Source organism: Ornithodoros turicata, chromosome 4 (genome assembly GCF_037126465.1).
Source record: "Ornithodoros turicata isolate Travis chromosome 4, ASM3712646v1, whole genome shotgun sequence".
NCBI lineage: Eukaryota > Metazoa > Arthropoda > Arachnida > Ixodida > Argasidae > Ornithodoros > Ornithodoros turicata.
The window spans coordinates 55,915,880-56,060,058 of NC_088204.1; the positions used below are offsets into that span (position 1 = coordinate 55,915,880).

At 46.4% G+C, this 144,179-nt stretch overlaps 2 protein-coding genes and 1 long non-coding RNA gene across 3 annotated transcripts in view; 1 reads left to right on the forward strand and 2 right to left on the reverse strand.

Moving 5' to 3' along the window:
* The first annotated feature begins 11,072 nt into the window (after nt 1-11,072).
* On the forward strand, nt 11,073-21,939 carry LOC135391598 (GATOR1 complex protein NPRL3-like). Its single transcript, XM_064621899.1, has 14 exons — nt 11,073-11,319; nt 11,379-11,436; nt 11,515-11,553; nt 11,768-11,933; nt 11,992-12,145; nt 12,908-12,983; nt 15,383-15,491; nt 15,556-15,590; nt 16,251-16,407; nt 18,845-18,951; nt 19,844-19,973; nt 20,598-20,724; nt 20,812-20,944; nt 21,435-21,939. The coding sequence occupies exons 1-14, from the start codon at nt 11,205-11,207 to the stop codon at nt 21,589-21,591; spliced, it is 1,563 nt and encodes a 520-aa protein (XP_064477969.1). The 5' UTR covers nt 11,073-11,204; the 3' UTR covers nt 21,592-21,939.
* A 194-nt stretch (nt 21,940-22,133) lies between these two features.
* Nucleotides 22,134-92,964, reverse strand: LOC135391599 (globin-like). Its single transcript, XM_064621900.1, has 3 exons — nt 92,750-92,964; nt 31,740-31,965; nt 22,134-22,898 (listed from the first exon to the last, which is right to left on the reverse strand). Exons 1-3 carry the CDS (start codon nt 92,887-92,889, stop codon nt 22,758-22,760), a joined length of 507 nt encoding a protein of 168 aa, XP_064477970.1. The 5' UTR covers nt 92,890-92,964; the 3' UTR covers nt 22,134-22,757.
* A 47,524-nt stretch (nt 92,965-140,488) lies between these two features.
* LOC135393213 (uncharacterized) overlaps nt 140,489-144,179 on the reverse strand; it is a 7,615-nt gene continuing 3,924 nt past the window's right edge. Inside the window, exons 2-3 of the long non-coding RNA XR_010422531.1 lie at nt 143,630-143,973; nt 140,489-140,795 (exon numbers count right to left, since the gene is read on the reverse strand). This is a non-coding gene — a long non-coding RNA (uncharacterized LOC135393213). The remainder of the gene's footprint in view (nt 140,796-143,629; nt 143,974-144,179) is intronic.

Below are 144,179 nucleotides of genomic sequence, written 5' to 3' on the forward strand. Positions count from 1 at the left end.
CAAAAATGTTGTTGAGTGCACTTGACTCTTGCAGATGCAAGGGCTAACTACAAGAACGCATCCTGGTCACCGTTGCAGACGTTGTACGCACTGCTACACTTAATGAGCATGCCCCCAACACTTCGCATTTCAGTATATGCCTCATCCTGTTCGCAAATAGAGCCTACTGCTTGATGACAGTATCTCTATATCCAAACGGGATACCTACAGGGATACCCAAGCGGTCTCCCCTAGCCCCACTCCAGTATAAGTGAAGCGGAGATTTGCAGAGCTCAGGTCGGCTAACAGTGGCGTGCAAGTCCTTGCAGTCAGCATGCATCTCTGATCCGACGCAAAAAAGAAAAAAGAAAAGTAAGAAATAATAGCGCACAAATACCTCCGCCAACCTCTTGCCAATATTACCTAAATGTTGTCATAACGTTGCCCTTATGTGGAATGTTGCAGTTGTCATGTTGCCGCAATGTTGTATAACATTTTCTAGCAACGTTGCTAGAACGTGGCCTGAAGAGGACATTAGCGACGTCTATGCAACGTTTGAAGAAAACATTGGGGCAACGTTTCGGCAACATAGTGTGCTACCAGGGTAAGTTAGAGGCCCGAACATATACAAAGCCTCCGGAACCGACACACAGTAATTAATGGCGGTCGCCGCTTCGCTGTGGGATTGGGTGCTTGTTGGCCCTATTGATCATGACATGATTTCTCGAAACAGGGACGACGTTTAAGGGAAGCGTTAATTTGCAGTCGAACCTCGATAGTCGCCGTTCGATTTTTCGGACTCGGTGGGGATCGCGCGGAAGTCTGAATAATCGAGCAGTCCGAAAAACCAAATTTCGCTTCAAAAGTCAACTTTATTGCACTCGTATACCGGATCCGGGGAGCTGAATAAACTGACGTTTTTTGACGTTTTTTTTTTTTTTTTGGAGGGGGTGCGATTGCCCAAACGCCCCCCTAAAAAAAAAACAAAAAACGTCAGTTTATTCACTGGATTCCATTCTCTCTCCCCTCCCCCACTAGGCGCTTCGACAAGAACCCCCCCCCCCCCCCACACACACACACACACACAAAAAGAAAAAAAAACGGAGGGTCTGGGATAACGCCCCTGATTGCACGAGTAGGTCGGAAAAAGTTTTCGATGCTTCCTATCGGGCAGTCTTCCATCTCCGCCTTTGAACATCTGTTTCTATTTCCCTAAAGCGATTTTCGTCACTGTATACGGACGAAAGCAAATCCCTGGCAAACGCCATGGCCGCGTCGCAATCGCCTTTAGTCCCGAGTTTGACGACTGCGCTGGGAGACGGCAAGCCGTTGATATCCCGAACATGTGGAGGAAACATATCACGACAACTTCTTGTAACATTATAGGTTAGGCCGTCACCATTCCGCAAGTTGGCTTCACCTATCGTTTGCGTGCTTTAGGTGAAGCTCGCTTGACGGCACTGTCGCGCGACTCGTGGGTGTACAGCACGTGCTGGGCCTTCGCGAAGACGCAAAAGCGCCAGACAGGGGGGGGGGGGGGGATATACATTTATTGAAGGAGGCCAGACAGGCCTGCTTGAACAGCCACTGAAAATGAACAGTCACTGCATAAATTTTTGTATTCTGTGGGGCCCGTGGCCGTTCCGCGAAAACGTCCGAATAATCAAGCACGTCCGAAAGATCGTGGTCCGAGAAATCGGTCGGCGACTGTATAACGAAACTCACTGGGAACACAGTTTCTTTCGCTGTACCGAATATTTCGTTGTATCGAGCCTGACGAAATATGGTAACCAGTTGTGGCAGGGAATACAAATTATTTAGGTGTACCGCGAATTTCGTTATATCGAGGTTCGACTTGTGTTTGTTTCCACAGTTAGTGTAGTCCTAGATGTGCCAAATGAATTCCTCCTTCACTTTTTGCCAACTCGAGCTGTACAATTTATTGTCGTATTATAACTCATTGAAATCCACAAGTGCTGAAATTCATGCGCGAAAAGACTAATATATATGTGATTACAGGTCCTGCTTTCGAGGTTCTAGTTCCGCAGTCCTACCTGCCAGCGGCATTGTATCCCAGCTTTAGGCCGCTGCGAACTAAAAAAAAAAAAAACAGCCTCAGCCTTCTTTTGCCGCCGCTCCTTCGCACAGCTTTCATAACCCATGGCGCGCCCACGCAGACACGCCTGAACCTGTCAACCACCGCAGCTGCACTGCCGAGTACCGACGCCATGGCCGCGTCGCACCCTTCAGGTGCCCTCTCCTTCCGTCCTTCTGGCTACAGACAGACCACGCCGCGATTCTTGCGTAGCGAGGCCTATATACCATGCTAACGCATTAAAAAGGCGGGGCTTTTTTGCAGAAGAGCTTTCGCTCAGCCTTTCTGCGCCTTTCCACAATCTAACCGATTCAGGGGGGCTTAATCGCTTGCACGCGTATCGAGCTGACGAGGGGCGGGGCACCCGTCTTTTTGAATTTCCCGCCACTCGTTAACTCGTTACACGTTAGAGTCGCTCGTTAGAGTCAATACTTTGTCTTATGCAAAAACTCACTTTTGCCCATCCAGCTGCCTAGGTGGGAGCCACTAGGACACAGGCCCACTATCTTCACATTCTCTCCCACATGTTTTTCTCACACGTACAACACAGGACAAGGCGGTGGCACCCAGTGAACATTAGAGTAGTGACACTATAGTGAGCATGATGGAAAGTAACTGGTCTGATGCTGGAACACATAAACAGGCGAATACAACACGAGCCTCATCGTGCAGTCGTCGACAGCGGCGGGAATCGTACCACACACCTCTCGATTGCCAGTCGAGTGCGCTAAGCACTACAGTACGCTGGCAACGGCTTTCCAATGAGTTGCAAAGGGGCCTCATTCAACATATGGGACATGGACGCACTCTTCACATTCTCTCCCACCCCTCATACACACAACACAACATGAGGCAGCAGTAACCAGCAGGGTCGGCGATGGGGGGGGGGGGGGGGGGGCGAGTAAGGCGATCGCCTTAGGCCCCGCGCACGAAGCCCTCAACCAGGGATTACTTTTAAAAAAAAATCAAGTATGCACTTAATCGTGTGAAACAGACCCCGTGATGTGCCTTTGCCTCAGGCCCCGCACACCCCTAGCACATACTGGCCCTGGTAGCAAGCCAACATTAGAGTAGTAGAGCAACGGCTTTCCAGGAACTTACAAAGAGGCGCATTTCCATCTTTCCTGTTCCTTGAGGCTTGTGTGTTCCTCCCAACAGTTACTTTCCATCGTGTTGAATCAGAATATGTTCTGGTAAAAGTGACTGATGTGCATGCCATGTTAGTACGTCAAAATGCAAATAAATAAATAAATGAAAAGAATACAAATTGTAAATAATAAGCACAATAACGGTACTGGGCACCACACCCAGGGTGTTTGGAACTCCTCGCTTTGATTATCTCTGCCTCCCTCGAGGAGACATCTGTGGCACATTCATTAGGAGCGGGAGCAAAGTCTATTTCCAAGAAACTCTCCGAGGCTCCCGTCCATATATTCCCACGAACAGTGACTACTTGTGGCCCGCTATTGTGATCCCTTGTAAGCTCAGTAAACATACTGTGTACCGTTTGCTCCTTGCCGCTGCCTACATTCCTATACCTAGAGCAGGAGCGTACGGTGGGTTATCGTACCCACATCCGTTGTACCCAACACCGCACTCTGGTTATCTCTTTTTGCCTCGAGCACGGGCGGGTCCATCCCCTCCTCCCTCCCTCCCCCGAGATATATCGGGAGGCACCCCACCTTTTCCGACAAAACTGCGAGCTCGTTTTTGCGCAGGTGCAAATATTGCAAAATTGCGAAAACCGTGCTCCTGAGGATTTCTATCCGACGCATATGCTTCCCTTATGATAGGAATCACAATCGTCTCTTTCCAGAGCGCGACGACCTGATCCAAGCCGACTCGGCGATTCTCCGGGTCCCGCTCCAAGAAGGCTCCCTGCCTCTCCTGTCCAGAAGCAATTCTGTCGCAAAGACTTTTCGCCAGTTGCAAGCTATTTTGGCTGATCGTCCCTCCCTGCGCTTTAGAGGCGTACCATGGAGTCTTGTGCACGGAGGACTGCCGTGCATTCCCCCCCCCCCCCCTCGCCATCCTTTTTATTTCTTTGAACTCCTAAAGCTTCCCCGGATCCACCCCTTGCCTCGGGGAGTCGCCTCCGCTATCGCCTGAGCGGCCCATTCATGTGGGATACCCGTTTCTTCCCAGTGCTATGAGGGTATAGGGTGAGCTACAATACCCGTATGATGTTGCGGAACCCCACACTTTGGTTATCTCCTCCTGCCTCGGGAAAACGTCTTCCCTATTGCCCTGGCGACTCATTCACGCGGTATCACAAACGGAAGCAAGGTCTACTTCCAATTCAGAAAGTCTTCGAGGCTCCCCAACCCGCCAATTCTCATGAACGGCGGCTATTTCAGCGGCTACCCGTGACCAGCACATGGCCATTCAGATATCTTGTATATACTCTCTGTTTCGTTCACCCCTTGCCTGTCTATGTTCCTACCCACTGCATGAGGTTATGCTGGGCTACCATTCCCGGGGAACTCCTCACTCGTCATCTGCCTGCCTCAGGAAGACATTTTCTCTATTGCCCGAGCGGCCCATTCACGTGGCATAGAAACGGGGGCAAGGTCTTATATACAGTCGCCGACCGATTTTTCGGACCCCGATTTTTCGGCACTCTCGGTTATTCGGACTCGTTCGCGGAACGGCGGCGGGTCCCATAGAGTTAATGTATAAGAACGTCCAAAATTTCGGACGCAGTGCAGCTCCGTCGCTCGATGTTTCGGACTCTGTTTGCCCAACCCGCGAATTTCTCTCTTGGGGTGACGGAAAATATTGGTATCATCCGAAATTCCTATCAAAAGAAATCTCCAACTAAAATATTGAGGCAAAAAATGGGCAGTGATGACTGTTCATTTGCCACTCCTCTGAGTAGAAGAGGTCTGTCGTAGCGCTTTTGCGTCGTCGTTTTTGGCCAACGGCAGAGCACGTGCTGTCCGCCCGCGAGTCGCGCGACAATGCTGTAAAGCGAGCTTCACCTTAAGCACGCAGGCGTTAGGTGAAGACGCCTTGCGGACCTGATGACGGCGGTGCCTCTGCCAGTGTACATTGACAAAATGTCGCTTCGGGAAATAGAAGCTGATGTTATCAAGCAGAGCTAGAAACGCGTTAGGAAAGCATCGACAATTTTTTCCAGCCTACTAGGGCTTAGTAAAGTTTATTTTGAAGCGAAATTCGTTTTTTCGGACTGCTCGATTATTCGGACTTTTCCGCGATCCCCGCCGAGTCCGAAAAATCGGACGGCGACTGTACTTCCAAGAAACTCTTCAAAACACCCGGCCCTATTCCCATGGTCAGCAACTTTTCGGGACACCTGTGACCCGCTATTGAGATCCCTTGTAGATGTACTCTAGTTTCGTTAGCTACCGCTTCAAACCAACAACCAACAGCCAAAACCAAAAACCTCTTGGAACCCAAATTTTTTCAAAAACCGTAACCAGAACGTAACCGCAATTCAGCATCAGCGATTAACCGAAACCGTAACCCAAATTGAAAAATGTGATTTTGGATACCGGTTCATATGAATCGCTTCAAGCGTGAATGCAAACAATTTATTGGACACGGTATTTGTACAGCTGTACAACTCTGATTAGTGGTGTAGTACGTGCTTCTGTTAAAGTAGATCTCTTTCTCACGTGGTTTTCATTCAGAAGTTAATGGATAGCAGGATCTTGGTGAAACAGGGGAAGTCAAGTCCGATATGAAATGTAGCACAATACAAAAAGCAACACTGAAGCTTCCTTAGTTTAACATACAAGCTTTCGCGTGGGGGACCATGCTTCATCAGGTACAAGGTGAAGTTCGCGTATACAAATATATATAGAGAGAGTTTACAATACACAGACACGACAAAAAGTGGTGGTGGTGGTGGTGGTGGGGGGGGGGGGGTACACACTGAAAAAGAATACAAAACAGAAACAACTATGGAAAGCTACCAGTTTTATTACCCCCAAGAGTCAAACCTTGACAGTCAAACAGTCAAAGTTTCACACCTTGTACCTGATGAAGCGTGGTCCCCCACACGAAAGCTTGTATATATTTAAGCTTCAGTGTTGCTTTTTGTATTGTGCTAGAAGTTAATGGAACAACATACTATCTTATGCACTTGGACCCATAATCGGATGACATACGCATGCATTGTATGACATGTATTGCGTACATCCCTTATGAGTAATGAACTGGTATGTTGTGATCATTTAAGATACCGCGAGCATTGCACATTGTTTGTTTCCACATCTGTTTGCTTAACCGCCAAACGCACACAGTTTTTCTTGGCTGCTCGTAGCTTGTTACAATACGAGCAAAATGATGTGGACGAGATAATAGAGACTGCAGCAAGTTACAGGGAATGTCACAAACGGCAAAAATGCACTGGCAGATGGCACTGCACCAACCTTTTGGATAGGGTCTTTCGGAGCGCGACAGATAAATATATTAATTTTTACCCGTTTGGACTTTGTAGCTCATTTTGCAACATCCCTGCAGCCTGCAGGTACGCATGCTAGAGAAAACCGAAAAGAAATACTGCATGGTTCAACGTTTGGTTAACCGCAATATTAAATAGTAAAATCCTTAACCGAAAGCACTCTAGCCGACACTGAACCAGTACCGAACCGATATTTCGTTTCGGTTTCAGTCCCTGCGACCCAGATTAGGAACGTACCCGGGGCGCCACGGCCCCCCTTGCCCCCTTCTTAATTGGTACGCCCTTTGCACTCACTCTAAACACTGAACTTCACCGCATAGCACGCTCTGCGCCACAAATGATAGGGTTATCGCTTCTGATTCGAGGAGACAGGTAGGCGTACGCCTTTTTGTGTCAATTATCATGTATCCAAATTGACACAGAAAGGCGTACGCCCCATCTCTCCTCGAATCAGAAGCGCTATAACTTTATCATTTGTGGCAATGGTTGGCGCAGAGCGTGCTATGCAGTGAAGCTCAGTTTTTAGAGTGCATGCGAAAAATTGAGACTGTATTGAAACCATGGGCATATACCGAGGGGGGACGGGGCTGTGCCCACCCTGAATCTCCAATGTCAGTGTGAAAATAGTGTTCTCTTTAGTCTTTGGTCGTCATGATTATATTCTCAGATGCCATATGAACGTTTGAACACCCGCACAGTCCGCAGCTCCAGGAAAAGAGGTGTGGTAGGTGGGGTGTGCATGCTTTGCCCCCCTCAAAGCATTTTGCACCCCCTTGGAAAAATCCTGGGAACGCCGATGTGTAGCAGGGGCGTAGCCACGGGGTTCGCACCCAATCCCGTTCTCGTTGTACCTTTGTGGTGCCGTTGGTACATTTGTGAAAGAGAAAACGAGGGTGAAATACTCCTCCCGATGCAAAGTTCTCATATAGAAAGGCTCCCAAATTTCTGGCAATGGTTTTCTACCGGGTTACCTGGTTGCTGGAGACGTGCAAGTGGTGGCTCATATAGCAGGCAGGTCACGTTCACAGTTTCTTTCCCCAGGTCTCTCCATTAAACGGAGACTTCGCAACCAAATGATTTCAAGCGTGTGGTATTCCCATAATCATTTACAGTGAACCCTCGTTAATATGACCCCCGATAATATGACATACGAGCTTTACGACCATACTCTTAGGGAACAATGCTGTGAAACCTCTGCAAATCCGCCCCCGTTAATATGACAATTCCGCATTATAACCAAAATTTTCGGGAACGACCATGGTCATAATAACGAGGGTTCACTGTACACGAACAGAACACAGTTGTGAAATATCTCACCTAAAACGAAGGGGGAATTATAAAAGCGACTTTTGAAATTTGCTTCTAGGAGCGTCGATGGAAGTACTTCTTTTTTTCGGCCAACGTCACCGTGCAGTCATACCATTCCTGTGCTGTTTCCTGACCCTCAGGGGAGCAGCTGACCTCTGTTTCTTTCCACCCGTGTCGGAGTAATATCCCGAATTTTGGTCAATTGTTTTGTTTCGGGAATGTAACACAGCGGCTGCGACCGGCATGGTATACTACTTATCCACTGCATGCAGGGTGACGTCAACACGGCAGCCTTGAGACGCGGTGTTGCCAAATCTCATTCGCAGGAAGTCGCTAAAAGTAGCTAAAAAAGTCGCTGCCGCTATTGTGCCCTTTTTGTTCGTTGCATGTTATGAAACAATATGGTGACAGCCCTACCAAGATGATTCAGGGAATGAGCGCAGTGGATGGCCAAGAGAGAACATGAAGAAATCCCAAGCAACAAATAAAGGTTGGGCCAAGCTTGGCAATAGTTAGGCTGGCCTACCTGTCCTTGCTTGGTACATCATCGGTCAACAAGCTTGTTTCTTGATACGGATCTGTACCCTGGCCAATGATTTGCCAAGCATTGGCCAGCCTACGTTGTGCCAAGCTTGTGCCAAGATACATACCAAATTATTCCTGTGGCATCGCTCATTGTCATACTGAATTGTCTCGCGGTGTGAGGTAACGATATATCATTATTTGTTTGTTTTGCTCGTATTTCCCACAACGACAAGTGAGCACGACGTTTCAAAATGCAAAAAAAAAAAAAAAAGTAAAGAGCTTGTTTAAAGTATAAAAAAAGCTCGTAAGATGCCCGAGACCACAATACGACCAAACGCACAACGGCATGTGTTTCCTGAGGAAAAACAGATACTATACAGAGCTTGCCTCGCGAGCTTCCGCAAATTGGAGAGTCCTGTGCGCGTGTGTGTCAAAATGAAGGGTGAGGTGTCTAAGTTTAATTTGGCGCGTACACAAACTACACTGAAATAATGAATTTCTTGTGGTATTAACTTGCCATGAAGGTAACGCTTCTGTTTCTTACTACTTTAGTTTTGAGAAATTCCTCTGGTCCGTCGAAAAGTCGAACTTGCGCTACACCATTCTACGTTACCCTCTCCCTCGGGCGAGATTGGTCTACGCTCTGGCAAGTGCTTGGCCAACGAGATCGTTTTTTGGTACGAATCTGTACCCTGGCCGACGGCTTTCCAATCCTCACTCTGCCTATCACTATGCAACGTTGCGCCAACGTTGGATGGCCTAAAGAGTCGTTGGCCAAATGCCATCCGACCTTTTGCCAACCATCAGCCATAATTGCTTGCTTGGGATGGGCATGAGTGGATAAGAATGAGAGAATAAAGTAAACGAAATTCGGCTCCTTGAACACCTTCTGCGGACTTTTCCTCATTTTGTCACCGAAGGCACTGAACATGGTTTGTTTATTGCTTACAGAAAGTTCCGATGCCTTCTCGTGTTTTTGCGACCTGCTTGTCTTACAACCTCGCATAAATCTCACGCTTGCAATATAGGTGCACAGCACCCTTGTGTCAGTCTTTGACTGGACGAAGGTATCCGTTGAATACTGGCAGCATCTCCCAGTTGTCGCAGTATATTTCTGATGTGTGCGCGGGGCCTGAGGCAATTGCCTCAGGCAATGTGCCTTTAAAGGCACATCGCGGGTTCCTGTCACACGATTAAGTGCATAATTGATATTAAAAAAAAAAGTAATCCCTGGTTGAGGGCTTCGTGCGCGGGGCCTATGCAAGCGCGGGGCCTAAGGCGGCCGCCTTACTCACCTCCCCCCCCCCCCCCACCCCACCTATCGCCGGCCCAGCTTAAAAGAGGTATTTTGGAAAGCGCTTGTCTAGGCCACGTGGCCCGTCAGAAATGGGGCAAACCGGAAACAGCTCAAAGAAACTAGCGCTGCGAAGAACAACGAAACTGCAGCACTGCACGCTGCAGGGAGCGCGCTGAGAGATCTCCGTTACAGGTGATTGGCCCTAAGGTGTTAGGGCCAGCGAAAAGTGGCGCGATTTCATATTATTCTTCGCTAGAGCTTGTCGGTCACTGAAATGTGACAGGAAAATAGCGATTCTTCCTGACTTCATGAAGGAATATTTGTGTCGCTAAAAAGTCGCTGAACATGTCAGAACCTCCTCTGTTTCCTTCGGTACTCACACACGAAATTGATGATCCATCATCTTGGCTTCATTATTTAATAATTACTATTACTATTATTCAGAGAAAGTATGTAACTACAAGATCACTAATTACCTAAAATTCATTAATTAACTCTTTAATTAGGGGATTTCTCACAAAAGTGAGATAACAGAACGGGAGACATTCTTTGTTGGAAGCTATTCCATGTTTAAAAAAATCCTGAAATGTTCACGTGTGTTGAAATAAGATATCCATTGCTGAATTTCGTTATGCGAAGAGTCGAAACAAGAACTACACACTTTTCGAGCACAGAAAGAGCGACAGGGAATCCATGTGAGAGGGCCACGTGGAGCTGATTGGTGTAGAAGCTAATCTGTTGGCCAGATAGACCGCTCTCCGACCCAGATAAGGCGAAGGTTGCATCATTTCTGTGCTCGAAAAGTGCGTAAAGTTCAATTTTATCATTTGAAGGTAATCTGCATTTGATCACAGATCAGCCTTTGATCACAGATCAAAAGGTCATCGAGACCGATGACCCGAAAAAAATTTGGTTCCAAGGGGTTTTCTGTTATCGGTTCAGTTCCGGTTTCAGTTCTGACTTCTCTTTGCATTATGTCACCTGTGCCATCTGAGACACGATCAGCGCGCAGATCTTATCGAACGATCTTGTAGAGAACGACTTCCTTTCTTCAGCGGACACTTTTGACGGGCACCGATGTCTGCATCTACGAGTGAAAGTCACCAAAAAATCCGCTAATCGCAAATACAAAATTCTGTCGCTAAACAGACCCCGAAATTCGCTAAATTTACGACTTTTCCCCAAATTTGGCAACACTGTTGGGACAGAAAAGTGGGAAAAGTTTCAGCGACCTCCTCTCCACGTTCTGGTTTCGGTTTTGATTGTTTTCTTATTTGAGGCACAATTCGTCACATGAGCAAGAAATAAGAGTTGACGGCAGGTATACAGTGGATGTTATGCACCAACTACAATGTGCAGCAATTTTTTCTCCGATCGTTCCGAATAGTTCCGAAGCCTCCCTTTAAGCGGCGCAATCGCTGTCGACATTGTCGTGAAACCATGGAAACCAAGTAGACACCGGACTTTAGATGGCTTCCGCCGTAGTAACACATGTAATTACGTACGGTTGGTACGGTGACCACCATAATAACAGCTGTTCCCGATAGCGATAGTTGCGTGCGACAAATGCTATGGACGAAGCGAGTCCCCTCGGAGTTTTTCTCGTCAAATCTGGCAGCAAAGGCGACCGCCTTCTCTTCCGTTACCCGTACGCCCTAGACACGCAAAGTGAAACGAATGTTAACAGTAGGTATTGAAACGCAGATGTCGACATCTGACTAACGATCGCGCCCAATGTGTTTCAGAAAAGCGCAAGAATCCATATTCGCTCTTAGTGAGCGAAGATACCATTGGAGCCAAAACGTCAGTGCTTATCAAATACTTGCTTTCGTACACTTGAATGAAAATATGATGAAACCTTTCGATCTTATCTGTTGACAGGGCCGAAACCTCACATAAAAACTTGGCAAGTTTGGTGCAGTAAGTAATTATTGCCAAATCTGTAACTTTTTAAAAAGACGAAGGGACACGAAACTTTGGCAGTTTCGATCTCAGCGAACTTGAATGCGTATCGAACATAAAGAACGGCGCAGTGTCAGCGTTTTGTATATTTACTCACACCCCGAGTATTTTTTGCACGCTTACCTTGCCGTTTTGTATCTGTTATGAAACGGTGTTGAATTAAACGCTGCAGGATCTCGGACAAAGCCCTGTCGAACTTATTTGCCACAAAAAGTGAGCTGTGCAATCAGAAGTTTGAAGTGAAGGTGAATAAGGTTCGCTTCGTGGGTCACCCGATGCAACTGTCACGTCAAGTGGCCACCTCCATCCTCATGTTTAATGTCGTATTTGCATTGAGGGTCAGTACAGCAGTACTGGTATCCCCCAAGGATCTAACGAAAGCTGTACCCGATTCAGGCCAACGCAAGCCAAGACATTGTCAGCTTCTACCATGACTTCACACACAAGATTGCCATCGCACTGAGGGCTGAGGATAAGCGCTGCAACTACCTCAGCACAGAACTACGGAGCATGCTGCAGGCTCACGATGACACTGTAGCCATGCCCGAAGGTGAGCTAAAAACTCAATGTGGCTGGAGATGAGGTGCAGCACAGCCGGTTCCTCACCCTTTAGGCCTGCCTATGTTGTTTACAGAGGTAGTGTTTGTCCTTTTAATTTTTGCAGATTGATTGGTACATCAAGTATGCTCAAAAAAGAGAGAAGTGCATTAGAAATGCTTCCCTGCTGTGTCATAGCATGAAACCTACTACATGAAAACTGTGAAAGAGCTTGCTACTTTTGTGTGCTGTTGGGCTGTTCAGATTTGGTGAAAGAAGCATTTTCGTTCATGCCTCCTTTTTCATTAGTTTATGACGCTGTGTAAGAGCTACTTACGATTCAAAGCATTAAAACTTAACTCATGCAAATTGAATGTTTGGGACATCCCCACACACAACACTGCTTTGTTTGTGAGCTTGCCTCAGCTCACTGGCACTTCTGAGCATGCATTTTGCATGTCATCGCCCATCACTTTTACTTTTAAAGAAGGAAAATAAAAATAGATTTGTGGACAACAGGATCTGTTTATTTTCACAGGAAAGGTCAGCCAGAAAGGACGGCTTGCTATTCGTTAATAAATGATTCGTTAGAGCGTGGTCCTGCGGTAGTTAAAAGTAAGGCGATGAGAGGTCAAATGTCTTCCGCCGTCCCGTCGTGTTGTTTTAGGCACACCTAAGCAAACAAACGGCCCAGGTGTCAAAATAATTCTTATATTATTGTACAAGCCGTAATAGAATCGAATGCACTTTTTGGCTGAGTGCTTGTTGCTTTCAGATAGTGAAGAATCTCCTTACCACTTGATCCTGAAACGCAGCCAGTTGGCTAGGGACCTTCAACGGGCATATAATGAGTGAGTCGATTATGTTGGTCACTTTAACATTGGCTCTATACTGTTGCACTACTTTGCCTGGGGTTCACGGACAGTTTGATAAGCTTGCATCAAGTAAATATTCATTGGCCAATTAAATCAAATTTCAGCTGACGTTCAGGGCATATACTTATAGCTTTGTTTGGTAAATTCATGTTCCAAGTCACAAGCACAGAACCTTCACTACAAACTTGGTATTGTGGACAGCTGACACGAGACTTATACCACAAGACCATGAAAACCTGTCACAGTGAAGTCTTCGAATGTAGTCCTCTTGTCGTAATGACTCCTGTGGCGAAAACATCGTCTGTCGTATGCAGAGGTTGCAATGTCTTTTTGCTACACAGCTGTGTTACTACACCACTCTGGTGAAATCAGAAACACTCACGTTTTTGGCATGTAGCAGTTTAGTAGTCACGAATTAAGTTTAGTAGTCACGAATTAAGTGCACTAAAGTACACTTCACGGTATCCAGTTTCTATTTTTATTTTATTTTTGAGAGAACAAACACTCATGTCTATTTGGGAGACTTTTGTATGAGGTTCAGAGAATCCAGATGCATCTGCTCTGCAGCATTTAATTGAAAGCCTATCTATCTTCTTACAACTGCCAGGTCTTCTATCATTCTTGCTACTGCACCCTGGAGCTTTCTGTATTTCCCTGCAGTGTTGGACTTACTGTTAAATTTTTTACTATTGTGTGACTTCTTTATAGTGAGGATATTTTTGCAGCGAGCCCTAACTTTGTAGACCTACACTTAACAAAGTTTGCTCTCCTAAACATGTACCCATACTCTATTTCTTCCCGTGCTTGGATACAGCTTTCACATTTGAAGTATTACCTGCACAATATCTTCCAAAGATCTGTCCTCTAAGGTTACTTAGTGTGTTTACAAAATACATAAATTGTATATAATATTGTATATATATAAGATGTATATATATAATTGTATATAATATTGTATGTAATATACAAATTGTATTGGTCTGTCCATTGCTTTGGTGTCAGACACATGTCCAAGCTTCCCAGTGGGATATTAGGGTCTTAGTTTTTTGGGTTTCACCCATTTCTTCCCCGAATTTACCACCCGAATCACACATTTAGCGATTTGGGTAAAACCTAATTTCTCCTTTAATCAAAGCTTTATGATTGATCCATTACCCCGAGTCTGGGGTAGAGACGAAATGGATGATGCAACAGTGGGACACAACAACGACTCAGGTGTTTCTTCTCTACCCCAGACTCAAGGTAATGTCTCAATCAATTATACCTTATACGAGCTCGCTTGCCTTATATAACTTTGTACTACTTTACTTATATAACTTATATATACTATATAACTTATTTACTACTTATATAACTTCGAAACCACAACGCATAACTGTAGAAGTGGGATGAGGGAGGGACTTCCAACAGCAGGAGGAGACATCACAGCCATGAGGGCAAGGCTAAGGCGTCACGTGGAGGCGCACATGGCTTCCGGCCGTTCCGTGCGTCTCGTGCCTGTGCAGGAGTTTGCTGAACACGTTCGGAAATGATCTCATTGTGTGATGTAATAATAAGTCGCAGCGAGAAAACTGCTGTAGACTATAGGTAGTTGGGTTTCCAGACGTACAACCTCGCAGCCAAAACAGCACCAACCAACATTGTGACAAGCACCTCAAGGAGGTGTTTGAGAAGCAAACGATAGTTCTCAAAGAAAGGTGTCAGGAGCAAAAGTAGCAGAATTGTCAATGGATTACAAAACATAACGGAACTCCAATGCTCTTTTCTCCTACCTTGATGCGGAAACGAAAGTGAAATCCGTGCATCTTGTCACTGTTTCTCACGCAAAGACTTGTAACAGTCATACTAAGCACAGTAGTACTTTAATCTGTGCTTGAAATAGAGTCTTGGGAAGGTGTACCAGAGGTCGAGGTGGCAGCTGTGATGTAGGAAGGTCCTTGAGCAAGCTACGCTATGACACTACGCTACAACACACTTAAGATGAGAGTGATGCTTTTTTGTAAACGAGTGATTGAACTGGTGTTTGAACGTTTCTGAATTGCCATGGACCTTTTAGCACACTCCTCTTTTTGTAGCAGACAGTATGTATTATTATTTAGTTTGCAAGCTGCTTTCTTTTTACATAACAAGCCTAACAAGCCTAATAAACCACATTTTTAACCGCATCATATCACTTCAGAAATTTTGCATCCGAATTCAGAGCGGCACCCAAATTGGGAGCTGTTTTTCACCCAATATTTGCCCCCCGAATTTTGCAAAAAATATTTCCCGAAAACCTCAGACCATTACATTATCATGATGTCTCTTTTGGAGATATCCACCATCTCCAGGCTTTTCCTACAAGGTTTGCTATTTGTACTTCCTCATAATACTAGATTGCACAGCAGTGGATCTGTTCACTTGCGCATCAACAAGTGGATCAACGTCTCTTTCTGTCTTCCAAACAAGGTTCACAGACTGAGTCTCACCAAAAATTCGGTAAAGGTGTGTAACTACACAAGTGGACTACATGTGGTCATTTCACAAAATTTATTCCGTTTTCTTGCAGGCTGATGCAATTCAGAAATGCCTTCTGCAATTGAGGTACTTGCTTTATGGGATGCTTCTGCATGAATTAGATAGAGATAAAAAAAAAAGAACTGGGACTGCTTGCATAGAAGTTGAGTAACACTTTCAGTCTCGCTCTCAGTAGCCTTGGTATAGGGCATTGAGCGCGTGCTCACTGCACTTGCTGGAAGTGCTCCCAAAGGGAATGAGTCTGAGACTTCTACTTAGCTTTTATGCCAAGGGGCTCAACTTGTCCAGCAGCACAATCTAAGTTGTATAATCTGCATGTGTATTTCGATATGTATTGCAAAAAAGCTGAGCACGAAAGTATGAGGATTTCGTAGTATGATTTTGTGATTGGAAGACATGATGAATTCGAATCAAATATCAATCACTCGAAGTATTCAATTTGCAAATCGAATACTTCGAGTGATTGATATTTGATTCGAATTCGAGATCTCGAGTATCCGCACACGCCTAAGTACCTATAAAGAATTCCGCGATGAATTCCGCTTTGAATTCCGGATTTCGTAGAAATTTCGTGGAATCGCGAAAAACCCGGGGCCTTACATATGACCTACCTATATACTTTTACAAAACCTTGTACTGCATGGTCTTTTCTGTGAGACACAAAAATAATGCAATATATACCAGCATTCACACACCCTGGATCGGGTTCCTTCTGCTGTCTGACAGGCCGTACCATGCATTGCTCCTCCTGGTGGACTCTCGAGAGTTGACTGAAAGTTTACCCAACGATTCCTCCGCTGCACTGGTGAGGCTGGTGGCAGTGGCCAGTCCGGTACGCAGCTTGGCCCAACTGGCTGCAGACTCTGACCTCACTCTCAAACAGGCAAGTTGTGGTACCGTGCTTTTGACAAATTTCAGTATGGTGACAGCCAGTCTTGGGTAAGTTACTCAAAAGAAGAAGCTAAGTTACAGTTAACCTGAAAATATAGTAACTGAGTTACAGTTGCTCTTTTTGGAATGTAACTAGTTACAGCTACAATTACGTATGTTTACGTAGCTTAGTTACTTTGCATTTGCCTTCTAAGAAAGATTAAAAAAAGGCAGAATAAACATATCTGTCAAAAACTTTGTTTTAGCACTTGTGTTGTCCAAGTATAATTACACCATGTTGTAGCCAAAAGATTTCCCATGGGCACTAACAGCACGGTGAGAGTTAGTGAAAGGCCATCTTGGCAGCATATGAGACGACGAAATTCGTGGTATTCCTTGTTTGGAAAAGGGGAAGGGTGTTTGAAGCCTTGACAAAACGACTCTAGGGAACGGATGTGTGGGAGATACTGCAGTACCTGAGTAACTTAGTTTGTTATATTTACGGTTGCGGGTTTTCAGATGTATCCGAAAAAATCCGAAAAACGTACTCCAGTAAAATTTTAAGCAATTCGAATTAATCCGAAAAAGTCCGCTTGGCAGATGTTTTTTAGCTGAGTAGTGGTAGAATACCCTCGTCGAAATCCATGCTGACAGTCAGATAATAAGAAGCACGATTCCAAGAAATCAGAGATATGATTGCATAATACGTGTTCAAAGAGTTTACAAGTGGAAGAAGTCAATGAGATAGGTCGGTAGTTTTGTACTAACTGCTTGTTGCCCGATTTAAAAATTGCTACAACAATAGCTTCTTTCCAAATACGAGGCATTTGTCCGGAAAAAATGGATTTAGTAAAAATTATTTCTAAGTACTTCGACATCCATTCGGCATATCTCGACAGGAAGACATTTGAAATTGTGTCTGGACCACTGCTCTTTTTACTATCAAGTTTCAACAGTTGGTTGAAAATGCCAGAAGGAGAGAACAGCATGTCATTGATGTCTAGGATCTCAACACTTAATGTAAAATAAGGAAATTGATCGTTGTGAATACGAAAGACAGAAGAGAAATACTCATTGAAGCGATTGGAAATGACAGAGGCATCCGAGGAGGTAGCGCCATCAATTATGAAGGAGTGCAAAGTGGCTTCTTTCGGACGGATTGTGTGCCAAAACTTCCTTGGATTTGACTTCAAAAAATTACTTAGCGTCACATTGTAGTAAAACTTCTTTGCGGCCCGCATTTTTACTTTAAGAGTCTCCTTTACAGACCTAAACAAACCCTGAGAATAATGTGAGGACGGATGATTATTACATAAGCGCCTTGCCCTATTAAGACGGCGTCTAAGATGTAGTATCTCACGCGTTATCCAAGGGTTGTCCAGATTATGCTTCTTAAATTTAAAGGGAACAAAGCGAGTGATACATGTTGCAACTAATGTTTGTAGTGCTTTATATAAAGTGTCGACATCCGCTGTCTCACTGGGAAGAACAAAGTCATCAAAAGCAAATGATAATTTGTCGATGATTGCTGTATCATTGGCTTTCGTGTAATCGAGCACTTGAATCACGTTGCGGTTGACTCTGGCAACACTGACGTTTAAACGAATTAAGATACCTTGATGATCAGAGAGACCATCAATGACTTCGCAAACATAACCCTTCTGAGCAACACTTGAACTGAGAAAAACCAGGTCAAAGGTTGAGGACCTATCATGTTGAGTGCGTGTGGGGCAGTCAACAACCTGCACCAGGTCTAGTGTGGAAGCAAGATCGATTAGGGACCGACCAATAGCAACGTCCCGATCGCCCGGCGTTAAGGTGGACCAAGACACTGTTGGCAGATTAAAGTCACCCCTTAAAATAATTTGTGATGTGACAGATGATAACGATATACGAAAGAGAAAATATTACTGATTGAACCGGGAGGACGATAGATAGAAGCAACAATGAAAGTGTTAGTGGCAACATTGTTCAAACTAAGACATTCTATCTGATGCTTTGAAATTCAAGTCGTACTACGACCCAATAAAATTTAGGCTTAAATTAAAAAGAAGATCGATAACCTCTTTGATGACCGATGCTCGAGTATTTTATATGTCCCTCAAAGTGTACCTTTTCAAGCATTTACTACTCCATTCCCATTGCTTTCATTTCTATGTGTCTGTACTCTACCTTAACTATGTTTTGCCCTCAGTCATTTACATGCTTCTTTGTGGAATATTGTGCATGTCTGCTGTCACATTTGCATTCTTTGTGCACTCCTCTGGGCATGCCTTCACATGCTTAACACGAGATCAAGATTGGGCTGTAAACTAGTAGAGGGCTGAGGAAATGTTTTGGGAGCAGATAACCTGGTGAAATGGCCTGCTGGTGCTCTAAGAAAATATTGTGAAGAAGCATACATACCACGGCAGTATTCTAACTCTTGTGTGAAACCTTTTCCTTGACAGGTGTTCCAGTTGGCAGCACACCTAGTGTATTGGGCAAAGGCAACCATCATATATCCGCTGTGCGAGAGCAATTGCTATGTGCTGGCTCCGAATGCTCCAACTGATATGTATGTTGTGGGACTACTCATATACAGGGTGTTTTTTTTATTCATTACAGAATGTTTATAAAAGAATTTTTGCAGTTGAGTTGTAGGGCGAGGCGGACATTCTCACGAAGAAAGTATGTAACTACAAGATCACTAATTACCTGCAATTCATTAATCAACTCTTTAATTAGGGGATTTTGCACAAAAGCGATATAGCAGAATGGGACATATTCCTCTTTGAAAGCCATTCCATGTTTAAAAAAATCCTGAAATGTCCACGTGTGTTGAAATATCGATTGCTGAATTTTGCTATGCAAATGAGCTGAAACAAAAGCTACGCACTTTTCGAGCACAGAAATGATGCAACCTACGCCTTATCTGGGTCGGAGAGCGGTCTATCTGGCCAACCAACAGATTAGCTTCTACACCAATCAGCTCCACGTGGCCCTCTCACATGGATTCCCTGTCGCTCTTTCTGTGCTCGAAAAGTGTGTAGTTCTTGTTTCGACTCTTCGCATAACGAAATTCAGCAATGGATATCTTATTTCAACACACGTGAACATTTCAGGATTTTTTTAAACATGGAATGGCTTCCAACAAAGAATGTCTCCCGTTCTGTTATCTCACTTTTGTGAGAAATCCCCTAATTAAAGAGTTAATTTTAAAGTAAAGAAAGTAAAGAATTTTAGGTAATTAGTGATCTTGTAGTTACATACTTTCTCTGAGAGAATGTTCGCATAGTCAAATAACTCAACTGCAAAAACGGCATGTATTTTGCTTGGCTAGTTTTTTAATAAAAATTCTGTAATGAATTTAAAAAACACCTTGTATATATATATATATGTGTGTATTGCATATAACACTTGGCTAGGTAGAAACAGCATATGAAAAGCATTACGTTTCTTTCCCTTAGAAATTCTCCTATACATGAAAGGTTTGCAGAGAAGTTCCCAGGTGTGTCACTTCCTGCTTTCATGTCCAAGTTCTCAGTGCCAACATCACTAAGCCAGCTAAACGATCCCATGGACCTCAAGAATGAGAGGGTGAGGGCATGACAAGGGACCAGTACATGGGGAAGAGTACTGTGAAAGACCCGGAATTGAAGGTTGCCGCTTCAGGGTGAAACACGATTTTTACCCAGCAAATTGCCCTCACAGAAACGTCTGTAGGAATTCATACTAGTAACTCAATTGCATGACCATTTCTACCAAACCACCACAATTTGTTTGAGCAATAGAGCCTGATTTCTCCACAAATTTATCATGGTGGATGTTTTTCCACCCAAATTTGCATGAATTTAGAGCACATATTTATTTCCAGGATTGTTACTCCCAAATGGGGACAAAAATATTTGCCAAAAACTTCAGGCTCTAATCATCAGTAATGATCATTGAAACCAAGGAGTTGCCCAACATCTCCCACACTCCCAAAAGATCTTTCAGCTCCCTCAAAACTATGCACGAAAATAGCCAGGAAAGCCTGAAAAGCCAGCAGATAGTGGGTGCCACCTCCCCCCTTATGGAACTCTAACACCCCATGAGACGAAAATTGTGTGTAAATACTTGGTTGAAACAGTACTGCTGTGCAATCAAATTATAGCTTCTTTCACTACATTGTCATCACGCTGGAGAAGGGCCTTAAATAGTGCTCCCATTTCTTGTTTTCAGAAGCAACTTCTGCAAATCCTCGTATGGATGCTTCAAGAACACATCCTCATGCAACTGCACACCTACATCTACCTGGTCGCTGCAGAGCACCACATGGAAATTATGGCCCATGACCTGGCCAGTTCTGGTGGGTCCCAGTTAAGGCAGCCATTCTGTTCCCATACGAGACGACTGGATTTTGTGAAGCAGTATTGCAAGGGCATTGTATTTGCAGTCACAGATGCTGCAGCTGGCAGCCCCTCGAGTCAGTCGGACGATGGCCGTGCGGGACTCAGCTGGGAAGAAAAGGAAGCCCTGCAGCGGGTATCTGCTTATAGGAATCCAGAGGACAGGAAGCTTTTCCTCAGGTACTGTAGTTATTGTTACCTAGCTGTGCCCCAAGCAGGGGGTGACGTCCCTCTTGAGCTTAGACTGTGGTGGTCCTGGCCCCGCTTTTATGCATAGACATCTGACAGGGTGTCTGGTATACCCTCTCTCTCTTGAGGCACATTTTTACAGGGTTTGCGTGGCCGTTTGGAATTAATTTTTTATTACTGCAGGTAATGTTTTCCTAAGTAAGGAAAATCTCTACTTGTGAGTGTATGCACTGGCATAAATGTCTCTGTCTGATAATCACACAGTGAAAGACCAACCAGAACGCCTGCTTCTTCAAAATGCCTGCACACTGGTGTCGTGACTTTGGGCTGTGTGTTGTGTATGCAAAGAATGACGGGAGTTTTATTTATGGAATAAATTATGACCTAAAAGGACAGTCTGCAGCAGTTGACTGATTTAGAGGATAGAAATATAGTTACATGAGCACACCGTTTCAATTATGTTCTTTTCTTTTACCTGCAGGTTGTGTCCAAGGTTCCGTGGTCAGCATCACATGGAGGAAATTATGTACTATGAGAATGTAAAGCGAAGCCACCTGCTGGCACTGCTGGACAAGTTCCGAGATGTACTACTCACCGTTCAACACCAGGATCCCAGCATCTCTGTTTTCTACAGCTAGGCGAAAGAGAGAGCAGGTGTGTACATATTAAAGAGTCTAATAAATTGTACAAAGCTTTGAAGAAAGTAGTTATAGCAGTTTTGCTCATAGAAGCCACTGCTCAGGTTGTTTTATGTTTGCATTTGTGCTGCTATATCCATAGAGCAGAGCTATTGTAGCTCAGTGTATACAGGCTCTTCCTCTCAAAATAAAGTTGTTGTGTATACAGACAACATTTAACTATTAGGTATTTTTAATAAAGTAAAATGAAGCCAAGCTTTCAATTTTATCATTTTGAAAGCGTACATTGCTTCTTCGCATGATGATGTGCAGAAATAAAGAAAAATGGAAATTCTTTATCCTCCAAGCTTGAGGACTAGGCAATAAATAATCTATCCAACATGAGGACAGTTTGACTTCTCTTAATCTTGTTAAGTTTATGTATTTGTTGCCAATGCTTTGGCTTCGTACATCGTGGAGTGCAGGTTTGCTCACATTTGTACATTTTTATCTGTAAATGTAGTACCTACTTCCACTGTGGAGTGAAATGGTTCGACAAATGATCCGGTTTTGTACAAAATTTATTGGAAACGTTTGCAAAAAAAGCAGACACAAATTGGCGAGTGCGACATCCGAACAGTTTCTTTTCGTTCGGTCGAGTTAGAAAGCTGCGCAACATGCAACATCTGGCCACCGCTTTCCGAGGAGGTACCTGGCCCTCTCTGTCAACATTTGCGTCAAACCTACAAGGTACAGTTATTATAGGTTTACTTTGTACTTTAGTTGCCACAATTTAACTCTGGGTGGGGTACTTGTATAAATTTACAAAATTTAATGAGTTCAGAAATTAGGTACCAGAATGCCCCAAACAGTTAATCTCATTTTCTCTCCCTCCCCCTGACATGGTCCTGTGAAGGAGCATCCTAAATATGCCAGGCAACAGAACTATGTAACCCACGGGACTAAAGGCATTCTGACCTCCCTCTTGTTACGACGATGTCTGTCATTTTGAACCGAGATGGATCTACATTATCCTACACATGCCGCACCGTAGCAGTTTTTTTTTTTGTGTGCGTGAAATAACCTCATTCCACGGCTTGCACAGTGGGGGCGCCACTAAACGTGCAAAATAAAAAGAAAAGATGGTGGCAAATGCATGGTCCCGTTGGTGATGTTGCGTAGGAGCGTTACTTTCCCAGCTGCTTGTAGACATCTTCCGTGACTTTGACGACCAGCCGCAGTGTCTTTTCCCAGGCAGATGTAGCAGCAGGCGTCATCTTGTTCCCCAGTCGATCTTTGAGTGTGTCCACAATGACAACCATCAAGTTCTGAAATGTACAGTCACATATTCAGTATTTTCAGGGTGTCTACCAACCGGGGTTTGTCAGGGAATTTGTCAGGTCGGTCAGGTCAGGAATTTGTGTCGGGGTTTGTCAGGGAAACAGGGGTTTGTCAGGGAATTTCCCAAAAAGTAGCTGAAGTCGAGGAAAATTAGACAAGCGCTGTGACAATGTGCAGCAAATCCCGAGTGCGGATCAGTGGTTGAGTGTAGTTGAGTGGCCATGGCGCAGCAACATTGCCCCGAGTGGCAGTTTGCCAATACGACAAGCCAGTACGGATCCGGGGGGCGGTTGGGCGATCAGCCCCCAAAACGTCGATCGGTTTATACACTGATTTCCCTCTCTCCCCTTCCGCTGGAGTAGGTGCTGATCTGTTGGCCAGGTCAACCGCTCCAGCTACGTTTACCGCTCTAGTGCCCAGATACACCTCCGTCGGCGACGGTTTTGGTCTTGGTCATTTGCATAGCGAAATTCGGCTATGAATATTTTGTGACAGGCTATCTTTCCAGAATTTTTAAATGGTAGGATGGTTTCAACGAATATTGCCTCACATTCTGCCAAATCGCGTTTGCCCGAAATTCCTTAATTAAAGAGTTAATTAGTGAATATTAAGTAGTTAGTCTACTTGTTGCTCAGTAGCGTAGCCATAAAAAAAATTTTGGGGAAGGGTGGGGGTTGGACAGGAACTTGACATGGGGGAGAAGATCTCACCCTCGTTTTACCTCTCCCAAATGCACTACCAAAAGTATGAGTTCGCTTGACTGAACGCCCGGAACCCCCCCTCTTGCTACGTCGCTGTTATAGCTACACAATCTTTTCAAGAGGATGTCTGCATAAAACTGCAACTGGTCTCATGGCTTTTTGTTTAAAAATATGTAAAACATATACAAACGCCCTGTATATATTACAATTCATCATTAGTTATACCGATGTGACATGTAATTTATTCTGCTGCATTAATATCCCGCCCTTGAAAGCTCCACGGAAAATTTCTGACTGAAAAACGTAACAGTAAAAAGCCAAATATAAATAGCCCAAATTGTACAATGAAAATTATTCTGGCTTCGTTTGATTTCGTATAGTTATAAGCTCCCCTGCTGTCAGGCACCCTCTCTCTCTCTCTCTCTCCCCACCCCTTCGGAACGGCTCTGGCGTGCCACATGGCGTATAACTACACGTTGACCCCCCCCTGCTAGGGGCGGATTCAGACCTTCGGTTTGTTGGGGGGGGGGGGGGGCGGTTTCTTTGTCGAAGCATGTAGTGGGGGAGGGGAGAGAGGGAAATCCAATGTTTGGGGGGTGCAATTTTTGTTTTCGGATATTTCGGATAGTATGTTAAAAGAACAGCTCGATCTTTCGGACGCATTCCAACTTGTCTTTGCTTGGTCTTTCAAACCGCACTATCTCGCGAAAACTGGAGGCACTGTAGAACCCAGCCCAATATTTCGAACTGCTTGTTGTTGTTGTCGTCTCCATGTCGCAGTAAGAAGGAGGTATTGTGATAAGTGTGCTAGCTGTGTTCAATGACTGCGTTGTCAATCAGGGTGTTCACAACTGCCATGACGGCGACGTTCGCATTGACTCAGCATATCGTCCAATGGGTCAGGAGCACATACCGGGTGTTTCACGAAGGTCCAAGGTTGAATAACACGTAAGCAAAAATAGCACGTAAACAAAAAATAGCACGTAGAAGCTTTATTTCAAGATCTAGTGAACATCCCTGAGACTGCGGCCAGAATTGAGCCGTGAGCGGCTCATTTGCAAACGCTCATCAGTTAAATAAAATTCCTAACTTTTATATTTCACTTTGGACACTTTTTGGAACCTCTGGTTTGGTAATCGAGATCTCAAGCAAAAAATATTCCACCAAAAAAACTACGTTGGCACTAGTGATTTTTCTATCAATTAATTGGTTTCTGTTTGCATATTTCTTGCGCGGAGCAGCATATTAATACGCTCTTTCGTTTGGCTATCCTGCTCCAATAGAGTCACTAAATAGGGATACCGAGTATCGCATTCCTCTTCCGCGCCGGAGCCGCCGTTCGGCATCCGCGATTGGGCTGATCGTGTCACGTGGTTTCTCCTTCCCCATGGTTCAACGTAGTTGTCCATGTTGAGTCCCCTCCGTCCGAAACCGGTTTCTCCGGTTCCGGGCTGGCTCGACTGCGTGCTGTTCTCCGGCGCAGAAGGGGGAGATTCGCGTCCCATGGCTAGGGGACGCAGCCGCGCCGGACGCAAGATGGCGGTGTCGCTACTCTGCTCCCTATTTAGTGACTCTAGCTGCCAATTACGGGTTCATCCATCTAGTTCACTCGTGGAGGTAGCGGAAGACGAACCCACCGCGAGCGCCGTGCGCCGTGTAATCGTTTAGAGAAGGTGAAGGTGTACCGAAGCGTCTCTTACGGCTGTTCCTTCCGTCATCCCCGCGTGCGTCTAAGGCGGATGAACACGTAATATGTCAGTTCCAAACATGGTTCCAAAGCTAGAATGCACGAAAAGCGCGTAATCAAAAGTGCGCGCTAGTTGTTCTCGTTCATAGTCTTCCTCCTCATTGAAATATTCCACATCGAATATGAGTTCTAGACTTCCAGATGAAATAGGCGTCGAGCAGCAGTCGTGGACGAACTTGCCGTTAGTGCATGTTTGACGACACATAACCGCACGGTGCAGCCTTGCCCAGGGAATGTCCTTACCGCCCTTCCTAAATTCCACAGGTTCCGTGGCGACTTTCTCGATGGGGACAACATCGCCTACCGCTAACTTCGTCGTGAAGGATGAAGAGAAGTGATGAGCTGATCGAAGTTGTAATAGTCTCGCTTCCAGCGTTGCCAAAAATCATTCATGACTTTTTCTCGGTGTCTCAACCGATGCGTAAACTCCTCCGTTCTTGTGGTCGAGCATTGTGCGATGGGGTGACCAATGGAGGCAGCGCAATGCTTCTTTTGCCCAAAAGAAAGTGAGACGGTGTCAGAGCATCAAACTCGTCTGGCTCTCTTTCATAACCTCCCTTTTGTAAACAAATGGCATCATTGCGTTCGACAGCACCACCAATTTGATAGAATTAAACTACGCTCCAAGCTATAGGGGGCGAACAAGGTCGCGCCCGAAAGCCACGGTCTTGAGGGGATTACGATGGTCTCTGAAATGAACGCGACCTTCGGTCCTACTTTTCTTTCAGTAGGAGGCAGCGAACCAGTGCCCATTGATGGAACCCGGCCCTCCCCTTCCGATTTGTTTCGGTTTCAGTCTGTCTACCAACGTCATGATGACGTTTCTCGGGTAGAGGTCTATTGGCAGTGTTTACCTAAACATTATCGGATCAACTCTTTATCTCGCGAGAGATTTTGCCACTGCTTCGGACCGCTTTTATCAAATTTAATTGCCGACAAATAGAATTTTCTCAACTGATATCCGAAATTTTTCCCAGTCCACCTCACGTCAATTTTTGCAGAAACAGAACGCGTCGGATTTACCCCATGGCATTGCAAGATACTCCTCGCATTGCAAGATACATCCCCTACTACTTCGCAAATAGCCGAAAGAAAGTAAGCGAAAACCATCGTTTCGAGGCGCACAAATAGACCTCTACCATAGAAACGTCATCATGACGTTGGTAGACAGACTGAAACCGAAACAAATATGAAGGGGAGGTCTGGGTTCCACGAATGGGCACTCCTTGGCTGCCTCCGGTTGAAAGAAACGTAGGACCGAAGGTCGCGTCCCTTTCAGGATTCCCTATGTAATCCCCTCAAGAACGGTGCTTTCGAGCGCGACCTTGTTCGTCCCTAGTTTCGAGCGTTTCGAGCGTAGTCTACCAGATTGGTGGTGCTGTCGAACACTATGACGTCATTTGTTTACAAACAGGGAGAGGTCTATTCCCCGCACACCACCTGGAAACGAGGCGAAGGACAAACGAAAATGTGATGCCTTGGAGGAAGAAGAGTGCAATCGGGTACTTGCGTTTTCGGCATGTAGCACCATGTGCAAGAGTATAATTCGGAATTTTGCGGAACATGCCGAATTAATAATAATAAAAAACAACTGTTTTTAGGCATTTTTCGGGAATTGCCGAAAATGTGGAACCGTATAGTTATTTGCTATATGTCATTCGTATAGGAAATCAGGTTTTCCGGGTACATCTCGCAAAGAACTGTAAAATTACAGCCCAGAAATCGCAGTCTACTTTACAACAATCCTGCTACCCGGACTACGTGGAGTAAAGAAATCTCCCGTAATTGACTGATATATTTTCTTCTCAGGCAGTTTAGGAATCTCGACAGAAGTGACAGTGGGAATTGAACTTTTAATAGCACAAGAAGAATGGCGATTGAAGTGCGCAGGTTGCATAAAGAGGATTACGTTGAAGACTTTGAAGATCTCTCAACCTTCTTCATTATCTCCGGAGACGAGTTCTTTTGTGACGGCGAACATAGCGCCTACACGTACTCGTGTATAAGGAGACAATACATAATAGATTCGTCGTCAGGTTTCATCTAAAGCTACCAAGGGTACTATAGGCTGTGCTGTCCACATAAGCTACATATGGGACGCGACGAAGGGGAGCATTCATAAAATCCAATTTCGTGCTACCGTATGCGTGTTTTATGCGCTTTTCTCTTGCGTGTCCCAACCAATGATTTATCGGCTCTCCCTGCCCCCTCCCTGCACCTCTCAACTGTTTGTGTTACCCCTAACTTTTCCCCCTGTGCACCCCCCTACAGGTGGAACTTCGTTGTTTCATGTTTAGACACCTGTCGGGTTCTGGATAACAACTGGTCCCAACATCCAAAACAAGGTGGATATGCTGGGATGCATGGGTCAGGGTTGCGGAGTTGAGACTCTGGAGTTTGAATGATTCCGGAATCATTCCAGATTTAGCAGAGCCCGGAATGGGAATTGGAATGGCGGAAACTGTCCTAGGAATGAGAATGCAATGGTCTGGGTGCCCCAGCGGCAGTTTTGGTTTCAACGTGCTGGTTTCTGCCCTCGCACCCTTTGCACTGCACCTGCACACGAATAACCTTGTCTTTGTGCTTTTTCCGTGCTTGGTAATGTCAATCTCCTCTACCACTGCTGGACTTGCCAGTATGGTTACCGGTACCTTTTCTTTTATTGAGGGAACTAACGGAATGGAATTGGGTTGCCAAGCCATTCCAGGAGTGGAAACTGACTATACCTTTTCATTCCGAGGAATTGAAAGGAATGGAATTATCGCAAATCTCCATTCCCCGGAGTGGAATTGGAACGGAATGAGACCCCATTCCGCAACCCTGGCATGGATGTTGACATTCTTTGTGACGGAGTTCCTGTTACGGCCAACGAAGGCTTGAAAGTTAAGAGGGGATACCACCTCCAGCGGCCCCATGTATTTTCTATGGGACAAACTTTGCAGCCTCTTTCGGTAAATAATGAACCGATATTCACGAGACTGGTCTTGTTGGATAGCATTCGGAAGTGCGCTTTGTCGCTTCAGGAAAAAAAATATTGCTTTTCTCAAGACATTTTTCTAAACGCGTTATTGAAGTACAAAAAATTACCAAAATTGGATACTCAAGCTTTGACACGCTCTGATAAAAAAAGTAAGAGACCTATGAGGAAATTTTCCTGGAGCGGCAAAGCAAAAATCTTTCTAGAGCATTTTAACACGAGGCTCATCCACATCCGATTATCTGTTCTCTCGATATATGATAAAATGTGAAGGTTGGTAACGCGATGCATTTTGCGCCTCCCTGTGGCGCCATATCGCGGGCTAAAGGGGTACAAAGAATCCCTCCGCCACACAGCAGCGTAAGTCCAACACCCTATCCTAGATTCCCTTTCCTGAAAGGTTCCATTCCCTCTGATGAAGTCTTTGAAACAGCTCTTTTTGGAAGATTAGGTAAGGGAATGACAAAAGCGTCTGCTGTTTGGGATTGTTGGAGATAGTATGTGTGTCGCAATCTCCCAGTCTGTTCCCTGCCTAGGGTTTTTCCGACCTGATCGGTATGGCAATGCAAGTTTTCCGGCAGGCAAGTCTGCAGCTATGTCGATCACCCTTGTTTGTTTTCGGTGCACAGTGGCCGCCAATTTTTCGGTGAAAGGACCATGTATCCTACTTTTATATGGTGCTGTCTTTGAAAGCATACAAGTTTTTAATTGCACTGAGTATGAAAATCGGCACTGCTTTTGTTATTAGTTGCTCCGGTGCAGGGTTTTAGGAAAAAATGCCCCCACCCCCCAAATAATCAAAATGCCACCGAAAAAAATTATCAGCTGGAAGAAATGTGCGCAAAAAAAAAATGTCCCCTGAGGGACGTCCAATATTGATGCGCGTGGGCTTGTTCACTTTGGACGTCGGCTTTTTGCTACAGTGTGAATAAACACGGAGGGGGGGGGGGGGGGGGATATGAAGATGAATTAAAGAAAAAGGGAAAAAAGGAAAGGTCAACCGAAACGAGTAGTCGTATATTCTGTTTGAATTCCGAATCAAACATGCAAGTCAACGTTCGAATTCCTAATCGCATCGATGTTTCTTCCAAACCGAAAACATTTCAATAATTGATTGATTGATTATTTAAAAGAAAACCAGGGAGAAACATTTCAATAATGTCGAAGCTGCACACGTTAGACTAGAGGGCATAGGGTTCCATGTTAGCGCTGCTCCAGCATGGAAAGCAACGGAGGACACGAAACGTCTAGGTAAATTGTAGCAAGATAAGCCAAGTTGATAAGGAAATTTAAAGATTACGTCCGTTTCATGCTGAATAATGATTTCGCATGTAGTGGATACCATGCGTACGGGTGTAGGAAAAAAATGGTCGACAAAAAATGGCCCCTCGAGCAATCTTGTGCCCGTTACTCGACAAAAGTAATTGATTACCGTTACCGTTACTTCTACGCAAAAGCTAATTTACTACCGTTACCAGTTTCTCTGGAGAAGCGGGGGATGTGCAGAACGTTTTCTACGTTGTAGCGTTAGAAACAGTGTAGCAATTCTTTTGACCTCAGACCACCGTCAAATTGCTAATTTTTGTAGGTCAGAAGTAGTTGAGTGCGCAAGTTACAGCAAACGCACACACACACAAAATATAGAAATGTATTTTATAAGAATGGAGATATGAACTCGTTCCTGGACATTTCATGGAGCACCGTTTCATCGAACGCCATTTCGTCGAATGAACGTTTCATCAAACGCAGATTCACCGAAACCGAAAATCGAAAAAGACTGCAGATGCATATTATAAACAACGTTGAACTAAGGTTTTATATGGCTGTTAATTCAATATTTTTCGTTGTACCATGGCGAAATTATCTTCGTAGCACCCGCAGATTTCGGGTAGCTTACGCGCACATATCGCTATCCCATTTCAGATCTTTCCCTACCAATGAAAAAGGTGCCCAGAAAATGTAGAGGTTGCTCCCAGCTTGGGGTCTTTTTTTTTTTTTTTTTTCAATATGTGTCCTACTGGTATGCGTTATTGTTCCGCACTGTTCTATTCCGCTGTGCTGTTCGTGAATGACAAAGATATGAAAATAACCAGTGGTCTCCCCTCTTCGGCTGAAAAACCAAACAGAAAAAAGAAGAAAAATTTCGCATATTCGTTTCGAATACAGCTATTTACAATTCGTTTCGCATGTAGTGCCCCTGCGAATTAATTTCTATCGGAATGAAGTTCACCAGGGCGCCGACAATCGCTCATCGGACAAGAGCTCGCCCAACGATATCGCTCACATTTTTACCGACTGCGACTCTTTTACTGCCATGGCCTTTTCTTTTTCTTCTGTGGGTTCATATTCTAGGACCATTTATTCCGTCACCCATAAGTCAGACATCGAATAGGACGAAGGTATGACATTGAATAGGACGAAGGTATGACATTGTAGTAGAAGTTCTAAACAAAAGTGTTTTGTCGCCTATTTGTGTCCCCCTGCCCGATTGTGACCGTTTCCAATAAAGGAGAAATAAAAAATGGTATGAGACTCGTAAACATCAAGCATAGACATGAAAGAACTAAGATGTGGGTTCGAGTCCTACAGCTGGCTAACCTTTTCAGTGACTTTCTTCTTTCATCGTTAATCAAGCATAGGTTCGCTTGCGTGTGTGTTTTGCAGATTGGAGAAATTCTATATGGTAATGTAATCAATCAATCAATCAATGCACCACACTTTTTCTGTGAATACACAGCAGTTGGCTTTACGAAAGCCTAGCTTCTATCTGCGAAATGTTTTGCAACTCCCAGCCAAAGAAACATCAGCAGGTCAATATAATTTTAAAGAAATAAGCGCGGCGAACGAAACGTAACACTTCGACTTTGCGTGCTGGTGTCGAAGAACTCAGACATGGAAACCTTAGCTCAGACATGGAAACCTTAGGAAAGCTAAGATAACATCTACCCCAGAAGTCAGGAGATGCTGTCCACAAAGAGACAATGAAGAAGAATTCGCCTTGGTCGGACCTGTCTTTTTTCCTTTAGCTCAGTTGACCTTGGCAACCCACACATGACGGGAGATCCCTACACCTCAATAGTCAAGGAGGTCACACGTGCTTATGGAACTACACAATCCCGCGGAGGAGAAACTCGTAACAGGGGTATTCATTAGAGCTTTCACCTTGATGAGACCCGGATGTTTGTGTGGCGCCATCTACATGCGACAAAGTCGTGAATCGGAGATGGCTCCTCGGTGATATCCCCTCTTAACGAAAACGAGGGTAATTCTCGCTGTTACTTTGATTTATTTGATTTGAAGGAAAGATAACATGGAGATTTCGGCTTCACCAGTGTTACTTTGGTTACGCCCCGAAGCCATGAAAAGAAAGCACCACACGAAATAATTGTCTATAAACGAGTACCTCAAAATGTTGTAGAGTGACGGGTCTCCTTGTATGGTTGGTTGCAGTCTTTCGAACAAGTTCGACCAGGCAGTCCGCGTCATCGAGGTTGTCGATGAGTGCTGTCAAGGCGTATGCCACGGACATGGCGTGCGCTGCCAGGCGAGTATCGGACGCCAACTGGTCCGCAGGCACGTCAGCGAAGCCCGAGAATAGCTTCTGGTAGGGTGGATGTCTCTCAAACAACCTGCAAATTAATCACGATGGTCAGTTCAGGTCGAATGGCCACGCAAATGAATGGATGAGAACTTGGCGCTTTACTCTTCACATGAATGCTGCTATCACACTGCATCAAGGTTGTTGTGAATTGCAGTATCGTAAAGTACGGGAAGTGCAGTAGCGGCTTTTCAGTGCAACATGTAAAGGCATACGGGGACCTAAATACTCGCTAAATAAAATAAAATAAAATTTGCTTATTCAATTGAAGTTATTGTAACGGAGCAATTGTAAGTAATACGCTAAAGCTGTAATTAATCAATGAGTTATTATGGGGAACTTGCAACATTCCCATGATCAGCTACGTGTTACGGCCTCCATACAGGGTGTCCCACGTAACGGTCGCCAAGCTTCAAAAAAGAAGCGAAGCTATCTTTGTGGATGAAATCATGCCCATGTTGTGAATAGTCGCCGAAGCTGATAGTCAGTATTTTTTCGCTTGTGCTAATTAATTAAAATTAATGAGCTTTTTTTTAAGTTAGTGGCTCGAGAACCGAAGTGTCAATGGACAGATCTTAGAGTAAGCTGAGACGTTTTCGTATAAGGTGTCTTCAACGTGTCTTCAAAGTCCCGCTGTGCTGTCTGGGTGTTTTCCCTCCGTTTTCCTCGGACGGTTTAAGACAAATGTCAGCACAGTTCCCTATGAAGTCGGCCCAGGAAGCGCGACCACCCCCTGCGATAGTCGTGACGTTGCCCGGCTGATCGTGGCTGACTACGGCAAGCAGTTCCATTACCACCACCATCTTCTGCTTCAACTACATTCATATTTCTGCGCCATTCCAATTATGCCGTCTGGGAGCTGCGACTTGCGGACACTAAGCCTTAGGACTTCCTCCTTGGGGATGCCGTCGTTATCCATGATGAAAAGCTCATCGACTGTCGTTCTCGAGGTGATTCCACGTTGCCGTAAGCCATTGGGCGCTCCTTCACCTTGTGGAAGATGTCCAATGACCCCGTCGTTCCTTTCCAATCAGGACAGCTTCCGCCAGTCACAGCTTGCCGAACACCTGTGTCCTTTACCGTCTTGCCGAAAAATAGGTCTTCCTCGCACAGATAATCCGCTTAGCTACGGCGAACTGGGATTCGGCAGATTGGGACTAGCCCACAGGTAGCGGCGAAGCGCTCACAGACATAACATTGGCGGGCCTTCATAAACATACCGCCCTTTTCATCAACAAACCTGTAATTGGTCAGTTGCGTAGACGCAGTTCGACCAATTCCTTTTGCTTTCTTTGGAGGGACTGCATTATAGGTCCAACCTCACAGTTCCAAATAGAGTTCGCACTGCGGCGTTTGTTAAATGAAGTATTTCGCATTGGGCGGCATCACGACTATCACCTCCGCAGACTAATCATCACCACCATCGTGGCAGCAATGCCTAACATCGACGCGCGCCAGGCATGCTGCGGAGTTCATCAGACGTCGACGACGAATGAACACCACCCATGAATTCTTAATTCGGCCCATTACCAACCTAAAGCCCTAATAAACCTCCTGTTTCGCCTTTCTTAAACTCGCCCGGTGAGCCTATCCTAACATCTCGTCCGGTTAAATGAGGACACCATTTGGACCCGGCATTTAATATCACAGAACGTCAGCAACCAGCGGGGCCACCTCGTCTTCCCGTTTATTCTTGGCAATATGCTATATGCTTGGGGGAAGTATCCGAACGTTCTCGACGTATGGAGCGACTTTCCAAATTTGGAGTCAACTTAGCTCCACCATTTGTGATTCGCAGCATTCTCGTTCCCTCGGATCACCCGCTACATAAAGCAAAGAAAACATGACGGGCATTATTCGCAAAATATAGGGAACGAACAGCGACAAGAGGGCGCTCTCCGATAGTTCGATGCAGAGTTTTGAAGTACAGTCTAGGAGCACGTTTCCTGAGCGCCCCTTTCCTTCAATACTTTAGCGTCTTTGAAGTCCTTAAAGGCAGAAGGGAAGAAGGCCTCTCTCTAAACAACGACAGCCGTTTCGCTGAACATCAAATATACATTGGAACTGACACGCATGTCACACGCATCGTGGCGTGCGAGTGAATTCCCGATTGCAAATAGCTGTTTTGCCCGCGCGCTCATCCATTGGTCTGTTCGGCAAAGCGTGACGTTTTATTACGTGGTTTTGCGAGAGTCACGCGTTCTGCGCGCTCAACATTGGGCGTCTGCTGTTACGGTGTATATCTGCGAACTTCTCCAAAATTACCGTTATTCGCAATGAAACCTGCACCGGTATGTTTCTGTGGAATTCGTGAATCAAATTTCGGCGAAGTTTCGGAATTGCCCTATCTATGCAAGACTGCCGTTTAAAGGTGTAGTGGAATGGCGTTTAGAATTGCTTGAAACCTTGTTCGATTAATGAAGCAGTCTTTCAGTAGCATATAATGCAAAATACTTTTGCTGAACGTCGTTTTATCACGGCGCAACTCAATTTTCAAAAACGGCGTCACCGTGGTGGTGTGGCTCAATCTGCCGCCATGACGTAAAAGCAGCTAATCGAGCCATCCCATCCGTACTCCCATCTGTCGTCCCGCCGTCTGAAGGAGTTGCGGGGGTTTTATATGGCGCGTCCGTATTGGTATTTAAAGTAACATTACGAACTAAAAAATATTTATTTATTGCAATTCGTCTCAACCAACCTTGCTCAAAGACACAGTCCGTAAGATATGTGACTTATCATGGACGAAGAGGAACGGAAGAAAGGGATACCATCGGAAATATAGTGCCTTACCATCCACGGAGGGATGGACAAAGGAGCTCCGGAGTAACATAGAAGGAGGACGAAGATGGGGCACAAACGCGTGGAGAGGAGAATAAAGTGGCATTCTGAAAATGTTCTAGGACGGGAACGGCCAACTACCGCTTTTGTCTCTGGTCTTGGCTAGGCACACTACAAGATATAAATGCATTACTCGCTTCCACGAATTTTCGAGACAACCCGCCGAAACTTGGTAGTTTCGTATTCTTCAAGTCTAGGTCGCGTCACTGGGAGCTCCGGCGCCTGTCCGTTCGGAAGACCATTTGCGAAGCTCAGTGACAATTTGTAGTCCAAAGGAGTAAATGCCAGGGTTAGGGGAGTAAAATAGGGAGTAATTGCAATCTAGGAGACTAGAAGTTGCAATTACTCCCCATATTACTCATTTTTTTCTTGGAGTGTAGTTCGTCTCAGGTACAACCTTCCAAAAAGGGAAAGTACACTGCGATATATGTGATATTTACCACAAGAAAACATGTGAATGATACCCACGATCCAACTGTTACTCAAATCCATCTGGTATGCACTTGGGGATGAACGATTCTTCCGGTTTAGTAAAATTCCCTGTAGTTCGCCTCCTCAAAGCTTTTCGAATCGGCAGAATTGGAGATGATACACGGAGATTCCAAGAACATAAATACTGTAGGATTCTGAAGACTCGAGCATTAGTTCCGTAGTATCTGTCGCGAAAGTCACTGGAATGGGAAAAGCATCGCCGTCGTTTTACCTCTCCCGCGTCCGTGGACAAAGTATGGCGGCCGCGGCATGGGTTTCCTTGCGTGGCTATATGCTATATTTTCCGAGTTCCAGAGAGTCTAGTCTTTAGTTTAGAGAGTTCAGAATCCACAGTCGCCGAATGCACGCAAACAAACCTACGCTGCGGCCGCCATATTTGGTCCAGAGACGCGACCGACAAAGAGAAAACGATTGCGGTACCTTCTCCGTTCCAACGACTTTGTCTCGCGTTCGATACGCGCCAGCTACGAGATTTTTTTTTTTTTTTATGCGAGGCTTCTTGTTTCTTCTGGAACCCACCACAACCGAGAACTAATTCCTACGGTGTCTTTCCCTGCTTCTCTAAAGAGTGAGTCCAGAGCAGTCGCGACTGGAAGGCACATGCAAAATTTCCTTTACCAGGACCTCATAGTGTGGGCGTTAAACGAGATAAGAGTACCACACGTTCGCATCCAGTTTCTACTGATCCCAAGGTTGCGGGTTCGATCCAGTCAGCTATTAGGCTATATTTGTACAATTTTCTCAGACACGCCGTCTTCCGCGAGGGACGTTAAATAAGGCATGCACTGTGCAGGGATTTCGGCGCGCTTTATGGACCCCACAAGTGGGCTACGTTGATTAATTAACGTTGCTTAAGTAAGCGCCGTAAATTAAGCCACGGCGGACGCTCTCTGAGAGGGGAAACAGCGAGAGTGTCCACACCGACGTTCGCCGCGCTCTCGAGATATACCGACGAGAGCGATACCTCCACACGCGCTATGAATAATAATAACAATAATGGTACCGTGACGTTACACGTAAGGTTTGTCTGCGCGGTGTGGCGACATGTTGCACATGCCGCAGGGTAGGACTGCGGATAATTTCGACCACCTTGGGTTCTTTTGACGTGCGTCGGATATCTCCGACACACTGTGCTGGAAGCAATGTTTACCTATGAGGCAATCATTTGTTTTCACCGGCCACGGACTCTCGCCTTCTTTGCTTTGATTGGTTGGTCACTGCCGTCAGGGGTCGTCAGTTGGCGGCAAAGAGGGACTGCCTGGACGGCGCGGGAAAGCGGGCCTCCGGTGACCTCTATTCGACCTTTCGCCCAGATCATAGTTGCCTCGCGTCGTAAAGCCACGAATTATCACCATTCTAAAGGCGCGTTCCCACTGCCGCCCTCAACGGCAGAAACGTCACTTGGAGGACGCCGGCGAGTCCCGTTCTCTGGCGCCGTCCAAGCAGTGGTGGTGGTGGTGTCGAGTACCCCTTGCCGTAGTTGGCCACGCAAATCCAAGCAGTCGCTCCCTGCGCGACTGACGACGGCGGGCGGCAGCGACCAATCAATCAAAGCGAAGAACAAGACGAGGGTCTGTGGTGCATGAAAACCAACGATTGCCTCGTAGCGCGCGTGGAAGTTTCGCTTCCTTGCTCTCGTCGGTTTTCTCGAGATTACGGCGAACCTTGGTGTGGCGAATTTCCCCATTCATTATCATTAATTCATTTGTTGTTGTTGTGGAAACTCTCTCCGTTCGCCGCTCCGAAAGCTCACGCCCGGCAGTGAGAACGTAGCTTGACGTTCCGTTTCGGTATTACGGCGACATAAGCATGAGCATTGCGGATGTCACAAGGGTACGCGACTGAGATAAGAGTGATAGATTTTTACAGATGTGATTAAACGTAATCATTAAACGTCGTCTGGAATCGGTAACCTATAACTGCTTGGCGGGAGAATGAGACGAATCTACTGGAAATGACATCATAGCGCAGCGCTGCGCTATGATGTCATTTCCAGTAGCTTCGTGTCCTTTGTAGGCGCCTACAAAATTATAAGTAATTGACTGGGTCTATAGCCAAAATATTTCGCACGATGACTGGGCATCGTGAGAAAGCACGCGGCAGCGTTCCTTCTTGTTTGATTTCGTATAAATGAATGACATTGTGTAAGAGGACAAGCTCTCCCTATGTTTTGAAATTTTCAATTCAATCGAACCCACAAGCAGGCACCAAAAAAGAAAGCACGCAGCCGCGTAAATATCGGCAAACGATAATTCTAAAAGTGATTTGTCTCGCGTGTATATTTTGGCCATCCCAATTGATAACGTAGATACCGCGCGTAACCATAGCGAAGCATTTATTGCTTAGTTGGGTCGTCAAAATAGCCCGTTGAAGTGTAGCCAATAATCTTTATGGGCGACATTTCGTTCGTCCGGTTCGTCCTCTGATTACCTTCTGAGACTTATTGGGAACAAATCCCGTCGGAAGGAAGAGGGTGCCCCGGATTCTCGACGGTGAAAGAGCGTAATAACGGTCGGGGTTCCCACTCTGGGCAACGGACAAACAGAACTCTCACATTTTCAATTAGGATGCGGCCAAGTCAAAAGTTACGGCAAAGGACGTTTTCCCAACAGTCGTGTGGCTTTAACAATTACGGTATGCAACAGAGCCAAAGGTTCAGTTCGGCAGCGCAGATATTTCGAACACAGACTGAGGTCAGCAGAAGGACAGAAGCATCGGCGGCATCCGAAGACCTTTGCTTGAACTACCTTCACCAAATCGCGGGGTTTTCTGCTTTCATACTCTACGGTGCAAGCTATCTATACAGCTTTTTTTTCCATACATAAACATCCGCCATTTTGAGATATTGGTTCGACTAAAAAGTGGTTCGAGTAAAAAAACTATTTTTTCATGGTTTCCAATTCGCTTTCATGCAATGGACAAGTGACAGGGACATGTATAACTGCAAGTTATGCTCTGCAGCGTGTTTATTCGTATTATTGTCTGTTCGCATATTCGGTCCTTCCCTGCGAAGTAGCAACTAATGTGTCAGGAAAGTATGCCACACGCTCAAGCGAATCGGCATCACTTCTTGTAATCAATTTGACATTAATAGAAAATAGTTGGGGGCCAGAAGGAACCGGATGGTAAGTTTCACCGACGCTTTTCCGCGTCTAATGCTTCCCGCACCGGAGTCTGCATCTTACTGCTTATATCTTCCACCTTACATGTATACCGGCGTCAAAATTTCGTACCATTCCGTTCAAATAATGTTCATGGGAGTCGATTGCTCTGGCATCAAATTGTGAAATATAGATTGCCTCTGCTTGTGAAGACTGACATCTATTTTACGCACATCGATCTGCACCGTATGTAATTAACACATCAGCATATTTATTCTGGTCCTTTCTCGTTGTAACTATATTTAGTTTTCATGCGATGTTCGAATGTATTGCTTCACCACATCAAATATGATTATGATGATTGTTTTTCTGCGGCGCATTAGCAACATTAATTATGATGCCCCGCCCACTCTCTCCCTCACAAAATTGCTTGGTCCCTGGCCACATCCAGCCCACCAACGCTCTGCCCTCAAGGCTCTCTTCACCTTTCTGGACACCACAGGACTTCGATCCTTATTGTGAAGGGCTCATTATTTCATTCCCCGCATCACTACCAACAATGGGGTAGAGTATCGCCCCCCGGCGATGAAACTCCTCGGCCATCATCCCGTAATAAAGTTGTTTTTTAATTATGATGTTTGAGAATGTGACAGCACGCTGCTGAGAGTGTTGCATGGGGTCTATAGTAGCATATGCTATTGATGCCATGCCTCATACAGTCTCTGCTTCCTTTTGAACAACAAACGATAAGCAACGAACTTTTGCAACTTTATCGGTAGGGTCTTTCACTATATAGGATGTTGTACTTCAAACGATGAAATTCTTGAAGTTTCGTGCATCGCGCCCTGCAACGACCTCCGAGAGCTATTCGCCATAATATCAAACAGTAACACCTACAATTTTTAGCCACAATCAAAAGATCTTACAGGCGCACCCACCTAACGTACGGAGAAATTAATTACCGGGCTAAACTAGAAGCCAACGTTGAGAAGACCAAACCGCAAAACTATTCCGACTCGTTCTACCTTGGCAACCAATTAGTTGGGGCTAATTAGCCTCGTATTTCTGCGCGCGAACATTTAGTGCCTTCACACACACATATATACAGCTGTTTTCTCGAGAAAATTATTGCGCCCGTTGTAACGATTAGCGAAAACGCCATAGTAATCGTGGCAAGGTTAAAAGTGTTTTCCCGATTCCCGTGAGGAGTCGTCCAATATTTGCCGCAACTAATTTCACTAATTAGCAAAATTTACGCATTATCGATTATGCAGATGCCGCGCGATGATGGAATTCGTCGGTTCCCTTCATTTGGCTCTGCCTCTTCGTAGAGATACCGAGGCACGTATAATTGGATTAGACATACGAAAGAAAAATATAAAGACGTTAGCCTCGACACAGTCATACAACACCGGCCATAAGACTTTTAGCACATTCCCCCTGCAGCGGCGGAAAACGTCAGAGTAGTGCAAAATTTGCGTATAGTATTATTTTATTTATTTTACTTACGCGCGAGAGACCATGTATGGAACGAAAGGACAGCACGAAAATTGCGCACACAAGAGGCACTCGCGAGAGAAACTTCGTTGACGTAACGCATGTATTAAGGAATTTTACTCAAAGTAGTACCAAATGGATACTATTAAAAAAGGGACAATAACTGTAAAAATAAAATAAAAAATTAAATAAACGTTATTTTAAGATGATGAATGGGGAGTATCGCCAGAGGCGATACTCAACCCCATTGCTGGTGGTGATGTGGGGAGAATAATTGTAATATTATATCATACTATAAAATTATAATGTAGACGGCTAGAAATCGAACGAACCGGGCGGTAAGGAAGTATGAAGGGAATTGCCTCAGGACGTTTTGTTCGTTGTGTTGGGGTCGAGGGGAAAGAGGTTCTGTCTATACTATAGACAGACGAGCGATTTTTCAGACAGCGAGATTTTCACACGAGCGATTGGACTTGTATACTATAGAGTCTATAGTATGCAAGTCCGATCGCTCGTGTGAAAATACCGTGCATGCCGATTGAGATATGTCTATGTCGCTTGATTGTTGCTTCGCCGAAACGAAGCAAATGAGTGATGTATAACGTGGCGTAAATAATGGCCGTGTATGTGCGGCATCACCGATTTCGAGAAGGTCAGCGTAATTTCGAAGCATCCTCGTCAACAGAAGCAAGTAACTCGAGAACGGTCTTTCAACTATACTCCGCCAGCTCATCCGAGCGAGAATGTCTTCGCGTGCCTGTCCAGCTCCAGGCTATGAATGATCTTTTTTCTTCCTGTCAGCAGGTGTGAGGAGTTCTATTTAATAATGGCAAACAATCAAGAAACTTGGCCGCATGCTTAGTTCTCGCCTCGAACACCGAAGAAAAAAAAAAAGAAGAAAAACTCATTATGCTAGTATACAACGCGATTTAATTCGAAATTACAAAACGCGACAGAAGTAATTAACAATGTACTGGAAAAGAGAAAGCAAAAATATTGTGAAAGCCGCGCCCCTCCTTCCGCGTCCCTGACGTCCGCACTATAGTGGATTCCTATTTACATCAACTGCTGGTTGTGTAACCATCCCCCGAGACGCTGTGACAGATAGTACTTTTCGCCCGAGTTATGAACTTGGGAAAAACGACAAGGACGACGTGATTGTCGTAAGAGCGGTTTTGTGACTAGCACGATGAATGACGTGGCATCGTCGGGTTCTTCACCTGTTCATGGACTTCCTGTCGTCCACTGGATTGCTCCAGACGCTTTAGTTATTTCTTGTGTTTTCATCCTTCATCATCTTCAGATACTGTTCCACGTGCAATGGGGTAGGGTACCGCACCACAGCGGTGAAACACCCCATCTCATCGTCATCATTTATTGTTGTTGTTGTGGCACGGTGGATCACGGCACGAAAATTGACGTCACAACCTGGTGGATGACTTGCCACTGACAACACCACCTAGATAGAGAAAGCCTGCGCATTGCCTCCTCTCCCTCTTTCCATTAAGAGTCAGAATTCGTCTGCTAATGCGATTCACCGTTCTGCGAATTCAAGAACCCGCAAATTATTGCAGCTCACCTGATGGAACCTGCAGACCTAAATATTTGGACAAAAAGCTTTCCAGAAAATAAGTTTTCAATTCAATTCAATTCCAATTTTATTATTAGTTATGCCATACACAGTCTACAGTGGGGGCCCCGTATCATAGCTAGAGGTGGGGCCTCCCGGAAATAATCTGAATATCATACGTGGCGACAACATCCGAACAAGTCATGTAATATAAGGATGCACATTATATGTTTTGAGAAACTTTGAGACTGTTTTGCGCTTTATTTCCAAGTTTTCCCCATTTAGTACGCGGGGACGTTCAATCACAACTCGCAGACGACGGTGGTTCTTCTCTATTGCCACGACCGCTGAAAGCACGATCGTGATTGGCTACGGCCGTGGAAAACACGATCCTGATTGGCTGATTGAATTGTTACGTCACGTCAACGAGCGCGCAGGCTTTCTGTATCTAGGTGGTGTTGTCATGGCACGAAAATTGACGTCCCAACCCGGTGGATGAGTTGCCACTGAGGATCCGGTAGCCACAAAGGGCTCCCATTCGATATTAGTTTGGGCGAATACTTGTATTGCTTGTATGTTGACGTATTTCGCGTTGGAACCTGTGCCCAGTATTGCCGCGTCGTTATCACTATTCATTCACTTATGTTGCTATTGCTGTGTGAATATGTGAAAAGGGTGCGTTGCGTTATGTGCGTCGGTTATGAACAAACGAGAAAAACTCGGCGCTTGTATAATAGGCCATTTGAAAAAGTTCCAGGGAGCAGCGCGCGCCGGAAAATGCTGTGCAAAGCGACAGCGATTTGCTATCGTCTCCGATAGTCGTCGTACTGGCGCATGCGCCGTCGTTTTGCACAGCATTTCCCGGCGTGCACGCTGCTCCCTGGAACTTTTGCAAATGGCCTATTAGCCGCAGTGTGTACTATGCATGCAGTACCTGTAGTCATTCTTGGTGGTGGCACGTTACCAGGTGGCTAGTGTGTATTGCGAGTGGGACGGGTGTCAGCACGGCACGGTGTCGTATGTTGTTGTTGTTGTTGGTTGGTTAAATAACAAGGGAAGGCTACCCCCCCCCCCCCAAAGAAAAAGAAACAGTACGATCGCACCACAGGAGGTGCGAGCGCACCGCAAAAGTTCACCGGGGCGAGCGTCTCGACCGCGACCACGCAGGACCGAGCGCGCCGTTCACATCAAGGATCATAGTAATGTCCACGCACCGTCTAGTATAGTGTTTCTAGTCCAGATTTCACAATGAAATTGACAAGAGCATCGAAGGCCGCGTCCCTGTGCTTAGCGTCCCATACGCCTAAGACTTTCTCAATGCTGAAGTCCCTGCTGTCAAGATGGCCAAGGGTCTGCCTCAAGATGCCTCTTTGTGCAGCATGTTTTGGACAATGCATGATGATATGTTCAGTGTTTTCCACTGTCCTAAACAGTTGGGCGAGTCCACCTTGCCCACTTTATGAAAAAACTGGCGACCATAGGGTACATTCAGGCGTAGACGATGAAGGAGAGTTTCTATGTGTCTGGGCGTTTTTGAAGGTATGGTAAAATTCAGCTCCGGGTCTAGCGTGCGCAGCAGTGACGGACCACTGCCGGCTTGGTGCGATTTTGTCCTGCGGATGTCATCAGTCATAGATTCTAGGAGAGATTTGATGTCCTGCTTAGAAAACGTGACGAGATGTTCTGTCGATGACAGGTGTGCGATATTCGCCATTTCGTCCGCCTTCTCGTTACCACTTATGCCAATATGGCCAGGTATCCACTGAAGAATGACGTCGTGACCGATGTCTGCACTTGCGATACACTAACAGGAGGTCTCGTACTGTTGACACCGTACGGCCTTTTTCCAAGAACGATGAGATATAGTTTCAAGGCCAGCTTTGGAGTCGCAGTACACTATCCATTGCGCAGGCAGCTCGAGCGTGGCAAGGTAAGTCATGGCTAGCTGTGCGGCTACCAGCTCCGCTGTCGTCGTCGCTGTCCTGTGAGACAATCGTGCTATGCCTTCCCTCTTGTGCTCTGGTATTACAAATGCGGAGGCAGGCCCGGATAGAGTCGTGGACCCGTCGGTGAAGATGGCTACACGACCTTTGTGCCTTTCCATCAATTCGAGGCAGTGCTGTCTCATGGCCAAAGGCGGGAGGCTTGACTTTCCCTGGTTGATCCCGGGCACGGTGGTACAGAGAGGAGGTGTCTGTAGAGTCCATGGAGGGTGTGGGTCCGCTTGTTGCGGCCGTGCTGTTGGCAAGGTACGTAGATATGGAGAGAGTGCTTTTAAGAAAGAAGAGTTTCGGCGAAGCAGCTTCCGCACCAGGGGATGGTGATCATGCTGAGTGCACAGGCGAAGGTAATGCCGAACCGTTTCACACACCCTTAGTGCCTCGAATGGAGGTTCTTTGGCCTCTGCTATACGGTCAGTGTGTTAGAGGTGGCACTGGGTACCCCAAGGCAGACCTTCAAACTCCTTGCTAAGACGCCTTGCAGCATGTTCTCCGACGTAGCGCAAATGTTGTTCAGAACTGAAGGTGATACGCTGCCATTTGCTGGATGAGGGCTCTGTGCACAGTGAGTAGTGACGACGTTGACATTCCCCACCGGGGCCCCGTGAGATGCCGTAGTACGTTAATCCGAGCGTCAGCTCTGCCCTTGAGATACTTGGTATGGGCGGCCCATGTTAGTTGTGCGTCGATTATAACTCCCAGAAAGCGGTGATGGGAACCCGTTGGACTGGCTGTGTCGAGAGCTGCAATTGGAAGTTGTTCATCTTTTTCCGTGTGAAGGGCAGGAAGACCATCGTATGTATTTGTATGAGCGTTGCTCGCCTTGCATGTATTCAAGCATTAGGTATATACGAGGACTAATAAAAGAGCGTCCAGAATGGACTTATTTAAAAACGTAAAATACTCGGGGAGGCTGAAACTAAACTACTAGCCACTGAGGTATAGTCACCTTCGGACACCACACACTTGGCCCAGCGCTGTTTTCCCTCCGAAACATTGTTGGAAAGCTTTGGGAAACATCAAAGAGCAGTCTCGTCAGATTCGTTTAAATCTCGCGAAGGTCCCGAATTTTTTTCTTTCAACTGCATTTCCCCTCCACAATTTGAGTCACGCTTTTTCCTTTTCCAAACGAGGTCTGCCACAAAAAATTAAAACCCGCTCCTTCGCAGTTATGGGATTATAGTTAGGTCTTCACTTTAAAGTTCGCCGTGGTTCAGAGCACACACTTCTACGATGGCCCTTCAAAGAGAATTACATTATTAGAATTTTACTATGCGAAGGGGCGCACAAAACGGCGAACATAAGTCCGCTACTTGACAACCGAAAGCAACTTGTAAAAATAGTTGCGGCATCAATGAGTTTCAGGGCAGATTACATTCATAACTACACAGAGAGGGTTGGCGTAACACTTGGTCCGAAAAGGATCGGACCCACATCTTCTGGATTACCGGTAATCTAGAAGATGTGGGTTCGATCCCTACAGCTGGCTAACCTTTTCAGTGACTTTCATCTTTCATCGTTGATTTCTTAGGCAATTTGAGACTTTGTTTGTATCTGTCCCTTCTATGTTTGTTCCAGCCTCAGAACATCAGTTTCTCTCTTGTTCAACAGGTGCCGCTTGCGTCGATTTCCGTCGTATGAATGTGTGTATGAGTGAGCAAAAAATGTAAGAGTGAAAGGAGGGTGAGTGAGAGTGAGTGGCTGGTTTGTCGTCCCCTCAGATGACGCACCCCGAAAGTCGCTGGAGAGGCGTGTTAGCTTGGTCCGAAAGCCATGGACGTATATTTGACTTACTCTACCGCTATTCAAACAACTCAGGGAAAATGGGTGGTGACGTCAGGAACCGAAGCACTTCTTCCCCCATGAGTTTGTCTGAATCCGTTAATTTCTGGGCGTTTGAGGCTTACGTGTCTGTGTCGTCCCTAATTGTGGTTTGTCCCGGCTAGATCCGTAGCGAGCCAAGTTTGCGCCCAGGGCAGCGTAAATCTGAAGCGCCCCCCCCCCTCCCATTCTCGAATTGCCGTTAGAAGCTCTGTAAAAAAAAAAAAAAATGAAAACGCTTATTTGCACTGCCTGCCTTCGTTCCCGCTGTATCCTGTCCAACCAACACTGCCAGGGCCTGCCGTTCGGCGCCCCCTCTGGCGAGGACGCCCGAGGCGTCTGCCCCTCTCGCACCCCCGTCGATACGGCTCTAGTCCCGGCCAATCCTCGTTGTTTACATCGTCTACTGCTATCTTGGGATTGTCCACTCTACGTCAATCAAAGCTGGAATGTACTAGATCGAAGTGAACACCTACTCCGCACCAACAATGCTGCTGGCATAGCGTTTCTGACAACAAAATATCGGTTAATTGGAACGGAAATGAGTGCTCCTCATACCACATGTAATAAAGAGCTAGTATTTCGGAATAGAGGTTTGTTTCACAGCTCAGAATGTTCTTTTCCCTTTCCAAGATCTTGTGGAAACGCTTTCCATTCTTGGATTACCCAAAAATCAATCATTTTCGCTCGGACCCCCTGCATCCTCATGATTCGTACCCACTTTGTAGGTTTTGGTGAAAAACACGAGGCACAAGACACTTCCGAGCAAGCTCCCTGGAAGAGACCCTGCTGATTCTTCCAAGCCACCGGGTACTATTGTAATAAAGAACGTCATAATTTCCCTCCGCTTTTATCGCGTTACTGTCCAATTGGTTTATTTACGACGCTCATTAAGCAATTCCCGAACTGGTCTATAGCGGCCCTTGTAGGTTTTTGCGACGTTTCGTAATTCCTTGTAATAAGTGTAAATAATACTTTCCTTCGCGCGCTTTATATTCTGTACATCCATAATGAAGCACGTGAAGGGGAAGTATTTCTCTCGTGGCACCTCACGACATCGCTGCACATTTCCGAAGGATCCCTTTATCTCAAAGAACTACCCGCCATCGTGTCGCCAGTGAGAAACCGTCAAGTAGGATGATATGGCGGTTCCACAAGAAATGTCCCTCTTCGCAACGGCAACGGGGAATGCCAAGTATTTACAATTCATTTAAAGTAGCACAGAAGTCATTTTTAACACCGTGTTTTCTTCCTATAAAACTGTTAAGTAGGCCAGTAAGATGCACCATGCGGAGTAATTCACAACACAGAGTCATAATTATCGCAGAAGTTGAATTTAAAGTACGCCGCAGAAAGCGACAGTGCGCAACGGCGGTGAAGAGCAGTACCAGCCTTTGATCTGCCTGGAACCTCGCGCTGACGCTATAAGGAGAACGCTCGTTGATTGGTCTAGAGAAATGTCTGCTACTTCTCTGTCGTCTGCCACTCGGCTGTTCGGGGTTCTGAAAAAGCCTTTCTCCTGGCTGGCGCTGAACCCCATATACTTTCCCCCTATATATACCCCTATTATACCCCTCATACTTTCTCTCCTCGTAATAACCGGAGTGGTGAGTTAAGGGTGAAGGCACCGACCCATGTTTATGAGAGTTTTTTTCTGGGGAACAAATTGGGCACATCAAAACCTTTAGCGCCATTGAGTAAAATGACACACACTTTCATCAGACGTCTTAATCTGAATTTTTTTTGGAAGGCCCTCTGTACTCCTTTAAATTATTCCTACTAAGTACTTAAAAGAATACGTTGCTGTAATTTAGGTACATTTTCCCTGTAACTTGTACGCAAGGGACAGTTAGTTTAATTTGTTTAATTTCTGTCTGTAATATTGTCTCTTGGTCTGCGCCTTCTCTACTGCGTTCAAGTTTTACATTGTTCTTGCAGCTACCCACTCTCGCACGGGTCTTACAGCCATTAAAAAACTTCCATATTCAAACTCATCTCACCTAACCAACGACGCAGAATTCAAAACTCCGGTTTAATAGATAAGAAGAGAAAGGATGTTGACGTGGGACTGGCTGTCTGCTGTGAAAGCTGACCACATCGCCTACAGGAGGTCATTATTGATTACATTAGCCAATTAGATTTGGCTCGCGAGAGCGGTTGTCGCTATAGGAGGCTTCCGAAAAGGCCCTGCAGCTGATGTGCAGTGGTGGACCGTGTCCCCGTGACTGTTTTAATAAGATTATAGCGGTCCGTATACATCACATTAATGCTCAGTCACATACCTACTGCCATAGAACTATTAATTAAACAACAATGTTAGATTTATTTTCCGAGTGCCGTTCAGGTATACCGTTTTCTACATACGAGTATATTCACAAATATTTGTAACCTGGCTCCTTACGCAGATTATAATTTCTTTCTCGCATGGTGCCGTAAGGCTGACCACTTTAAAAATGCACATAGCGTCAAGTAGTCCAAGCGTACCGGGGGAAAGTTCTCGGCCCGTCAAGGAAGGATGAGGCCTAGATTCATAAACGTTTGTTACAATTAGACATTCACCTCAAAGTGGAACGCACGACACTTGGCGCACCGTTCCTGGAGCTTCTTTAACCATTGAACAGATAAATCAGACATCTGCTCTCCGATATATCCTCCGGCTGCTCCTATAACCTAGGAGAATCTTTCATTTGAAATTTATTTTCAGGGTTTAAAAAATAAAAATTAATAGTCCGACGAGGTAACATCAAGGTACCGAGCGAGAGTATATATTCGGCGGTTCTGTATAGTTTCTTTTCATGTCACGCTTATTAGGAGCTTTACTGGTGATGGTGATGAGATAAAGAAAAAATGGGGATGTGAATCGCGACCAAATCCACCTGGCTATGCCCAGTACACTTACTCACAGAAAATACAAACTGATTAACGAGTTAAAGTGACGGAACTCAACATGTTGTTCAAAAGGACTGGGATGCGTGTATAGTTGGACTGTGCTTCATTCTTATTTTTTCGTTTCTCCTCTGCTTCTTGTGATAGTCTGTCATCAAAACACCTCCCTTGCCACAGAAAACAGTGGCCATAGCATTTCCCGCTGGTGGTTGAGTTTAATTTCTTCGGCCTCGGAGAACTTCAGCGCTTCGTGTACAGTTGCTTTTGTCTCAGCATCGTAGTGACGCAACCATATTTCATCAACTATGACATCTCGCTCAAGAAAAGTGCCACTAGAACGCTTCCGCTGACACAGCTTCCGCATGCCTATCTCTTTGTGAATGCCCAATGCGTTCCTTGGGTATGCCTATAAGGCCTCCGCAGTTGTTTTAGCCAAGATTCGCCAATCTGCAAAAATGAGGTCATGGACACGATCAACAATTTCGGGTGTCAACGCTGTTGGAGGTCTCTCCGAACATCCGGCATCTTCGGAATCCCCATACTGAAATTTGACACACCACGGTTGATTATGATGGACACTCTTCACTTAAAGGAGCAATGAGCGACATTTAACATCGCTCGAAATTCTGCCTCGTCTGTCAAGCTGTCCACCAGGAGTCACCGTACAAAATATTTTCGCTCTGCGGTGCGTTATAGCTATGCAATCGAATTTACAAAAAAACGGGCAGATAAAACAGCCGCGGACGGCCGACACGATGCTCCCGTGACGTCGAGAAGACTAGGTGCCTTGTTTATTTGTTTTTTCTTCGCAGCTCACGCGCCGCTTATACATGCTTGAGCTGTGCCGCTGTACGTCACAGGCCACGTGAGGGGAGTTGTATACGTCACGAGGTCCTCCCGTTCTGCGATGCGCTCTTTTCACGAGGAGAAGGATTTTTCAAAGGTTTGCTGTACAGAGCCCTCACGCTCGCTCTGTAGGTCACTTGCGCTCATCGTTCTTTCGCAGGAACTCATTTTATTCGCTGGAGAAGACTCCACAACGAAAAAAAAAAAATGTTGGGGTGACGTCAGTGCTCCTTTAATGTTTGCATCATGCACTCATAGATTTCCTTCAGTGTTTTCTTCAGCAGGAACAGGAGGTTCATGACAGACCGAAGTTCAACCTTTGAAGATCTTGCCCTTGTAGTAGAAATGGTAGACGTGGTTCTGCTAATCGCGCCCGAGCAAGAATGAACGCTTCGCGTTACAAACCTACAATTTCTCTTCTTAAGCGTCTACGGAGACAAGAATGCGTTCGTATATTTGGAAGTGGGTCGGTCCGAAAATTTTTCAACACGCCATCGTAACTGCATACCATTTTATGGGTTATAGACCGTTTTTGCCTCTCCGATACGGTACCCGCTACGGCGTCGGTCTCATGGCGCATGCACGACGGTAGCGTATCGCCGGTACGGATGTCCTCGAGGAATAGCGTACCGTGTCATGTTATAGAAGACGTCATGCGGGTCGCGGGGCTCCGGAAGAGAAGACGAGGCAAACTACGGGAGAATCAAGATGGCGGTGCAGACTCCCGTAGCATTTGGATGTAGTTCCGTATGGGGACCACTGGCTTAAAAAACAAAAAGCAAAAACAACAAAAAATGGTTTTACCTGAAAGCACAACAAATAAGAAGCAAAATGCTACCATAATAAAAGCGTAATGTCCTGTGAAAGTTATGAAAATTAATTTTTGTCGCTGGTTTCTTTAAGACAACCCGCCATGTTTGATCAGGATGCAGAACCACCGAAACTGCCCATCCGGAAGCGCGACACCGCCGTCTATAGTGTAGAGAGCATAACATCATATGACACGCACGCAAACACCCGAAACAACGCAGACGACACAAACGCGTTTCTCCATTTTCTGCAATCAAAAACCTGAGGAAGTTGAAGTAATAAATAATAATGGTGCCGTGATGTTAAACGTAAGGCTTGTCTGCACAGTGTGGCGCAGGGTAGGAGAGCGCATAATTTCGACCACCTGGGATTTTCTAAACCAAGGAGAGCCGCCTGTATTGGCTCCACGAGCACCGAACTGACCCGAGGAACAGGAAATATCCCTTTTGTGGAAGGACACATACCCAGGTTTGGACTGAAAACAATATATCCAGAATCTGCTCACTTCATATTCCGATACCAGCACAAGGGACAACTCGGAGAACACGGAGCAGTCGACTTATACACGCGGAGTGACACGGAGTCGACTGCTCCGTGTTCTCCGAGTCATGTACCAACAAGCCCATCAAGCTACTCTAGACAAGGGACAACGTTTTATTTCAAGCAGACTCATGTGAGGATGGAATCTCCCCCATCTATTCCCCACCATAAACTCCCACACCCGCAATTTTTTCCTACTGCACAGTTTCAAACATTGACAAAGCCTCTACGCGAACATTTACAGACGCATATCTTCTATAGGAGGTGATTCATGTGAATTATGTAAAAGGCTCTCCTGACCTAACCTCGGTCAGTCTCGACGGGTGCGTATTCCACATGAACCGACTCACTCTCCAACGTGTGAAATACGTAAAAGGCTCTCCTGACCTAACCTTGGTCAGTCCCGGCGTCTGCGTAATCTACAGTTTCCACAACCTGCTTTCATATCAACCTGACATTCACATTAGGCACCATGCTATCTCGCTTTCGACACTACTGCCACGAGTCCATTTTCCTCCTCAGCCAACTCAAAACACGAGACTCTCTCTCCTTGCTTCTATTTCCTCTTATTTTTGAGAGTTACTACTGTTTCAACATTAAAACCATATATTCCCCTTTTCCTGACATGTCCTTTTTCTAATTTACTATTTTCAGATGTTGAATAAATATGTCGCTCTCTACCAGTTTACGATATATCTATTCACACCGCTACAGTAATACTGCTCCACTCATTAGCAGACTGTCTCATATTTTATTCCACAGGTGACCCACAGTGCCGCAACGCTCTCTGGCAGGCCTTTCCCTTTAATAAATGTATATCCCCCCCCCCTCGAAACGCTCCTCATCCTTTCACAAAATGGCGCCCTCCATGTCCCTTAGCATGGCCGTCGGAGTGTCAACGAAGTGCTCAATAGAGCGCACCACAAACCAAAGTAAGAACTCATGTAGAGCACGGACTTTTATAATTCGTATATTGTTCGATTCGATATGTGACGCCGTTTCACTTCCATGCTACATTTATCTTCTAAACGCTCCCGTTATTTTTTTAACAACCAGTGGTCCCGATACGGAACTACACCCCCAGGGGCAAAATGTCTGAAATTCCAAATGGTTTATGAAAGAATTTCCACTTTAAACCATTTCATTTACGTACAAAGTGGTTTCAAGTAGAAATTGTTTCATAAACCACTGGTAACTGTAAACGTTTTTTACCTGAGCCAGAACTCCTCAACAGCGTAGCATCGAAAGGCTTCACGGTTAAAGGTTCGGGATTTCCCATGCGTTAATTAACCGTATCGTCTCCTTTCACGGTGTACTAAAACATCAACAGCGCGTCAGTCTCGCGTATCGTGATACAGTTTCGGGGTAGCGTACTGCGTACCGTAGCGGGACGTTGCAAAGTGATTTACTAAAGAACACGCACTGCTTCTTCTCGCACTCCCGTAATTGTGATTATAAGCGGCAACTTTTTAGTTACTGCCTCTGAAACTAAAGATTAATACTTATGTCCGACCTAAACTCGACATCATACATAAATTGTACCATCATTAAAACCACTAGCAGGCTGTGCTGCCTGACGCAACGCGTACACTCTATACACTAGCAGCAATAAAGTTCTGTTTGCGTTACGTGCTCTTGTGCATACTATTCAATACTGCAGACAACACGAGAGCTGAGCAACAGAGGTATATCTTCGCCAGCTGAGAACGTAGTGCACACACGGAGAGCGGGACATTGGAGAAGATAGCGGACGTCAAGCCAGACGGGAAACATGTTTTGTTAGTGCGAATATTTTAAGTGTTTGCTTTAGAAGCATGCAAATACACACTAAGCCCGTCGTTTCCGACAGGTATTAATGCTACATGATCAGTGTATAGGCATTGCCTATACACGTCGTATTCGAATTTGCAGAAGCGTGCTCAGGTAAGAGTCTTCAATATTTTTGTTAGCTGTAGCAGTTACCGTATCGAATTACCGTATCGAATTACCGTATCAATCGAATACCTCGTGGAGCCAATGCCGTGTAGTGAAGAGGTAACCCGGGAACTGTGGCTGATTTGATGGTTTACAACGGGGGGGGGGGGGGGTACATATTTATTAAAAAACAAAAAGGTTAGCCATGCAAAGAGCCAGCTTATGCAACGGCTTATAGACGTTGCTGCAGCGTTTATCAGTCCACATAAACGCAAAATTGCGCAGAGGTCGTGTAACCTCCTAACTAACTGTGGTGCAAAAATGTTGTCATAAAGGCAGCTGTTGATCCTTGAATTTACAGAAAAAAACAAAGAGAAGAAAATCAGCCTCATTACTAATCAGGCGCATCTTCTTTCCAATGCATGCATCAAACAAAGATGGCTGTATTTGATACAGCCATTTTTCGCAGCAATTTCAAAGAGCGTTTCGACAGCAATTTTTCAGTCTTGCCACAGAGGCTCTCTCGAGGAAACGCACCAAAAATAACCGATGCCCATTTCCAGTACTAGCTATTCTTCGAAGCGAATTCCACGTAAATTGTCGGACCAAATATAGCACGTGTCAATTTTGAGTTTGACATAGTTGTGGCTCTGTAATAGCAAAGTAACCTAAGAGTAACTCGTTACTGTCGAGTAACGGGAACGCGTTCCTTTTGCTGCTTTGGTAACTAGTAAGGGTATTTAGTTCCTTTTTGTCGGTAACGTCTACAAGTCTGATAGGCAACAGTTTGAGCATGCGAGCGCCACTAGGTTGTGTGTGACTCGTACGAGTCCAACTCTAGCGCGAATCACTGACATCTTCACACTTGTTGTCGGAGTTGACCTGCAGGTGTTGACTTGTCTTGAAGACTCGTTCTTGTAAACCTACACGTCCTCAAGAAGGTTCACGGGCCGAAATTCTTGCGTCACCTTACTAATGGTCACTTTAATCTGCATGTTGACAACATTTCTTCACCCAGTGTCAACCACGAAGGCGCCATCACGTGCCTATCTTGCGTGTCGACGTTCTTCACAAATACTTCTTCGTATCAAGGACAACTTCCGGCTGAAACAACATTCCGAAATCTTGGACTACTTGGAGCAATTCTCCTCCAGAAATACACGCATACAGATGTATGATGTAATACCTTGGTCTTGAAGGTGTATCGCGTGCTCTAACATTGTAACGGCGACGAAGACACGCACCTATCGCTCGTGCCTGAATAAATTTTTTCTTCATCGCAATGTTTCATCAGGTCGCCTCACTGCACTGCCGTCTGACATTCGGTGGAGGTGCGGAAATATGCCTGCTAGGCTAGATAGTTGCCTAGCAGAGCAGGCCAGCTACGAGGTACCCGTACGTACCTTTCGATCTATAACGATGGCATTCCGATCAGTGACGCCTTAGCCGTGACAAATTGATACAGCGAAGACAACGAAAGATGACGACCGTATATAGGAGGCGACGACAACGAAGACTATTCGATTGGACTGCGGCGGTTGCTTGGAGGCCAAATAGCTATTTGGCCTCCAAGCAACCGCCGCAGTCCAATCGAATAGTCTTCGTTATGGACCACCACGGTGGACCACACCAATATCACCACGGTGACACCGTGACACCCTTGATTGCCACCTTGGGGGCCAAATTCTTCCCTTCCAATGATACGTGTTTCAGTTACTGGAAAGTCGAGGTAGTGACCCCAGACGGGCACAAGCCTCAGTCACGTTTGGTGACGTGACATTCTAAAACATATTGCCGCACCGGAGTCACAGTAGGAAGGCATGCCGTGAGTAGCAGCGATATGCGTGCAAGCACGAGAGGAAATTGTAAAAAACACACGCTCCTGCCTCATTAGGCCCGCAGTAAGATGCCTGGGACAGTCCCCATGTTTTCCCATGTCACGTGGCTCCAAGGCAGGCTGCGCGTTACGTCATGTGCACAACAACATTATAACAAGCAACATTCGATCGCATGATCGACAATGTTCAACATCGCTACCTTGATGACATTATCGTATACTTGCCTTTACCCTTGAATGTCAACTGCCGCCCATGGCAAATCTTGTTCCGTATGAGCCTTGAGGGTCTCACGCTCGACCATATGAAATACGAGTTTGGATGCCAGCTTACCGTACTAGGCCACCATGTCTGCTCCCAAAGAATTCGATTTGGCCCTAGGCAAACCTAAGCAGTTACCAATTTTCCGAGACCGGCCTCAACGAAGGCTTTCCTTGGCCTTTCTTCACTTCCGGACATCCATCAAACACTTCGTTGACAAGGCACGCCCACCAGCTGAAAAGAGGCGTGCCATTTCATCTAAAGGTACGTGGAATTTCAGTACGCTCACGAAACTGCCTTCAGTTCACCCCATGTGTTTATGTGCCTTCATGTTGTATGAAGTCCGCACAAACTTCGTCCACGGTGCTACGCAATTTTAATGTTCATACGCCAGTTGAGGCGTAGACAGACGGCAGAGGGACGCGACTGGACGTCACACTGACCCAACGTCCAGATGATAACGAACTCCCTGTTGCGTTTGCCGGTCGCTGTCTAAATACGGCCGAGCAGAACTATATAGCGTAACCGAAAAGGAGTGATTAGGGATCTAATTGGCGGTAACCTATTTGCCAAACATTCTACAGTATCCGAGGGCCACCATGCCCTGTACTCAACGCACTGTCTGAGAAATTGGCTTGCTGGGAGTCTTGAAGTACGAGTACGACTGTGAAGTCATCTACAGAGCGGGTCACAAACACCGCGACTCCGACGCCCATTCCCGCTCTTCTCTCGCCGACAGCGAAACATCTCAGCTTCGGTAGACGCGAGTCCCTTTCCAGACCTCAACCTGCCTCAAGAATAACGCCTCTTTACACTCCGTGGGTGGTGGTGATGATGATTATGGTGGTGGTGGTGGTGGTGAAATCGACATTGTGTCCGCAGCACCACTCGCAGCCCAGAAATCTCGGCGCTCGCGAAACTTCATCTTCCGCGACTTTGTATACTCTGCACGAATTTCGATCCCTTTTGTTGTCCATATCTGGAAGAGACATCTCGACCTCCTTCGGCATACGCACCACGATACAGCCTCCGACCACTTAGGCTCTGCCAGTACCTGTGACAGGGTCCTCCGGAGTTTTTTCTGGCCTGAGATGCGACGGTTTATTGCAGCATATGTACGCACTTGCTGCGTTTGTAAACGTCGCAAGCACATGATGTCACAGTGTGTATTCCAGCTAATTCCACATTCTCCAACATGTCGGTAGCGACACTCGAACCATTCTCCATCTCGAACGATCGCAACCGGTAGGTCACTGTGTTGTAGCGACGACGACGACAGTTATCGTGGGCTCACGCGCATAAGCATATCGCGCTGTCCGTTACCAGGATAAACCTTATCAACCAACGGACCGGATGCATCTCAATATTTGGTGACCCGGACGTCACCAGTTTGGTGACTCAGGTTTGGTGGTGGTGGTGGTTGTTTGGAGTCACGTTTTGGTGACCTGGAGTCTCAATAGTGTCGACCACCATATACTCGACACGCGCTTCTAGAGACGTCGCACGTTCCTTTTGTACCAAGGGATACTGCATCACGAGGCACCCAGGGAAATTTGAAACCAGATACGCTACGTTCTTGTCCATCATTATGTCGAAGCTCCTCAACGCCCGTGAAAGAAGGCGTCTGACTACAACCGCATACAACCCGCAGTGCAAGTGCATCTTTGGGTGATAAAGGCGGCTAGCATTATGAGTATAACTCAATTGCATTTTAGTACCTTTTTCTGTAACTTGACTACTTTCAGAACCATGTCAGTGTAACTTAATTACCCCGTTTCAACACAGCTCCTGGAAGGTGCACTTTGTATCGTATCTCTGTGCTTTGCGGAACTTCGCAGCATAACACCAATTTTCATCGAATCATCGAACTAACAGCACTCATCAATAGCATGCACGATCGGAACGAGGCAACCATTCTCCCACACGCGTTCGACGCTTCTAACCCCTCTCAAATAGGAATTGATATCATGGCCGTTTGAAGATAATTGTAGGTCCTCGCTAAAGAAAAATTCCAGTACCTTAATGTTGAAAGTACGACATTTGATTTGATTCACACGTTTAAACTTTGCTCCGTTGGCCACACAAGGTTGTTTGTCCTTCTAGTGGAAGCGGGAAAAATGAGAAACTGATTTCGTCACCCGTGCGGCTTCTACTACACGCACAAAGAAACACTATAGTCGTGTTCAACTCAGGAAGGAAAATAAATCTAGTCCATCAGCTCTCAAAATATCACTGCGCCGCAGGTAGGATTGTTGGACACAGAGGTCACTGCCTCCTGCGCAAAATATAGTCAGTCATACTCACTTCTGCTTCCCTATTGGCTGTTAAGACTGGCCGCGTGACACTACGCTGCGTGGTGGCGATGCAGTATTTCTCCTGGCGTGCTATCGCGTCTCCTTATCTCCAACGGCGCAAGTATAGTTGACGGACTACATTTCTTTCCCTTCTACATCATTATAGTGTAATGGGGAATTGGGAGAGAAATTTTTTGCCCCGCGCAGGGTGGGGTTTCGTGCATGCTCCCGGCTGGGTCGCGCGGGTTTGCTTTTTTAATGGAACGCTAGATTTCAAGGTACAATGCGCGCTCTGTGCGTGCTTTCTCAGGTTTGATTTGGCCACGTGGGGTTCAGCAAACTGCTAAGAAATTATATAATTACAATACAGCTATATTACATTATATATAGATATTCAATAAGAATCAGAAGTGGAGAAGTGGATGTTGAAGACAGTGCCGCTGTCGAAACGTCGAATACCCCCTCTTAGTTTTTAATAAAGGCCCCCTTTTATATTTTTTCCTGTAGAAGCACTGTTTCCACTTCTGATTCTTATTCAATATCTTCATTTCTCATGGTCAACCGCATCCCCTCAATTCCACATTCCACTAACAAAATCAGAGGCAGACAACGAAGATGTAGGAAGTAGGAAAAGGGGGAGTTATTTATTTACCAGTGGAAAGTTGAGGGGAAGCTCCGCCTTTGCCAGGACTGTCGTGACGAAGGCGGAGCTTCCGCCTCAACGTTGACTGCCCCCTCAACTTTCCACTAGTAAATAAATAACTCCCCCTCTTCCTACATCTTCGTTGTCTGCCTCTGATTTTGTTAGTACCTATCTAATTTCGCGGTCGCCCGAACCCGTTTCTTCCAGCATATATATATATATATATACTCATTGAACGATGCGACAGCACCAGAGGACACGTGTTTCGCCGTGTTTGCGGCTCGTCGGCCCTGGGTAGCTGCGCATCGTTCGGGATTGGCACTGGCTTGCACTGTGGCATTGAGGAGTGCTCGGTCACCCTCCCAGGTGTATATCGCTCGCTGAGTGACCCCTGGTTTGCCAATCCCGAACGATGCGCAGCTACCCAGGGCCGACGAGCCGCAAACACGGCGAAACACGTGTCCTCTGGTGCTGTCGCATCGTTCAATGAGTATCTGTTTGTCTACGTGCAGCCATAGAAGCCATCTTTAACTGCAAGTTCGAATTTCAAACACGTCTAGCATCATTTACCTATTTTTTTAATGGCTTTTCCCCCCTCTTTATAATTCACTGGCTTGCACTGTGGCATTGAGGAGTGCTCTGTCACCCTCCGAGGTGTATATCGCTCGCTGAGTGACCCCTGGTTTGCCAATCCCGAACGATGCGCAGCTACCCAGGGCCGACGAGCCGCAAACACGGCGAAACACGTGTCCTCTGGTGCTGTCGCATCGTTCAATGAGTATCTGTTCCTCTACGTGCAGCCATAGAAGCCATCTTAACTGTAAGTTTGAATTTCAAACACGTCTAGCATCATTTACCTATTTTTTTAATGGCCTTTCCCCCCTCTTTATAATTCACTGGCTTGCACTGTGGCATTGAGGAGTGCTCGGTCACCCTCCCAGGTGTATATCGCTCGCTGGGTGACCCCTGGTTTGCCAATCCCGAACGATGCGCAGCTACCCAGGGCCGACGAGCCGCAAACACGGCGAAACACGTGTCCTCTGGTGCTGTCGCATCGTTCAATGAGTATCTGTTTGTCTACGTGCAGCCATAGAAGCCATCTTAACTGCAAGTTTGAATTTCAAACACGTCTAGCATCATTTACCTATTTTTTTAATGGCCTTTCCCCCCTCTTTATAATTCACTGGCTTGCACTGTGGCATTGAGGAGTGCTCGGTCACCCTCCCAGGTGTATATCGCTCGCTGAGTGACCCCTGGTTTGCCAATCCCGAACGATGCGCAGCTACCCAGGGTCGACGAGCCGCAAACACGGCGAAACACGTGTCCTCTGGTGCTGTCGCATCGTTCAATGAGTATCTGTTTGTCTACGTGCAGCCATAGAAGCCATCTTAACTGCAAGTTTGAATTTCAAACACGTCTAGCATCATTTACCTATTTTTTTAATGGCTTTTCCCCCCTCTTTATAATTCACTGGCTTGCACTGTGGCATTGAGGAGTGCTCGGTCACCCTCCCAGGTGTATATCGCTCGCTGAGTGACCCCTGGTTTGCCAATCCCGAACGATGCGCAGCTACCCAGGGCCGACGAGCCGCAAACACGGCGAAACACGTGTCCTCTGGTGCTGTCGCATCGTTCAATGAGTATCTGTTTGTCTACGTGCAGCCATAGAAGCCATCTTAACTGCAAGTTTGAATTTCAAACACGTCTAGCATCATTTACCTATTTTTTAATGGCTTTTCCCCCCTCTTTATAATTCACTGGCTTGCACTGTGGCATTGAGGAGTGCTCGGTCACCCTCCCAGGTGTATATCGCTCGCTGAGTGACCCCTGGTTTGCCAATCCCGAACGATGCGCAGCTACCCAGGGCCGACGAGCCGCAAACACGGCGAAACACGTGTCCTCTGGTGCTGTCGCATCGTTCAATGAGTATCTGTTTGTCTACGTGCAGCCATAGAAGCCATCTTAACTGTAAGTTTGAATTTCAAACACGTCTAGCATCATTTACCTATATTTTTAATGGCTTTTCCCCCTCTTTATAATTCACTGGCTTGCACTGTGGCATTGAGGAGTGCTCGGTCACCCTCCCAGGTGTATATCGCTCGCTGAGTGACCCCTGGTTTGCCAATCCCGAACGATGCGAAGCTACCCAGGGCCGACGAGCCGCAAACACGGCGAAACACGTGTCCTCTGGTGCTGTCGCATCGTTCAATGAGTATCTGTTTGTCTACGTGCAGCCATAGAAGCCATCTTAACTGTAAGTTTGAATTTCAAACACGTCTAGCATCATTTACCTATTTTTTAATGGCTTTTCCCCCTCTTTATGTATATATATATATATATATATATATATATATATATATATATATGTATATATATATATATATATACTCATTGAACGATGCGACAGCACCAGAGGACACGTGTTTCGCCGTGTTTGCGGCTCGTCGGCCCTGGGTAGCTGCGCATCGTTCGGGATTGGCAAACCAGGGGTCACTCAGCGAGCGATATACACCTGGGAGGGTGACTGAGCACTCCTCAATGCCACAGTGCAAGCCAGTGAAATATAAAGAGGGGGGAAAAGCCATTAAAAAAATAAGTAAATTATGCTAGACGTGTTTGAAACTCAAACTTACAGATTAAAATGGCTTCTATGGCTGCACGAGAAGAAACAGATACTTTTCCCCCCTCTTTATATATATATATATATATATATATATATATAGAACAAATAGGTTAATATATCAGACGGCTACGAAGTTGAATAAAAGTGAAATAATAAGACTTGGACTACAGATTACAGGAACGTTAACAAAAACTAATTTATTTAATGGGCAATTTAACACATAGATTAAAAAAAAAGAATGGTCGACGTTTCGACAGTGGCACTGTCTTCGTCAGGACAAAAAAACTTCACTTCACTTCGTCAGGACTTTTTTTTGTCCTGACGAAGACAGTGCCACTGTCGAAACGTCGACCATTCTTTTTTTTTAATCTATGTGTTAAATTGCCCATTAAATAAATTAGTTTTTGTTAACGTTCCTGTAATCTGTAGTCCAAGTCTTATTATTTCACTTTTATATATATATATATATATATATATATATATAATATTACATATATACAATTACAATATAATTACACTGTTCACGAGGCGCCATGAGACGAGAGCCAAAAAGAAAGCTCGAATGTCATGGCCTCGCCTATCGCGCGAATGCTTCCTTTTCTCGGTCGTCTTCCACTGACGTAATCGCCGAGTCAAAAACATTGAGCAAATTTTTGTCCCTGCTCCGCACAATGCAGCACTCAACGCATGCCCCGATTCTGCCGATGGAACAGATTTTGTCCCTTCCCGGGGCAAAACTTTGCCCCAGCTCTGCCAATGGAATGCGCCACCATCTGTTCATTTTTACTGGATAAACCGTGGAAAATCCAGGCGATCCACGGTTGGGACTCGATTATAATGTATAATGCACATAAAGAATATTACTATGCAGATAGTTAAAAGAGCAGACGGTAAAAAAAAAGAAGAAATAGACGTGAAAAGCCGTGAAAGCTAAGATTCATCGCGTTCCCTATAAAGAAGAATGCCTGAGTTATAGGCGAAGACACACACGCACACACACACAAAAAAAGAAAAAAAAACAGTGTTGTAGAAGTGTCTTCGCCCATAGATCAGGCTTTCTTCATTATGGAGTTCATCCACCAGCTCGCCTGCATCTTTGCTCTATTATCATGCATCGCGTTACTTCTGCGTTCTCTTAACTTGTGATTTCAGGAAAGGGGGGTGGTCAGGCCTAGAATATAAACAGCCCAGTTCTCTCATATTCATATCTTCATTGATTGGTTGCCCTGACACTTGGTTACTAGAGCGACATTCTCTACAGAGACTTCGAATAATACCCCTGTCACACGGGCATCTCGAAGGCCTTTGGGGGTGTTATCAATTGACCCAGCTGCCAATTGTGCGCTGCCACACGGCGTTTCGGGATGGCCTTCAGCCGGACTGTCAAGTGGGTCAAGGGAGGGCCACAGAACTCCCTCGAAGTCTCGAAGGTCGTCGGGACGAGGATCCCTACACTCTCGGGTACATAGTCTTCGCTCTAAATGCGCTGTGAACGAGATTTCTTCGCATTAGACTACACTTCCTGACGCGGTTTTTGCTTTTGTATTTATTGGAAGCTTCTCGTCTTATTTTTTTTCAAGGTACGTTTGTATTTAGTCTGCGTATTATGCATTTCCCTACTTTTTTCACCGGCGCCCGCGAGCGGATACGCCGAGTCAAACCACAGCACAATGTTGACACTGAGGCAGTCTCGGCAGCATGTCATGTCACCTAAATTCCGAGCAAGCCCTCCTTCCTAAGGAGCACCTGCTGCGGCACTTCGGGGGGGGGGGGGGATTTCGAGCGGTCTGCCTGCCTAGATTGGTGGTACGTTGCTCGGGGGAGAGGTAAGAGTGGCTATACTATAGAGCGCGTTTCACAAATAGTCACATTCCTCCAGTGGTGAACTTTCAGCTTTCATCTCTTTTGCTGGGCTCGATCTTGCGTTCCAATCTCCTGAGAGTGCAGGAGTCCATTCAGAGGCTACGTTCCTATCTGGCTGTTGCAGAGTCGAACCGAACCCGAACCTAGACCGAAAACTTATTCTTAGCCGAACCGGAACTGAGGTAAAGTAAAGTAAACTAAAGGAAACTAAAGGAAACTAAAGTAAGCTAAAGTAAACTAAAGTAAACTAAACTAAAGTAAACTAAAGTAAACTAAAGTAAACTAAAGTAAACTAAAGTAAACTAAAGTAAACTAAACTAAACTAAAGTAGTGAAGTGAAGTGAAGAAGTGAAGTGAAGTGAAACTATTCACGCCGTCTTGGAACTGAACTGGAAAAAAGAAAAAAAAAAACAGTAGCCGGTTCAACTAACGGTTCACACTTACCCAAATTACCGACTGTGGGATAAATTTAAATTACGCTACGTAGAGTGTGACTGATGTAGGCCAACGAATATCATATGCCACACTTTAGGAAAAGACCTGTAGCATCACATATGACTAAATTTACTATGTGTGAGTAAATTTAGCGCTTTTGTGGGGACTAAATGAATTGTGAAGACCATTAGTCCCTTCCTGTACTAAAGGCACGGGGCCAAATGAATGTCACAGAGTGGGCATTTCACGCTTTGTCCTCACAGCCTTTATGTACATAACATAATCTGTGTGTGTGACGGTCTGGGCTTCTTGATAAAATTGGTTGCAAACATTCAATCAAAGGGACGGCGCGCCCTGTTATTTTCAAACGGTCGCAAGAGCTCGTGTTCGCCCACAGTTGAGAGCCATAAAACCAGGGAAACGTAATGGTAACGGAAACAGAAACGGTATATTACCGAAATTGGAGATGGTAACGGTAACGGAAACTCCTACCTCGGTCTTCCATTACCGGAACCAGAAACGAAAATTATCGTCCGGTATTGGATTCGGGTGATATTCCTGCTGTGCACGGACATTTGAGTGACTTTCATTTTATTTTTGTATTTCAATTCCCTGTAATGCTCTAAATACTACACGTGAGCTTGGAAACAAAGCGCAATATTGGATCTCGAAGGTGCATTCCTCGCTTACCTCGCCCCAGTCCTCATAACTCAATGACATCAATACATGGCAGTAATCCACCATAGCACGAGGATGGCAGCCTATGATTTTTAGTTGTGTATTTTTTACTTTTTAAAATTTCACCGTGGCTATGGCAGTATTATTACTACTGAGAGCGTCCGTTTATGAATGCGACATTTGACCAACGTTACGCTAATCTTGTGTTGCTGGACTCAGAGTGACTGAAGAAAGGTTCCTACATTTAAAAAAAAAAATCTTGCAAGATGTGCGCATCTCAACGACGTAAAATTACTTGTGTATTGTGTACGCGTGACAATGAAGCAGCACTTGGACAAAACAAGGTGCTGACAGAGCCGGACAGGCTATCCTCCCGCAGTTCTGTAACAGCCTTTCCAATAACGGAAACGAAATTGAAAGGCTGGTATCAGAAACTGATAACGGAAACGAAACTATAGCAGTAACGAAAATGGAAACGGCAAGGAAAATACGTCCGTTACCCTTTCCTGCATAAAACTTTCACATGTACGCAGTGTCTCTCCGTGGGAAGGGTCACATCTGCTCCCCTTCGACAGTGTTTTTTTCCCCTAGAGACGGCTTTGTGTAGAAGGGAGTAGAGTTGTATATTAACGGAAGCGGTGGCAATTACAGTGTTCTTGGGATGCAGTGCTGGACGCACATGTGTTTTTGATTTGGCGTACGTGACTGGCCCGGACTGTGACATGGCGCGGGAAACCATGAATGACGTCGAGAGAGAGGAGAGAGTGAGACAGTCGCCTAGTTCGTCAGTGGTAGTAGTAGTAGTAGTTTGTGTCAAGAGCAGAGCCAGGAAGAAGTCATAGCCACGTGATCGAGAGCGGGAGCCCTGAGGGAGATTGACGGCGGCGGCGCCTGGATGCTTGGAATCCACCTTCGGCCTGAGGGTTCGTCGCTGGGGTCTCCTACCTGCGACGTCCGGGCCACCGGAGCAACGGCCCAGAGACGCAGCTGGTGACGACCGACCGGAGGTGCACCCGACGACGACATGAGCGACGAGGGCTGTAGCCGAACTACTGGTACCGAGCCTCCAAGTGGGGCAGTAGGCCTGCCGCCAAGTCGTCATCTTCGCTGCTGTTGTTGTTATCCGGGCCGTGGACTAATAATGGAGACCAGAGCGGACGAAGACCGACGGAATCAGCAACCGAAAGGCAGAGCGGGGAAGCCGGCCGTGTAGGTCGCTGCCGAAGTCGTCTTCAGAGTCCCTCTGCCAAGACACCGTCCATGGCCTGATGAAGTCCTGCGGTGTCGTCGGAGTGCAGGGCGCCAGGGTCAGTCGCTCTTGCAGCATTGTCATGCGTCTCTATTTCATATCTCACGCGGTTTGACTTTGCGTTCATTCAAAGCGAATCGTGCGGTCTTTTAGTTGAACTTTTTGTTGTGTCTCTCGCATTTTCATTTGTCGCGTGATCCGTCTTGTTTATTCGAAGTATCAGTTCGTCGTTTAGTCGCGTTCAATTAAACTGTGTTTGTTGTCGTTGACGAAGTGTGTGGTGTCATTCCTTCTCGTCCCTGAAGGTGCCCACGTTGAGTATCCCGAACATAACGAAAGGGGCCGCGGTACGTGTATCGCGCGCAATATTGTTGCTATATTCAATTAGCTATGGCGGACTGATTGTTTCTTAGTTAATTTTGTGCTCCGTCCCCTTCCGCTACGATATGATCTTGACGTCACATGTGCATGAATAAAAATACTTCGAACTAAAGCGGGAACCGTGATAAAAGAACGCAAGATAAAAGCTTGTGACATGCATAACACACAATTGCTGAAGAAAAACCACTGTTACTTACCCTATAGGCAAAAAAAGAAAATAAAAAGCCTCATTATATACTGTAGAAGTAGTTTTTTTCGCGCGGAATTATTTTTGGCATTTTTCGCGCATTCCTCCAAAATCGCGAATTTAGGTTCCCGCGAATAACTGTGGCCACATGAGGGCGACGCTATACCGTGACTGCCAAGTGACTGCCTTGACCTTTTCTACTCCATGCAGCGTAGGTAGTTTAAGCAAGCCGCAGAAGATTATTTTATCCCATCAGGCAAGACGTAAAGACATGAAAATTGATCACGCTTTTGTTACTCCTACAAACGCATTGCACTGTACACCTATACCACGAAGCCGAAACATGCCTTTCCCCGCCGTCTCAAAACCAGCTTGTATGATAGTACGACATCTCAACCGAACTGTTCAGTGCCCTGAGTGATAATGAATGGAGAACTGTTAAAATGAATTGGCTGACCTGCACAAGGCCAGTAGTATGCCCTTCTGCATTGTCCCTAAAGGCCATTGTACAGGGCTTTTCCTCCCATGTCTGTGAGGAGAAGGAAGAGAGTATGCCCGAGTAGTGACCGCGGCACGATTGGGAAGAGGAAAGCACTCCCGGAAACCTGTGTCGCGAATTTAAGTTCTCGCGAATCACTCCTTGAACCAGCTTTGTTCGAAAACGCGAAAATATTTTCCACGCGGAAAAAAACACTTCTACAGTAGCCTTGTTCCATCGAATTTACAAAGCGCACATATTTCCGTAGATTGTGGCATTCAGAGGCCTAAATGAGGTCAATTGCGAGGGGAGCATTCCTGGTTTCAACAATGAAACAACGTGTACGCGTACGTGACTAGTTGTGTCCGTAAACAGTTGGAGCACATGATACTTCACAGGCTCGAGTGGTGGCTCGAGAGGAGACCCCTGTTCCCTCAAGGAATGTGTGGTTATCTGTCGACATCGCTCAGCGCTGGATTCCGCCTTGGACTTCGTGTCCGCGGCCCAGGAAGCGATATGGCTCACAAAAGAATAATGGTGGCTGTATTTCTCGATGTGAAACGGACGCATGATACAGTCAGTCGCACTTTCATAATCTAATATGCTTACTGCCCAAGCAGCACAATATACTGAAAGTCGAGTGCAATATGGGTGGACGGGTAGGTGGAACACCTTGAACAGACTCGTGAACCTAAGGAACATTGATAAGACACATACCGTCCACCCCTATTGTACTCGACTTTCAGTACATTGTGCTGCTTGGGTGGTGCTTCTTTGCCATCGAAGGCCATGCGTTGGATCACGAATTTCCTTCGGGGAAGGGCCCTGTTGCTCGCACAACTGAGGAAGATACCGTGCCGGCTTCATCAGATACGGAGTGCCACAGGATAGGGTGCGAAGCCCGCTTCTATTCAACGTGGTTCTGGCAGGTCTTAAGGAGTGCATCGGAAGAAGTATCTTTCTCCATTTACGCTGACGACATCTGCACATTGGACCACCGGGAAACCTCGCCCAGCCATTCAGCGCCGTTTGCAGACTATCCCGGAACGCCATACACCAATACCTGTTGACGGCCGGCCTAGATATCCCGTGGGAGAAAACCGATGTTAGTGCCTTCACGCAAAAGAACATGCTACCATATAGTCTTCTCTCTGACTAGAAAACAGATACAGTACTCGAAGTCCTGCACATTCCAGGGCGTTACACTGGACGCACGACCCTCGTGAAGAAGGCACATATATTGCGAGCCTAGAAGCGAAACTCGACAGAACGATCGCTGTCGTTTGACACACTGCTGGCCTCAGGTGGTGCTCCGAAATGCGCTCTCTCCTGGCTGTTCATTGCGGCCTATAGAGTCAGTGAGGCCGTCGGAACTTTGTGGCACATGCAATGTGCGCGCTGACCTACACCACCTCCTTATAGACTGCGCAGTCTTCCAGCGGGAACGCGAGACCTTGCAGCGCGGGATGCATGCAGTCGACAACTGCGCTTTTACCCTCGGCAAGGTGCTGGGCCCCTGGTCCAGTCCTGCTAATGCTGCTGGGAGTTTCGTGTCATCAATTGGGCTCTCCACCGTGCTTTGATCACCTGAACTGTCATCTCCATCATCCTGGGGCAGCGCCCAGCCCGCTGGCCGGCATCAGTCCCATCTCGTCATCGTCTGTTTACGCGCGCGCGTGTGTGCGCGTGTATTCAGAATCTTTTGCGAACCTATGTCAGTGCCTGGGGACTAAAAAGGGGGGTAATTGGGCGATCTAGGGAAGTAGAAGCTGCACTTACTCCCCAGTTTACTCAGTTTTTTTTTTAAGTTCTCTCTTTCTCACTCACTTAATTCACATGGTGGTGATGATTTTGAGCAGATAGTGGTGGTCTTAGGACCAATCAGTACGTAGGTGAAAGTTACATGTTATAGGGCTGGAAACGCAAATTGAAAAGATCAGGGCGTAAGCTTTTGATTTGCAATTAACATATATATGCAAAGGGTCAAATAATGGTACAGCCCCTTTTCTCAGCTCCTCAGATGAAATTATAATTGGTGGTGAACTCTGATCGTGGTAGGAGGAGAACATATCCGATTTACACGTTCCTCGTCCTCCGTGTTTAACCATCCCAAAAATCCGCCATACGCATTGCAATCTCCTGTCCCAGTCCGCCATAGAAAATTAAATATGGCAAAAAAAAAAGAAAAAAAAAGAAAATGGTGCAGCGCGATAGCCGTACCGCGGCTACTTTCGCCTACACAGACATTCCGATGGAGGCTAGTTCACGTGATAGAACGATTCGTGAACCGAGCCATAGAGAATTATTAACTGGTTTGAACCGCTATAGTTACCTTCCGGAGCTGAACCGGAACTGAACCCTTTTGGTTGCACCCGAACCGAACTGATAACATTATCGGTTCGTCACTCTAGGGGCGGGGGGAGGGGGATATGTTTAATAGTGTGAAAAAAAAAAAAATCCAGAAATGTCAGCCAGGCTGTTGCCAGCTTGCTGTTCCGAAAAAGAAACTGAAAAGTATACAAAAAGAAAGAAAAAGAAAGGAACTGTTGTGATAACCATCTGTCAGCGGTACTTTTTTTTTCTCTCTGGGAAGTTCTAGCCGCCCTTTTCCTGGGGCGAGCCCGCTGTGAAGGAAACTGTAGTTTATGCGAGCGGGACTTTTATTTATTCAGTCCACGCATTACGTTGACGGAAACCTGGGAGGAACGAACGAGTGACAGTGGCCTCCCGCAACATGTTGCGACAACGTCACGGCCTGTTCCTTCGGGTGTGTACATACCGAGATATAGGTTCACGCTTTCGTGTCGCTTGTGATTTTGCTGGCGTAACTGAATCCAAAATATCGAGGGAGGGGGGCATGCTCGGTACTTGTTGTGAGACAACAACACCGCATGCACATGTCAGGGCGTCAAAAGTCTGGGACGATTATAGCAGTGCAGGGGATACAAAATGTAGCTGAAAATCCGTACGTCTGTAATACGACGCTATTTTTTTCGAACTGGTAGCGATTAGTACGTTGCTTTTGAATGGAACACCCTTTGGTCTTTCGTTATTGGGTCCGAAATACGAGAGAAGAGCATTAAAATGTGAGCAAGCTGGTGTATCGACGTAGACGGGTCTTCCTCAAGCTTAAGTAAATGATACCGTCCACAAGAAATACATGACGATGATGGTGACATGAAGTGTTCCAATTACGCACACATCATAGGCTATCCATATAAATGGTTTCATATACGCAACAAACACTCCGTGTTCTACAGTCAACCCTCGATTTATGAACCTTCGATTTATGAATTCCCTTGTGGCGACCACCTACCGTCGATGACGACGATGTCTATCGCAACAGCGGGCACGCGCTACGCGCCCGAGTAAACAGTTGACCTCTGGGCTTCCTCCTGTGTGGCTGTCTGCTAGCTAGCTCCCACAGTTGGTGACCCGAACATTCGAACACCTCGGACTATTCGGCCTTCTTACCACCCTAAATTCTCCATCTTCTGCACCAAGCTTCCCAGGCCCACTCAACGTCATTCCCAGGAGGAAGCTGCCTTTTCCACCCGGCAACAGAGGTCACTCAACGCACGGCAAACCACCACCATGCGCCAATTCCACCTTCAGCAGCCATCGCCGTCAGCACCGCGTCCTCAGGTCAGCTTGGAAGGTTCGCACGAACGCCACCTCATTACCACCGCATTACCATCACCTGCCGGCAGTGACACCAGAGCATCGTGCTCGCCGAGCGGTCGCGCTCGTCACGGCAGCCGACGTCTCGGCAGCTGATCAGCGCGGCGAACAACGCCACACACGCGCAGCCAACACGGCTTTCAACCTCTCTACAACCAACTTGTCAACCTCTCTTCACGGCCTCGCAAACCTTCTGGCGCACATCGCCAAGCTCTTCCAAAGCGACTCAAAGCCACTCACGCGACTCAAAGCGATTCAAAGCGACTCCTTCAGCACCGCACCTGCCTCCCATCATCGCAACACCCATCTGCGTTCCATCCCATGCTGCGTCATCACCACCTTCCTTTCGGAAGCTCCCACCCGCCTGCACAAGCGCGGGCTCCTGCTTCTGCTGCAACCTGCCCCCACAACATGCAACCTGCAACCACAGCTGCCGCTGTGTCTGGGCGGGGGAGTACCTGTGGCGACCACCTACCGTCGATGACGACGATGTCTATCGCAACAGCGGGCACGCGCTACGCGCCCGAATAAACAGTTGACCTGTGGGCTTCCTCCTGTGTGGCTGTCTGCTAGCTAGCTCCCACACCCTCATTTTATGAACGCGAGCACCAGGAACCAAACTTGTTACCTGCGGTTTTCCCTCGTTTTATGAACCTCGATATTCGAATAATGAATGGAATTTCTGGGAAACAACTAGGAGTTGCCTAGCGTTTTCGCCCTCAAGTTATGAACGGATCGTTCCGAGGTCAACAGAAACCTTCTGAGGGTTTATTCCGTGGTCTCATGAATGACGCCTGAGCCGACAAAACGTTTTCCAGATATTGCACCCTCGGTTCTTAACCGCTCGAAATCCGAACAACGGGTTTTCCGGGGTCACACAGGGGGCGATCAAGTGTTCCTGACCTCAATTGATGAACAAGGTGGCCGCTGTCACCCGGAGATTAATGAACGGAGGCTAAAAATCCCTGAAGAAATCCGAGACCAGTCGAGTGCGAATGTGCGGACATCTCTTCTTTCAAAGATTGACACAGTGGAAGGCATGGTATAAAGCACAATTAAACAATTTAGTATTGCATAATAAACAGAGTGTGAATGTGCTAACGTCTGTTCTTTGTGAGATTGGTACAGCAGAAGGCATGGTCGAAAGCAAAATTACACAATATATTGCATTATAAACACAATCCCAATTCGGAAATACTGTTCCATTTGCACGATAGTATTCACTTAACGGAATTTTCAATTTATGAATCCCTGGATTTATGAACGATTTGTTGGAGAACCGAAGGTGTTCATAAATCGAAGGTTGACTGTATTCTCTTTCCTTTATTCTCGTCTACCGATCTTATTTGTAGCATTATTCTGGCTGTTGATATTGTTGTCGGTATCATTGGTAGCATTTCGTTGATATATTTCCGTTTAGCACGCGATGATGTGTTATTTGGCTACTTGTACTGTTACGGATCATTCAACATCATTCACAACCTTCTCCCCCTCAAGCAATGGGATAGGGTGCCGCCTGGAACTGCGAAAGATCTCGCGACATCATCATTCCTTATTTGTTGTTGTTCTTGATATTAACACCGGTATCATTTGTAGCGCTTTTGTTGTCCAACTCCCGATGAGCTGTTATTTGGTTGGTTGTGTTGTATGATGGTGATTGTTTTTGACTTTTCTATTCCCCATGATTTGTAGCTTTTTCTTAGTCATTATTACGCCTACCGCCCAGTGATGTGTTGTTTCAAATTTTAATTTTCCGTTGATTGTGGGCATAGCAGCTGCTTGTACTGTAGGAGCCCAGGGCATTTGCCAAACTAGAATTTAGCTTTCTCTTCTAGGCTCCACTACTTATGTGGAAATATATACGAAAATCCAAATACTGTACAGAGGTTACATGATGCAATTTCTTTTCATTTGCCTGCGACAATTTAACCATTGGCTTTGCAGCAATATCTTTGGTGAATCCAACTCTGTCATTTCCGTTCTATAGGTAGCTCCTTCCCCTCCCTGCTGCGTAGACTTCACCACAACGTAGCCTTTACTCTGCGATCCCACACGGTCGGACAATACAAGCTTACGTCCCAAGTGCGTCGACATGGTGAATTTTGAACACGTCGCGATGAACTGTGACTTGCACAAAAGTCAGAATGCCTTGGGGTTCAGTTGACTGGTATCAAGCGCAAGTCACTACACTGTAAACTGGAAAACACCCTTATGGGTGTAAATGGCTTGTCCTATAACACACACCACTTTTTACACCGTGTGGTCTGGAACACCCTTTTTAGAGGGTTTATTCTGTGTAAAACACCCTATGAAAGGGTGCTTTTTCTTGAAAATTCCTTCGTTTGCACCCTTTAAACACCCTTTTAGGAGGATGTTTAACAACCTTACACCCTTCTAAAAGGGTGTTTAAAGGGTGCAAAAGAAGGCATTTTCAAGGAAAAGTACCCTTTCAAAGGGTGTTTTACACAGAATACACCCTCCAAAAAAGGTTGTTCCAGGCTATACGGTGTAAAAAGTGGTGTGTGTTATAGGACAAGCCATTTACACCCATAAGGGTGTTTTCCAGTTTACAGTGTACGTCTAGCTCCAATTCTAGGCATTCTTACAGCCAAGTGCAAAGTTGTCAGTGGCTTCGATTGCTCATGGAGTTCCTGGGGGGGGGGGGGGCGGACAATTGCTCACCAAAAACTTGAGGCCGGACAATTGCTCACCGCCTCTTTCACCACACTTATATTGTGATTTTATTTCGCGTTTACGGCGCTTGACTTTTTTATGTTAGCTGAACTTCTTTTTTAGCTGTGTAAGTTGCTTCAAATAGATCTAGGAATCCACCAGTGAAGAGGGTGAGGCGAGAGGTCGTCCACTTGAAGGCACACCTGAAGCGTCTCTGTCAGGATCTCCGTCCATGGGGCGTTCCTAGAGGATTATTTCCCAGGAGGGGAGGGGGGAGCAAAGTGTTTCCAGGGGGGGCAAAGCGTGCAATCACGTCACCTCCTTCCCTGGAGACGGACGCTGCGGACTGTGTGGGTGTTCACAGGTTCATATTATGATGACTCTGAGAAAAAAAAATCATGACCTATGAATAAAGAGTGCGCAGTTTTACAAAGTGACCTTGTCCCCCTCTCGGTACGCTCATGCCCGCGTCACCAGAATCTTCCAAGACACGAGACGGGGAAGATTTAAAATCACATCATTATTTAACCACTAAAATTAACGAATTTTCTATATCTGTCCAAGTCGTTAGCGAACGAAAGCCACATTTTAGCGCCCGTTAGGCTTAATAGGGCGGAGACGACTGAACAGTACGGTGGTTAATTTATTATTAGGTTGGTCCAAGTTCAGTGTTTGCACCGCTATGTCCAGGTTAGTCTAAGTTCGCTGTTGGCAGTTTCCCGCGCGCAACTGTGCATTGCCAGATAACATTTATTTGCAGTAGTTTGTTTTGAAACGGGGATGTCGGTCACTTTATTTCGAGGTACACCCAAGTTCAGCTAACAAATAAAAAGTCAAGTATATGAGCACCATAAACGATAAGTAAAATCACATCACATAAAACCGCGAAATAAAATTACATATAAGTGCGGTGAAGAGGCGGTGAGCAATTGTCCGGCTTCAGCGGTTCTGTGGTGAGCAATTGTCCTGGATCCGTTCCTGGGCTTAGCGGATGCGTGCAGATGGCACACGTCAATGGTTTCTGCGTGTTTGTTTAATTTTAGTATAAGTCACCTGGGGATACTTCACATCACTTTCGTACCACTCATTTGACCTCCCATATACGTGATTGACCCCATACTTCCGCCACGAGCTGTGTTACAGTAACACAATGCTATGCCCTTGCTGTAATACTCCAAGTACTGTCCAGCACATTCTCATCGACCGTCAGGAGTATTTCACTCAGCGACGCGTCCTCCAGCGCCAACGTGAAGCCACTGGGAGACCCTCACTTGCCCTTCCTCAACTGCTTCGACCTCCGGTCAATCCTGCGTATCAGCTACGAGCTCTTCAAGTCCTCATGACCTTCTTAGCAGCAACAGGGCTCCTGCGTGAACTCTGAACATTCATAATCATTCACCATATTCTCCCCCTCAAACAATGGGATAGGATGTCGTCTCAGCGGCGAAACATCCCACTACATCATCGTTACTTATTTGTTGTTGTTGTGATGCATGCGGTACGGTATTGCAACTAAATTTCGTCGTCCCCACTTAGTGGTTAATTAGCCGACCTTTTGACTGGAGGGAGCGCCTGGAGATGGTTAGTCGTCTGGATGGTGTCCTATCGTCCCGATCTCTCGCTTTAATCAAAAGCGTATAATATTGGAGGCACGCCATATGATTGAAGTTCCACTATACGGTTTCTAACTCTCGTGTCTTCAGAGTCATGACCAAATTTACGTCATTACAATCTGCGTGTCTCACACTGCGTTCTCCCAAAATATTGTTGCTCTATGTGACGTCATGAAGTATCATACTATTCATATATAGTTTCGAGAAATACGACGTCATGAGGTACCCAGTCTGCGCCTGGCAACATTGCTTCAGTCTTCCCACCACAGCTGCTGGCAGTCTTCTAACGTGGGGCGGAGTCACGCGCACGCTGTTGCGAGGAGACAGACGCTACAACACCTTCCACCGGTCAAGTCACAAAGCGCAATCCTCTCTGATGGCATTCATGTTTTTCGTATCGACTTATAATAGGAAATAAAATAAATACTTCTTACGATATCACTATAGTACGTGCGACTTGCGTGGGACTTCTCTACGTGTTGTCCTGCACTCCTCCCGAGGTTTCCCCCATCAATGAGAAAGCTTTATGCAGGAACGAAGCCGTCCTGAATAGAGAAGTGTTCGCGAGGGCGATATTTGTTGGACGCGGTGAGCGATCAATATTAGAGCCGGCGTTAATGAATGTGGGGGAACATCTGGGCGGAAATTATTCCGACGCCAAATAAACGATCAGATTTCCCGTCATTCACGTGACAGCCTTACATAAAAGAGACCCCCCCCCAACCAGTCCCAACCTCCAAGAGATCACACATTGAACCCAGATTTCATTACGTACGACTGCGAATGGATATTTCCCCTTTGCCTTTCTCGCATTTCTGCAATTCCATGGGCAGCAGCAGTGAGCGGGATAACTTCACTAGGATTCACAGGGAAGTGCTACAAGTAGATTCTTTCATTGAAAGAGTACGAAAGTTACCCTGTATCGGATGACAACTTCTGGGATTAGTCGTCCCGTTCAATTTCGCCCCGGTAGAGAAATGAACAATCTCGGAGCACACAATTTTCAAGCAGGATGCATTATTTCTCGCGGAAACGTGGACTCGAGCTTTTTTTTTCCTGGTTAGGCCTTCCCAGAACTCTCTGAAAATTTCCCAAGTCTTCATGCAGCTAGCGGGGCCTCAACCAAGGTCTTTCGGGGGGGGGGGGGGGGGGGGGGCATTGCAGTTGACTAAACACGAGCATCAAGAGCAATGTACAATGAGAATGCTACCACTGCGTACTGGTTGTGCACAATGCATAAGTATATTCACCAGTTAGGATGAGCTAAGTAAGGATGTATGCAGGGCGCGCGCACGATTAAAAAAAGACGTAGTGCTCTGAGCAAATGCAACCAACAGTTAACAGTTGCTTGCAGCCGTGTATGGTAGATGCCAATATTTTTTTCATTGTACCTAATTAATTTATAAGAGCAGATTAATTAGGCGACTAAAATAGCGGTTTAAGGGCCGTGGGGTCATTTGGAGAGTTGCAGGGTGCTGTGAGAGACACTCGACCGGGGGTTTTCCCGACAATGGAAACAGACAAGGTAAGCTTTGTACAGGTTGGGACAAAAGTTTACGGAACACGCGAGCGACGTACTGTTTCTCCGGTGCGACACCCTAGCGGCTGCCGGAACCGGGTAAGTCCACTGTTTCGAAGGGGTGGACGGATGCGCTGTTAGCGACACACAGTGGTGGTTCCACGTTCCAGTGTCGCTATGCGTGCCTGGGAAGTACAAGTTACCGCTGTGTGTCGCAAACAGCGCACCCTTCCACCCCTCCGAAACAGTGAACTCACTCGCTTCCAGCAGCCGCTATTGTGTCCCGCCGGAGAAAGAGTACGTCGCTCGCGTGTTCCGTAAACTTTTGTCCCAACCTGTACCTGTGCGCGTTTTCGGCCTATGTTACATCACATCACGAAATGGCGGAAAGCCACGTCTCGTTACGGTATACATTGCGTTTCTCTCTCCGTTCTCGTTTTCCCCTCCGGCTGCAGATGAAAACAGAAAAACACGAAGTCGAGCTTCGTTGCGAAAATGCGTTCGCCGCTTTAAAACGCTGCATTCAGCCGGTACAGCTGTTAAAGTGGCGGATACGACGATCATGTACCCTCGTCGAGTATAACAGGTGCACTTGTATGTTCAGCCATAATAATTCTTAGAGTGAAGTCCGGATGGGGCAATAATGCGTATTGTCCTAACTGGACCCGGGTGCGGTGTGCCCCTGGCAGGTGACACCTATACGGAGAATATGAAGAAAGAACGCGAAACAATAGCATTTTCCAATCCTAGGCGGGCAAGTGAAAAAAAAGATCTCGCCACGAAATGGATGCCTTCTCTCCATGACTCATCCCGTGTCATGGACGTTGTTATAACAATAAAAGCGCGAGATGGCCATGAGAAATGCTCATGGCCCACATGCTGGAACATCTGTGCTTCTACAGCTTGTGTACATGATTTTTTTTTTCATTCAACACAGGGCAGTGCACAAACTGCGGGTTAGCTGCATGTATCTAGCAAGAACGACGGTGTCACTTTTTACACAGGCGAAACTGATAAAGAACTAAAGGGGCTCGAAATCTCTAAAGGGCTCCCTGTTCCAAAGGGTTCCCTGTTCTGAAGTTCTGGCGTCGTTACCTTGACACAAACACAAAAGGAACAGGATTAATAGATTCCGTCATTAGTGTTTTTTTTTTAGGAATGAAAGAAACGGCAGCTTACGCTCTCTCTGCTTCTGAGCTTTATCGCTTGCACGCGTTACGAGCTAACGAGGGGCGGGGCACTCGTCGAGAAGGGCACGTGATAAAACACGCGCACGCCGCACTTCGCGCGATACGTGAAGGACGTGGATACTATCACGCGCAATGTGTCACGTGCCCATCCTTTTGAATTTCCCGCCACTCGTTAGCTCGTAACGACCATAACGACGATGAAGCGGTTAAGGACCTCGGATTGGTTTCCTCAAGCGATTTTCCGCTATGTCTGGACCAACCAATGGAGGACACCGATGAGAGCCCGGTGCACATGGTCGGTCTTCTTGGAAAAGAGGTGGGATTGTGGTTTGTCTCGCTCATGAATCACGAACTATCGTTCCTTTTGTGTTGGCGTCAGAGTAACGGCATGTCTCATTCCGCCAGGAAAATTTTCGCACCTTAGTGCTCCGTTATAAGATTTTTTGTGTGTAAAAGGTTCGAGTAAACATGGCGTGCAGCGTAGCAGATGACATCAGGGTCAGAGCCGTGTATGAAAAGGGGGTCTGGCCATTAATGTGACCTGCCTATACCTGAAGCTACACACACGTTTTGCGCTGTCTGACCTGACCTGACCTGAAATACGGGGCGCTATCGATCACCGAATTCTTACTATCTGTCCCCCCCACCCTATACTAGGGCGGCGTCATTTTGGGTGGCAAGTGGATTGGACAGGATTGAAAGAGATACTTCTAGCAGTTTGCAAAACCAGCGCATTTTTGGACTAATTTGATGAGTGCCACCTAGACGACGCAAGGCACGCCGGGAATTGTCTGCCATCCGTTCTACTGCCGGCGAACCACCTGCTGGTACACAACCTGTCGTCGGCACACTTTTTTTTTAAATTAAACATGACTATATAGTTGGAATACAAAGGCAAGAATGTTTACATCCATAAAATTCGGCAATGAAATTCAAAATTGTACATGACAATGCCGCTTTTCTTATTATTTCGTTGTAATTGCCGCTAGGCAATCACTAGGCCTAGCAATGACGACAAAACGTATTATTTTCGGTTAGATACCGATAGCGGTGCATACGTTGAAACTAAGTTTCGAGAGACTTAGAAGAGGATGTACGTTTGCAGCATAAAATCAGAGTCTAGCCCGCGAAAAACACTCATCACTTAAAAACAACAACAGCAAAGATTTTGTCAGGAAATTTCCGCTTCACCGTGTTTGTTTCCGTCGACATCTTGAATGGTAGTCGTGCTGTTTAGAGTTAAAGACCCTGGACTTAATCCAGTGACTTTAATCAGGGTGGTGCGCAAGCGCCATCTAGAGTAAACAAACAAAGCCTGACGTCCGCTTAAAATTTTTGACGTAGACACTAAGAGTCAACCAATCATTACCGCAGTTTCGACAGTCTTACCCACATCAGCCATGAAGGCCACATTTCCACGATTTTGAGGAAAGAAGGAAAAAAGCAGCCACTACACATACGAGACTCAAAAGGGAGGCTGTTTTCCGTATTATTCTTCGCTCCTCAAACTCAAACAGATGTTGCCTTCATCGAATCCTGACGCTTGCACACTCCTAATCTGTTCCTTCAGACATAAGCCGCGTGGCGTGGCGGACTGGTATAGTCAGATAAAAACAGGGTTTGATATCTTCCGCAGTGATTAGCTGAAGCTGCGGAGTAGCGGCAGCAAATTACAGCGAGCAATGGAGCAGTGCATCGCCTCTAGCGATGAAACACCCCAATCACCGCCAAGAAAATAAATTTCTTGTTTTGGCTGAAGCTGACCACATCCCGACTTTGCATATCGGCGAAAAAACAAAGGCATTAAACGGGCTTTCTTTATCTATGTGGCGAATTGGGCGTGCAGTCGTACTGAGCCACACAGTCCAAATGGGAGTGGAGCAATTCTGTAAATGACCTGCATCTGCAACGAATTTGCTTCATTAAGAAGTCGTACCTATCGATAATTAAGCGCACGCTCGGTTCGCGCTACGTTGCGCAACATTGCGTCGTCAGCTAATGTTCGCAACGTACGCCATATTGGTTACTCGTTAATTCTCCGCTAAAGGTACGAAACCTCCGCCAGGGAAAGGTAACGGTATTATACCGGAAATACTGCAGGTAACAGCAACAGAAACGGATATCGCACAGTTAATATACCTGAAACAGAATCCACAATAATTTACGGTAATAAATCGGGTACCGCAGGACCCGAATTATTGCAATTCTTCACCATATCATGTAGATAAATTTATGAAATAAACCTCAATGAAGCAAACTAAAATTAACTGAAGAACTAAAACTAAAATGAACTATCAAGCTGCAGTATAAGAAAGTAGTATACAGTAAATAGAAGAAGCATAGTTCTTATACGCTTATGGTGACCTGGAAGTTGCAAGCGTGAGTAACATTCCCGGAAAGCATGTTCATATTAGCTGTTCACAGAAATCACGTATCTATATGTGTATTTTGGATAAACGTTGTCACTTGTATGCATGTATGCCTGGAGTCCTCAAAATAGACTTCAGAACGTAGAGGGATTAAGTTTTGTCACGGTCTCAACGGTCTTAAAAAAAAAAAAAAAAATAAAGGAACAGAAAAGAAAGAAGAAAAACAAAAAGCTGGAGGCGGGGCTGTACTGAAACGGAAACATAACGGAAACGCAAGCAACAATGGTGCTAACCGAAACTGATATGGGATATGTTTATTATATTACAAAATAGGAGGGAAAGGTCGGGCTCCGATTTCGCTGCAGAACTCTCCGCCAGTGAGGCAGTGCGGGACAGGTCATGTGCTTGCGACAACCAATAGGTTGATTTGAGATTTGCTGGCGCAAAGATATCTGACAACCAATAGGAATGGCAGTAGTTGTTACCTTCTCTGACGTCATAGGTTTATATTTCGCCAAGTGCGCTAAGAAAACACGTGGACAAAATAACATTTCAGTACAACGCGGTTGTGATGTAATGAAACAGACATATCAAAGGTAGATGGGTAGAAATCCAGCGAGCCGGTATAGAAGTACGAAGGGAGTTGCTCAGGACAGGAGCCGCCGATGTTTCGAACAGAGACTGTTCCAGAAGAAGAACAGTCTCTGTTCGAAATATCGGCGGCTGCTGTCCTGAGGCAACTCCCTTCAGACAATCAAAGGGTCTCCCTTAATAATATAGAGATAAAAAAAATAGGTACGTTCATGGCGTCCGTGCCCCGTCACATCCGCTGGTCACTCACACCGCAATGACTGCATGTTATATTAGGAAGAGATGAATGAATAACGCGAGCATACGATAATGGAACCATTCTCGTTTCATCAAGGGAGAAGTACATTACGTCTTATTACCCATTCATGATTCCGGAACGTCTCCTTCGTACATCATGAATGTGTATAGTTGAGGCACGCGTCATCCTTCGTAATTAGATCCACGAGCGAGGAAAAAGCACACGGCTAAACGGCCGCGTGACTCATTGGAAAGCATTTCATTTCTCCTCCGTTGCTCAGGTGTTATTTCTGAGAGAATGAATACCTCGTTTGTACGAAGCGTGGTTTCGCCATACCGGGGGTGAAAGCTTTTTACTTGATTCAAAACCAGCGAGGCGTCTGTTGCAGTCTCGTATATTGTGCCTGATCGTATATTGTGAGATCTGTATATGATATGACTCGGCCACCTACACTGTGATTAGACACGAGGCCGGTGGGACACTATGTATAGCTTTTATGGATCGGAAGTGATTTACGAAACGATGGGATAAAGGGCTCCGTAAAATCCCAGATCAACGATACGATGTCAACAAGCTGAAAGAGTGCCGCGCGATCGGCTTACAGTGTTTTTGGAACCGTTATTGCGAACATCCATCCGTTTTTCCACGCGGTTCTACCACAACTGCCAATTTGGGAGTTTAGATCGATAGAACAGTTCCGAAAAGACGATAAGCCGATCGCGCGGTTTCTTTCAAGTGGCTGGCATCACTTTGTTGAAGTAGGATTTGACAAGGTCTCTGTCGTTGAACGAAAAAGGATTACGCGAGCGAGATGGTGTAATTTAAAATAAGAAAAACATTCAATGTTAGCGCCGCGTAGCAACTGTGGCTATAGGAGCGGCGTACGGACGTGGAAAGCAGGAAAATGGGGGAGACAGGGGAGGGCTGGTGTAAACATGACGTAGGAGGCAGTCTTGGGGAAAGACTAGTGGACAAACAATCAAATGTACAACACAGGGCAAGACAGGTGTTTGATAGTCTCCTTGCCTTGGCCTGAAACTCAGGGATATGGCATACTGTCTACGTCCTCTACCGTATAGTGTTCGTAGACTACTTCAGATCTATATACTATGGTCTTAGCCACTTCAAAGGAATAGGGCGATTGCCTTATGTTTCCGGAACCGCCATCGTAAACACCTATCCGTTCTACTAAAACTACTTATCTGTTTATTTGGGTGAGTGCCGTATGCACAGGAGCGAGGACAAGCGATAACGGTCATTCCCGCGGAACGGAACCAGAATCGCTTCCCTGCGTGTCCACCCCAAGAAGAGACAGGAGTTTGTCTGACCGGCTTCTTGTCTCGTCACCAGGGGCAAGAAATTTGTCAGAGGCTCATGCGTTGCACACGCGTAGGGATGAGTCGATATCCAATTTCTCTTGAATATATCCATCCAAAGCGTTACTTTTAGTACTATGTAAGGCACCACGGGACAGTTAATATTATATTATATAACCTATAAAAATGCACGTCTACAGCGCCTGAGAAGTTGTGAGAGACACCATTCTTCGGCGGTGAAAGCCTTAAAAACAGAGTTATCGGAACAGCTGCGTTATCCAACTTCTCCAAAGTACTTGGCCCATGGAGCTCCCCTGCGCATCAGTGCAGGGCACTTTGCTTTCATGGAAACCACTGGACTCCTCGAAGAGCTCTAAACAGAACTCCGACCTGCCGTCGCTTCGCGTTCACCATAATTCATTCTCTCATATTAACCTATGTGAAGTGGGATAGGGTCCCGTGGCTACCACGGAGAAACATCCCATGTCATCGCACTTTGCCTCCATTTATTGTTGTCGTTATGCATACACTGTCTGGTGCCCAGTAATCCCAGATTGCGTGCCGTACGCCCATCAAGCTCGCCAGTGCCTCGAGCAAAAGGGTCCGCACATTACCGTTGTAGGTCCTCTTATCTTTCGCCACTGATCTTAAGTGAAATGTTAATGAGGCGTGCAAGCCCTCGGTGCGATCAACCCGTATACCATGGCAACATGTCCCCCGACGGCTTCTCGAGGCATCAGTAAAAGACTAATAGTAAAAGACTAATGCGTTCAGAACGACCAGTGGGGCCTGCTGCCTGTCGTACCACCAAACTTGATACGCTGATTGGAAAATGGCGCCCGCATACTTGGCCGCCATTGACATCCGTCGGTTAATGTGAATCGCCACTTCGTCCTCCTTTAAGTTATGCAACAGCAACTACTATAGAATCTTTGGCGTCCCGGCGGTCGCTACCACAGGAATAATCTCCAGCGATAGATAAATTATTCCTCACCTACCTATGATTTCACGCTTATAGCTGCCACTATGCGCGACAGTTACAATAAAAGGAATCCTACCGAGAAACGCCATTAATAATTTCTAATTGAGGGATGCTACTTAGTCAACCGCACATTGGTCATACAGACAAATGCCGATGAACGCAGAATTGATATTCCTCTATCATGTCCCGATCACACATTACAACAACATGACTTACATCCCAACACATAAACAACGCACCAGTCGACATCAAGCAGCTCTTAACGTTGGATTCCCTTTAGCTGTCCTTTCAGTTTGGACAGTTTCGCGATTTAGTTTACCGTTACCTTACTTTTTTTAATATGAACCCAGGCCATCGTAGTCCACTACGTTTTCCGACAACTTTAGCAAAGTCATTTACACTGGCTTAGAAGCGAAGCATCAGTTATGTAAACAGTTCCAGTCATATGGTGGCATTTTAACCGGACGTTCTTCGTCGTTCGACTCTTACAATTCATACACGCAACACGTCAAGATAATTGATGTGCCACATGAAACAGGAGGCGTATTTGTCTAAACATTCGCATAATCACGTAAACATTACGCCGTACACAATATACTATCATAATGCGACTGCACACGGAATGCTTGTGTCCAATTTAATTCGCTCGGTAATTTTGCTGTACAACAACAAATAATGCGTTGACAATAGTTACCATAAAGCTGTACACGTGCAATCTCTAAAAATTAATTGAATACTCCGAGCCGTCAGTACTGTTACGAGGCAATTTATGTCCCAATAGACTTCTACCCGAGAAACATCATGACGTTGGTAGACAGACTCGGAATGGGAGGGCTGCGTTCCACGAATGGGCACTTGTTCGATGCCTCCTACTGAACGACATGTAGGACCGAAAAGTAGGACCGTAACGCAATCCCCCCCCAAGACCGTCGCTTTCGGGCACGAACTTGTTCGCCCCCAGCTTCGAGCGTAGTTTAAACCTACCAAACTGGTGGCGCTGTCGAACACTATGGCGTCATTTGTTTACATACAGGGAGAGGTATTTTTCATTAAGAATTTTTTTTATAGAAAATTGAAAATTACGGGCAACACTGTGTAGAAGTTGCCACTGTTGCGCGCGCATTGCTCGCCAAGAACGGCGTCTAAAATACATTATATGCTAACCCCCCTCCCCCTTGCTGTCCTCTCTCCATCTGTCTACACGTGTGCGCTGCTCACAGCCACAGTTGCTTCGCAGTAGTATGAGTGGCATTGAATGGCTGGGTCTAAGAAAAAAAAGAAAAAAAAAAGAGAAGACCTATCGGCTATGCATCCATGAGGAGCAGCAAAGCTCACCATTCGAACAAATAGATCACTGCTGCTTGACGAATTGCGGATTGTTCGACACTAAATTTCGCCCCGAGCCGTTTGACGCCATTTTGAAGCCCACGCTCACCACGCGTGAATGCTGTGTTTCGATTTCACAGACTTTTTCAAACCTCATCCGCTAATTATTTACCTAGTCAATTCGAAATCGTAGTGTATAGTTACGCGTACGGTTATATACCTTCGTTTATTCTGTATTTTTTTTTTCATAATTTTATGTGTCTCAGCTGCTTGTATCTGCCTTTCTTTGCTTGATAGCTTTTTGGGAATAGCGAGCCTACACCGTGGCTAACCTTTCCCTTCTCTTTGTTTTTTCATTTACTTCGCATTAAACATATCTCCCCCTCCTCCCTTGTTAGCTCAAAGCGAGTTGCGCGTGGGCTTCGAGATGGAGGGTATTCGTAGCAGACAACGCGGTCGTTTTCACATTATGCAGAGGGAGCTAGTGTTCAGGCACCCTATTTTACCGCATAGTCTTGCTAGAAAGTAGACTCGTTGGGCGGGCTTTACAGGCAACACGCTGTTAAGTTACGCTGCCAACATAAACTGCCTGCCCGCTGCTTTGAGGCACCTTTGACCTCCTGTACTTGCATGTGAGTTGGTATGTGAGTGAATGAAGACGTGTGAAATGTAACACGTATAGTACGCGGCAGAGATCTATACCTCATGTTCGATGTGCAAAACCGAGGGGCGTGGCTGCACACCGAGTGTGTGTCTTCGAAGTGGAACGTAATGTAAAATGTCTGGAAGCCTCCATGACCTGAGACATATATATTCCGGTCGCGTTTGGCATTCTTACGAATTCGAAGAACAAGATTATTGGAAAACAGAAAGCACATTAGACCTCCCACGCACAAGTAGGCGACGAACCCACATTACATGCAAATGAGTTACTTCCTATATGACACAGCTCAGGATGGCATGGAGTTGGGCCTGTTGGTACATAGTAGTAAATAAAAAAAAAAAAAAAACAGCGGTATAGATACGGACAAAGGAGGAGGACGACACGTGCGTGCCTATACCGGTGGTTTTTATTTATCACTATTCCTATATGACGCATGCGCGTAATATGTGACAGGTGCGCTATACACGAATGAACTGCAAGTGCGTCTCAGGATACGGTGCCGAACGTTGTACGAATTCAATCTCTCCCTATTATATTTTTCGCCAACAGTAACACCAACATAATCACTGTGAACGGCAGAGGAGTGAATCTTTATCTTGAGTGCGCACGAGTTGCCCTCAAGATAACTCCGGCGTTGTGATGTGTGGAGCGATGATCTGTGGGAAAGGTGAGGGCGTTTTCGTGAGGCGCTGAGCTATAGGGCACGTCTATATACCACGGGTATAAACGATTGGATTGGATTGGAAAAAGAAAGACAAATCGGGAGAGGTTAGTCCCGACCCAGTCAGAACTGGCTACTCCAAAACGCGTTTGTGGGTGAAAAAAAAAATGATAGAAGAAAAGAGAAGAATAAACAGGAAAGGGGTAGAGTGGGTGTAGCAGGATATAAAGCATAAAGGAAAACGGGGGAAAGGAAAGGGGTATAAACGAATTATGTGTCACTATGCATGCATCCGCTACCTATGACGCAATTCTGCTAGAACATAATATGGAGACCATAAAAGGCTGGTGAGTTTTCAAGTAACTTTAAAACTTGTGCTACTTGATATGTACTCTAAAACTGAAAAAAAAAAAAAGAAGACAGTGTGCTGGTCAAAAACAAGTCAAACGGCAACATAACGACGACAGAAATTGACGCACCGAACGCGCTGAACTTAAAGGCAACTTTATTTTAAACCTGTATCTGTAAATGCCACAGGGGAGGTTGTTCGTTAGCGGGGCATTTAAAGGTACAGGTTTAAGAATAAAGTTGCTTTGGTCGAAGTTCAGGGCGTGTCATGCGTCAGCTTCTATAGGCGCTGTGTCCTTGCTTGAGTGTGTCCGATTTTAGAGCGTGCTGTTTGATTTGTAGAGGAACACCACCTCCTATTTTTTTTGTTAAATCTGTCCTAGCGCGACAGGTTTAACAAAAATTCCTTCCGTTCAGAAAACACAGCAATAGACGTATATTGAGAGTTATCGAGCGCAGTCAGTTTGCGAGGCTGACAACGGCTAGCTCACATAAAAATTATTTCGTTCAAATTGTTCGAACGCATCCTATACTCGCGTATAAAATATACCACGCGGTAAAAAGATCAAACGAAAGGCATACTGTTTGCTCACGCTTTCGCCAGGACCAACCCTCCGAGATGAATAGACAGCCTTCCGAGTGCTTTGGGCATACTGCATCAAAGCTTAGGTCTCACAGGAATTAGGAGTTACTGTCGTTGCCTATACCCGTGCTTCCATTCTTCCAGTTACACGACGGCTTCTCTTACAAAGCGTTTGATAATACTACATTTCATAACGTTTAACTGCTACGACCAAACCACGCTGAATGCTCTTTTTCTGGGAGTATGAGTTCGCGTATTTGGATCGCTTATTTGATCGGGTACGTAGCAGGTGCAGATTTTGAGTGTAGGGCCGTCGCGGTCGCTCGTCTTCGGTTTCCGTCGTCTGCTAACCAATGTCGTCTGCTAACCCATGCTAACCCTCGCGATGCGGATGTCACGACACTGGATATAGTTGAAAAAGTGCGAGCTTGCAAATTCCTGGCGCTCGTAAAGTGCCACGCGAACGTGCGAGATCTGGCAAAAAAGATGCGACGAAATGTCCACCCGAATTCGCTACAGATGTTTTCTTTGCACAGTCTATTCCTTATTTCCCACTCCGGTATGTAGTACCGTTAGAAAGGTAATACCTTACGCAATACCTCTTAAGAGTCTTTCTCCATATTATTACCCACATCCAACCCAGCCCAATCTTAACGTGCAATAAAAAGTAAATATCCACATCAGCGCGCTAAGTGCCATCAGCCTCTTAACACCTAATTCTGTCCTCTCCTGTATATCACAGTGAAAGTCTTCACATGTGCTGCCCACGATAGTGTCGTAATCACCGAGCTAATTGCCTTCCCGCTATTTGCTTGTTTGTTAGGTGTGTACCACATGCAGTTATCAACAGTAATGATGTATTGATGAGTGATTATATGAGTGACGAAAAACACAGCTGCGGGCTCAGCCTCTTCGTGACTCATCAAATCAGGCAACCTGTGAAGGAATACACTAGCAGCCAAAAGACAGAGGTGGAGACAAACACGAGTTCTGTTAACTCGAACTGGGGCAGAGTGACGGTCCAGAGAAAAGGAAATAGCGCGAGCTCTACACACCGAACTTAGGAGAAAGAAAGAAAGAGAGAAGAGAGAGAAGAAAGAGAGAAGAAAGAGAGAAGAAAGAGAGAAGAAAGAGAAGAGAAGAGAAAGAAAGAAGAGGAAAAGAAGACAAAAGGAAAGAAAGAGGCACATGAATATGTGCCGTGTTGAACCACTAATTAGATTAGAAAAAGGAAAAGTCCCCGATGTAATGTACTTCCTTTCGGGTAAGTCTGTGTGTAGAGCTCGCGCTATTCCCTTTTCTCTGGACCGTCATTGTATCCCAGTTGAAGTTAGAAGTATATAATTACGCGTGTTCGTCGTGTCTGCTAGTTTAAGGAAAAATTATTCAACACGTGGAAACCAAGTGAAACTTTGACGATATGCAAGATGTTGGTGGCTACTTTATTTCCTGGCATGCCGGTATACCAACTACCCCGCCTGGCCAAGCTTGTGAAATCAGGCAACGATACATTACTGCTCTCTAGTGGGATCGTATATTATGAGCGGACTTCATAAAGAGCTGCGACAGTAACTAAACTGTGAGGACTGTATGCTGCCAGCAAATCTACCATCGTGTAGGCTTCGTCTGCAGCCCATGGTATGTAGCAGAATCTCTCCGTGAGCCACAGGGCACGCTTCAACAACGCTGCATTCACCTTCATCGTAACAGGGAACTGCCTTCCGATTTGTTCCGATGTTGATGACTTCAAACTCGGTAGATGATATATGCGCGGCTTACTTTAGGGGACGATAGCGCGCACGGTTTAGCTTGCGAAATATTTGTCACTGCCTCGCTACAATCAACGTAGTACGATACACACCTGCAGCACATTTGCCCTGATCCCCCCACCCATCCCTTCTCACCTCCACTCAAAGATACGAAAAAATAAAAAATAAAAATCGGAAAAAGAACCTTGCAAGCCAGCCCTCCCGCAATTTTGAAATATCCGAATGTCGCGTTATCCATTTTGTGCGTATATTTTATCGACACCGTCATCTCGTAACTGAGAGACACAAGTGTGCGCGAAAACATTCGATTTGAAAATCGATATTCTCGAGCAATATGCGTGGGGGAATATGGGACTCGCCAGCCAGCCAGCCTCGACTCTCACTCGGGCAATTTCGACCCGGGGCAATGTTTTCTTGAAAACAGAGATTCTGCTCTCGCGATACCCTCGTGAAGCGTACAGCGGGGTTTTTCACCAACGACGCACAGCCTATAAATATACGAGGTATTTCAGCAAGAAGTATTCGCGCAGAAAATACGCGTAAACAGCCAAGAAGTATACTTGCTCTTCAAAAGACTAATTCAAAATATTAAGCGATCGCGGCTACTATTACTATAGCTGCAAATATACATACTTCGGTGAATTGTATAATACAGTTATTGCGCTTACTATATGTATACGTGCGTATATCAGCTCCCGTGGTATAGCGGTTATGATCATCGCTTTCTAAACAGAGACTGGGAGGTGACGCGGTTTTAATCCCCGCACCATCTGTGCTGTCAGAGGTTTTCCCTGGGTTTTCCCGGCAGACTTTCCAGACGAATGTCGGCGCAGTTCCCCTGAAGTCGGCCCAGGACGCATACTAACCCCCTGTCTCCCTCTCGTTCCTGCTGTCCTCTCTCCATCTGTCCGCGTCTGTACGTCGATCATAGCCACAGTTGCTTCGCGGCGCTAACGCGGAAATAAAAAAAAAAAAACACGTGCGCACACACATAACTGGGTTAACGCGCGCAAGGAAATAAGCGTAATAGTACCACCATGCGCGGTAATAGTATTTTTATCAATAGGTGTTGAGGGTCTCCGACGGAATTCCAATCGGGTAACTACAGTTGTAACGGAAAATGGAATAATATATTACCGTAATTGGAGCTAGTAACGATATGTCTCGCCCCAAAGAGGGCACGGCGTTCGTAGCGTGACGGAATTCGTAAATCGTAAGTCTATTTTCACTTGACTGCTCGGTCTGTGACATCGTTAAAACACACACACTTTCAAAGACGATACGCTCCAGCATGGCTACACGCATAATGACAATGAAAGCAGCCGGTGGAGAATATTACAAATGCAAAGTTACCAAGAAAGCGTTTGCAGAAAGGCACTCTGATTCACTCAAGCATTTTGGATATGGCATCAACAACAACAATAAGTGATGACGATGAGATGGGGTGTTTCACCGCGGTGGGGTGGTATCCTACCCCATTGCACGTGGAACATCATCTGAAGATGATGAAGGAAGAACTAAAGCGTCTGGAGCAATCCAGTGGAGACAGGGAGTCCATGAACAGGTGAAGAACCCGACGATGGAGCACAGGGGCCAATGCGTGCAGCTAAGGTGAGCGGCCTCTTGCTGATACGGCTAAGCTCATCGCACAATTAGATGTGAACATAACTAGTACGTATCTGAAGCTCGTATCATCAGACTCACAAACACAGCGTTCTCCGGTTTTCATTCACACATTAAATCTGATCGTTACCAAACAACAACAATCCAATCAAGTTTGTTGCTTTTTAGCGCCACAACATCGGAGATCCCAATAAAGTGTGTGAAAGCGCCTTTGAACACTTCAGAGTGCTGCTTCTTCGAGAGTAGCACATTGTCGAACGCAAATTGCAGCTCCGAGATTTCGGAAACGGTGATCATTGGAATCGCATAGCGACTTCTACAGTTGTGGATATCGCGTTCACCAGTCTTGAGTCAGAGAAAGGACTGCAACGGAAGGTTCTTTATTGCCGGCTGGGTGCCAACTGAACTCGATCAGGGTGGCCGAGTAGAATGGTCAAAGGCTGGCGCGTAACACGAGGGGCGTACAAAACTCGATGTGCCTGCGCACGACATCTGTGTCGTCTGCTACACAGTTGTAACTCGAAACATCTAATCAGAGTCGAACCCGTAAGTGAGAAATGCATAGAGAGAGAGAGAGAGAGAGAGAGAGAGAGAGAGAGAGAGAGAGGGGGGAGAGAAAGAGAAGTGAGTGAATGGGATACGCGTGGGATTTTCATACTGGGAGAAGGGGGCGGAATTTCGTAGGGGCGGGAGGTGACATATTTCCTGGCTTTTTTGGCATTTCTAATAGGTATTTTTTTCGGGGGTGGGTGTTGCGTGATCTTCGGGGCCGTGTCAGGGCACGTGGAAGGGTGCTGAGAAAAATCCCCTGCCTGCAGGTCCTGCGTAGCTACGTTGATAAACTGAGAAATAGCGCTCAGCATCGAGCCCAAGGGCGGATAGGGGGAGTGGGGCTCTGATGTCCCGATTTCCCCCCATTCAATTTCGGTCGTTACTAGGGGTTCCAATTTATCTTAGGAAGTTATGCAGTACATTTTCCCAGACCAGCAATTTCCTCCCTCCCCCCAGGAAAATTCTGGATCTGTTCCTGGTGGAAACTTGTATTGCTTGTAGGGCCCTACACGGGCCCGGGCCTCCGACCCGGCCCGCGGGCCGAGCCGGGCTTGTTATTGGCTGCGTGCTCCGGGCCGGGCCGAGTCCGGGCCGTTAAAATACGCCACGACCGCGGCCCGGGCCGGGCCCGGGCCGACAAATGTTTCCGAGAGTCAGGCCCGGCCGGGTCACGCAGCTAATTCCACACAATGGAGATGCATTAGTTCATATCATGCGCTTGCGTCACTCCCGTGCATATTTTGCAAAGATAGCAAGGGATACTGCATTAGGCATATGATTCGACCCTCTAGAACATTCTGAAAGCCACTTTACATTGCTTGTCACTCCTCACGTATTTCACAATCACTTGGCAAAGCTTGGTGAGAAGGGTATGGACTGGGAGAAGGAGTTTGTTGACAGCATCCTCTACCTCCGCAAATCTTGACAGTAACGATAAGGCCCATGCCCGCGTACGTTCTGGATTTAATTTGGTCTGGTGCGGTTATGGTGGTATACCGCCATCACTTGTATGTTTGTCTTCTCTCCTTAGAAATTTACTGATAAATGTGTTTGATAATCGCCAGCAACGCGTACGTCGCGGCTGGAAATGACTGTACTATGCCGGGATCTACTCGCCGGGTCACCGGGCCGGGCTGGGCCGGGCTCTATTTGCTTAGATTCCGGGCCGGGCCGGGCCACAAAAATATGAAGGTCCGGACCCGGGTCGGGCCGGGCCATTTTTCGATGCGCCCGGGCCGGGTCGGGCCCGGAAAAGTAGGCCCGTGCAGGGTTCTGATTGCTTGTGACATAAATGACGTGAAAGAAGCGGTTCTAGGTAAACTTGCCGGGACTCTACCCTTCAGACCCTTCAGCTGCAGCGGTCTTGCGATGCCAATCCCGATGCTAACGGGGATATGTAGGGAACGATGGGATACAATGGCTTAGGCCTAGGTGCCTAGGGCGAAAAATGGTGCGCCCAAGTTGCACTTGCGGGGTAACTCGATAGTTTCGCGAAACCCCAGGACAGTGTTCGCGAAATTTGGGGCGAGGGAACCACTGTACTTGTCTGCTAACCACACCGTGCTTGTGTTTACATCACTTATATTATCCGTTACCAGCAGCGCTCAGAATGGTATCCGTAATATGAATGGGACGTTATCTCCTCAGGCGGTGTTTCTAAATAGTTATTGGTCAATTAGAACTTACTAGTAGAAATATGGCGGTCGTCGAAGCCAGACAGCGGCGCGATCAGAACAGTTACCTTCCTCCATGTAGATCTTACCAACCAACCTCGGTCAAGGCTTCAGAAATATTCCCTTCAGAGCCCCTCAATAAGCAACGAAAAATTGCACATAGACGCACCTCTTCACAGCCCTTATAATTAGGCTTCAGAGTTTTCGGCATTTATTCCTGGGGAGATTTATACGTTTTGTCAAATTCTGATATTTTCGGCATTTTAAAACGTTCGCTCCCAAAATAGACCCCGAAAAATCGGCAGCTATAATGACTCCTGAAAGGAGGACAGCTTAATAGGAGGACAGCTTAATAGGAGGACATTGAGAACGCAAAGAATACCTTTTCCTATGTTAGAGGGTTCCACGTGTACCTGAACCACTTCACCCCCGAGGGAAAGTTTTCCTATAAACTACAGTATTCCCCACATTCCACCTGGAAACGAGGTGAAACGGAAAAACGAAAATGTGACGCCTCCGAGGAACGAAAATGCATCCGGGGACCGGCATTTTCGGTATGCACCACCATATGCGAGAGTATAATTAGGAGTTTTTCGGAACGTGCCGAGTTTTCAAAAACATGTTCGGCGGGTGTTTTTCGGCAAATGCAAAAAAAACGCGAAGACCTACTTATAATGCTATATATCGCACCCACACGCTCCTACACAGTGAATTATTTTGCACCTTTAAGGTGTAAATGTATGTAAATGTTTGTATGTAAAATGCCTCGTCCCATGAAACGCACCTTTGTGATGCAAATTTCGCGCCCTGCATGCACGGGAGTCATGCGAAGCACCCTACAAAAGCCCCATTTCCGCGGGCATATTCACAGAAAATTTCAGGGCGGTTATTTCCCATTTAACACACTGTCTCAGGGTAGTGTTTTGGAAACATTCTCAACGCTGTTATTACACCTCTCGGTTGAGCCTCAGAAATAAAACAGTGTTCATGTACAACAACACCCCTTTTTACGAACTAAAAGATGTAAAATTATTTACTGCGTAAGCTCTCTAGGAGTTTTTCAAGCATTTACAAACGTTTCAAGAAGCAGCAACATTGCCCTCATTGAGGACAGAATTCTGTTTCATTTCATCGGCACATACTAGAAACAGAGCGAGCGGCAAGAAAAGACGCAATGTAGTTCATTCCGTCCTTGGCTTTCTCCACAGAGGAAATACTACTGTGGGGTGTATTAAGAGGCCCTCCGCCACTCCACTTGAGTAAAGGCTCCTTGCACACAGAAACAAGCTAAAGTGGGGCGTTTTGAAGGAGTCTTATACAAATGATAGCAGGAAGATGAACGAAGGATAACAGGAGGGTAATAAAGTTAGTGTCCCGTAGAAATTGATATTTTACGTTATACAGTCCACGCAAATTTTGGATCTATAAAATTACTGCTCTTTTTATTCGAGTCATTTAATTTGCGCCTTAATTGTGGCAATTGAGGCAGCCGTCACCTGAAACCCAATGATGGTAAGGTTCGCCAGATGTTTCGCTTCTTGCTCTACAAAAAGATTTCCTTTGGATGGATGCCACACTTATATATCTTCCTCTTTAAGGCAATGCACAGCAGCATGCAAACGTGGACACACGAGACGTTGAATCATAAAATAGCCGCGGCCAAAGCACTATTTGAAATATTACTGGCCCAATTTTTTCATATGAAAGCGCACCACATAATGGCAGGATTGGAAGAAAACCATATCTTTGAACATCAATCAACGTCTACGGAGTAGGTCCGTAAAACTGATGGGGAATATATTTACCACACTTCTTATCTCCCGCGGGGCTCCAGCGATAAGAAGACGAGACAAACACGGGGGGTTGTCACTTGTTGCGTCACCCCACGTGCTCGGCGTGTGTTGCCAATATTGGCTTCGTAAGATTGCAGTCGGAGCGCTGCTGGAAGAAAATTACTCGCCAAAGCTGGCGGTAAGTTGTTATTCCAAGGCTGTGCGTGCGTCGGAATGCCGCTCGATTCACCCTCGCTAATGGGATGACTCGATGAATGCTTTGCATCCACGATACATATGTTTTTGCTGATGCAGCTTTACCTTGTTTGTGTTTGCCGTTTCATTCGTAATGCGGACAAGAAGCACGAACGCGGTCACGTGACAGAACGCGCGGAATCGTCTGCGAAGTAATGAGGGAGGAGGGAGCTTACATGAGGAAGATTGCTACGGCGTTGCTCTTGACATCTTTGCGCACCAGAGCCCAGGTATCCCGCACAAGGTTCTTCTCGCGCGGCGTCAGCCCCGTCTTGGGATCGGGCGTATCCTGCTGATTGGAAACCACGCTGCCCATGTTCGCACGGCCGACAGGGCCCAACCAAACGCCATCGGCGGCCGCCTGCCACCCAGCCTTATATAAAAGCAGACGACGGCGAGAGTAGCTCGTTCCGTCATTGGCTGGGGCCCAGAGGTGACGACGCAGATCACGTGACGACAGCGGCGCCGCTCATCGGAATCGCCGGAGGACTGGATTAAGCTGCTAGGTGGATTAACGGGATCGATGGTAAATCACTCGTGCAACGCCTCATCCTTGAACGGTGAACGAAAGCTAGTTTTAACAACTCTTCGTGGTGGCAAACCGCAATCAAAAGGGCTCTTCTTTTTTGGAGAATTGAACATAGAGAAGGGGACAAACGATTCGGTGACTTGGCGCGCGTCAGCTGTAGCCGGGAGTGCTTCGACATAAGGTGGAAAATTCACAGGTATTCTTTGTTTTCTTTTGGCAGCATAAAACAAACAAACAAGAACATAAAGATCATAAACCACATTCCCTCATGAAGTGCGTTTGCTCAGTCGGACAGGTTGGTACGAGCGATATATGTTTGATATAGCAGCTGTGAAAACGTTGTGATTATGTTGTAAACTGGCACAAAGCGGAGCCCTCCGACTGCATTTCTCGGTTTGACAGCGTCGCAAGTGATGTGCCAATGCGGAATCGGGTGCTTCAGTATCTCACAGCAAGGAACTGTGGGGCACGTCTAATTATAGCATTATTTTTTAGTTGCCCCATATGCAACTTTCTTCTTCTTCTATTTTTTTTTTTTTTCACGAATATTCACCGATTGGAGTCGCCCACCTGACGATGTCATGTGGGCAAGGAGCAATGATGAGTTCATGTCATGCGTTCAGATTCATTGGTGGTGATTGAGAATCGTATTATTTTACACAACTTAGTTTTGCAACATTGTACCGGTTTTTACTCTGTCCCTGAGTTGCATTTTGAAACAAAAAAGTAGTTAAATAAATGAGACTATCTCGTGATTTATTTATAAACACCAGGTTTTCTGCCCACGAGACTTTCCGCCTTGAGCTTGGTCCCCGTTTATGGACATAAACGTATGGACATAAAAATACAACAACTTCAGATTGATTAATCGATCACTTCAGATTAATTGATCAATCAATAATTAAGTGTGAGCGCTTCTCTCTCTCAGCGATTGTCTCTTCGCGTCTTTAGAAACTTGACGCGCGAGACGCGCACATCGAACAAACGAAGTCACGCGATGTGGTGAGGCGGGATAACAACAACAATTAAATTATGAATGGTGGTATCATGGGGTGTTGTAGACCACGCGAAACCACGTTGTGACATAATGTTACGGCTGTACAAGTGCGCGCTATTTTGCAATCATCTGTCAGTCAACGATATACTATAACGGAACTTTCGTAACATTCAACATCTTGCCGGACTCAGTGCATTTGTGTCAAAATGCAGACGAGCATGTTTAAGCCTTGTCAGGAGATGACTCGGAGGGACAATAAAGTGTCCGTCATCGGCAGATCGCTGAATACACAGAATGACTAAACAGTCTGCATTCACTAAAAAAAAGGAATCGCAGTCAACTCTCTCTCTCTCTCTTACCTTCCAACCAACCAAGGCCATCGAAAGTCAAGCAGGAAGAGGCTTGGCCACGAATAATGTATTAAAACGTTTTTCGTCAATATAATTCAAATTATGTGAGTGCAGGTGGCTAGTAGTCCCCCCCCCCCCCCCAATGTTTTTGTGCGTTGTCTCATGCAACCTCCACCGATGAGTGCGAGTTAATTCCTTAAAAATTAACCTAAAAGAACGAGGACAATGCTTTTTAGGCGAAAGACAACAATACGAATCACTTTAAACACCACATTGGTAATAGAAGATGAGAGTGTAGATTTCTTTAACAGTCAAAGGTTTGTTGGAGATCACTTTCAGAGTAATATCGCCTAGGAAGATCACGTTGGATACATAAGAAGCAAAGTCCCTAAAGCTGTACGTGTCCGCACCAGAAATCCTCACGTTTCGCACACGGAAGTATAAAGTTAATTGCTATAATGCTTATTTCATTCATGTTTAAACGAGGTTGTCGAACAGAAAAATTTACGTGTTCGGTTTTGGTTCAAGAATTTTGGTTCGGTTCCGGTTCAGTTCCGGAGCTCAGAAATAACCGGCTTGGAACCGGTTTATTGGGGTTCATAACGGCTCAGCGCACTGCAAAATACGCTGGAGTGTACGGAACACGACTGCAAGCTTTACCACGAACACATTAATCAACAGCGTTTTGACACCAAGCATTGCTTTATTTAAGATATGCATGATGAGCTGAAGAAAACGCATGCGCACACGCGCGTTGTTGAACGCAAGCAGAAGACGATATCGCTCCAAACCCCGTAATTTTAAAAACATGTTTCAAAGGGACGCAAAGACGAGTATACAACTAAACAAATTCGCGAATTATTACTCTGACCACAGTAACATGTGTCATTTCATGTTTCCTAATATTTTCGTGTAGTTGCATGACAATACCACGTAAATGTCATATACTTCATTATGTATGCGTGATGTGTCGGTTAGTGTTATAGCTGTAGCGTTATTATAAGTGATATTGTTGCAGTTACTTTTCCTTACGGCTACCGCTCTCACAACAGAAGCGCAGAGCCCGGTCAAGCTTTTTGCTCTGGTTCCCCACATTGTAACCAGGGAAAGGTAACAGTAATGGTAACGGAAACAGAAACGGTATACCGAAATTGGAGATGGTAACGGAAACGGAAACTCATACCACGGTCCTCCATTACCGGAAACGGAAACGAAAATTATCGTCCGGTATTGAATTCGGGTAATGGATATTCCTGCTGTGCACTGACATTTGAGTGATTTTTCATTTAATTTCTATATTTTGATGACTCAATTCCCTGTAATGCTCTAAATACTACACGTGAGCTTGGAAACAAAGCGCAATATTGGATCTCGGGGGTGCATTCCTCGCTTACCTAGTCCCAGTCCTCATAACTCCATGACATCAACACATGACAGTACTCCGCCATAGCACGAGGATGGCAGCCTACGATTTTTAGTTGCGTCTTTTCTACTTTTTTTTTTATTTGACTGTGGCTATGGCAGTATTATTTACTACTCAGAGCGACAGCTTATGAATGCGATATTGGATCAAGTTGACGCTAGTCTTGAGTTGCTGGACTCAGAGTGACTGAAGACATGTTCCTACATTTTAAAAAAAATCTTGCAAGATGTGCGCATCTCAACGACGTAAAATTACTTGTGTATTGTGTACGTGTGACAATGAAGCAGCACTTGGGCAAGGCAAGGTGCTGACAGAGCCGGACAGGCTATCCTCCCGCAGCTCTGTAACAGCCGTTCAATTACCGGAAACAGTAACGGAAACGTAACAGAAACGAAATTGAAAGGCTGGTATCAGAAACGGATAACGGAAACGAAAATATAACAGTAAAAAATAAACTGTTCAATTCTATTGAATAACAAAGTGGCTCAGACTGGGGGGTTTCCAATTGCTACCTGATACAGCGAGTTGTATTTGATCGGAAATACTCGACGGAACGGATACGACAAAGCAAGCTGTCAAGTCAAAGATAAACCACGTGATTTCAGGCCCTTTAAACAATCATGGCTTGTCAGGTTTTTGGAACCTTCCCATCTCCCGCAACTCACTAATGGCATACGATGGCACAATACACGAGGGCATAATATTACTATGTTGTAGTCAGGCACGTGTAGCAACACGCGACGAAATTCTGCCAGCAATTTGTCGCATGGAAGTTCGCGCAAGGTTTTCTTATCTCTAGGCAGTGCGATAAGGCTGTTTTCGGAGAGGGATCAGCGGAGCGTCGCGAGGCACGCCTGTTCAAGGGCAGCACCCAAGTAAAACATCCTCCAGGGTTGCGTCAAAACAGAGCCTAAATTATATGCCGTGACTGGAGCAACAACAAGCGTCATGCTTTCCCCACCCTCATTCTGGTACGCTAATAACCTGTCCGCTCTCAGAAAAGAGGTTTGCAAACTATATTGTCCTGGGCTCCGAATTTTGAGGCAAAATACTTTGGAAGCTAGGGGTCGAATTCAGCCGCGGTTTTATTATGGCGCGCTCAGAAACAGCAGTGATGTGATGCGCGCTTGTGGAGGATAATCCACCCTGTTTGGACGAAAAAAGAAATAAACTAGGTGTGCTAATATGCAGAGAATAGGAGCCTATTAAGCACGGAGGAAGGAACAAAAGGATACACAGCAAGGGCAGAGTCACTGAATAAGTCACTAAATGAATGCGTGGGGCAAGTGAGGTATGAACAAGGGAGTGAGTTGTAGCTTGCTTGAGGCCCTGTAAAGGACACGTTACATGTGAAAGGCAATGAGAAGGCTCTGCACACGTCACCTCGACACGCCTCGACGACACCTATCCAGGAATTCCCAAACACAGGCAAGAAATCGAAACCGGAGGAGTACCGTGACGTCACAAGTCCGCACCCCCCCCCCCCCATACCCCAATTCCAGCTTCACTTTGCGGAGGAATAGCCTCCCCCCCCCCCCCCTCAATTCCTTCCTCCATGCCACGGCAAGCAAATGTATCACAATATTCTCGCCAGCTCGAGGAGGCAGAAGAGGGAACTGAAAAATCGGGTGAGAAAAGTGCTTCCGTGGTACCCTATCGATTGGCGTATTCACCGGTATTAGCGGATCTATAGCAGGGATGTTATCAGCACCCCTCCCCCCACTCACCCCTAATCCCCGCCCCAAAACCTTGCGATACCCCCAAAATGCCTGTCAGGAAGGCCAAAAAGCCAGAAAAGTTTCAAAGTATCAAATATGGGACGCCCCCCCCGCCGTCCCGATGTATTTCTTCTTGTTTCGTTTAATTTTGTATTTGATGTTATTTACCATCGTTGGCTGATTAGATGCGTCATCAAAAGGTGAGCTCATCCTTGTCAACGTTCGGTTGACGTCGTGGTTGAGTGGCATTTGTACATAAAAGTACAATGGGGGTGTTAGTTCACCGTGGATAACATTTTTCCACCAGCAGTGTCCTATCGTCGGTGGTAGCCAGGGTCGTCCTGAAGACTGGTGTGTGCGGGGGGGGGGGGGGGATGGGGGTACTGGTGGTGGCTGTCGGAGATTTTACCTGGGTTCTCCGGCGCGCGTTTGTGAAAAGGGTGCCATCATTGGTCGGTTGCAGTATCACGTTTTCTCGTTTTTCCAGATAGGGAATTTTGCCATCATTGGCTAACACTAATATTTTCGTTGTCACTGGGTTAGTACGTCGAATCAACTGTGGTTATGAGCGATGTACAGACAAGAATAGGCCTCCGGAAGACAGTTAGGAGGGGGGGGATACGTTTAATAGAATGAGAAGAAAGAAAAATGGAAATGTCAGTCAAAATGGAAATGGCGGCTTGCTATTCCAAACAAAGAGAAAGAAACTCAAAATAAACGAGAAAAGAAAAAAAGAAAAGAAAGAAAGTAAAGAAAAAGTAAAGGGAAAAACCAGTTAGTGCAGCACAAGCACGGCATCAGGACATGGCACGAGAAAGCCCAGTCATAGAAGGCAGACGCAAGGCCCGAGCCTTTCAGGAAGCGAAGCAGGGCTGTGGCGCAGGGTGGTGCAGTGAGGAGGAATATGTAACGGGGCAATAGGGTACGAATCAGCCGCCGTCCAGCCTTCGGCATGACTTTGGTGCTACCGGCAACGCGTGCATGCTGTATACAGCCGATTACGCCACTGGACCATCACTAATGTGCTGGGTGCCGGGCGACCGTCAACTCCAGCATAGCAACCAACCTTTCCATCGGTAGAGCAACTTTTTTCTTATTCACTCTGAGCCTCTTGCATCAGGTCACTGCTTTCCATGACTGTCGATGCCGCCGAACCCCACATATTGGGACACGAATATTTTTATGCCAATCGTGTACTCTCGCGCAAAAAGCGGAAACCGGGATGTCGCTCTTATACCGAGAGGTTTCACAAAAATATGCGAATACATGAAAACATATATATCGTTTAACCGGTAACTAAGTGAGACGTTGAGTTCTTTGTTCCAGTTTTAGTTTAACTGTCGCGATTGCGTTCACTCCTAGGGGATCGAGGCATATGCTGTTCATATTGCGTATGCAGTTCGGGGAGAGAGGACGGGTGATTTTCTGTGTGTTTCCCCTTTTTTTTTGGGGGGGGGGGTTCATTCATTTAGGGGTACATTGTCAGAGTAGCAGAACTCATCGGGTGACGAATTCAATTTCTCCTTTTTATTTTCTGTAAAATTCAAACTCAAACTCAACTAAGCGAGGGTAGAGGGAAGCGGTTAATCGTACGACTGTTCGCCAGAGGGCGAATCTGAGGGGAGAGCAGACGAGGGTGAATGCGACTGAGGTATCGAAGTCGTAAAAAAAAAGAATAAAAAAAAGTAAAGAAAGCCAAACAACGTCAGGAATTGAACCCGTACTCCTTGATCAAGTGTTACGGATCGGTGTCGTCCTGTGTTGTGTGCACGACCTACTAGATTACAACGACCATGTCATAATCGGCAACCCCTATGAGGAGCCCGTCCACACGATCCGCTAGGGGCGCGGCTACTCATCGGCCCGCGAGGGCTACATCGTGATTGGACAATGGAAATTTGAATTTTGAACGCGCAGAAGCGGACGTGCTACTACCGTAGCAGACAACAGCAACAGCTCCTATGAAAACGCGTAAAATGATGATGATAATCAACTTCAAGAAGAAGCATTTCCCGTGTGACATTCACCGCTTGTACAAAAATACTACGGTAAGCTGAAGTACAAAGTATTGCAGAAATTGAGGACAGAATAACCTGGCCGATGAGTAGCGCCACCTGTAACTTCTAAATGCGGCGCTGTAAAGGGTCATGACATGGTCGTTATAATCTAGTAGGTCGTGGTTGTGTATGTTTCTTTTTTCTCGGTGTTTGATTTCATTTCATTCCGTCTTTTATTCACGCTACAAAAGGATGTAGCATTGGAGGCGGCCAAAAAGCGGCACAAATGTTGCTTGGCAAGGGCACGACCCCCGCGAGTGTATCAAATTCAGCTGCGGCTAACAGTGCAACGAGATAGTCATACGTTATTGGCAAAACATGTATGATATCAGACCAAGGTTGGACAGACCGAGGCCGGCCGAGGATGCCAGCAACTTTGTGGCAGGGTGCAAGTTGTTTAGACATAGGCGAAAAGCCGCATGGGAACTTTGAGGGACATCACTCTGTCGTCTGCTTCGGTTATCGTTTACCCCGGCTGACGCCGCTGCTGCGCACACCAGGAATGTTGTTGTTCTTCTTCTACCTCCGCCTCTGACAGTCTCGTAATGCTGTAAAGACGCTCTAAATTCCCATGATCCCTTGCGTGCCACAGGTGGCGCTTGCGATCCCAATGAAGGCTTCTGAGGGATCTCAGGCGGTTGCTGTTTTATGGTCTATTTTTGAAGCGTGATGTGGGCAAGCTAACGCTTGTCCCATCCTACAGTTGGCGTTACAAGGCTTCTGAGGGTTCTCAGGCGGTTGCTGTTTTGTGGTCTATTTTTGAAGCGTGATGTGGGCAAGCTATCGCTTGTCCCATCCTACAGTTGGCGTTACAAGGTCTATGCGGCAAGGTCTGCAGTTGGCAATCAAGGTCTATATGGTGTAACATGTGTTTTGTACGGTGTACAAATGTACGGTGTAACATTTGAGAATGTGCAGCGCACGTTGAAGAACCCCCAGGTGGGCAAAGTTAATCCACGACCGACCACCGTGGCGCCGCCCAAGATCACAGTTGTTTCGCGACCTAAAGCCACGGATTACGGTATGAAAAGGTCCATGAAATGATTTTCGCGAATTCAGAGTACTCTGCCGGAAACGGTTCTCCCGATCCCTCATTATCATAAACACATCGACTTTTAACTGTATCCAGTGCACCAGGGGCGCAGTTACCAGGCAAAAATAGCGGGGCGTGACGGCCGGATACATCCTTTCAAAGCGGGCCTACGTCATCAACATCCAGTCCTCTCAGCCAATTGTGGACGAGCGAGAGCACACACCCCGCGGGACCACGTGGGTGCATGGGTTCGGTTTGGACAACAAACGACGCTGTCGTATATCTGCCGTCAAAATCAGTAGAAATGTGTCGCAACGCAAATTGCCAGCGACGGAGGAAGAGATTATGCGACGCACACAGCGTCTAAGAATCGTTCCGTAGACAACAGCTCCCAAAAAGCCACCGACAGAGACGTTTTCTGACGAAGAAGAACCTCAGAGTGGAAAACGTGTTCCGGTAATCATGTCGACAGTCAACGGCTACATTACACTTCCGGTAGGCTTCTGTGTCAATGATTAGATACGACCTTAGCTCCGAGTCAAATTAAAACTCGTAAGCTTGGTCTCAAATTTTGCAGTTCGCTCGCAAAAGATCATCCGCCAATCGGCAACATCCCCTGTGTTTGACGTCAAGGTCAGTTGGCCTCGCAGGCTGGTCGTAGGTAGCAGCTGTCGTTCACAGCCGTGGTTAATATAGAATATTTCTGCTATTTGAACGATTATTTATTTATTTATTATTATAATTATTATTTATTTATTTTTGAGAATTTGAACTTAATATTTCACAGGGTGAATGCTTTTAGTACAGAGGAACAAATGGAAAATGATCGTAGGCTTTCAAATATCCTTTCATGTTCACACAATAGAAAAAAAAAGGAAAGAAAGAAAAAGACGCGTCATTAATGCATCAACCGGCAAACGTGACTCTCAACCAAAAGTGAGAAACGTCCTCGCTAGTAATGCATTTTGTACATACGTGTAATCATTCAAAACCACTGAAATACTGTGAGGCAATCACTGCTATCCGTAGTTGGTACGCGTGGGCGAAACTTTCCAAAAGCGTCAATGTCTTGTTTTCAGGATGAGGGTTCGTTGTAACTGCAACAGCGACAAAATTACCAGGATATTGTGTTTTGGTGCGGACCGGTAGAACTTCAGAAGAAGATAGAGAATTTTAGCTGACCGTTTTGACGTAACGCCCCGCTTAGGGTGATCCGCTGAGCGCGAGCGGAGGTGAGAAAATTGGTTTCATTTAGGAGGGCGACCATCTCGTTTTCCGTTTCGCACCGTTAACGGCGCTCTGTGTCTTTGGTACACGGGAAGTAGTAGAACAAATGCAAGTGAGTAGCTAAGCTTTTTTCAGTGAAAGCTAGGCGGTACTGTTTATTATTACAGTTTTCATTATCTTTGAAATTAATTCCGTGACTGTTGCTTTCACGGTAAACCTGAATATTAAAAAAGGCCGGTCGGCTTTCATGTAGCCAAGACTGGGTCAACTTTGGTGCGAGCTTATTGTAAACAACAAATTTGCGCTTGAAGCTCTCTGTCCCGGGTTCACTTGTGAACCTTTGGAGTGCCTACAGGATCCTCGTCGATCCGAAAACACTTCCGGAGCCGCTGCTGAGACGCATCGCCCTCAGCAGCAGCAAAAGACAACGAGGGCAGCGGCAGGTGCTCACCACTGGCACAGCCATCTTGACACCCGGTAGTGCAGACCGTCTCGCTTCTCGCTCCGCTCAGACAGCGGGAGCGCCGCTCCGCTCACTCGCTAACGGCAAAATATCGCGACAGGTCCCGCGTCGGTTTTTTTGCAAACCCGAAGGTTAGTCTTTGGAGCCGAAAAAAAAAAAAAAAGAAAAAGAAAGAAAGATGCGTTAGAGGTACAAAGTTGCAATCAACGGGTTTTGTGTCGCTGTGTCTCCCGCGACAACTTGCCCATTGACATTTTGGCTCTAATCCTTATAATTAAAAACGGCTGACTAATTAGTTTAACTTAATTAATTATTACAAAACAGAAAATAGTTTGAGTATCCTCACAGCACTGGTAACACTATGCACCCCGTCTTTTTGGTGTGCATCGAACCATTTTTTAAAGCTTTGGGCCATTTTTCGTGAAACACCCCGTATATACGTATCTGTGCCAGTAGAAGAGCAAGTGAGTACAAGGAAAAACTTAACTGGTCTGATTTGTATGTATCGAAGTCACATGCCTTATCCCTATTTTTGTTATTGATATAATACGTGCGCACTTCCCTTTGAGTAGTGGGAGAGCAGAAAACATACACAACAGTACCGAAAAACACCGTACTGCGATCCTCCCTATCATCGATTGCTGAAAGGGCGTTCTCTTCGGGTGATATTTGTGAAATGATAATCAAATTGAATGGTAAATAAGTTTGTTACGTAGATCTTCACAACTTATGTATGTGTGTGTGTGTGTGTGAGAAAACATGTGGGAGAGAATGCGAGTGTGATGTTCGTTGAATCCAGAGTTGTGCCTAACTCGTTACAAGTAACTCGTTACTTGGTAACGGTTACTTTTTTTGGTAACGAAGTAACGATTCAGTTACTTTTTAATAAAATGGTAATAGTAACGGAATCAGTTACAAAAATTGGTAACTCGTTACTGTCGTTACTCGTTCCTTTTCTTCAGCGCGGGGGAGCACATTTCGGCACTCTGTGTGGCGCAATGCATGCAGATTTGACCTGCGTGACGTGTGACTCAAAGTATTATTGCAGTCCCTCGCTGGATGTGTTGCTATCATTTCTCTTGTTTACGTAATCTCCGACCATCACTCCTTCCCAAGAATGGCCACCAATTGTGATGGCTACAAAAAACGCGTTTCGACTTCTAGCCTTTTCTTGCCTTTGCTAAGCTTCTGAGCGCTCTAAATTATGACGCAGCCCCTCGTCTGTTTTTGGGAACCGTTGGTGATCGGTGGCACGAAAACCAGTGTTTTTTTCTTGTCTTTTCGTAATCTCCGATCACCCCCACTTCGGAAACAAGAGAGAAAGACCAGGCAAACTGATATACACTCATGGTAACGGGCCGAGAGACACGGAACACGAAGCACGGACGACAAATTTCGAGTATCAGCTTCTTCTGAAGTGCAATTCCTCATTAATAAAGAGTTGTAGGCAAGTGACGGCATGTTCGTTGGCTCCTTTAACTATGCTGCGGTAACGTAAAAGTAACTCGTTACCTGTGAGTAATGAGAACTCGTTACTTTTGTATGTTGGTAACGAGTAACGTATTTTGTTACTTTTTCCTGAAGTAACGCGTAACGGTATTTAGTTCTTTTTTTTCGGTAACGGGCACAAGTCTGGTTGAATTGAATCAGGCCGCATCGTTGGCAAGCCGTCGGTAAGCCGACGTCCGTCTGGCTGACCTTTCCTTTCTTTTTTCTTAATGAACATATCCCCACCCCCGTGTCAGTGTAGAGTAGTGTTTAGCGCACTCGACCGGCAATACAGATGCGCGGGGTCGATTCCTGCCACAATCTGGCATGTCTCAATCTGTTATGTTTCTTGGTACTTTGAGACTTGTGTTGTGTTCGTCTATTTGCGTGTTCCTGCCGCAGAGCAATTACTTTCCTTCATGAATACGACGACGATGATGGTCCCACGCAAAGACATATGGACGTCTCGAAGCTGGGCTTTTCACGAAGGGAAAGAGCGTCGACGGAAGCGAGAGGGCCGATATAACATCCGATAACAAATATTTGTATTACAAGGGAGGGAACAGTGAAGTAGGTCATCAGCCGTCGTAATGTTTCCGCCAGGACTTGTATTTCCCTACGACGTCGTCCTCGTGGGGCCTTCTGCGCTCGTTGTTGTCAGAGGCTGCGTCGGGGAAACAGATGAAGACCGCCGCGGGATGTAGGAGTACCTTGGGCGAGGTGGGGAAGCATGTTCAGTTCTGGGGAGGGCAGCCACCTCTTATGTCAGGCCCTGGACTCATTCGCTGTATACCTGGGACCGCAGACGGTGGACGCGGTACAGCGATGGAGAGCTGTCAGTGTGTCAGTTGACGAATAAGTTTCCGTGCAGTATCCATGTTCAGCTGTGTCAGAATAGAATAGAATAGAATACAACACAGGCCGGGGCTACTGGAACGACGACATATGAAGAGGGCGAGTGTACCTCCTGTTCTCTTGAAGGGTTCTAAACGCATCCATGACACCAGTGACGGTAGACGGTTCTTTTAGGAGGAAGTACCGGAATGGCTTCTTCCGCGATGTCTTTGGTTATGTTGTTTACTCTCTCCTGTACCGACATATTGGGGGTCTGCCCTATTGTGGAGATCCAGACCATCTTCGATGTTGTACGCCGTATGGTTTCCTTCCGGTTGTTGGGACATCAGGGGAAGCCGGCATAAAGCACCCGCCTTTCTCATTGATGTTGAAGGAACGAATAACCAAGAGACACGGGACAGGAAGACAAGCACAAGAGTTCTCAGACACAGTAATGATTTAATAACACTGAGCCTCCTAAATACCTAACAACTCCCGGAGGGGAGGGAGAGGGATAAAGGATATTAAGAAGACATTAAGAGGGATATTAAATCATTACTGTGTCTGAGAACTCATGTGCTTGTCTTCGTGTCCTGTGTCTCTCGGTTATTCGTTCCTTCAACATCATGCACCAGTTAGTCTGCGCCCTATCTCTTTTTTCTCATTGATGGCTTGTCAAACAGCACACTAATGCGACCACCAAAAGCGGTCCAGCTATCAATATCGTGGTTTCACAAACTAAGTTCTAGCAAGGTCCGGCGGTCCAGATACGGATGGAATACGACGTTGCTAATTCTTGTCGCATCCTGCTACCCGTTATACGTCCTCACGGAACCATAATTAGGGGCGAGCCCGTCTTCTATATCTCGGCTGCCATGTCCTGAGAGTACTGGAACATTCCACTGACATTGGTGCAGGAGCTAGAAAATAAAAGAGGACAATAGAATTGAAAACTGAAGTGCACCGACCGGTGGCGGTGAAGAGGTGTGGCCTACAATGGCCCGCAATCCATCATTGGGGGATGGGTCGCAGTGATAGTGGTAGGGGATAGTAATAGGAAATAGATGGCTATCAGGTACACGGGACAAGCGCGGATCTCCACCAGATTGTTGAGCTGGCGACTAAATGGGTTAGGAGAGCTTGAGGTCTAGTCACTAGGATTAATAATTCTATGATGAGTCGTCCGAAAACGGCGTAGATGGATGTAGAATCTACATAGATGGATCTGGTACTGGTGAAAGGGCTCGCTGTTGTCGGCCTCGCAACGGTGGGCAACGTCACGACTAACGCCCTGGGGGAATGTGCGTCCTGGGCCGACTTCTAAGGGAACTGTGAAGCGTCTGAGGAAAACCCAGGAGAAACCCCAGACAGTACAGATGTAGATGGATCTACATTCGATATACAAGTATGTACGACCTATCTACTTCGGTGAATTTGCGAGGGAAGCAGATGATGATGAGGTCTCGCCTCACAATATACAGGTACAAATATTTTTGTCTCCCTTCGAGTAAGTACCGGTATGCAGATCGCTCGGAAACAGTGATTTCCCCAGAAATTCACTGCTGGGGGGGGGGGGGGTGCCGAGCTTTCAAGGGGGGGGGGGGGTAAGCTTGGTGAAGGTTCCACTTAAGGAATTTTTCTTAGACACGGAAAGGATCGTGGCACAATGGAGACACCCCTGCACAGCTTTCCAGTTTTATTTGTACATGTCATTACGTTAGAACACAGTACATTAGAATACAGATTCATTATGAACGGCATTTCCACATTAAGATGCATAATCACACGACCGACAAAGAAAAATGACTAGACTAGACACCTTGTCTCACGAAGCTCAATGAATACTTAGCACACAGATTGGACAAATTCATGGTACGATCATCTGCATGACTGTGGTCCTACAGCCCAAGTTTGACAGTACAGGATGTAATCCGCTGCGCCGGACTCTCTACCAGAACGTGTTGGTGGCCGAGTTGGGTTGGGTCACCTGAGAAATTTCAGGGGGGGTGTTGCAAAAATGCAGGGGGGGGGGGGGTGTAGGGAAATCCCTGCTCGGAAATAGCGCGCCACCACCACCACCACCACCGCACTCGTCACCACCTACCACTAAGTAACTATCGCCTCTAGCTTATTGTGGCCATCATACATCGGACAGTCAACGGTAACAAAGTTATGCGCGCGAAAACGGTACCCATTTCTTCTTATACAGAATGCCAGAACCATCAATGAAAGAGAACAAGTGTTTTGACGCCTCTGGTCGGATTTTGCTGCTTCGCACTACGTGGAGCATATGGCACAGTAACATTGAAACGGCGTAGTGGAGGGACAACCTCGCGTGCGAAGGCCTACGAAGTACGGAGCAGGTGGCGCAGATATTCGCGTCCCTGGCTTCGTGTTGTTGATCACCAGCCTTTGCGTTTTCTGAACGTCACAAAAAATGGCCTCTCCACGGCGACACGAACGACGTGTACAGCGAAAGTGCTGTTTCGATCGTTCGCCGAAGCGACCCATTCAAGATGAAAGGAATGAACAAAAATTGAGAATAGTAGCGACGTCGGTGAATGGCGTAACGTAATAGCATCACATCTTATCACGTATGTATATATTGAATAATTTAATTCTGTCGGCAATCCCAACATAAAAGGAGTTCCACCTGGCGTGTTACAAATTTCTATTGAAAAATGTATACCCCTGTGTTCAATGATCATTCAACTCAATGGCCATTGAATATGCACGTAGCGCCAGTAAGCGTGTAATGTGTCAACTTCTCCGGCAGCATCGAGTGCAATGCTCTCTGACAGGTTGACACGAGCGTATAGTAGCGCTAGGCACATGTTTAATAGCTATAGCTATCGAGGTGAGCGCGGATAACATTGAGAGTATTCACATCCGCACTGCACCCGCGCAAGTAAGATTCGCAACCGCATCCGCGCTAGATGACATGCGTATACCCGCATCCGCAACCGTGCGGATATTGTGAATATCCGCCTCCGCAGTCATTATATTTGGAGAAAAAACCCGCATGAGGAAAAATGTTATCTCACAAACGTTTCCATTTTTCAGCATGTAAGCCGCTCAGGAACATGATGTCATCCAGAATGGCCAAAAAAAGTTCTGGTACAAAGGGACGGTCTCGTACCCCTGCCCCTCTTTTAAGGTGTACCATTCGACTGACCTTCGTTGAAAATGAAGTACTCTCGACAAAGCACGTCACGGTTATTAAATAACCGGATTGAATTCATAAAGATTCCAGAGCATGCCGCGATCTGTGTTGGCAACAATAAAAGAACGGCTACGTCGACCTGCGGAAAAGTCCGTGATAGGATACAGAAATCGTCTGGTTTTGCGCGCGCTAGTTCACCGGCGTGAGCACACGGCTTTCAGAAGTGAGTGGGGACCGCGGCAATATGTACTTGTTGGCTTGCACTGCGGCCTACACAGGTGGCGCCGTCACCGTGGAACATTGATGCTTCGCCGAGACACACTGTTAGCGGCGACCCAAGATCGCGTCGCTTCCCTGCGCTGGGCTGACGAGCTCCAAGTAGAGTGAAACAGCTGTCCTCGGCTGGGAGAGCACGATCAAATCATAAACATATGCTCAACGTGCAGCCACTGAGCTTCGGCTATTTTTCCTTTGTATATGTACTTGTTGGCTTGCACTGCGGCCTACACAGGTGGCGCCGTCACCGTGGAACATTGATGCTTCGCCGAGACACACTGTTAGCGGCGACCCAAGATCGTGTCGCTTCCCTGCGCTGGGCTGACAAGCTCCAAGTAGAGTGAAACAGCTGTCCTCGGCTGGGAGAGCACGATCAAATCATAAACATATGCTCAACGTGCAGCCACTGAGCTTCGGCTATTTTTCCTTTGTATATGTACTTGTTGGCTTGCACTGCGGCCTACACAGGTGGCGCCGTCACCGTGGAACATTGATGCTTCGCCGAGACACACTGTTAGCGGCGACCCAAGATCGTGTCGCATCCCTGCGCTGGGCTGACGAGCTCCAAGTAGAGTGAAACAGCTGTCCTCGGCTGGGAGAGCACGATCAAATCATAAACATATGCTCAACGTGCAGCCACTGAGCTTCGGCTATTTTTCCTTTGTATATGTACTTGTTGGCTTGCACTGCGGCCTACACAGGTGGCGCCGTCACCGTGGAACATTGATGCTTCGCCGAGACACACTGTTAGCGGCGACCCAAGATCGCGTCGCTTCCCTGCGCTGGGCTGACGAGCTCCAAGTAGAGTGAAACAGCTGTCCTCGGCTGGGAGAGCACGATCAAATCATAAACATATGCTCAACGTGCAGCCACTGAGCTTCGGCTATTTTTCCTTTGTATATGTACTTGTTGTCTTGCACTGCGGCCTACACAGGTGGCGCCGTCACCGTGGAACATTGATGCTTCGCCGAGACACAATGTTAGCGGCGACCCAAGATCGCGTCGCTTCCCTGCGCTGGGCCGACGAGCTCCAAGTAGAGCGAAACAGCTGTCCTCGGCTGGGAGAGCACGATCAAATCATAAACATATGCTCAACGTGCAGCCACTGAGCTTCGGCTATTTTCCCTTTGTATATGTACTTGTTGGCTTGCACTGCGGCCTACACAGGTAGCGCCGTCACCGTGGAACATTGATGCTTCGCCGAGACACACTGTTAGCGACGACCCAAGATCGTGTCGCTTCCCTGCGCTGGGCTGACGAGCTCCAAGTAGAGTGAAACAGCTGTCCTCGGCTGGGAGAGCACGATCAAATCATAAACATATGCTCAACGTGCAGCCACTGAGCTTCGGCTATTTTTACTTTGTATATGTACTTGTTGGCTTGCACTGCGGCCTACACAGGTGGCGCCGTCACCGTGGAACATTGATGCTTCGCCGAGACACACTGTTAGCGACGACCCAAGATCGTGTCGCTTCCCTGCGCTGGGCCGACGAGCTCCAAGTAGAGCGAAACAGCTGTCCTCGGCTGGGAGAGCACGATCAAATCATAAACATATGCTCAACGTGCAGCCACTGAGCTTCGGCTATTTTTCCTTTGTATATGTACTTGTTGGCTTGCACTGCGGCCTACACAGGTGGCGCCGTCATCGTGGAACATTGATGCTTAGCCGAGACACACTGTTAGCGGTGACCCAAGATCGTGTCGCTTCCCTGCGCTGGGCTGACGAGCTCCAAGTAGAGCGAAACAGCTGTCCTCGGCTGGGAGAGCACGATCAAATCATAAACATATGCTCAACGTGCAGCCACTGAGCTTCGGCTATTTTTCCTTTGTATATGTAGTTGTTGGCTTGCACTGCGGCCTCCACAGGTGGCACCGTCACCGTGGAACATTGATGTCTCACCGAGTCATACTGTTAGCGCCGACGCAAGATCGTGTCATTTCCCTGCGCCTTGCTGACGAGCTCCAAGTACAGCGAAACAGCTGTCCTCGTGTGTTGTGAGTCCTCGTCTCTTGTCGTGTGTCCGCCGAGACGTCGATTGTTTTTGCAATGTGTTTACTTTGTTAACCCTAACAATATAGTTAATTTTCCGTCTCAGACTCGCTCATTTGTCTTATTATATAGGTCAAACAGGTAAATATATCAGACGGCTACGAAGTTGAATAAAAATAAAATAATAAGACGTGGACGACAGATTACAGGAAAGTTAACAAAAAGTAATTTATTTAATGGGTAATTTAACACACAAATTATAAAAGAACGGTGGACATTTCGATAACGACACTGTCTTCGTCAGGGCAAAAGAGGTGCAAGGGTTGCATGTAGTTTCAATAGGTTCGGTAAGTGACGTCAGAATCGCATGCAAGTATGCTACGTGGCAGTTGTCCGTGAGTCATATTCTGGAACATTCCGCAAGGTGAAGTCCGGGTGGTGATGTCATTTGTCTTGGGGAGCCAGCTCAGGGTGAGCTGTACTGAGGCCATGGCTGAAAAAAAAAAGAGGAAACAAAAGAGGAAAGAAAAAGAAGAAAGAAAGAAGAAAAGTATATCCCATCTAGGCGACCAGATTCCTTACTCTTGAAAGTACACCGGGATCTTCGTTAATGATTGATTGAAACTTGTAAATGAGGTAAGATTCCCGTTGTTCCCTGCCTCTATCGGAGCTAAACTTAGATTGAAGAATAAAAAAGGCAACGTCATTTATTGAATGACCAGGCTGTTTGAAATGACGAGAAACAGGAAGATTTGGCTTTTTATTAACGTCCGACCGGTGGTTGTTGAACCTGATCCGAAAAGATGTTTTGGTTTCACCACGTATTGTGCCGGTATGTATTGGTTCCCAGGTTTATGGATCTTGGCGAGCATGTAAAATCTGCCAGGCACGGAATCTCTAGGGAGTAAGCACTCGTACAGGGTGGGTTATCTTGCACATCATTTTACAAAGTCCTCGAAGCTGACTCTACGGAACAGATCACTGCGAATGTTATCCGTAGCTTGAAACATCTGAAAACCAGCAAAAAGGTGGACTCCACCCTGTACGAGTACTTACTCCCTAGATATTCCGTGCCAGGCAGATTTTACATGCTCCCCAAGATCCATAAACCTGAGAACCCAGGGCGTCCGATAGTTTCTTGTAACGGTACAGCTAACGAAAATATTTCCAGCTTTGTAGATTATGTTCTTAAAATATCCCCCCGAAACTTCCATCCTACATTAAAGATACAAATCACTTCCTGGAAATATTAAGTCAGTGCCAACCTCCTCCCTCAAGTTTGCTGGTCACGCTAGACGTTTCTTCCCTCTATACCGACATCCCCCACGAAGATGGCATTGCTGCAGCTCAGAGGGCATTTCTAAATTATTCGGACAACTCATACGAACCTTCTGTTCTATATACGTATCTTAACCTTATTCTGAAAAATAACAACTTCGAATGGTAAACATTACTTGCAAGTCAGTGGCACGGCTATGGGCACTAAGATGGCACCAAATCATGCAAACATCTTTATGGGTGATCTGGAGGAGGCATTTCTGTTCCGACACGAGAAAAAGCCGACGTTGTACAAACGTTTTCTGGACGATAACTTTATGGTTTTTTATTTATTTTATTTATTTATCCGCTCAAACGTTGCCTGCCTGCGTACTGCTGATCAAGCCCAAGAAGGCCGAAACAGCTGTCCAGTACTGGCATGGCGACGTTTGACTTACAAACATATGCTATACGTGCAGCCAAAGAGCTCCGGCTATTTTATTTTCTTCCTAGTATACTTCACTGGCTTTGCACTGGGCTCTCAGTGGTGCTTAAAACTTCAGACTGGGCCTGTTGGTAAGGCATGGCAGAATAAAAGCGCTAAAAACACGAGGACAACGGACACACAGTTAGCGCACTAACAACATTTATTTTTCAACAACATCCGTTCCTTAAAAGAGCTCACAAATTCCCTTTCCTTCGTTGTCAACCCAATGGAAGCGCTGCTGACGCACTTGTCACCCCCCTCCGCTATCAAAAAAGCTTCCCAGATTTCCCGTTCCCTGCTATCAGAGAACCTGCCCTTTATCTGCGTGTCACCAAACAAAGGTAGACACCCACAATCCCTCACATGTAAAAAAAGATTACCAGAACGTGCAGATAGATTATACTTCTGCTCTCTCAATCGAACATTTAAACACCTTCCTGTTTGGCCCAGATACATGGCCCCACATGACAATGGAATTTCATAAACAACATGAGAAACACAGTTAACAAATCTCTCCCTATGCTTCACAACGCATCCTTTCTTTTCAACCCCCCGAACATCGTTAACTATTGCAGGTAGGGAAGACAATTTCCTCCCCGCGCCAAAAACCACTTTAACCCCCCTCTTTTCAGACAATTTTTTTAGATTGTGCGAGACTTTATGAACATAGGGAATGACAGTGGACCCGGAAAAAGACTCTTTCAACATTCGGCTCTTAGACCCCCGGGACTTCAGAACTTTATCGCAGATCCCCACAAGCAAATCAACCGGGAACCCCGCATTCCTTAATCTGTCCACCTGTGCCTTAAAGCTGATTTCCATTTCATGGAAGCACGATCTATCCAGGGAGGTTTTTAAACAACTCTGTGCAACGCCTCTTTTTACCAACTTAGACTGGTTAGATGAAAACGGCAAGATAGGCTTGATGGACCTCTGTTGACACCGCCAACAGGTGCTCCTCCTTCATAATTAACAACAAGTCTAAATACTGCAGCCTGCCCTCATTCATCCGTTCCACCGTAAACTGAAGATCGGGAGCAGCACCCTCAAAAATACTCCGTACATTGTCAACAAGTCCCGTCCCCTCGTTTGCAACAACAAGGTAATCATCAACGTACCTAAAAATACGTCTAACAGGGACCTTTCTTTCCTTAAGGATACATTCAATTTTGGAATCCACCTCAGCCAAGTATAAACTGCTGAGAACTGGGGCAATCCTAGACCCAATACATACTCCCTTCTTTTGTCTGAAAGAACAGTTGATATATTGTACCATGGTGGAACTAAGATACTTGGCTGAGGTGGATTCCAAAATTGAATGTATCCTTAAGGAAAGAAAGGTCCCTGTTACACGTATTTTTAGGTACGTTGATGATTACCTTGTTGTTGCAAACGACGGGACGGGACTTGTTGACAATGTACGGAGTATTTTTGAGGGTGCTGCTCCCGATCTTCAGTTTACGGTGGAACGGATGAATGAGGGCAGGCTGCAGTATTTAGACTTGTTGTTAATTATGAAGGAGGAGCACCTCTGTTGGCGGTGTCAACAGAGGTCCATCAAGCCTATCTTGCCGTTTTCATCTAACCAGTCTAAGTTGGTAAAAAGAGGCGTTGCACAGAGTTGTTTAAAAACCTCCCTGGATAGATCGTGCTTCCATGAAATGGAAATCAGCTTTAAGGCACAGGTGGACAGATTAAGGAATGCGGGGTTCCCGGTTGATTTGCTTGTGGGGATCTGCGATAAAGTTCTGAAGTCCCGGGGGTCTAAGAGCCGAATGTTGAAAGAGTCTTTTTCCGGGGCCACTGTCATTCCCTATGTTCATAAAGTCTCGCATAATCTAAAAAAAATGTCTGAAAAGAGGGGGTTAAAGTGGTTTTTGGCGCGGGGAGGAAATTGTCTTCCCTACCTGCAATAGTTAACGATGTTCGGGGGGTTGAAAAGAAAGGATGCGTTGTGAAGCATAGGGAGAGATTTGTTAACTGTGTTTCTCATGTTGTTTATGAAATTCCATTGTCATGTGGGGCCATGTATCTGGGCCAAACAGGAAGGTGTTTAAATGTTCGATTGAGAGAGCACAAGTATAATCTATCTGCACGTTCTGGTAATCTTTTTTTACATGTGAGGGATTGTGGGTGTCTACCTTTGTTTGGTGACACGCAGATAAAGGGCAGGTTCTCTGATAGCAGGGAACAGGAAATCTGGGAAGCTTTTTTGATAGCGGAGGGGGGTGACAAGTGCGTCAGCAGCGCTTCCATTGGGTTGACAACGAAGGAAAGGGAATTTGTGAGCTCTTTTAAGGAACGGTTGTTGTTGAAAAATAAATGTTGTTAGTGCGCTAACTGTGTGTCCGTTGTCCTCGTGTTTTTAGCGCTTTTAGTCTGCCATTTCAGTGGTGACTTAGCTCACCGTGACGGGATGAATCACGTGTTCGTGACCTTCTGACGCCATCCGCTCAAACGTTGCCTGCCTGTGTACTGCTGATGAGGACCAAGAAGGTCGAAACAGCTGTCCAGTACTGGCATGGCGACGTTTGACGTACAAACATACGCTATACGTGCAGCCAAAGAGCTCCGGCTATTTTATTTTCTTCCTTGTATACTTCACTGGCTTTGCACTGGGCTTTGACTTAGCTCAGCCTGACGGGGGGAATCACGTGTTACGTGACCTTCTGACGCCATCCGCTCAAACGTTGCCTGCCTGTGTACTGCTGATGAGGACCAAGAAGGCCGAAACAGCTGTCCAGTACTGGCATGGCGACGTTTGACGTACAAACATACGCTATACGTGCAGCCAAAGAGCTCCGGCTATTTTACTTTCTTCCTTGTATACTTCACTGGCTTTGCACTGGGCTTTGACTTAGCTCAGCCAGACGGGGGGAATCACGTGTTACGTGACCTTCTGACGCCATATACGCTCAAACGTTGCCTGCCTGTGTACTGCTGATGAGGCCCAAGAAGGTCGAAACAGCTGTCCAGTACTGGCATGGCGACGTTTGACGTACAAACATACGCTATACGTGCAGCCAAAGAGCTCCGGCTATTTTATTTTCTTCCTTGTATACTTCACTGGCTTTGCACTGGGCTTTGACTTAGCTCAGCCTGACGGGGGGAATCACGTGTTACGTGACCTTCTGACGCCATCCGCTCAAACGTTACCTGCCTGTGTACTGCTGATGAGGACCAAGAAGGCCGAAACAGCTGTCCAGTACTGGCATGGCGACGTTTGACGTACAAACATACGCTATACGTGCAGCCAAAGAGCTCCGGCTATTTTACTTTCTTCCTTGTATACTTCACTGGCTTTGCACTGGGCTTTGACTTAGCTCAGCCAGACGGGGGGAATCACGTGTTACGTGACCTTCCGACGCCACTCGCTCAAACGTCGCCCACCTACGCATTGCTGATGAAGGCCCAATAAGGCCGAAACAGCTGTCCAGTGCTGGTGTGGCGACGTTTGGGACTTATAAACATACGTTCAACGTGCAGCCAAAGAGCTCCGGCTATTTTTTTCCTTCCTAGTATACTTCACTGGCTTTGCACTGGGCTTTGACTTAGCTCAGCCTGACGGGGGAAATCACGTGTTACGTGACCTTCTGACGCCATACGCTCAAACGTTGCCTGCCTGTGTGCTGCTGATGAGGCCCAAGAAGGTCGAAACAGCTGTCCAGTACTGGCATGGCGACGTTTGACTTACAAACATATGCTATACGTGCAGCCAAAGAGCTCCAGCTATTTTTTTTTCCTTCCTAGTATACTTCACTGGCTTTGCACTGGGCTTTGACTTAGCTCAGCCTGACGGGGGGAATCACGTGTTACGTGACCTTCCGACGCCACTCGCTCAAACGTCGCCCACCTACGCATTGCTGATGAAGGCCCAGTAAGGCCGAAACAGCTGTCCAGTGCTGGTGTGGCGACGTTTGGGAGTTATAAACATACGTTCAACGTGCAGCCAAAGAGCGCATGCTATTTTTCTTCATTTAATACTTTACTGGCTTCGCACTGGGCTTTCAGACGTGAGTCACTCACCCTGACGGGAGGACATCACGTTCCACGTGACCTTTCGACGCCACTCGCTCAAACGTCGCCCACCTACGCATTGCTGATGAAGGCCCAGTAAGGCCGAAACAGCTGTCCAGTGCTGGTGTGGCGACGTTTGGGACTTATAAACATACGTTCAACGTGCAGCCAAAGAGCGCATGCTATTTTTCTTCATTTAATACTTTACTGGCTTCGCACTGGGCTTTCAGACGTGAGTCACTCACCCTGACGGGAGGACATCACGTTCCACGTGACCTTTCGACGCCACTCGCTCAAACGTCGCCCACCTACGCATTGCTGATGAAGGCCCAGTAAGGCCGAAACAGCTGTCCAGTGCTGGTGTGGCGACGTTTGGGACTTATAAACATACGTTCAACGTGCAGCCAAAGAGCGCATGCTATTTTTCTTCATTTAATACTTTACTGGCTTCGCACTGGGCTTTCAGAGGTGAGTCACTCGCCCTGACGGGAGGACATCACGTTCCACGTGACCTTCCGACGCCAGTCGCTCAAACGTCGCCCACCTACGCATTGCTGATGAAGGCCCAATAAGGCCGAAACAGCTGTCCAGTGCTGGTGTGGCGACGTTTGGGAGTTATAAACATACGTTCAACGTGCAGCCAAAGAGCGCATGCTATTTTTCTTCATTTAATACTTTACTGGCTTCGCACTGGGCTTTCAGACGTGAGTCACTCACCCTGACGGGAGGACATCACGTTCCACGTGACCTTTCGACGCCACTCGCTCAAACGTCGCCCACCTACGCATTGCTGATGAAGGCCCAATAAAGCCGGAACAGCTGTCCGGTGCTGGTGTGGCGACGTTTGGGACTTATAAACATATATATATATATATATATATATACCGTATTTTCCGTTGTATAACGCGCGTTATGCAGTAACAAAGTGCTCTGAAGAGGTCCTGCGCATTATCTAACGGTGAGCGTTATACATGGAAATATTTTCCTGCAGAGCTCCTTTTAAGGTACAAAGTCTAGCCTCTTCCAGGGAGTGCTGTGGCTTTCTCCCAAACCTCTTAGGATCAGTTCACAAAACCGGCACAGTGAACATGATACTACTTAAGGATGCTGTTGAGCTTTCAATAATATTGAATTCATTTCAGAACGGTAAAACTGCTAGGGTGCACGTGATCTGGTAGATTGTAAACCGACCAAAAACCTGAGACACCATTGAGGAAGGAGCACGAAGGAACACACACAACACGTTTTCAAAGGCATTTCAGGAGGCTCGCGCGATTGAGAAGGGACGCGAAAGCGGAGAGGAGAGTGGAGTTTACTATGACACATCTCTGTTTATCTCTGTTATGGGTTTAACAGCTTTAACTAAATGTGTTTCAAATAATGCATATGCATGTACAGCGTGTTTCACCTAAGGTGATAAAAAATTATAACTGGCGACGTACTCGTCGGATGATTGTTGGACTTTCGGCATTTACCTTCTGGAAACCTTTGCCATGATTAAGGAAGGCTTTGGACAATTTTTAATTGGAGTAAAGTCTTTTTTTTTTCAATTGAACTCTGAAAATTGCCAAGCGAACCTCACTTTTTTTACAGAAATATGATGTCCTCCATGGATAACCGCAGACCCAACAAAAACTATACACAGTATCGCCCACAGTATCGACCATCTTAATCTGTAAGTTTGAATTTCAAACACGTCTAGCGTGATTTACTTATTTTTTTAATGGCTTTTCCCCCTCTTTATAATTCACTGGCTTGCACTGTGGCATTGAGGAGTGCTTAGTCACCCTCCCAGGTGTATATCGCTCGCTGAGTGACCCTGGTTTGCCAATCCCGAACGATGCGCAGCTACCCAGGGCTGACGAGCCGCAAACACGGCGAAACAGGTGTCGGCGAAACACGCGAAGACGACGAAGTGATCGCAGCGAGTGCACGTGTTTGTCTTGTGCTCCGTCTGTTACGTTCTACGAGGCCTAACTCAGGAAAAATGATGGAACATCCTCCGAAACCCCCTGATCCTGGAGGCACAGAAAATGACATCCCTAAGTCACACGCAAAAAACAATGTACGTCGAACGTTGCTCCTCGGCGTGCTTCTACGGCTAATTCTAAGTCTCAGGAAAGGGTGTCTGCGTCCCTCTTTCCTCCGAAGGACCAATGCCTCAGTGTTCGTTTACCACCTGAGGTGTCTATTGATGATCTCTCCAACGGCGTCTTTGACATCGTTGGCTCTGGAAGGCTCTTCGGTATCCAACACCGAGGAGGAAATCTGTTCCACGTTGGCCTCAACACGCGGGCTGCCCAAGAATGTATCGTTCGTCATGGCAACATCTGTGTACGAAACCATACGATTCCCTTTGAACTACTTGGACCCAGGATTGTAACCGTCACCGTCTTGATGATGCCTTTGTACTTATCGGATGAGCCCCTAGTTCAAGCACTCAGCAAGCACGGCAAGATAATTGACATTGAACATGTCCATTATGAAGACAAAAAAGGTCGCGGTGTTATCCTAACAGGAACCCGTCTTGTCAAAATGGAGATATCAGAAAGTTCCCCACCGCCTAATTATCTTCGTGTGCGTGAGCACCTGGTATGTTGCAATTATCCCGGAGTACGCCGAGTGTGCCGACGCTGCAAGTTGGAAGGCCATACCAGGGTGAATTGTACCAGCCCTTTCTGCGAACGTTGTTCTACGTTTGGTCATACCGTGACCGAGTGCAGCTCGCGGTGCAGACGCTGCCGTACGGTGCATCCTCCAGGGGAATGTTCTGGCCCTCGATCTTATGCCGTCGTGGCGGGTGACTTCCCTCAGCTCATTCAAACTCAGATCAAGCAGGCTCAGAACATCCAAACTACGAATGCGGTTGCTGATCAGCTGCGGGACATTCAAGAGGACGACGCAGTGCAAGAACTCGAGAACGTCAGGTCCACATACGGACCTCATGATGCTGGCTTTAATGTGAAGGAAGCTCAAGCAGCATCGAAAGAGCCCCCGCATCCACCTGAGGTCATCATTCCACCGATAGGTGAAACGTCTGCCCCTCCAAAGTCTAAAAGCGATGATGAGATACTCTCTGACTCAGGGTTAGCACCTATCACATGCGCAAAATTCAGTGGAGCGGACAACGAGGAAGATGTTGACCTAGGTATGGATACAAATCACCAGCGAAGCATTTCGGCGCAATCTACATCGAATGATCCAAGCGTGCGTACGAAGAACAGTCGTGCGCACACCCCCACCACCAGCTCAAACAGTGAAGACCAACCGACGGTGCGGAAAAAGTCGAAGTTTGGCTTGTGCAAGGAACTTTTTGGTACGGACAGCGACGAGTCGCTCGATAGTCTTCTGTAGTGTGGATGTAAGCATTTAACGACATTTCAGTTCCTGTTGCTTTTGCTTTTCATTATACTTATGCATTTGAACATATTAACGTCCAACATTAGGGGATTTCATGATTTCTCGAAGCAGTTGATTGTTATTGACTTTGCTCGACATCAGAAATGCGATATTCTGTTGTTACAAGAAACCCACTTTTATTCTGGTGTTGAAGTTAACCGATTCAAGCGCACGTTCGGGCTACCTTGCTTCTTCAGCCTTGGAGAACTCCGCTCTAAAGGAGTCGGCATAGTTGTGTTTAACCGAGCCGTTTTAAATACATTTTACACGTTCCATGATGTACATGGGCGTGTAATGTATATGGATTTTTCCATAGGCTCACTTGAATTTCGTGTGGTGAATATTTACGCACCTGTTTTATCAGCCGAACGTACACAATTCTTTCTTTCGCTCGACCCTTTTCTGTACACGTCTCGACATCTGATTCTAGTCGGTGACTTTAATTGCGTGGAGTCACCGATGTGGGACACAGCGAGGCCTGATCGCCGCGCGAACTCGTCTCGTGCTGTCACAAGTCTGTCCAACTTAGTTCGGCAGTATGATTTAATTGATGCCTGGCCTACTCTGCATCCTTCTATGTGCGGCATGACATGGCATAGGTCTACTTCGGCATCGCGACTAGACCGTTTTTACCTGAGTTCAGTGTTCAGACCTCAGCTTTCGCGATGTGAAGTGCTCAGCTTGCCGCTTCCTCATCTCTCTGATCATTCCCTCGTGCTCCTGACACTTGAAGTCCCTGGTAACATTCACCAGTCTACCCCACGCTGGCGACTGGACACTACATTGCTGGCCTCACCAGATGTGAGACAGGTGATAACTGATTTCCTCAAAGTCCATCTTGACGGAAGTAAGGCGTCACTATCGCATTGGCTGCGCTTAAAACTTGAGTTGCAAAGACTCTTCATTCATTGGGGCAAAGTACATGCTCGAGAACGTACTGCACAACTTAACTACCTCGCTGAGAAAGCCCTGGTGGTAAGGCGCGGTGCTCCTCTGACTCCTCTTATGACAGAGTAACTTCGTTCGTTAGAAACCAGACACCTTGAACTTATGCGTCGTTCGTCTTTGGCGTCTCAAATCGCATTTTCGCATTCTAATGCAGTAGCTGGCCCCGAAACACTGTGTTACCTACACAGCTCACAAGTTCGGCGAAATCAGCAAATGATGTCCCGCTGTTCTTTACCAGATGGGACTTTAACGTCAGAACCGGCGCGCATTCGCCAGAGAATGCAGCAGCATGTTTTCACTCAGGAGGACACGTGTGCCGTTCCACCGTCCAGTTCCACTGCTTTTAACCACTGTCCAAGGCTCAGCACACCTGAGATTTCCGACCTTCAAAGGGATTTTATACCCGAAGAACTTGATGCGTCCGTTAAGAAGCTGAAACCGGATAAATGCCCCGGTCCGGACGGTCTTCCAGCCGAATTTTACGCGACGTTTTGGCCACAGTTACGTCCGTACTTTGTGAGCCTTTTGAACAATCTGCTGCTCGGTGGTGCAGTTGAGCCAGAATTTACAATGGGGCACGTAGTACTGAAAGCCAAACCGCGGTCAGATCTACAACGTCCTGATTCATGGCGCCCCATTACCTTGCTTAATCACGACTACAAGCTTTTGACCTCTGTCATTGCAATCCGCTTACGCGACTGCCTCCCTACGTTGGTGCACCCCGGCCAGTGTTGCGCAGTACCTGACCGAAACATGTATTCAACACTTCTGGGCATCACTCAGCTTATTGCCTACACAACCAAACGGCGTGCCTCAGGTTATGTCGTTTCTCTGGACCAGAAGCAGGCGTTTGACAGTGTACGTCACGATTTTCTGTTCTCCCTACTTCGGCATTATTGTGTACCTCATAATGTCATCGCTTTGTTGTGCAACATCTACAAAGTCCAGTCGAGTTGCCTCATACTTAATGGAGAAGTTGGGACGGCGTTTCCCATTCTAAAGGGTGTGAGGCAAGGCTGCCCGCTCTCACCGATTCTTTTCACGCTAGCCATAGATCCCTTTCTTCGTATGGTGGAGAATGACCGTTTAGTTCAGGGTCCACCGTTGCCGGGCACAAGTCGATGGAAGATCTCTGCGTATGCGGACGATCTTACGTTGTTCCTTGAGCGACCCGAGGAGCTTGACGCTGTCTTAGAAGACTTTGCCACGTATGGCGCTAGCTCAGGTGCATGCCTTAATTTGACGAAATGCGCATGTATGAACCTGGGCTTTTCGGCCAGGCCCTTTCTGTCTCAAATACCTTTAAAGTCTTCGATCACTATCTTGGGAATTCCCTTCAGTGAGCAGGGAGTTCCTCGTTCAGCGTGGAGGACACTCGTCGATAACCTCAAAGCGGAGATTGCCAAAACAAGGTCATTCACGTTCTCTATGAAGGAACGGGTCTACATGTTGAAGTCGGTCTTGTGTCCCCGCATCTGGCATTTAGGGCAAGTTTCTCCCCCGACACCGGGAATTGCTTCCCGCATTCATTCAGTACTGTACAGCTTTTTCTGGGATAACCGAACTCCTCTTATTCCTCGTGCTGTTCTGCAGCCCCCAGTACGATATGGCGGTTGGAGCTTGCCAGTTGTTAAGGTAATATGTCAGACGCTCCTCCTCAAAAACTTCCTTCGTATCTTGGACGACACCTCCAGTCCTTTTTTCCTCTTGATCGTCTACTGGTTTAGTGTCCTCCTACACTCTAAATCGTTTTACACCTTAAAGGGTGTAAATCAAAATGTTCATGGCGCACACCTTTTAAGGTGTATTTTAACACCCTCATGGCAATTGGGGTGTAAAGGGTGTAACGCCGAATAAAACTGCTGGGTTTGTGGAACAACAACAACAACAATAAATGAAGAAGTGATGATGAATGGGTTTGTGGAAATAAGCTGGTAACTGTGTATTCACAATTACCAGCATATTGCCTATAATCACATTGAGGTCCATATATGTATGCACATCGAGGTGATTAAATATGTGTGTAAACATGCACAGCCGACATACAGACAATCATGTATGGCGTGGCAGCTGTGCATGGCAATGAAGCATGGCAGCTGTATACAGCTTTTCGTGAAACTGTAGACCTTCTCATGAGCAGGCACCTCCCCCATATGCATGTTCATTACTTAGAATGCTGCATTTATTCGTTTCTTCAAGGCTTTGCAGTGTTGTACCCACAAATATCTAACCACTGTAAAATGCATTACGTTGTTCATTATGCGCGACTCATCATGATGTTTGGTGCTTTCCTATCTGTATAGTTGTACGCGTTTTGAAGGGAAACACCAGCATTTTAAAGATATTGCTAGAAAAACTCGACATTTAAAGAACATAACCCTTTCATTAGCGAGAAGACATCAATTTTATGAAATGTAGCCCTTACGCTTTATGATCGCAGCCCTTCATCAGAAATGCCACATCTACTGATGGTTCCAAGGAGATTCAAGCAGAATCTATAGTCTATGTGAAAAGTGCAGTTGATAATGATAACACATTTGCTGTTGGCTGTTGTTGCCAAAGAATCTTCAGAGTAGGACGTACCCGTGTTTATTGAGATTGCAGGCATACATGTTATTAACTCTGATACCATTTTTCTCATACAAACATTAACTACTGTTGAGTATGATGCGCACTATCATGTATTTGTTCTGTCTTGCAATGAGGAGCAAAGTGTTTTATGAAATTTAAGCACTATCTCAACAGACCTTCTAAATTTGCATGCATTACCAGATGGTAGACTTGTTGTAAATCCAGGCCATGCACTGTTGTAATGTAACTTCCTGTTCCCTGTTGTTGTATATATTTACTTTTGTTCATGTGAACGAAAACAAACATACTCCCTTTCTACACCCAGGCGACACACTATCACCATATTTCACCTGAGGGTGGAGTACACTGACGTTACACCCTCAGGAACTTCCAAAACAAAGTTGTAGGGTGTGAAAGGGGTGTGATCTTTGTTAATACACCTATTTTACACCTTTAAAGGTGTGAAACGATTTAGAGTGTACGTGAGATTTTACCGACGATGCACAGTACAGGCTATGTCGTAGCAGAAAATCCGCATCGCCTTTGTGTGATAGCAGTACTGCTGTTCCGAAGACTGGCTGAGCTGTTAGGTCCAGTTGAGATCCGCCAGATGTCTCCTATTCGTGTTAGCGAAGCTTTTGCTTGGTCGGAGGAAGATGCGCGAAGACGTCCGAAACGCGTGGGTTTCCGATTTTCTCGTTTGACCCATGGATGGCTTCCCGAGGGACCGCGGGACCTCGGCTGGAAAATCGCATGGGGGATTTTGCCTTCACGCGATCGACTTCAGGTTTGGGGTGTACCAGGACCCACCATGTGTAACATGTGTGACCACCCTGACACAACTCGCCATATTTTTGGACCATGCCGTGTGGCGCGATTGTTCTGGCTGCACCTCAGTCGTAGTCTAGGCGTTCCTGTGGTATCTCTTTTTGATGGTGACTCCAATCGAGTTAACACACCGCGTGATCGCATTCGTCGACTAGCGGCTACTGTGGGCCAACATCATCTATGGCGGGCTAGATGTTACGCGATATTTCGTGGCCGAACCTTTGTACCGTTGCAAACTCTCGTCTTTAGAACTCGCGAAGACATGGTTGCCAACCTTACTATGTTATATTGTGGCCTAGGTGAACGGGAGTTTAGCTCTGCGTGGCTTGACAGTGCTGTCATTGATGTGAGTAATGGTATAGTCACACTTGTAAAGCGAGCTATGTGATTCATAACGTCCTGCATTAACAAGGCTGTGTAGCCAGATGGTGTCGCTTGGTTGTGTATAATGCAATCTTGTTACATGTGAAATAAACTTTCTTTAAACACGTGTCCTCTGGTGCTGTCGCATCGTTCCATGAGTATCTGTTTCTCTACGTGCAGCCATAGAAGCCATCTTAATCTGTAAGTTTGAATTTCAAACACGTCTAGCGTCATTTACTTATTTTTTTAATGGCTTTTCCCCCGCTTTATAATTCACTGGCTTGCATTGTGGCATTGAGGAGTGCTCAGTCACCCTCCCAGGTGTATGTGTAGGTGTGGATTTCATCGCGGAGATAGACCAGCTGCCGGGGTCAGTTATGCTGGTGGTTCTGCACTGCGGGACCAACGACATGCCATACGTGGAACCGGAGTTGGCCATCTCGCACTACAAGCAACTGCTCAACAGGATCCAAGCCCGACGCGGGATTGAAATGGCGGTATGTACACTGACCCTACCTCGATCCTATAACCGACGGCTACCTTTATTGACAGGCGCAGGGAGTTCCAGTGCAACCCCCGGGCGTTCCAATTTAATCGGCGACTGGTAAGGTTGTGCAGGAGCTCCCCGCACCTGTGTTACCTCGACCACGGCTTCCAATACCAACGCCCACCCTACGTGCTGGCCGCGGACGGCCTCCACCCCAGGGCGTCCGACAGATCAGTTGCTCATCTTCAGGACCTCGTCCCACGGCTCCTTCGACGACTGCCACTACGATGACAGGACAACCCTGGAGTGCCGGATCCGGTGTGGCCTACACCACAGGAAGCAGACTCCCTCCTTCAACAACGGTCCCTACTTCAGTCTCTGGCGTCTTTTCCCCCCTGTATATGTATATATATATATATGTCGGGTGTCTTTTTTTTCATACAGATTTTTCATTAAAAAACTATAGGGGTTATCTGTTATCACTTCTATCATCTCTGCGCCGGCGGATGTTCTAGGGCATCTGTTGCTCAATCGTCGAATGGCAAATTACCTAAAAATCGTTAATTAACTTTTTAATTATAAAAGCTACGAAGTTGTTCCAAAGAGAACATCTGTTCCTTTCGATGACCTGATATCGTAGCCGTTTTCAGAACAAAAATCTGTTCGGTAGATGGTCCGCAAAAAATTCGCGAAGGAACACCATTTTTTTCCTTTATTTTGTTCATTGCGCATCTTCGGAGACGCGTCTTTCCTTCATCCCCAATGTGAGAGGGTGAAGGAGCACAGTGCCGCCTCATGCATCGAAGATGAACTTTAACTCGCGGAAACAAAACAAACATACGTATCAAGTGACGCTATCGGAACTGCCCTCATGGGTTGCATTTTCTGTTTTCTTTTAATCTTTCTCCAGGACGCAAGAGGCGAGAGTGCGCTTTTTCACCCTCTCACTGTTAAGGATAGAGGAGGTTGACGCAGACCGTATTCTACGGGAGAACTGTTTATTCGATTTGCGCGTGCCGAGTAGAGCGTTCGCTCCTCTTTCCCCAGTGCCCCTCCTTCCGGCATCCTCAATATCCTCCCACGGCCGCGTTTGCGAGTCTGCTTCCAGCAGGTACAAGCGTCGGGGAGAGCGCCGGAGCTGCTGACCACTCGGAAGGAGAACTCTGAAACAGCGTTGGACACCATCTCTTCCTGGGAAGGAACCAACTATGCGTCCAACCTTCCAAACCAGAGGTGGCAGTGTATTGTCCTCCACTATCACGGCGTCGCCGATGCGTATGCGCTGCGGTGCCCTCGGTTGACTGTGCTACGCAGAACGCAGAAGCAGGAGATACTCCTTCTTCCAACGCGTCTATAACTGCAGAAGAAGGGCCTGTCTGTGCCGAACTCGTCGAAGAAGATCTACGGGACTGGAATTAGGCAGCTCTAACCCCAGACTAGTCACTAACGCCACAGCGCGCCTTCTGATCAAGAAGTGGGAAGGAGTCAGAGCCTCGCAGTCTTCTGGGTCGTCGGCAAGGTGGGTAAGGGGACGAGAGTTGATGGCAGCCTAAACTTCGAGTATCACGGTGAAAAGCCCCTCATAGCAGAGACTACTACGCCCTAGGCAACGTTGCAGTGCGTTCTTGATAGTACGAATGAACCGTTCTCAAAAACCCCACCACCAGGGTGCACCTTCAGCGATAAACTTCCACTGGATGAGGAGGGAACTGGCATGGTCTTGGACAGAGTCGTCGAAGAGCGCGCGCAGCACTTTAGAGCAGTAACGGAATGTCTTGGCGTTGTCTGAATAGACGGTAGACGGCACACCCTGTCGCGAAGCGAAGCGGCGAAAGGCAAAGAGGAATGTTTGTGCCGTCATATCAGTCGTTAACTCGAAGTGGATCGCTCTTGTCACTGCACACGAGAACACAGCTATGTACACCTTTCTGTCAGTGTTTTGTGCAGCGCGGCAGCACAGTGGTCCGCAAAAGTCAATCTCAACGACGTCAAACGGCATGCTTTCTGTTATCCGGTCCCTCGGTAACGGTGCGGAAGGAGCCGACTCCGGACGCAAGGGTCTACGACGGCACGGCAAGCAAACGTTCAATACCCGCCTCACTGTCCGACGACTTTTCAGAATCCAGAACCTGGAGCTGAGTTAGCTGGACTCCTCCATGAAGAAGGCGGACATGCGTTGCGTCTACCAGAAGTTCAATGAACCGGTCGTTGCACGGTAGTATCATAGGATACTTCAACTCCTCCGACGCACGCGTCAAGGGCCTGCAGGCAACCAGCAACACAAAGCAAACCTTGCTGGTCAAGGAATGGCTGTAAAGCCAGAATAGTGGAAGTAGAGTCGACCGATTGCCGGGCCTCCAACGTAGCGATTTCTGAAGGAAAGGCAGAGCGTTGAACGAATCGTATCCAGTACAACTCTGCTTCACACAACTCAGAGGCTGTTATCGGTCCGGAGGAGGACATGGCATGGAGTGACACATTACGAAGAAACTTTTTGATCCACACAGTGACTCTTAGAACCTTAGAGAGGCGCCAGTAGTCTTCAATCCTAAGGAGCGGACCATGCAAATGAGAAGAAGTCGGTAAGCTCGAGCTCTGACAGGCACAGGTGAGCCCATTGCCCAATTCGTCCTGCGTTTGATTAGGGATGATCTCTAGGCCAGTCCACATCTGTGTTGGTCAACCACGCAGGTCCGGTCCACTAAATAGTCTTGCGGGAAACAAATGACGCTGGCTCCCCACGGGTAAGTAAGTCTGCTGGATTATCCTGGCTCCGGCAGTGGTGCCAGTGGAATCCTCTGGTTAGGCGGCGAATCTCGGACGAGCGGTTTCGTACAAATTCCTCGTGGCGGACCGCGTCACCACATCTCCAGTGCAACGCTATTGCAGGGTCAGTCCAAAGGTGAACCACGGATTGCGAGAGCTCGGGAATTTGTCCGACGTAGTTGCATAACCCGGCTGCTAAGGGGCGAAAAGCACCATATTCACTGCAACTTTGCGGACGATGTACAAACCGGATAAAATTGAGCTTTATGCCGTTTAGTGTGTCATTCATGGGGCTATCGAATGATGTATAATTTGTTGCTCTACTCTGTCAGGAACGTAAGCGATACCTCTTTTAGTAGCACAATACAACCGAAAAATGACCAAATACGGAAGCCTTTATCTAAGAAACCCCACCAAAAATTTGCTTAGAAAATTTTATATGTTGTAGGTAGTTCCTTACACTATGCACAGAAGAAAAATCAAAACTCGGACTTGATCGGTAGGCGCACTGTGAATTTTCTGTCAGCCCTATACACGGAGCGCACTCAAGCGGTGGCACCGTGTCCCGCGTGTTGCAATATCGAATTTTCCAAAGGGACCTTCAATTTCTGTCTTCACATAAAAAGTAATTGCTATCATTTGAAACCTTTCTGAGCGTTTGCGTCGATAACAGTGGTGTAATCGCTGAATCTAGATTGTGGAGCAACCAGACGTGCTCGGATTTTTTTGCGGGATGTCACACATGCATTGCAAGTGCTGGTAGGCCCCTGAAGAACAGACTGCTTTGATATCTTTGTAAGAGGTATATCTGTCCAGGGTTATTCTAAACAAGCATATTTACTGTACACATTATGTCTGGAGGGACGCAGTGACTTCCAATATTCTTTAAAGCATTTCCTTTCCTACGGCCCCATGACCTCGGACGGGGAAAATTGCACTGAGGAAAGTGTTGTGTAGTGTCATACGCACAGACTCAAGGCTAATTCATGATGCCTTTTGTGAACCTTGCCGAAACAGCCCGACCTGCGCCGCTGTCCAATATGTTCTTCGATTCGACATGCTACGACCATGGGAAGGCCCTGATCGGATTAACTCCGATCAACGAAGCTCACCGTAAACTTGGATTCCTACGCCGTAATTTAAAGCATGCGCCATCATCTGTTAAAAGACTAGCATACACTACCCTTATTCGTCCTTTAGAGTACGCTTCCTCTATCTGGGATCCGCATTTACTTACACTAAATAACTTACTAGAACCCTTCTAGCATTTCATCAATCAAGCTATCTCTAGACCTTCCTGATCTTGTGTTACGCCGGAAGTTTCTACGGCTTTGTCTTTTTCACAAGTTTTTTCACAACACCTTTTTACGACCGAATTTCATCACAGCTGCTTCCTATACGTCGCCGAGACAAGACCACATTCTTAAAGTTGCACGTTTTCTATGCAACACTGACCAATTTTCTCGTTCATTTTTTCCGTACACATCCAACGAGTGGAACTGTCTTCCTCAGAACATTGTCATAATTAACGATTTCATTGTATTCAAGCGAGAACTAGCCAATTTCCTGTGTATTTAATATTTCCGTGTTATTTATATTCTACGTGTGTTAACGTTTATCTTCGCTTACCCCCTCACGTAATGCCCCAATGGGGCGCCTTGAGGTACTACCATAAATAAATAAAAAACTCCCGGAAGACACCTTGCACAAAGTTTCGCCTACGCACAGAAGACGCACTCTCTTCTTCACCCACTTCCCGACTACAGAAGTGCACGGTGCGCCCAGGAACATCAAGGGGTAACTGTCAGGATTGCATCGAGTTAGCATGTAACGTGAGAAGAGCCTATCAAGAAAATCAGACAAGAACCTGCCATCAAAAGTAACATTAAGGAAAGTGGCTCCCACAACAGCCTAATGCAGTTCATGACACGAGCACACTCATCCACAAGGAATGCTCTGCATAACTTACATTACCTTCTTACCTTCGTTACCTTGTCTTCTTCGCTGTCAAGTTGTTTTTATTCTGTGTACTGTAGATATGCTTCGATGTGATCACCGTGGATAAATATACCTCCTATAAATACGCAAAAGTATTCTAAAGCATTATGTTCTTCACGGGCTCCCAGCACTTGCAATGCATGTGTGTCACTCCGCCAAAAATGTCAGCACATCTGGTTGCTCCACAATCTACATTCGGCGGTTACAACACTGTTATGAACGCAATCGCTCAGAAGGGTTTCAAATGATAGCATTTTTCTCTTTATGTGAAGACAGTAGTTGAAAGTCCCTTTGGAAAATTCGATTTTGCAACACACGGGACACAGTGCCATCGCTTGAATGCGCTCCGCGTATGGGGCTGGCAAAAAATTCACGGTGCGCCTACTGATCAAGTCCGAATTTTGATTTTTCTTCTCTGCCTAGTCTAAGGAACTGCCTACAACATATAAAATTTTTTAGGCAAGTTTTTGGTCGGGTTTTTTAGATAAAGGCTTCCGAAATTGGTCATTTTTTGATGGTATGGTGCTACTAAAAGAGGTATCGCTTACGTTCCTGACAGAGTAGAGCAACAAACTATACATCATTCGATAGCCCCATGAATGACAAATTAAAGGACATAAAGCTCAATCTTATCCGTTTTGTACATCGTCCGCAAAGTTACAGTTAATATGGTGCTTTTCGGCACTTTGAGTAAACTTTGATATTTTTTGCAGACAAACAAAAACCGACACATCAATGCCAACGCAGGATCCTATTGTGCCTTACGTGGTCTAAAGCCAGATCAGCAATTACTAGAATGCAACAGCCTTGTAGGGAACGCTCAAACCCGCTCGCGACGACATCGTCTTCTGAGAGGAAGTCTTTTCCTCCTCCCCTATTTCCCCAACCGCGCATCGCAGAGAATTCCGAAAGCGTTTATATATGCTAACTCACCGATGGCTTCAATATATATTTTTCCCCGTTCATTCGAGACATCAAGTGTACCGGATTGTTGGATTTGAGATGGAACTAGCCTAGTGTCAGCAGACCGGTCCCACAGAAGACCAAGCACCTTGCATGTATCCAACGGTTGACCAATGTCGTCGAGGAAGACGCCGTCTGCACGAAATTGCTCGTTCAACGTTTCGGAACTGGAGCACCACTTTCTAGCTCCATGCTGGCGTCCACCACGATAGCACGGGCTGTTTGGTAAATGTGGAGCGCTTCAGATTCGGTTGAAGCGCCGATAACTAAATAATCCACGTAAAAGGCTTTTTGTAGACGCGATGCGATTCCTGGATGAACAGCCTTCCAAGTTTCAAGGTGATGCATCAACGTTGCAGACAGTAGAAATGGGCTCGACGAAGCGCCCAAGGGCACCCTCGTCATACGCCACTCGACGTCGTTTGGGCAAAGCTCGTCACTACTGCCCAGGCAAAAATCTGGAGTGGGACCACTTCAAAGTGGTTTATTGAACAGGTCCCACTTTGAGTGTGGGACCACTTAGTGACTGGGACCAGTTGAAAGTGGAACCAGCTTCACGATGGTCCCACTTGAAGTGGAACCAGTGGAATTGATCCAGTGGTCCCCTCTGCTAAGTGGTCCGGAATCCGGCCACTTAGCAGCTGGGACCACTGAATGCATGACCGAAAATAATGCGTAGAAATGCACATATTGCTCAAGTAATTACCGTTTATTCTGCTAAAAGCATACACTGAGCAGAAAGAAATAATCAATACATCTCTACATATACATACCACGTAGTATAGGTGGGGTGCATTTGCGTAAGCTGGATCACCAGAAAGAGTGAAAAGAAGCACGCGTATAGGCAGGGTGCGCCGGTTCACCAGAAAGAGGGAAAAAGCACGGGTAAAGCTATGGTGTGACGTCACATGCACGCCACCTATAAGTCTGATCACTCACTGTGTCTAGACAAAGCATATGCCTGACTGTGCGATGCACTCACGGACCACAGGGAGCTTTCGTTCGTTGGCCACCTCACATCTTAAATTTTCTTAGAGAAGATGACACGACACTCCTGTTTTCCATGCAGGTCGCGACATACACCCCATTCCTCTTCACCGTACGTTCGGAATATTCTTATCCTGCTTCTCTTCAAGTTCCTCCGAAGTTTCTAAAATGAAGCATCTAATCAATAGTAATCAAAACGTCACGGTCATCATCCATACCTGCAAACATTCGCGAATGTGCAGTCCGATTGGCGTTTCACAGTGCGTTCTTACCCCTACGCCGTTTACGTCTTCTTGGCGTCAAGGCTCTTCCGGGAAATCGACAATGTGTTGCACAGGAACCATTGTCTTACAAAGCGCACTGAAACACACGTAAATACTGCACAGGAGATACACCATCCTTGCAACGGCTACTGAAGACAAAACCAACTTGCTGCGACGCGTCCAAGTTTCAGTTTCAACTTCCGACTGCCACTCTCGCCTCTCGCCCTCTCTTTTCCCTCTCGGCTCTCGCCGTTTGAAGTATGAATTGCCGTGGCGTCTACACATTGCATCAGCCTCTGCAATTACCTTTTCTTTTGTTGTTGTTGTCTTTCTTCTAGTATTTAGCTTAATTTTTGTTGTTGTTGAGATGTATTTTTTTACATTTCTCTGGTACTTAATATGTTATGATATTCACCTCAGATGAGAATGTGCAGGAATTGGAGTTACAGGGATACAGCATTCGCACACGCGCGCACCTGGATAAACAGCAATAAAAAGAGATCATGCCTGTGCTAAAATAGATCAGAATAATAGATCAAACAAAACATGGCAAGTGTGGACAAGATGAAATCTCATAGGGGGAAGCTGGGAAGCTGCCCAACTTGGAGCCTCAGCGACCATTCTGGGAAGAAAATGGTACCTGTGAGGCTCCAGCTGGAACTTCTGGAACCATCTGAGACCAGAGTGGTACCACTGATGTCACCAAAGTGGAACCAGCCACCCCACTTGGGAATCCAGCTGGGACCATCCACATTCAACTGGAACCATTCCGGGACCATCAAACATTTAACTGGAACCAGTCCAGATTCAACTGGAACCATTCTGGGACCAGTCTAGATTTTCGCCTGGGTGGGAACCCGTTCGATCCACGAGAAACGAAGGAGGTCTCTGTCTTCTCGTCGGACGTGAATTTGGAGGAACGCCCTTTGAATGTCGGCGGTCATGACGATATGATTGCACTTGAACTGCAGAAGAAGCTGCAGCAATTCTGCACTGAGCTTTATGTCCTTTTGCGTATATCGTTAAGCGAATGACTTCCCGGTTCATCCGAAGAGGCGTCGAACACGACACGAACCTTGGTTGTCACCGCTACCCGCCGGATTACTGCGTGATGAGGAAGATAATACATTGCCACCTCTGGTTTGGAAGGTTGGACGCATAGTTGGTTCCTTCCCAGGAAGAGATGGTGTCGAACGCTGTTTCAGAGTTCTCCTCCCGAGTGGTCAGCAGCTCCGGCGCCCTCCCCAACGCTTGTGCCTTCTGGAAGCAGGTACTGTGTGCAGGTATAGTGGAAGTAGAGTTGACCGATTGTCGGGCATCTAACGTAGCGATTTCTGAAGGAAAGGCAGAGCGTTGCACGAATCGCATCCAGTACAGTTGTGTTTCACACAACTCAGAGGCTCTTAGCGGTCCGGAGGAGGACGTGGCGTGGATCAAAAGGTTTCTTCGTAATGTGTCACTCCACGCCACGTCCTCCTCCGGACCGCTAACAGCCTCTGAGTTGTGTGAAGCAGAGTTGTATTGGATACTATTCGTTCAACGCTCTGCCTTTCCTTCAGAAATCGCTACGTTAGAGGCTCGACAATCGGTCGACTCAACTTCCACTGTTCTGGCTTTACACCCACTCCTTGACCAGAAAGGTTTGCTTCGTATTGGTGGTCGCCTGCAGACCCTTGATGCGTCGGAGGAGTTGAAACATCCTATGATACTACCGTGCAGCGACCGGTTCACTGAACTTCTGGTAGACGCAACGCATGTCCGCCTTCTTCATGGAGGAGTCCAGCTAACTCAGCTCCAGGTTCTGGATTCTGAAAGGTTGTCGGACAGTGAGGCGGGTATTGAACGCTTGCTTGCCGTGCCGTCGTAGACGCTTGCGTCAGGAGTCTGCTCCTCCCGCACCGTTACCGAGAAACCGGATAACCGAAACCATGCCGTTTGACGTCGTTAAGATTGATTTTTGTGGCCCACTGTAGTGCCGCGCTGCACAAAACACTGACAGAAAGGTGTACCTCGAGTTAACGACTGATATGACGGCACAAACATTACTCTTTGCCTTTCGTCGCTTCGCTTCGCGACAGGGTGTGCCGTCTACCCCATTCGGACAACGCCAAGATATTCCGTTACTGCTCTAAAGTGCTGCGCGCGCCCTTCGACGACTCTTTCCAAGACCATGCCAGTTCCCTCCTGTAGATCCTTGCTACTGCTACAGATACTGCTACTTGCAGATCCACTCAAGTATGTCTTCAGGTATTGGAATTTCTCTATGTCGGGGAGATTTGGACGTCTATGGATAGTTGCCTCGAAGTGTTCCCAGAACCCCTGCCATTCACGGAGCTCACCAGAGAAGACGGGCACTTGGAGTTTCGATAGATTAACCCGTTGCGTTCCTGAGCGCGAGCTTCTCGCAGTAGTGCTCTGAGCGGCATTGACGGTACCCGACCCTACGACTGAGTGCTCTCCTGATTGGTTATGAGTAGCGCTACTAGTCATTGCAGCGCTAAATGCGGGGCGAGAACTCAAAAGGAACCGAATCCGGCTTACGCAACGGCAAATTTTCTCGTGGTAATCGAGAGCGGTGCTGATTTCTTGCTGGTAATTGTCGTCAATCAATGAGCTATGCGACTTTATCGTTCAGAGCGGTAAGAGCCCTGTCCTTGTCGAGAAGTCCATCCAGGGTTACCTGTTAGTCAGACGGGCCCGGTGATGGCTGTTGCAGGAGTTCGGTAGCGGATGACAGGCACCAGGTCACGGCGCTACGAAGGACAGCTCGGTTACGCCGAAGCTTCTCCATGGGTCAATATGTCATAGGTCAGCCCTCTCCCGGGTTTCGGCAACAATTGTTAAGGATAGAGGAGGCTGACGCAGACCATATTCTACAGGAGAACTGTTTATTCCATCTGCGCGTGCCAAGTAGAGTGTTCGCTCCTCTTCCCCCAGTGCCGCCCCCTTCCGGCATCCTCACCACTCACATTGGGAGTGAAGGAAAGACAGGTCTCCGAAGATGCGCAACGAACAAAATAAAGAAAAAGAAATGGTGTTCCTTCACGATTTTTTTGCGGACGACCTACACTCCTAAAAATGAACTTCACCGCATAGCACTCTCCTAGCCAACCATAATCTCAAATGACATCGTTATCTGCCCCGGTTCGTTGAAAACGGGAGCCGTACGCCTTTTTTGTGACAATTATGAACCGCATAAGTGCCACAAAAAGGCGTACGCCTCCCGTTCTCAACAAATCAGGGCAGATAACGGTATCATTCGAGATGGTGGCTGGCTAGGAGCGTGCTGTGCGGTGAAGTTCATTTTTAAGTCTCAGCGCGGCACGTAGGCGGGCACAAAGGAGGGCTCTAAGGACAGGTCTTCAAGCCGACTGGATCTCTTATAAGCGTGTCTCGGCTGCCCACAGACGATATAGCTTGAAGTTAGCTCAGTGGCGACAGTTCAGCGAGTCCCTCAACGCCCATACGCCGAGCACTAGAGTCTGGAGCACCTTGAAAGCTATTGAAGGCCTTCCCGAACCCGTAAACCCGCTCGTCACGCTATCGGTCGCGTCTCAACGTGACCCCAAGGTCATAGCTGAAGATTTTGTCAGGGAATTAGCGCAGACCGCCACTTCCAGTGATTGCCGCCTGTTCTGTTCAGCACCTTGTTGAACTGCGCCACCCTGGAATATGGGACATCATGCATCATAATCGCCTCCCTCTTCCCATGAAAAATCTTCCTCGAAGCATCCAGACCATGCTTCATAGGCTCCGCACTGGGTGTGCGTTCACCAACTCTCAGCTGTTCAAGGTCGGCTCTAGGGGTGACGCCAGCTGTGGCCACTGTCAACAACCCGAAACAGTCGAACACATCCTGCGAGACTGCCGAGCATGCCATTCTGCGCGCAAAGCCCATCTCCCTCGCTCCACCTCGGGCACGCTAGCGGACATCCTCTACCCCGCTGGTTCTCCTGCCGAACGTTCCGCCAAAGCAAGAAACCTCATTCTCTTCCTGCTGAAGACAGGCCTTGCTCGTCGACCCGTCTAATACTCTACTCTCCCCGATGAACTTGTGCACCTCACCGCATCCCCATCCTTCTCTATCGTCCATCCGTCCGTCCTTTCTTTGTGTTTTGCGTTTTTTTTTCTTTCTTTTTTTTGGCTATAGTCGTGACGACGCCCACTTCTGTGTGGCCAACAACGGCGAGCCTATCCTGCCATTACCTCCCCTTCCCTCATTTTTAAGAGTGTAGCGAACAGATTTTTGTTCTGAAAACGGCTACGATATCAGGTTACCGAAAGGAGCAGATGTTCTCATTGGGACAACTTCGTAGCTTTTATAATTAAAAAGTTAATTGACGATTTTTAGGTAATTAGCCATTCGACGGTTAAGAAACAGATGACCAAGAACGTCCGCCGGTCCAAAGGTGATAAAAGTGAAGACAAGATGTCTATATCCCCTATAGTTTTTTATGAAAAATCTGTATCGAAGAAAAAAAGACACCGTGTATAGGCCTGTTGCGCTGGGCCAGGTGGCGCAGCAAACCTTGTGTGTCAGTCAGCGCCGCTAGTGACGACCTTTTCAACACACGGCCGCTCCCTAGCAGACGACACTCAGTCTACGCTGGCTAACTTGGTGTGGCGTTGTCGTTTATCATCTGTTTTCCGGATAGCCAAAAAGTCAAAAGGATCGACAAATTCTTTCTAAAAAAGTCGCTGAAACATGTGTACAATGCGCGGCACGATGTACATATGCAGAACGCGTGTATGTCACGAATCACGCTGTTTGTTAGGGTGTTTAGTGTGCTTCTCTGGTGCACTGGGAGTGCACCAGTAAAAGTATAAATTTCATTCTGAGAAAAATCAGGCTTAACAAGAACGTGGCAAAGATTAATTCTCAGGGTGCTCATCGAATTCAATGGGGACTTAACAAAACGCTCGCCGTTAAAAATTGAAGATAGTTGAACAATATTAACGGGACATCTAAAAGAAACACAAACTGTTTTGTGGTTCAACACCCAAATAGTTGCTCTTTCCTGGGACCTCTGAGCGAACTTCTCGACTATTTAGATTTGGAATCAGCTATCATATGTCCGCCTCGTTCAAACAGACGTCTAACTTTTTCTTAAGGCGTACGGAAACAAAGGTTGTGCACATATACACGAGGCTATATATTGTATAGGTGTATATGTTTGTAAGAGCTCGAAAGAGCTCCGGCTATGTTTTTTCTTTGTATATGTATATATGGAGTTTCTGGTGACGACGACCCAGTGAAAGAATTGATAAAAACAAGTGAGCTGGTGAGTGTAATTCATGACAGTAAGACCCGGAGACTAGGGACGACGAAAACAGACACATACAGATGTCTCCAAACTCTGTCTGTCTGTGTGTGTCTGTTTTCGTCGTCCCTAGACTCATCTTACTGTCACACAGCGACAATTATCCGAAGCATCGGCTGCACAGTCGACTTTTAATATAAAAAGCAGGAAACTGCAAAGCAAATACAAGAAAAAGAAAAGTATATCTGGTCAAAGTTTTGGTGTTCTATTTCATTAGAACGGATGCCGATATTTGTCTACTGCAATAACTATTCCTGGATATTACTTAGCCGCAATGTAAGTCTATGACTGAAAACGGTAAACGGCAGCAGCAGTCAGGAATAATTGTTTCAGGGCTTCATATTTTAAGAGTTAGCTAGTTCTGGAGTACAAAAGATAATACAGCCGCCTGCATATCGCCGGCAGCCGGAATAGCGATGCCAGTCGGGGACATTTCTTTCGGGGACATGTTTTCCGGGGACTTTTCTTGGGCGGGCAAGTTTTTGCCGTAGCCATCTTCTTGCTGCTATGCGTACGACACAACAGCAGTTTGCGATTTTTAGTAGAGTTCGATTCCATTCGAGTAGAGTTCGATTTCGAAAAAAATATAAAAAAAATAACGGCGCACCCTTTGACGCGTCCTACCCGTTGCTTAGTTATGCATACGGGGCGAGAGTGGCCGCGTGTCGTAGCATTCCGACGGAAGGGGTCAGAGTGGCGCTCCAGTCGCCCTCCTCAAACTTTAGCGCAACAGCCCTATAGATACAGGGTGGTCCATCAACCATGATATAAATTCTTAGTAAAACATGTAGGCCCCGGAGAGACATGCGGTCAAGGTTTTTTTTTCTTTCTGCCAGTAACTTTTGCCACATATTGGTAACATTTCTATTTCATTTCAATTGACGGAAAGTTATGTTCTTGAATTGAACTTCGAAATTTCGCAAGGCACGTTTCCTTTGCGGAAATGGGTTCCCCGTGGTCATTTTACTCAGTATAGCAATAATCCCACTCGTAATGCAACGGCTATGCAATGGCTAATGGAAATAAATTCGCCGGAAATCCGTGGAAATGAGCCCTTGGCTCCGCCTCTTTTTTTGACGGGTAGTTTGAGCGCAAAGCTGCGAAGAAAGGAGGTTACATTGGCACGCCACACGAGGGGGTTAAAAGGTTACAAGCCTTACTTAAAGGGTCCCTACCTGTCAACACGTCCGATGACCTCATTTTTGATAAGATAGTTCTGATTCCCGCACTCACCGCGCGTGTTTGTTCCGTGGGTAAGGCTTCTAACCCTCTCCCCCTTCGTGTGGCGTGTTGTAACCTCTTTTCTTCGCAGTTTTGCGCTCAAACTACGAGCCGTCAAAACAGAGGCCCAGCCAAGGGCTCATTTCGACGGATTTTCCGCGAATTTATTTCGGCAATTGCCATTGCATTACGAGTGGGATTACATGCTATACTGAGTAAAATGACCACGGGGAACCCACGTCCGCAAAGAAAACGTTAGGTTGCATTACGAAATTTCGGAGTTCAATTCAAGAGATTACTTTCCGTCAATTGAAATGAAAGAAAAATTTTACCAATATGTTGCAAAAGTTATTGGCAGAAAAAATCCCTTGACCGCATGTCTCTCCGGCGCCTACGTTTTTTACTATGAATTTCTACCATGGTTGGTGGACAATCCTGTATGATATACCGCGTTTGTTTATTGTGTATACTGGTGGCAGTACGGAAGTTTGTAGTAACATTGCGGTGCGCGTTATACATCGAACTTTTTGAAGCTCAGTCCGTTTTTAGGGGTGCGCGTTATACACCGGAAAATACGGTACGCTGAAATACGGGCGACCGCGAAGTTAAATAGGTAGTTGGAAAAAATTAGATGCAGACAACGAAGGTGTAGTAAGTAAGGAAGTATACAGGGCGTTTCACCTAAGGTGATAAAAAATTCTAAGTCGCTACGTACTCGCCGGAGGATAATCGGACTTTCGGCTATTACCTTCTGTAAGCTTTTGCCACCATTGAGTAAGGCTTTGGACAAATTTTCAATGTGGAAATTTTATTATTTTCAATTGAACTTTGAAAATTGCCAAGCGAACCTGACTTTTTTTTTAACAGAAATACGAAGTCCTCCACGGATAACCACACACCCAACCGAAACTATGTACAGTATCGCAACAGAAATAGTTTTAAAAAATAGTGAAAATTCGACTTTAGCCCTGCCTGCTTGATTGTCGCAAAGAAAAGCCCACGGTATTTGCGGGGAGAGAAGGAAGTATTCCCGCCTCTTTTTTTACCTTTCTTTGCGCCGCGTTGACCTTGATGCTGGTGACAACCGACTTATCAGAAAGAAAGCAAAACAACCATCTTATCACAAAGAAGCAAAATAAATGAAGGCGGGGACACTTTCTCGTCCAGACGCACCAGCTCCGGTGGCGCAGCGGTAACGCGTGCGCTTGGAGACTGGGAGGTCCGCGGTTCGAATCTGCGGGCCGGCTGTGCCGTCTGGGGTTTTTCCTGGGTTTCCCTCAGATGTGTAATAGGCGTATGCCGGCACAGCTCCCCTGAAGTCGGCCCATGGACGCAGCTATCCTCTCCCCGAGCGGATTCCGCTCGGTCTTCCACTTCACCCTTTCCTCTCCTCCTCTCCACCACCTTTCCCTTCCCGAGAAACATGCCGCCTAATCAGGCAGGCAGACCTCTCGGGTTCCTCCCAACGACACTCCTCCTCCTCCTCCTCCTCCTCGTCCAGACGCAGATTTCGCGCGCGCTTCTCTGCGAAAATCAAGCAGGCGGGGCTAAAGCGTAATTTTTACTTTTTTTTTTCGTCTATTTCTGTTGCGATACTGTGTACAGTTTTTGTTGGGTCCGCGGTTATCCATGGAGGACATCATATTTCTGTAAAAAAAGTAAGGTTCGCTTGGCAGTTTTCAGAGTTCAATTGAAAAAAAAAAAGACTTTACTCCAATTAAAAATTGTCCAAAGCCTTCCTTAATGATGGCAAAAGTTTCCAGAAGGTAAATGCCGAAAGTCCAACAATCCTCCGGCGAGTACGTCGCCAGTTATCATTTTTTATCACCTTAGGTGAAACACGCTGTACATGCATATGCATTATTTGAAACACATTTAGTAAAAGCTGTTAAACCCCGATGCAACAGAGATGTGTCATAGTAAACTCCACTCTCCTCTCCGCTTTCGCGTCCCTTCTCAATCACGCGAGCCTCCTGAAATGCCTTTGAAAACATGTTGTGTGTGTTCCTTTGTGCTCCTTCCTCAATGGTGTCTCAGGTTTTTCGTCGGTTTACAATCTACCAGATCACGTGCACCCTAGCACTTTTACCGTTCTGAAATGAATTCAACATTGTTGAAAGCTGAACAGCAGCCTTAAGTAGTATCATGTTCAGTGTGCCGGTTTTGTGAACTGATCCTAAGAGGTTTCGGAGAAAGCCACAGCACTCCCTGGAAGAGGCTAGACTTTGTACCTTAAAAGGAGCTCTGCAGGAAAATAGTTCCGTGTATAACGCTCACCGCTAGATAATGCGCAGGACCTCTTCAGAGCACTTTGTTACTGCACAATGCACGTTATACACCGGAAAATACGGTATATATATATACGGGGTCCATATTAACTAGGCACGACTGTATATATATATATATATATATATATATATGAGTTGAGGTAAAAGGATTATCAAACGGCCACGAAGTTTTACAGAAGTTCAAAAAAAGACGCGGAGACAGATTTTAGGGAAGTTACAAACACTAGTTTATTACATAGGGAGACGTTAAAAAGTAAAATGGGCAAGGGGTCGACGTTTCCACAGTGGCACTATCTTCGTCAGGACAAAAGATGCGTAGCTGGTTACACATTACTTAAGTAGGTTTGGTACATGACGTCATAATCGGTACGGGCACGCCACAGTCGTTTGTCAGTGAGTCAGATTCGGGAAGATTCCAGAAGGTCAAGTCCGGGTGTGATGTCATTTGCCGTAGGTCACTGTCCGCTTTGGGGAAAATTCGGTGCAGGGTGAGTGCTGCTTCAAACCTTGCTGAAAAAAAAAAAAAAAAAGACAGAAAAGAAACGAAAAGTGTAGCTGATCTAGGCGGCCAGATTTCTTACCGTTGAAAGTGCTCACAGATCTTCGTTAATGGTTGATTGGAATTTGTAAATGAGATAAGATTCGCGTTGTTCCCTGCACCGATCTGAGCTAAAATTTGACTGGAGAATAAAAAGTGACACATTATTTAGTGTATGAGCTGGTTGTTTGAAATGGCGAGACCGGGAGGTTTGGCTTTTTTGTAACATCAGATCGGTGGTTGTTGAACCTGATCCGAAATAATGTTTTAGTCTGACCTACGTATTGTGCTTGGCACATGCCGCCCTGAATGACATAAATGACGTTAGATGAATTACAGTCGAAGTCACCATTAATTTTGACGGAAAAATTGGAATTAGTACTTTTAAGTACTTGGGTGCTTTGCATTAATTTGCACATTTGGTACCTGCGACCATCGCACGGGTGACAGCCGTTTCCTGGATGCGCTGCTTGGCTAACCAGATTATTTATTAGCTATAAGCTGTTAGATTATTAGCTAACTAGATTATCGTGCAGGTTGCGCGCGCGCCTGTAGGTTACTCGCGGTGGCTGAGGGAAAATTCCCATACGCTCCGATTGGAGAAGGTTGCTATGGTGACGGTTTAGTATACTGGTTAACGCTTGGAATATTGCTGCTAAATGTTAAGGTGAGGCTTACGGAACCATTATCTAACATGCCTTTGTGGTTTTGGAACAGAGCTTTGCGATCTCCTTTGCGGGCTTTGTTTAGTGCGTCGTCAACTAAGCTAGGTGGAAATTGACGACCGATAAATGTTTCCCTAAGTTCAGCTAGATTTCTGTCCAGCTCATCGTCACTGGAACAGATGCGCCTGTATCCAAGTGCTTGGCTGTAAGGGATGGCAAGTTTAGTACGGCGCGGGTGACAACTGTTAAATGCTAGATACTGTTGAGAGTCCGTAGGTTTAAGGAATAGGTTTGTGGACAAGACCCCGTTGGTTAACTTTACTTGGACATCGAGAAAGTTAACCGCTGAAGGGGAATAAGAATGGGTGAACTTGATGGCCGGATGTGCTTTGTTAAAGTCGCTGATAAATGTGATTAGGTCATTTTCTGAGTGTGGCCACACCATGAAGATGTCGTCGAGGAACCGCTTGTAAAGCGTGGGCTTCTTTATGCGCTTATACAGAAATTCCTCCTCTAGTGCTCCCATAAAAAATATTTGCATAGTTAGGTGCCATTTTTGTACCCATAGCCGTGCCATGAACTTGCAAGTAGTGTTTACCGTCAAATTCGAAGTTGTTATTTTTCAGAACAAGATTGAGAAATGTGCATGGGACACACGGATCGTATGAGGTATCAGAATATTTTGAAAACGCCCTTTCAGCTGCAGCAATGCCATCTTCGTGGGGGATGCTAGTATATGGAGAAGAAACGTGTAGCGTGGCTAGCAAACTGGAAGAAGGAGGCTGACATTCCCTTCAAACTTGAAGAAAGTGATTGATATCCTTAATGTAGGATGGTAGTTTAGGAGGTATATCTTTAAGAAAGTGGTCAACAAAGCTTGAAATGTTCTGTACCGTTGCATGAAACTATTGGGCGCCCTGGATTTCCAGGTTTATGGATTTTAGGGAGCATATAAAACCTGGCCGCTGCGGTGTCTTTGGGGAGTAGATAATCGTATAGGGTGGAATCTATCTTTTTACTTGCTTTTAGATCTTTTAGGCTGCGGATAATATGAGCCGTAATTTCCTCTGTAGGGTCAGCCTCGAGGAGTTCGTAGAACGACGCGCACGATAATTGCCGGCTGCCTTCGTTAATGAAACTTTCTTTGTCCATTACTACGATTGCACCACCTTTATCAGCTTTTTTAATGACTATGTCACTGCAGTCCCAAAGGTTAGAAAGGCTGGAGCCGGAGTTAGATTTGGCTTCGATTTGCTGTTGCATGATTTATTGTAAGCGTTAATGATATCTTTTTGAACTGCACGGATGTACATGTCCAGAGCCTTCTCACGATTAGCCCCTTGCGTAAAGTTGGATAGCGGTTGAAATGGGTTGGAATCTGACTTAGGTTTGTCATGAAAGTATTCCTTCAGACGTAGACGGCGGGCGAAATTATCTAAGTCCAGATAAAGTTGGTATTCATCTAGCTTGTTGTTATTGGGGCAGAATGAGAGGCCACGGCTGAGTAGTGAGATTTCCGAATCGGTAAGTTCGTGGGACGATAAATTAACGCATTATGGGACTTTTGGGGTAGCATCTTCGCAGATGAGGCTGCTGGGGTGGAACCTGTTTTTCTAGCAAGCAGATGATGATGTTGCGCTGGCGTATTAGTTGTACCTGCATTACTTATATGATCACAGTCCTGAGCTGACACACTGGGTTCAAGCGTAGCTGGAGTATTAACGTTGTCCCTGACTAGCTTCCTCCGCTTAGCATTGCGAATTGCCTCTTCCCTTTCTTTTGCGTATTGTGCTAATTCTAACTGGTGGTTTCTGTTAAGACAGATTTACAATCGATAGTTTTCGCCTACTGGGATGATTGGTCTATGGCGTCCACACACTGGGATATAAGCACGTCGATTAACGCGGTCGAAGCATTGTTGAGGATCTCATTCCACTTATTCTGATGTGCAGATTTCAGGGGAAACGTGGGTTTAAGGTTAATGGCGAGACCCTTGGGAATTTTGTCCTGATCTTTGTAGAGTTGTAAAGTGGTGCGATGGGAATTATAGCGTGCTGATTTATCGGGTAGCTTACGAAGTTCAAAGAAAGCTTGCGTACTTGGGGGAGGCTCACTTTCAGAAGGAGAAGAGGTACGCTTACCGGCGGTTAGTCAGTCCAGCGTCGATGGTCTTGTATTCTGCCATCGTCGTTCCAGGGCAGCTGCCTCCTGTGGGGTAGGCCACACTGGATCCGGAACAGCAGTCACGTTGGGGCGGCGTGATGGTAGGAGCCGTCGAAGTCGTGGAAGCCGGTCCAGCAGGTGTCGGCTGATCATCCGAACCCCCTCGAAGTTTGGATGGAGACCGTCAGCTGCAAAGACCTGGGTTGGTCGTCGTCGGTGGGATCCGTGGTCCAGGTAGCAGAGGTTGGTCGAGTTCCGGCAAAGCTGGACCAGCCGGCGGTTGAAGTCGAAGGCCCGCGGGTTGCACTGGAACTCCCTTCGCCTGTCAATGAAATGGCGGCGCCTGTTATGAGAGCGAGGGAGCACTAACGTACAAACCGTCATTTCAATTCCACCACGGGCCCGGATCTTGTTGAGGAATCGCTGGTTGTGGGAGAATGCATTTTCACCATGTAACATATGTAAACACACCCAGTAGACACCCTGTAGACACCCTAGAAACACCCTGCAGACATATATATATATATA

What these genes read in the sequence shown, in the direction of transcription:
- LOC135391598 (XM_064621899.1), top strand. Translation starts at nt 11,205, where the DNA reads ATGGACGAAGCGAGTCCCCTCGGAGTTTTTCTCGTCAAATCTGGCAGC. An exon ending in AACTTGGCAAGTTTGGTGCA is followed by an intron (nt 11,554 to 11,767) that starts GTAAGTAATTAT and finishes TAAACGCTGCAG; the next exon opens with GATCTCGGACAAAGCCCTGT. An exon ending in CACTGTAGCCATGCCCGAAG is followed by an intron (nt 12,146 to 12,907) that starts GTGAGCTAAAAA and finishes TGTTGCTTTCAG; the next exon opens with ATAGTGAAGAATCTCCTTAC.
- LOC135391599 (XM_064621900.1), bottom strand. Translation starts at nt 92,889, where the DNA reads ATGGGCAGCGTGGTTTCCAATCAGCAGGATACGCCCGATCCCAAGACG. An exon ending in GCCGTAGCAATCTTCCTCAT is followed by an intron (nt 31,966 to 92,749) that starts GTAAGCTCCCTC and finishes ATTAATTTGCAG; the next exon opens with GTTGTTTGAGAGACATCCAC. An exon ending in TCACTCTACAACATTTTGAG is followed by an intron (nt 22,899 to 31,739) that starts GTACTCGTTTAT and finishes TGTACATTTCAG; the next exon opens with AACTTGATGGTTGTCATTGT.